The sequence below is a fragment of the Pseudopipra pipra genome, chromosome 1, assembly GCF_036250125.1.
Source record: "Pseudopipra pipra isolate bDixPip1 chromosome 1, bDixPip1.hap1, whole genome shotgun sequence".
In the NCBI taxonomy this organism is placed as follows: Eukaryota; Metazoa; Chordata; class Aves; order Passeriformes; family Pipridae; genus Pseudopipra; species Pseudopipra pipra.
Window position 1 is genome coordinate 155884768 of NC_087549.1, and position 139229 is coordinate 156023996.

A 139229-nucleotide genomic window follows, 5' to 3' on the forward strand; every position below is an offset into this window, starting at 1 on the left:
AGTCCAGCTTGGCAGCTCCTCATCACCACCTCCCTTATTTTCAGCTGCTGGGTGCAATCACCAGCACAGAGTAGGCACAGATTAGGTAGCAGGCAGCCTGGAATCACTGTCTATGTGCTCATTTGCTCTGCCAAGTCCCTGCTCTGCTCTGTGCTACTGCAAGAAAGGAACAGATGAGGGGGGACAACCACAGAGCTTGGGAAAGATCTGGAGCAGACACAGTGTCAGAAGCCATAAGGGACTGAGGAGAGACCCCTTCCCTGAAACAACTCCACAGGGACAAAAAGACCCTCACAAGTCCCACATACTGCTCTGAGAACCAGTCCCTTCCCTGGGGCAGTGAGGCCCTGCCTCACCCCCTCCTTTGCTGCAGGACCTACCCAGGAGTCAGGCAGGGGCCCTCAGTGGGTCCTTTCTGTCCTGTTTCTAGAGCAAAACCAAAAATCCAACAGGTCCAAGAGCTCCCAGACTGATGTAGGCACTAGGAATGAAAATGCCACTGTAAGTATTTTCACACAAGTTCTGTCTCTCCCTCCAGACACAACCACAGCCCAGACACACCTAGAGAGACCTTCCCAGCCTCACTCACACTCACTTCAGCTTGCTCAGCACCCCACAGAACCTATGACAAGTATATTTGCACACACATGCCCAGGGTCCTTTTTTCTTCTGTCTACACACCAATCCTAAACCCTCTCCCCACACAGTGGTCTGGTCCCCTTCTGCACACACAATGCCAAAACCAGAAACAGCTGTCCTGTCCCAAGACAGCAAAGTACAAAGCTAAGAGTTATTTGTTACCTTGATTTTTTTTTTTCCTTTCTTGTGTTTCCCTCGTGCCTCCTTCACTTCTGCTGTCTCTTGCACTGCCTGGAGCCACTCTTTATCCAGGGCTGTCTTCAGTTACCAGTCCTGCAGAGAAAGCAAACATGCAAGGGGTAAAGCAGGCTGCAAAGGAGGTTCACAGCACGGAAGACAGAAGCAAGTCTCTGAACCTGCCTGTTCAAAGACTGCCAGGTCTCTGAACAAAGCAGAGAGCCCATGAGAGGACACCGTGGCAGAAAGGAGAAAAGAGAGCACAACAAATAGCCAGTCTCCTCTGGCCAGGTGAGGGGCTCAGTACAACAGCCCTAACTTGGGGGACTTGGAGTACAGGAAGCCTGGATTCTCTTAGAGATGGGGAAAAAGAGAAACTAAGGAGAACTCTTAGTTCCTCTTCAAACTACCTTTCCACCTCCTGCTGCTGCCACCACTGGAATAAAGCTGTCATGCTTCCCCCATACAGGAGTGTCCATTTACACACAGTGAGAGGCAGGACAAAGCATATCTGCCCACAGAAGACAGTCTTAGGGAGAGTATCTAGTTACTGGTAAAGTCACCTATGTAAACTACAAGCCTAAAGACGTAACACATGGCCCTGCCAGATTAGAAACTACCCAGGGAACCATGATTTTATGCAGATACTGGCTGGCCATATACACTAACATGATGTACTAAATACTGCCACCTTTAGAAGGCCCTGATGACACAGAGAGGGCCACTGGAGCCCATACTGTGCAGTAGAACTGCATAGTTGAACTATGAGATCTCCATTATCTACCTTAAGCATTAACAAACCCTGGTTTTGCTTCACTGTTAAACCTGCTGGAGTGAAGCCAAAAGCAAAGCGTACACCTCTACAATACAGCAGATAAAATGAGCTAACCCAAAGAGCTTGTACCCTGAGCAAGAAAGGGGACTAGCAGCCAGACCCTGCTGATCTGCAAAAGGCAAATGCAGTAGCTGTGGCAGCTGCTGTGCTTTGGAGGAGCACAGAGTCCCTCCTGTAAGCAAAGGCAGCAGAGAGATCTCACAGAGCTTCAGACCAGGCTCCAAGGAAAGAATGATTAGACCGTGTCTGATCCTCAGAACATCACGGAGCTCATGGACAACCAGAGCTATGAAACCTGGGGGCCAGGCTAGAGACCCTCTTGTGGGTAGGGAAAGGTCTTCAAACATTTCTCAGGTCTGCTCTTGCACAGCAGCACATGGTTGGAGTGGCAGCCACCCTCAGTTACATCCTCTCTGCTGCTCAGGACCAAATTGCTGTGACAAAAAAAAAGCCATTCTGAAGAGCTTTTTGGGCTCGCTCACTTCTGACTCAAGCAAGGCAGCAGCTCCTGGAAGGGGCCCTGGCCAGGACAGCACACAGCAGGGATTGTGAATTGCATTATTGGAAATAATGGGTTTCTAACCCAGCTAGAGGGGATGTTTGAATATACAAGCTGACAGTCCACCTCTCTCTCACCTCCTTCCTAGATTATTACAAAATTCACTTTTCCATTCCCCACACAGATTACTGCAGCAACTTTGCTAGCTGCAGTGCCAGAGGCCTTCACCAAAGCCAGAGTAGAAGGGCCTGAATGGGGACCACCAGCAGAGACTTTCCCAAGCAGTCAGTCCCAGGTGAGCCAGACCCAACTGTACCCACAGCCTTTCTCAATTACTTTCTCAATTACTTAAAAAAGCCTTACATTCCCACCTGTGGCACCTGAAACACTGGGCTCTTTTCCTGACCTTACTGCCTTCCTTGTGTGGCTTCTTGTCTTCCATTGCCACTCTGAGTATCTGTGGCTCCTCTCTCAACAGCTCACCATCAACCTGGAGAAAAGGTGACCTCAGCATAGCAAGCTCCTGGCTCACCTCTAACATTCCCCCGTTCTTCAGCTCCAGCCAGGAGCACTGTCCCTAAAGGCCACAGCACCTGTCAGTCACTCCCAGCCTAACTCCCACTTGCACAGGGACACAAGTTGCACAGAGCAGTGATAAGCTGACCTTTATCCAGGAAGAAACAGCAATGAGCAGCTCTGCCCTCAAATCCTGGAAATGACTAAAGCCTTCCTATTGCCCTTCAGCATCTCCAAGCCAAACACCCCCATAGATGCCAAGTAGGAAAGTCTACAGGGACAATGAGGATGCTGAGGGCCCACAGCCCTCAGGCAGAGACAAGGTTGCCAGAGCCTTCCATTGCCTATCCAAAAAGCAGCCAGCCAGGCCACTGTGCAAGAGGAATAGGTGTCAGAACACAATGTGTCCTTAAGTATGTGGGGGCTTGATCCTCACTCCACTAATGCTTGGCCACAAGGCAGTGCCAAGAAAAACCACAGCTAGGACCCTGGCTAGAAGCAGCTGAGCATGATCAGGAGGGAGAAGACAAAGGGAGAAGACTGAATACTGCTCATACCACCAAGGCCAACAGGACAAGGATAAAGCAGTACCAGGAGCCTTGTCCTGTCACACAGGATTTCTACTTTGTGTGGCTTGGGAGGACAGCAGAGCATACCCACACAGCAGCAAGAGAGGAACAGAGATAGAGGGGCCACTCTCTTCCATCCAGCCACAAACCAGCACTCACAGGACCATTGCTGAAGCTGCTGCTCCCTCACACCTAGTCCCTCCAGTTCATGCAGCTTCCACAGACATTCAAGAGCCCAGGCTGGTCCTCAGCCTCAGATCCAGCCTGGGACAGGCGCTGCAGCTCTTCCAGTGGTACTCAGAGCACAGCAGCTGAAAGCCTTGGGGCTGCAGGGTCTGGAGTCTGCAGTGACAAATCTGGGGGCTCATCAGAAAGTGACACAGTTCTGCATGGAGCACAAGCGAAGGACAGGACATCTGAGTGACAGTCCCATCATCAGCTGTGCCCCACACATCCCTGTCCTAAAGGGCAGCACCCAACTGCTGCACCCCAGCTGTGCCCCTTCTCCTGCTGCAGAGGACACCAGGCCTACCTTTTCAAACAAACATCTCCACAGAGCCAAGCCCAGCAGCCATGGTGGGGGAGAGGCACTCGGAGCCTCGGCGGTGTGGGGAGGGAGCAGCGCGTGTAAACGAGCCTGTAACGAGTTTGTAATATGCATGTGTGGCGCGGCCTGCGCAGCGTCATCACAATGGCACAGGCACTTTCCCGCCTCATTGCCTCCCAAATGGATTTTAAATATCATTCCGAGGACACAATTATTTAAAACGCTGAACTAAACACTCACTAATGGGAAAACGGCGTGTGGCCTGCAGCAGCCATTCCTCATGGGGCCACTCTGCCCGTGTCACCCTCTTCTCCAGCCCCACAGCCTGCATGGGGCCAAAGGGAAGTGTTCTCCTTGTCGGAGGCCAAGCAGCACACCACTGGTACCAATCATGGGACCAGCTCAACACAGATCGTGTTCTCACAGGTTGTGAGAACACACCCTTTGACCCCATCCCGCTGTCTCTGACCCCAGAGCAGCACTCAGCCTGGCCTGAGGGGCACCGCTAGTCAGCCCCTGGGGCTCTCCTGGCTGCAGCTCCACGTCAGGGAGCATCTCACCCCACTGCAGGTCTTTCAGTTTGCCCCAGTTCAGCAGCAGGTAATACAGGGCTGCACAGAGAGGACATGAGAACAGGGATGCCTCCTGACCCAAGTTATATGGCCCTGGAAGCCACAGTTACAACATAAGATTTACTTTCTCACTTAATTAACTTCTTCGTTCACGAAGCCTAGCCATGATAATTAACTTCTGAATACCTCCCTCACCCCCAGCACATTCCCAAGCAGGGGAGATGAAGGAAGCAGCATTATTGTTGGCTACATCCTAGACTCCAGAACAAACGGAGCACAAAGAGAGAAAAAACAAAGAAACAAACTATTTGCAGCAATCCTTGCTGGGGAGAACATAGATGGAGACACAACTCCAAGGATGCCATGGACCCTCAATCCCATTACAGTACAGGCAGCACTAGGGACGACAACCTCACGCAGCAGTGTGTGTACTCACAGGGGAGTGCCTGCCTGACCTTTGATCATCACTCATCTCCCTTCCTCCAGGCACGGAGCCCAGGCCACCACGAGCTACCATTACTCAGGGACAACACCCTACCTCCGATTAAACAGAGAAGGGAAGGGCCACAGACCAGCACTGTCCCCACACACCAGCAGTTAAGCACAGAGAGGATGAGAGTCCCTTGCTGGAACTCTGGCTGTACATCAGGAGTTCATATTTTAACAGCTTTGGCATCACTAGAGCTATCCATCACTGGCTCATTTTCCTCTGAGTGCTGAACCGTTCTAGCCTCTGCTATTTGGAACAGTGTCTAATGATGCACCGGAGCAGCCACCTGGCAGCATGGTTGCCAAGGGACACAACGTGGGGAAAGGAATACACGCAGGTCTGCATGCTGCTGCCAGCCTCCACTGCCCAAGAAGCTCCCTCCCCTCAAACCTGCTCCACTCATAACAGACCAGAGGGATGCTCTGCCTCATGGTCCTCCACCACGTGAGGGGAAGAGCACATGCTCTTAAGCCATTGCTCTCTTACAGAACGGAAAACAGAACATAGGCATTGATGATATTTTTATGAACAGTCATTCAGTTTGTCACACTCTAGTACTCTTTTTGAGAGGTTGAAGAGCGGACCAAGGCAAAAAAAAAAAAAAGCTTCTTCTAACCCATAGACATGCATAGCTCATTAAAAACACAGACAGGGAGCCAAGAACATGCAACATGACAGCACTGCAGTGTTACAGCACTAAAAAAGCCTCCCTGGGAGACTTGTGAGGACACAGGCAGATCTGGACAGAGACTCACATGGAGTAAGGCAGCCACAGGATACTTTGGAAAAGAGCCTGCACAGGCTCCGAGTTAAGCTTTGCTTTTATTGCAACTTGAGTGCTTCTGGGTCATTCTCACAGCAACCAGTATCCTGTGAATCCGTGCTGGATGGCAGTCTACCCCCTCCTCCCAAAACAACTTCATCCAGATCTCGCTGGATCCACTAGGACAAGGGCATGGAGCCACAACTCCAGTCTGGAAACAGCTGAGCTGAGGAGCAGTTCTCACCAAAGCTAATCTGTGCCAGCACAGAGTGATCCCTCAGGAAGACCATGAATGACATCCTGTGCAGGCATCCCAGAGCAGCTCCACGGGAATATACTGTGGGGAGACAAGCAGCAGGATCCCTGCATACCTAGAGATGAACCCACCTCCACATGGAAAATGTGAAAGGGACAGTCTGGGCAGGTTGAGTGCAGAACTCACCCATTCCAAGAGCAACCTCCTCCTTCTGCCTCTCAGTCTTGGTTCATCTGCACTACCTGTCCCCATCTGCAAGGAAATGCAGGGATCTAGTAAGAGGAATGTGAGGCCATTCACCAACTCCATTCTTCAAGCCTTCGGTGACAGGATAGGGGGCAGGTATGACATGAAGTAGGATGCACAAATTTAAGTACTGGAGAATCAAGCACTTGCACCATTAAAGCCTTACTCCTCGGGGGCTCGCTCAGTGCTAATGCTCCACCAGACACCTCCAGGGAACAGCTGCTCATCTCGCCATAAATCGGCACCTTTCCTGGCTGGTTGTGTGGGTATCTGCCAAGAGAGCCAGGGTACCAGGGAGGGAAGTTGCACAGTCCACAGGCAGCCTGCTCCAAGCAGAGCAGCACAGGGATCCTTCCCATGCTGCAGGAATGGATCTGAGATCAGGTAGTCAGACAGACCCATCTCCAGGTCAGGAGCAGAACTGCAGCTCCAGGCTGCTCCTCAGCATTCCTCGTCTCACAGAGAGCACAGCTGCACATCCCACTGCTGGGGAAACGGGAGAGCGGCTGGAAAGGAGAGCAAGCACAGATACATGGCCTAGGGAGCAATAGACTGGGCAAGGAGATGGGCTGCTCACCTGTTAGATGCAAGTGGAGCTTGCTCTGCTTCCCACTCTCAGGCTGAGCTGTCAGACCTGTCTCCGATCACTGCGTCCAGCTGAGCGACCCCAAAAACCCGGCCCAGGGGCAGCCCCGACACAGCAGCTCTGCCACCAGCACCAGTCACACAGCCTGTCCCTACAGCACAGCCACCACAAGGCTCACAGGAAGGAGAAGTACAGTCTTGTTGGGCAAAGTGCTGCTCCACTCCTGTGCTCAGATCCAGTTTACAGGCCTGGCAGGGTGAAGGGAGCACTCTTCAAGGCTGTCCTACAGCCAAAAGGAAACAGAGCACCCAGTGCAGCCCCTTCCCTCCCTTCCCCAGCCAGCCACAGTCCACAGCAGCAGGGCTGGGTCTGACAGGATGATGCTCAGCCCCAACCCTGCTGCCTCCTATACTCTCCTGAGGAGCATCATGGACATCGTGTCTGGCCCACACTGCCAAGCCAGGCAGATCAGTACCCATCACAGCTCCATAGCTCATGAGACTCAGGATCACCTCACAAGTTTGTGAAATCCAGGACTGCCCCACATACTGTCACCTTGGACTAAACACAGCTCTGGTTCCTCCTACCCTGTTGTTGGCTGTGAACAGATGTTAGAGCCAGACATCCAGTCCAATGTGAAGCTGGGAAGAGGCACTGGAACAGGCTGCCCAGAGAAGTTACAGATGCCCCAAGTGTTCAAGACCGGGTTGGACAGGCACAGTGGAAGGTGACCCAGCCCAAGGCACGGGGGTGGAACTGGATGGACTTAAGGGTCTCTTCCAACCCAGACTACTCTATGATCTCCACCACAACTCCACCCAGAATATGCCCCATGCCTTTCCTTTCCACTGCAGACACTGAGGCAGCACCTCTGTGCAGGAACCCAGGACGGCCCTGCACACCCCAAGCAGGTGCTGTGCTCATGGGGCAGCCAGGCTGCCCCACCACAGCTCTGGAGGTCATCGCCTGCACCATCACTCTGGATACAACACTTCACCCTGAGGGCTTCCCAAGCTCCATGTGGACGGAGAACCTGTTCATGCTGCCTGCAGGGCCCTGGATCATTCCCATAGGAAGCACTTGGGAATACAAGAAAAGGCGGCCAGGGCCAGTTATTAACACGATAATACAAGACAGAACACAGGACACTCAGCCCTAGCCCAGTTTAGAGCCCTGCAAGACAAAGTTCTCGTCAAAGCAAGTGGAGGCAAAGGCTACAAGTCCTAGAAAGAAGATACTGTTTGTTTCTCCTGTCAGTCCAGCTCATTTGGCTTTGTTTGTCTCCCCTACCTAAAAGGGAGAAAGCCTTCACCAGGAGGAAAAAACCCAAACAACAGAAAACCAAACAACAACAAACAAAACCAAAATAAAAACCCAAGGAAAAACCCATCAGAAAAAAACCCTTTACCTTTGAAAACAGTTTATAAACATGAGAAACCCCCTTACCACTGCTAACTACACTCCACTTACTCAGAGGGATTCAGCTTCTGCTCTGAGCAGTACCAACTGACAACCCGGGCAAAGACACCCACCAAGTAAGGAAGCACTTGAAGAACCACAGGAAAGTCAAAGACAACAGAAGCTTTTAGCAGTCAGGAATCTGAAAACCAGGATAAAGAGTTTGGAGAACTGTGGAGAACTCACTCTGCTTCCCAGAACAGCCCTAGCTCTCCTCAGGCATGCCCTGTGGTCCCTGCTCCTACTTGTGTGTGGTTGTTTTCAAACAGCAGCTGTTCTTCCAGCCCTACCAAACAACCCCCACCACCACAGTTCAAACTGCCTCACACTTTGCAACACCAAAATTAAAGACACAATGTGTATTTCTATGCTTTTTTTATTTGCAGGCAGCCAACAGGAGGCTTTGCTTTCTCAGTTGAGTAAGACAATACCAGCTCCTGCAAGACTCCACAGGAAGCGGGGCCCGGGCTGGTTTCACTGGGGCCGGGTGGTCACTTGCTGCTGGTGTACTTGGTGACGGCCTTGGTGCCCTCGGAGACGGCGTGCTTGGCCAGCTCGCCGGGCAGCAGGAGCCGGGCCGCCGTCTGCACCTCGCGGCTGCTGATGGTGGAGCGGTGGCTGTACTGGGCCAGGCGCGAGGCCTCCGAGGCCAAGCGCTCGAACATGTCGTTGATGAAGGAGTTCATGATGCTCATGGCCTTGGAGGAGATGGTGAGGTCCGGGTGCACCTGCCGGGGGGTAACCGAACACCGTCTCACACACCCGTCACCCTGGGGGGAACAGGGACCCAGCCGCCCCAGAAAAGCAGGGCCCCGCTTCCCATCCCAGACAGGGCACTCTAACACCAAAGGGACCCACAGCTGCCACCCTGAGGGTCTCAAGTCATGGGCTACTTGCATTAGACTGAAGAGAGGCTCCCATAATGCCACAGCAGCTTTGGGATTGCACGATGGGAGCCCCCCCACAATCCCTGTGGAAAACAAGACTCCGAGGGATGAAAACACCCCAGTTTCCAGAACCTGCTACAGGCTCATGCTGATGACTGTGGCCTAGACAGTGCATTGCCAATTCCAAAATTTTTTTTTCTCATCTCACCAGAGATTTTAACACCTACTCACAAGCCCAGCAGGAGCTGTTCCTGCCCTCTTTACTTCTATTCAATTACTTCTTCAAGCAGAGCCATACAGCAGCACTTGCTCTCTCTAGGAAACCCTTCTCCTCTAGATCCATCTATTGTCTCCCACCCCCAGAATCTGTTCCCCCCCCCAGCTTCTGAGCCTCAACTGGGGCTCTCCTGTACCCACTCACCTTTTTTTTCATCTCACTAAAAAGCAGATTTCTTTCCTTCCTTCCTCTTGTAGTGTTAACATGCAATGGGTAGAAGTAACTTCATGGATAAAGCAGTTTCTAGCAGAAAAGAAATATTTACTCACCTGCTTCAGTACTTTGTAAATATAGACTGAAAAGGTTTCCTTTCTCTTAGGTGTCCTCTTAGATATTCTGTCCCCAGAGATGGAAACATGATCACGCTTCTTCCTAGGTTCCGAGCTCATCTCAGCCTCCAACAGAGCAACCAGCAGGTGCCGTGGGGCTGGCTATATAGCACAGGCCACAGACCCTAACCTGCCTCAGGTGCAGCCCCCCCCCAGGGAGCAGGAGCAGTACACACCTGTGGCTGATGATTTCTCTGGGCACTAAATGAAGGGTGGCTGGCCTGAGAGGAGCTTGGAAGTGACAGATTCAATTAAACTTTCAGACCTGAGAAAAAGTTTGAGGGTAACCTGGGCAAAGAGGGAGGCAAGAGCAGTAGCATCAGATTCACAGGGGAAAAATTGCCAGAGAAGAGCCATTCCCAGGTCCACCAGGGGTTTGGTGAAAGAAGAGATCCTCCTTTGGTGCAAGGGTGTGAACTAGAGTATTCAAGGTACTCCAGAGTCAAATGGGTGGAATCACATCTGTGCTATGGAACAAGTACCGCCCTCAGCGGGAACTCGGTAATGGGAGGGAATGTCACTGCGTTGTAAACTCCCCACCAGCCAGATTCCCCTGCTATCTCAGCTACCCGCTCTTGGGACTCTACCTGCTGCACCGAACAGGGCCTGGAAAGCCAGGAGGGAGGCAGGGGAGGGCTGACACCCCACGTATGGATTTGATCTGTCTTGTAAACCAGCGATCACACCAGCAAGAGTAAATATGACACAGGAATTAGGCTAAGCTAGGAAGATGTGCAGCAACAGAGTAGAGAAGTGAACAAAACAGTTTTCTGTCCTTTGGAGGGAAATGGAAACGTTTCAGCAGGCATCACAACAGCAATTTCATAGAAGGACCGTGCCAGTATGCTCGTCTAGGTGGGGGACACGCCGGGGTCTCTGTGCTGCCGTGCGCAGTCTCCTGCTTAGGGGCACATGCCATACTGGCATATTTGAGCAAATCACCTCTTCCAAGGAGTGAGCCTGGGAGACCCAGTCATCAACCAGTGACTCTGCTTCTGCTTGTGCAGCCCACAGTGTTTCACTGAACTGTTGTACTCTGGCCTGTCCTCATGGAGAGGCACCTGATCACCCTCCGTGAGTGCAAATAACCGTCACTGTGACAGGGCAGGGCAGGTTGTTCAGTGTCACAGAAGGGCCTCTTGCTCCCAGGAACTGAAACATTAGTGATCAGGCAGGACAGGCTGGAAGGGTCATGGCAGCTCTTTGTGAAGAAGAATGGGCTTGAAGATACAGGGTAGTGGAATACTCTGGGAATGGGAGGGACTCACACTGGGACTAAGGAGCAGGTGACATCACCACTTGTGCTTTGTAAGAGGCTGTGTGTTGACAAGGAACAACACAGGGTCCCCACTCTGAGGGACATTCCACTACCCCCCAGTTCACAGAGCTGTGAACAGGTGAGACCTTTGTGTTGGGGAAGACTTGTCACCGCAAGGGGAGCTGTGTGACCCTGGTCTCAGGTCATAGTACACGGGCTCTCTCGTGATGAAGGAGCTGGGGGCTGTTGTATCCCTTCCCAGCTGCTGCCATGTCTGCAACTGGCAGTGATACGCACACAGCTGTTTTTTCTGACAAAATGTTTAGTTAGAAGGAAGCCCTTTGGTGGAGGAGCAGCAACTGATCACTTGGCATTAGGCACAGGGAGACTTTACACAGCAAGGGTGGAGGCTCATCCACTGAGCAGTAGAGTCAGATTTGAACTCCCAGGTTTGGGGAATCACCATCTGCTTCCCTGGACTGCATGTGCTAGAGGCTGTCCGTGCTGCTGTGTGCTGGGCTTGGCTCCTCCTCGTGCTGTTTTTGGTGGTGTATGGATCTACTTGCAGCACATAGACAAAGGAATCCCATAACCCTGCACCTGTCACTTCTGGCTGTGGCTGTGTTAGAGCCAACCTCAGTTTTAGATCACAGGCAAGAGTAAATGTGCAGGCTCTAGGCCACTTCTTTCAAAGACCATCCTAGCAACTAAGGAGTAATTCTTGTAATTTATCTATAATTTTGCTTTCGTAAAAGACTAGAAAAGTCCCAGCTGAAACAGCTCTAAGTGCCACTGCCCCAGCTTGTGGCTGCCTCAGATCAATGCTCCACGACATCTGTTGGGTGGGAGCTGCTTCAGTGCAGTCCAATGAGCAGTGTCACCACAGAACAAATGAAGGTTAAATCAAGGCTCATAAAGCACGTGTATAGATTCCATTTTACAAGTCTTGGCTTACTGAGACCTCTAGTGCAGCTACAGCTGCTTTTGCTTTGAACATGTACCTGTGGTCCTTGTTTATAAATCAGAGACATCTCTGGACCCAAGAAGTTCCCCTCTCTTGGCAGCAGCAGACAGGTAACACAGCTCTCCTCTTGAATGCTCGAGTACTGCCTGTCATGCTGGCTGCCATCCCAGCGTCCCCAGGCCCTCCTCAGGATTTAACATTCCCAAAGAACTCAGTGTAAGATTGTATCCTACATTTACTATTGCCACTCAGATCTGAAATGCAGTGATTTGTTGCCAAGTCTTTGGTAGGAGTAAGGAAGAGCAGGATGAACAGCTGTAGCCTCAGACAGGACTCCCTGACCTCACCATTTTCAGAGCTACTTTGCAATCCTTTCAACTCACCAACACTTCCTACAACCCAGAGAGCAGAACAAACAGACAAGCACTAATCTATTCTTGTTTAACTCTTGTGACCCATTAGCTTTTTGAGTAATCGCTTCCCTATGGGTTGCTTTTACTCCCCCACTCCACCTCACAACTTTGGAGTACTCCACTGTGAGATATTCATCCAAGTGATTTTTCACTGCTATCTAGACTTTTCTGCAGAACTAAGTTGGAAGCATTTATACTATATAATAATATATAGTATACAATAATTTATCTGCATTATTTTATCAGAAACTACTTTTTTTGTTCTCCTCTCAGATCGTTGCTAAAAACAGTGAAAAACCTGAAGGTTCTGTTTTATCTACTGGAAGCAGCTCCTGTTGTGACATTTGTCCTATGACTGACACACAGTGCTTCCACAGAAGCAGTCACAACCTCGACAGGCCCTTTAGGAAAGAAAACCAAGGAAATGCTCTACCCCAAAAGTCAAAGTCAGTCAGCTGGCACTGGAGGAAGCACTGCAAGGGAGCACAGCTCCTACGTTTGTCCTGTCCTTCCTCTCCCCTGGCAGCATGTGGTCCTGGAGAGGCTGCTGGGCTACACGAACCCTTCACATGACCAGTGCAGCCATTCTCATGTGTCATGATAACTCATGATCAAAAGAATCTATTTGGTTTGATTTGCTACCTTTCCCTTTAGTACTTTTTTGCTTTAATAATAAATTAAAAATTTGTTTTATTCAAGCTTCTGTGGCACAGGGTGAGGTTTAAACACCAACTTTTTCAAAAATCTGTTATTGCAAACAAAATAAGTTTAGTTGGTTAGTCTGCAAGAAACTTGCAAGGACAAAATAACTCATAGTCCAGAAATCCTACATTACTGAGTCTCATTATTAGACAATTCAGGGAGAAGGAAAAAGCCACACCTGAGCCACTGTGTTGCAGAGGACACATGCTGGTGTTCCATAGATCTACATTGTGTTTCTGACTGATATCCACAACCCTTTCAATTTGTGTCTGCCACCATCTACAACAGAAGCATCAGTGGCTTGTTCCCCCTTCTGTCACCTGCTGGAAACCCGGTGTTGGCTCTGGCTGAGCAGAGGTGTCCCAGGTGTGAGGGTCCTGCTCGCTGCTTAGTGCCTGCAGAGCTCAGTACTCACCACTTCATGTAACTCTCAAGTTCTGCCACAGCTTTGGCTGTACTGAGGAACTGAACCTTCAGCAGGAAGGGTTGATCCTCACTCAAAGCTCAGCCACTGCAAGCCCCAACTACCACAGCTCACAAATCAAGACAAGATTGTTCTTCCCTCTTTATTGACTGATGGATTCTCAGGCAGATCTGTTAATTACACTGTTAAATAATAGTTAAAAACAAACCAAGGCCAGAGGAGTTTGAAGTGAAGTATCTAAACTGAAGCAGAAATTGGGAAGGAAGAGGCAGGAGAAGCTGGGCTGGGGTCTCCACCTGTGTTACTCTGCAGCTCAGACACCCTGACGGCCGCTGCCGTGACCCTGGGCCATCAGATTCCAGGGCCTGGCTCGGATGGGACATCATCTTAATATGGAAACGGTTGCCCAAATGTAGCCAGACTGGGAGAGAAGAGCTCTGTCCAGACACAGAGGTGCAAGGCAAGTCGAGGGGAAGCAGTATTGCAGCAATCCTAGAACAAAGCCAGCGAGAGCAGCAGTCCCGCTCCTGCCGGCGGGCGGGTGACTCGTGGCCACCGCCGGCCCCACAGAGCACCGGGGCCAGGGGCTCCTCAGCTCACACGTTGTGGGTCCGTTTGGTGAGCTGCGGGTCCTCGTCCACCAGCTTTGACTTGAGATGTTCCTTGTAGGCAAGGATGTCCCCTTGCCACTTGGTGATTGTCTGCTTCTCACAGACCCAGATCTCCTGTGCGACCTGAGAACAAGCACACGAGGAGGAGAGGTTTGCAGTACAGCATTTTATAATCTTATCAAAATGATAAAGTTAACTAAAAACTATTCTCTGAAGTCTGGCAAGAAAAGTTCAGAAACTCTCACATTTCAACTACCAAACAAAGCATCTGCAGAGAAACATCTTCCTTGTTTTTTTCTGCATAATTTATACAAGATTTTATAACTGAAAATCCTGGACCCCTCTACATTTCTGATTTCATTCATGCATTAAGAAGAAAAGCCTTTCTTGCTAAACTGGGAATTGAAACAAAAGTAGTTCTTGACCTGAACTACTTGGATATAACACACTGAAAAATAAAATTATACCTGAAGTTGCGGCCAAAGCTATAGCTGACAAATCAGTATTTGACATTTGTGTTAGGTTTTTTTCTATATTTCAAGTTCCTAATATTTTCCTGGGCTATCTCAATAATTGTTTAACATGAACACAGTAAAGGAATTGTGTGCAGTGATTTTTTTTCACTCACCCATCTTTTTGGGATATGTAAAAGCCAGTGAGTTGAAAACACCTTGTTTTAATTACTTAAAGTGTTAAAAAGGTGCTCTGACAAAATTAATGACTTTTGTTACCTGCTGGATGAGTCTGAAGTCATGGCTGACAAGCATCATTCCTCCTTCAAACTCATTGATAGCATCTGCCAGAGCATCTATGGTTTCTATGTCCAGGTGGTTGGTGGGCTCGTCCAGGAAGAGCATGTGGGGGTTCTGCCAGGCCAGCCAGGCGAAGCACACACGGCACTTCTGCCCATCCGAGAGGTTCCTGATGGGGCTCACCTGCCCAACACAGACACAGCTCAGGCTCTGCAGGCACCTCACAGCCTGCCACCCTGACCCAGAACACTTGGGTCTCACCCTGGGCCCCCAGCAGCTCCATGACACAAGAGGACAAATGTTCAGTCAGCCTTATACCTACACTGAGCTTCTCCCACCCATGGAACAAGGGAATTCCAGGGACTACTGAAGAATGAGTCTCCCCAGCAAGACCCAGCTTGTGCCAAAGATGTGCAAGGACAGTTGACTGGGGTCTGACTGGTGTTCAATGATGTAACCATCAAACTACTCTCAACTTCTGCAGTGATAAATGGCAAAAACAATGCAAAAATCAACACTAAACTGCAGTGACATTGACACCTCCTGTCACACGTGACGTATGATGTACAGGAGCACGTCATGCTCGGACTTGCTAGTACCACTGGTGAGCCTCCTGTCTGAACCAAGGGGACCTCACACCCAGCTGAGATCTTCTAACACTTCTGGCTGGTATTCATCTCAGAAATGAGAGATAAGCGAACTAGTTCAAGTTACAATTAAAGTGTGCTCAGGTCTAGCACTACACAACTTGTCTTCTTTTCACCCAGATTCTGAGGGGGTCACCCGTTCCAACCCATGTCTTGCTGTGAGCCATTTTTTTCTCCAATTTCAAAGGATTGGATTTTGATGCTACAGTGAGCCATGCTGCATACTGTATCACACTGTCAGACATCAGTGGAGGAACAGAAAACACAGCAGCTCTACTCCCCTAATGAGCAAAAAGCAAACCTCAACAGCTCACACTTACCTGCTGCTTCCCTGTCAGACCATATCTGCCAATGATTTTCCTCATCTCCTCCTTCTCCTTGATCTCTGGGTAGCATTTCAGCATGTACTCCAGGGGTGAGAGGTCTAAGTCCAACTGCTCTTGCAAGTGCTGCCAGAGAAGAAAAGTCAGCTTCAGGCTGTGCAGGGCACCCACTTCATGGCCCAAAGCACATCCCCCCTTACACCTCACACCCCTCTGGTACCAGCTGAGCGGCAGAACACAAGAGCCAATAATCCTACCCACAGGATAGGCCCTGCGCTGAACTATTATGCAACAGCTTTAATTTCAGGAGCAGAGTGCTGTTTCAGAATAGCAGGTTTGTCCACCACCAAACACAAGGCAACCAGCTCTGCCATTAGCAGGTGGGAGGCTGAACGGGAAGGACCACAGTCAGCAGGGTAAGGACACGAGCTGGAGCCCATTCCATGGACAGTTCCTTCCCCCTTCTCTGGGTACAAAAGGGCAGCAGTGGGAGGGGCCTTAGAAGCAGAACTAGAGGGGCAAGTTTCCTCATTCCTGACAGCTTTTTCCTCTACATTCCCTGTCCCTGGGGGCTGCTGCAGGGAGTACCTGGTGGTATCTACCGATCTTCACATGTGAGTGCTTGCGAATCATCCCATCTGTGGGCAGCAGCTAGAAAGGGAAGATAAAATCATTTCAGCAGGAAATCTCTCCTCTTGCTGTATGTCAGAAATACAGAATCCAGCCATCTCCACTCTGGCACAGAGGAGGCAGCCTGAACACGTAATCTGAGAGAAAAAGCCCTATACTGCAACGAGACCTCAGGATTTCCAAGGCCTGAGACTGGGGTGTTCTGGCAAATAAGTGCAGCTTTGTTGAAGACTATCCCAAGAATAAAGGTCCAGAGCAGGGTAGACAATGTAGGAAGCAAACCTCTCCTGTGAGCAGTTTCAGCAGTGTTGACTTTCCGGCTCCATTGGGTCCAACAAGAGCTACACGGGTATCCAGGTCAATCCCAAACTCCAAGTTATTATAGATCCATGGCTGAAAACCACAAAAATCATGCCACATATTATGCTTTTTCACTGCTCCCCAGACCCCTCTGCTGCACCTGTAATGCTCTGTCCTCAGCAGACCCAGCATGAACACTGCCAAGGAGTTTGCTCCACTAGTCATATGCTGCAGCCTGATCAGGAAGCTCAGCCAAATGCCTCCCACTCCCAAACCAAGCAGGAGCACAAGGGATCTGTGTATGCACACTCCCCATACTCACCCCATCCTTGCTGTATCTGAAGCTGACATTCTGCACCATGATGACAGGAGGGGGGATTTTCCCACAGGGTGGGAAGTAGAATGACAAAGTCTGTTAACACAGAATATCCACCTGTGAGACACCCCGGAGCACGAGACAGCCTGGACATTCTGGTACAACCATCCCTCACTACCAACATCAACTGTAGACCAAGGCACCAGACTGCAACTTTTTATAAGCCCCTCTATCAACTTACTCACAGATATATTCTGATGAGCTGCTTGCAAGCTCATCTGCTGCCTAACAAGTCCCTATTTCTTCCCCCTTGAAGCAAATGTGGGCTTGTACTCTTCAAACCAGTAGGAGTTGCTCTGAGAATCCTCCCCCATCTCCTATGAGCCTTTGGCACCCATTTCTGATTTCTGTATCTGCAAAATAGCCTCAATGGTATGACAATTCCACTTTCCTCCCCTAAAAACTCCTCCTCCTCTTCCCACTGTTCAGCATTATTCCATGCTGAGTACAGGGATCCTTGGCATCAGGAAGGGTATCTTGTTCTTGCTCCCAGCTTTGTCAGCCATTCCTTCTGTCTGCTAAAGATCATTCTACTTCTGTTGCCCAGGTTTCCAACACTGATCCCTAGATGCAATCCCATGTGTGATCCTACCTTATCATTCACAACTCTCTCTGTCAAGCCAGAAGCCATCATCTTTTGAAGAGTCTTCTCCTTGCTCTGAGCTTGCCTGGCCAGCTTTGCACTGCCATGGCCAAATCGTGCAATGTAATTCTGCAACAAAGCAAAGTCAGCCAAAAGCCACAGAGACAAGGTTGAGAAGGGGCAGGGATGCCCACCTGCATGGGTAGGAAGGTGCTTATGCAGCCAGGCAGGTACCTTCATATGGGCGATCTGATCTTGCTCCCAGTGGAATCGCTTCATTTGATTTTCTTCTAGTTCCAAACGAGTCTTTACATACTGATCATAATTTCCCTGGAAAGAGACGGTGGGATATCAGATGTGCCCAGAGAACAGCTCCTGTTTCTGCTGGTGGCACGGGGTACAATTTACTCACTGTGTAGTACTTGAGTTTGCGGTTGTGCATGTGGATGATGTTGGTGCAGACGCCATTCAGGAAGTCCTGGGAGTGGGATATCAGCACAAGGATCCGCTTGAACCTGCGGCACCACGTAAGTTGTTAGAGACTAAGCTAGGAAAAGAATTCCTGTTTGTTGGCCTTGATGGTGACAAAGGCTTCACATGCACCAGATTTCTCTTGCCTTCAATCAGATTAAGAACAAAAAGGTCACAGCCTGGGAGATGCTCTAGGAAACTGGCAGGAAAGCAGCTACAACCAGCTGCTGTGAGTAAATCCTGCCAACACCTTTCACTGTGGTAAAACACCCTGCACCACTGGACCAGTCTTTGTCTGTTGTCACAAGGAGCCCAGGGCTGGCTGCCCATGTGGCAGGTGACTCATGCTACTGATGTAGCTGACTTCATTAGCATCACACTTCCAAGAAGTTTCAACCTTCACTGCTCACTGTCCCCTTCCTGTAGACTCCCATCTGTTAGGCACCTTGTGCCTGGCTGCACTCCAATTCCATACAACGATGGGTCAAAGCCTCCCAAAAAGAAGTTCAAACTACTTCCCTAAAACATCTGACTTTTAAAGGAAGGATGCAAAAGATTTAACTGACAAAGCCGATGGAAAAACCTCTGCAAAGGCAAAGCCCCTCTCACAATACAGTCCTTTTAATGTACACCCCAGATAACCTGAGTTTCATAACTATTCCTAAGCTTTTTGCCTTACACCTTCACATTTTACCTTTGTTTATGAAAACCAGTCACCAACACAATAGATGAAATCAGCACACTCAGATACTACAGTTGTGCTAAAACAGAGAAACGGTGGGCAGGGAGATGAGCTGGGAGCCAGGTCTAGAAAGCTCATGCTACTGGTACAGCCCACGGTGCTTGTACACAGGCCACCAAGGCCTGCTCCTGGCTTTCCAGGAAGCCTCTTTAACTTGGGAGTACAACCCAGCATTTCTCATTTCTTCAGTGACAGGGAGACGGGGCCTGTCTTGAATTTGTTACCCTTGCATCAAGAATCCCACACAGCAGCAAGCAGAAGATGTCACTGCTACCACAACACAGTTATGTACGCACAAGAACCATAGACAGTTACTCCTGCAGCACTTGCTCACATGCTGACAAGATGTTCCAGCAGAAAAGCGCAACCCACAGAAGCAGCAAACTCCTCTGTGCTTACGTTTTCAGCTCTTCCTCCAACCACACACAGGCATCCAGGTCAAGGTGGTTTGTGGGCTCATCGAGCAGCAGCATGAAAGGCCGAATGAAGAGGGCTCTGCAAGGACAGGGGAGATGACGGCGTAGGGTGAGTGCGGGTAACCCAAAATCTCTTAGCTCTGCTCTGAGTTCTCAGAACTGTGTCCATGGCTCTTCAGAGTCAGGAGCAGGCGGGCATTCTCCCAGGAGGCAGCAGGCACTATAGCACTCACCTGGCAAGCGCCACCCTCATTCGCCAGCCACCACTGAAGTCCTTCAGCTTTTTCCTCTGCATGGCTGGCGTGAACCCCAAGCCGTGAAGGATACGTGAGGCCCGTGCTTCTGCCTTATCAGCATCCAGCTCCTCCAAACGTTCATATAGCTCCAAGAGTTTCTCACATTCCGCTGAAAGAGAGCCTGCCTGTCAGCACCTCTGCCAGTAAAGGGCTCTCAGCTGCACCTCTGCACAGCTAGGAAAGCTCACAAGCCCTCTGCCCTACTTCTATTCAGCACCCTCCATTCCCAAGCCTGAGACACTTTTTAAGAAGCTGCATGGAATAATTCATCCAAAGAATTGTCATTCCATTAGCGTCACTGCCATGTGGCAGCTGGGGGAAATAGGTGCCACAACATGTGAAAACTCCGCCAAGGAACCCAAATTTTCTTTGGTGGGGAAGGAAACGGAGGAAATGTCCCCTGGGACTCGGAGAAGCTTTACCGTCTTCATGAGCCAGACGTTCTGCCTCTCGCTCCAGCATGGCCCTCTCTGTGTCCACCTCCATCACACACTGCAGAGGGGTCTTGTCACTGGGGGGCATCTCTCGCGTCAGGTGATAGATGTCAATATGCTCTGGGATGGGCACTTCTCGCTTCCCAATGGCTGATAAAAGCATGGATTTCCCTGTGTGCAGATAACCACTCCACAATTAATTGTTGGATTCAGTGAGATCCAATGTCACAGCGAAACAGAAGAAATGCACTCAGATCCCATTGACTCCCTCCCTTTTCAAGCCCAGAAAATCCTGAGCAATTTCTTGCCCAAGAGGCCAGAAGACTTGGAGACACAGCAAAGCCCACTGCCTCACTGTGACAAGCTGCCCTCACAGCTAAGGGTCACCACCCCAAGGACAGGACTGAGACACGAAGAAGCTTTTTGGAAACCACTTCACTTCAGCCCTTGCTCAGATTTAGAGAACTTTGTTGTACTTCCTGCTGTCTAACCAGGTCTAACAGCTGTTACTAGGGCCCCATATTCCAAAGACTTCTAACATAGAGGGAAGTAAAGTACTCATCACTAGAGAACACTAGTGTTTTCCTGAAGGTTAAAGCAGCTGGTCACTCTTACTAGCACTTCTCCAATCACACCCATATTCTGCATCTCTCAATGTAGCGTCACCTTCTCCAGGCACTGTACAGTTGTTCCCACAGTCAGGCCAAACCACACACTCTTTACTCCTCCATAATGTGCACGTTCTTTGACCAATACCATCACTATTCGGTTTACTGGCACTACTAAGCAAATCATGTAAACAGGAATCAGACAGATTTACAGATCCCAGACATCTCACCCAATTCTCCACCGAAACAAGTTCAAATGCACAGTCCAAAGCCAGAATGCACTCTCAGACTTCTATCAGCAATCCTAGCAATTCTCCTCTCTGGGGAGAGACATGGGAGAACAGGAACTGCCATGGCCCAGCCATCTCTGTCCAACAGCCCTCTTTCCAGTTTCCAGCATCTCCCACCTGCACCTGCCCAGCTCCTCAGCAGCACAACACCCTCACTGAGCTCCAGGGAGCCATGTCACATCCCCACAGCTTACCAATGCCATTGAGTCCGATCAGGCCATAGCGTCTCCCAGAGTTCAGCTCCAGTTTGGTGTCACTCAGCAGCTCCTGGCCGTGGAAGGTCAGGGAGAGGTTAATGATGTGCACATCAGTGCTGTTGGGGTGGGAGGCCAGCACTCCTGTCACAGCTCGGGCAGCAGCTTTCTTTAATTCAAAGTCCTCCAGCTCCTTTGTAAGAGCATCCACCTCTATACGCAGGAAGATCAGAAGCGTTACTGATTTACAAATACAAGGGAAGCCATAAGCCCCTGTACAGAAAGGCCCAGGGGTATAAAAACAACTCCCAGCCCCCATTTCTATGGAAGAGTGGAGGACACTCAGATGCAATGACACTCAGCTTTTCATCTTAGCAGATGGATATACATAGTCTAACAGGAACTTCCACCTGCTAAATATCTAAATACCATATAAATGAAATAGGACCATCAGAATTAAGTCAGCAGCCAGAAGAGCGAGCCAGTTATCTGAGTGTCATGAGACTAACCCGTCCTGCAGGAAGTACTAGGATAGGAAGAGACCTTACAGAGTACTGCTTGCAAGCTTAAGGAAAGGGTTAGCCAAAAAAAAATTGGCTAGAAAATGAATGAAGGGAAAGGTTAGAGAAGAAGCAGCAGCATTGGAACAGGCTCTACTCATTTTCGGAGAAGCTACTACGTTCATCTGCATGTTTCCCTCTTCCTTTCCTCCTACAGTAACAGCAAATCATACAATCACAGAATCCTAGAATGGTTTGGGTTGGACCTTAAAGAGCATCTAATTCCAAACCCCCTGCCAGGGGCAGGGACACTTTCCACAAGCCCAGGTTGCTCCAAGCCCCAACCAACCTGGCCTGGAACACTTCCAGGGATCCAGGGGCAGCCAGAGCTTCTCTGTGCAGCCTGTGCCAGGGCCTCGCTACTCTCTTTCCTGTCATGCTGACCTCCTGTTGCAGCCCAACTTCACTGCTCAGTGAGATGCTGCCCTTGGAAGCAGCAAACGGCACTGGGGATCTCGGCAGCGCCGCTGCTGCTCAGAGCAGAGAGCTGAACGACAGCCTGGCTGCTAGCATCTAGTGCTCCTGGCAAAACCACCCACTCAGCCAAATCACTGTGAACACCACAGCAAATGTGCCTCAGCCAAGGAGCACAAAATGTCACTGGTGGTCACACGGGACCCCTCTGGACAGTGCCACAGAGCAGGAAGCAAAGAGGGGCAAGGGCGTTTTCCCCCTGATGTGTAAATAGCTCATGGAGAACTCCCAATAAGAAATATGCCAGTATCGACCCATATGGAATCACAGGATCTCCTGAGCTGGAAGGGATCCCCAAGTATCACCCAGTCCAGCTCCTGGCCTGGCACAGGATACCCAAACAATGCCACCATGGCCCAAGAGCACTGTCCAAACGTTCCTTGAGCTCTGCCAGGCTTGGGGCCAGGACCACTGCCCTAGGGGGCTGTTCCAGAGCGTGGTATAGGTTGGATATGAGAAAAGGTTCTTTCCCCAGAGGGTAGTGGGGCACTGAACAGGCTCCCCAGGGCAGTGGGCACAGCACCAAGGCTGCCAGAGCTCCACGAGTGTTTCGATGATACTCTGGGGCACATGCTGGGATTGTTGGGGCTGTTCCTGTGCAGGGCTAGAAGTTGCACTCGACGATCCTCGTGGATCCCTTCCAACTCGGCATATTCTGTGACTGTGACCCCCTCGGGGGGGAAGAGCCTTTCCCAGATTCCCGCCGGTCCCGGCACAGGCCCCGCCGCTCCCACCGCCCCGCCCGCCCCGGGCTGCACCAATAGGGAGGCGATATGCAAATGAGAGACAGACGGACAGACAGAGAGGGAGAGAGAGACAGACAGAAAGAGAGAGAGAGAGCCCCGCAAGGGGAGAGACAGAGAGACAGCCTCACACGGGGCGGGGAGAGGGAGAGAGAGACAGAGAGAGAGAGAGGGCGAGCGAGAGCGAGAGCCCCGCACGGGGGGAGAGCCCCGTGGCTGCGAAAGCAAGCTGTCCCTCGGTAAGCGTTACCTATGTCCTTCAGGGCCGACAGCGCCCTCTGACAAAGTCTCTTTTAGAGACAGGCTCTCAGACTCTGCAAACCAGGTACGTCCCAGAGAAACAGGTGAGGAGAGGGTGAGAGCAATAGCACCAAGAACAGAAAGAATTCAAGTGCTGCAGTGGTCCCTGCAGCAAGAAAGAAAACCCCAAACAAAACAAAACGAAAAACCAAAAAAAAATCCAAAAAGGTCAGGGCATCAAGTAGAAGCCCAGAAGATCGGGACAGTGTCTGTCTGAGGGGGGAGACGTCATCAGCCCTTTCCATCTTCACACTGCCGTGCCTCGAGCGAGGGCCACGGGCATCCTTTACACACACGGCCCATGTGGAGCCCCCGGGGGGTCCTGCTGCCCCGGGGCAGAGTGGCCCAGACGGCAGCTGCCGCAGCCGCCCGGCTCGGCGCAGCCCGTGCCCGAGGTGTTTCATCCGAAGAGAATCAATGTCCCGGCTCACCCAGCCGGGGCACGGCCGAGCCCCAGCCGGGCCCCCCACCACGGGACACCCAGGGCAGACACGGGACTGGCCGCTCCCTCACCTGGCAGCGCCGTCCCGTTGGCCTCCGGGGGCCGGACCTCCTGCGGCTCCGTCCCGGCATCGCCGTTCTCCTCCGGGGCCCGGCGCGGCCGCTGCCGGGCCTTGGCCGCCTCCTTCTTCTTGGCCGCCTTCTTCTTGGCCAGGTCGGAGGGCATGGCGCGGGGGGGGCTGAGATGGAGGGGAGACAGGCGCCGTTAGGCCGCGCCGCCCCGGGTCGCCCCGCCCCCGTTCCCCGCCCCGGCGACCCCGCGAGCCGGCGGCCCCGGCCCGTAGCACGCTGCGCCGCCCGGTCCTGTCGAGGGCTCCCGCCCGCCCGCTGGGCTGCCCGCGCTGCCCGGCCCGGCCGCTCCCGCCCCGCGCCCCCCGGGCCCGCGCGCACCGGCCTCTCGCGCTTTCCTTCTGTCGCAACAGCCCCGCCGCGACCGCGTGCGCGCGCCCCGCCCCCCCTGCGCGCCGGCCAATAGCAACGCCGAGTGTCACCGGCCCCCCCGGCGTGCCGGCCAATAGCAGCGCCGAGTGTCACCGGCCCCCCCGACGCTCCGGCCAATCGCAGCGCCGAGCGTCACCGGCGCCGGGCGGTGCTCGGCCCTGGGCGGCCGCCGCGCCCCCCGGCGTGCCCCGAGCCGGCCCCGCCCCGCCCCTGCGGTACCATAGAGGCGGGGGGGCGGAGCGGCCGCCCAGCACCATCGAGAGCGGAGCGGAAGCGGAAGGGCGAGGGGCGATGCGGCGGGTGAGGTGGCAGCGGCGCAGCGCGGACGGGACGGGCCCGCTGCTGTCTCCCGCGCCCTCGGCCCGGAGCCCCGGCCCGCCCCCGGCGCTGCCGCCGGCCTGCGGGTGAGAGAGCCCCGCTCGCCATGTCCCCCGGGAGCTCGGTCCGGCCGTAGCCGCCGCGATGCGCTTGGGCGCGGTGCTGGGCGCGCTGCGGCCCGCTCTGCCGCTCCTGCTCGGGCTGTCCCTCGGCTGCAGCCTGAGCCTCCTGCGTGCCTCCTGGAGCCACGGCGCGGCCGAGGAGCGATGCCTGGCACCGGGCCGACCTGCGCCGCCCGCCCGCGGGGCTCCGCCCGAGGCAGCGGAGGGGGGGCCGGGCCCGGGCCACGAGGACTTCAGGCCCCGCATTGTGCCGTACTACAGAGACCCCAACAAGCCTTACAAAAAAGTGCTCAGGTAAGTTCTGTGCTTTTTGGCCCGACTTTCCTTCAGGGAAAATAGTCACGTGTGGGTGGTATTTGGGGTTCTAAATCTCGGCGTGAGTGAACAGGTTCAAGGTGGAATTTGCTGTTTGAATTACTTTGTGTAGGAACAACGTGATGCAACAAGGCGATAGCCAAGATTGTCACCTTAAAGGAGTGGAAGACACTTGTTTAGGAAATTAACCTGAGGGGGGAAAAAAAGGCAACAAAAGTGCCCAAGAAGATTGAGAATATTTCTTTTCAATACGGGAGGCATTCTGCCCCTCTGCCCCCTCAGGTGAGACCCCACCTGCAGAGCTGCCTCCAGCCCTGGGGCCCAGCACAGGAAGGACATGGAGCTGTTGGTGCAAGTCCAGAGGAGGCACCAAGATGGTCAGAGGGGTGGAGCACCTCTGTTATAAGGAAAGACTGAGAGAATTGGGATTATTCAGATGGAGAAGAGAGGGTGGGGTGACCTGACTGTGGCCTTCCAGGACCTGAAGGAAACCTGGAGGAGAAATGGAGAGTGACTATTTACAAGGGCCTGGAGGGACAGGAAAAAGGGCAATGGCTTCAAACTGACAGAAGGCAGGGTTAGATGGGGTATTGGGAAGGAATTCTTCCCTGTGAGGGTGGTGAGGCCCTGGCACAGGTTGCCCAGAGGAGCTGTGGCTGCCCCATCCCTGGAAGTGTTCCAGGCCAGGTTGGACAGGGCTTCGAGCAACCTGGGCTAGTGGAAGGTGTCTCTGTCTGTGGCAGGGAGTGGGACTGGGTGAGCTTTGAGGTCCCTTCCAACTGAACCGTTCTGGAATTCTATGATTCTTTTGTTACCTGTGTCTAATAGAACATGTTAAATTACTCTTGAAAAGTTTTCTAAGCAGTCTATTCATTAAGGAAATTTTGAGCAATTAACAATAATCAATTGATGTAATGTAATACACTACAATAGTATATTGTACGAAACTTTCCTGCCTCACCATCCAGGGGCCACTCTGGGGGTCACACTGGCACCACCCAGACTGTCACTGCTGGGACCGGGGTCCCTTCGCAGTGGTGGCTCTGGTGACCCAACAGGTACCCCCTCAGCTCCTTCCACAAACCACAGTCCCACTGTCAGACAAGTTCCCTCGACCCCAGGCTTCCTGTAGCAGAGTTTCTTTGGTTCCTTTAGGTATTTTATTTGTGGTGCAGCAACATCAGAACAGCTCAGGCTGGTACCTCTGCAGAGGGACTCTGAGCAAAGGGACTCCTGGGCTGTTGTACCCTCACAATCTCTCTACATGCTCTTCATGTGCGTCCTCATGTGCCTTTTGGTCCAATGGTGAGCTTTGGTCTGGGGTCTTCTCATTGTTCACCAGGTCCTGCAGGGCTTTGGACCCTTTGTTAGGCCAAGGCCAGCAACTGTTGCTGGCTCATGGCCTGGGGCTCCAGTGATCTCCTGCCACTCGGGGCCCCACGTGCAGCTGGCACACCCCAGCCCCCAGCACTAGGGACTCCTTAACAGTCCTTCCTGTGGTTTAATTGAGCAAACCTCCTAAGCTGCTAGTGGTTAGCTCTGTGGTATTTTAATTTTAATTACACTGGCATGGTTTTCTAGCTCACACAAATGATGTGAGATTGTAGCTGCCTTGAAGGAAGCAAGTGTTTTCACAAAATGGGATTTTCACTAATGAGTTTTCTCTTAAAGCTTTGCATCTAGGCTTGACTGTTTCACCATGGGTTGACTCCAGCAAATAAGGATTTATCCCAAGTTACCATAATTCTCGATTTTTCTTCTCCAGCTCTTTGTCATATAGGTATGTCCTTCCTTTACAGAACTCGCTATATCCAGACAGAATTGGGATTCCATGAGAGACTGTTTGTGGCTGTGCTGACCTCCAAGGCCACCATGAACACGTTGGCAGTGGCAGTGAACAAGACGGTGGCCCACCACTTCCCACGCCTGCTGTACTTCACGGGGCTGCGCAGTGCCAAGGTGCCCCATGGAATGGTGCTGGTGGCCCACGGAGACGAGCGGCCCATTTGGCTCATGTACGAGACCATGAACTATATCCATCAGCATTTTGGTTCTGACTATGACTGGTTCTACATCATGCAAGATGACACCTATGCCCAGGCTGAGCAGGTCAAGGCTCTGGTGACGCACCTGAGCATTAACCAGGATGTGTACCTGGGGCGAGCGGAGGAGTTCATCGGGGGGGATGAGCAGGCCCGCTACTGTCATGGGGGCTTTGGCTACCTGCTCTCCCGTAGCCTGCTGCTGAAGCTCCACCCACACCTGGACAGCTGTCGCAATGAGATACTCAGTGTGCGGCCAGATGAGTGGCTGGGCCGTTGCATCATTGATTTCCTTGGCATCACTTGCGTTTCCCAGCTCCAGGTACTACCTCCCAGCTCAGGTTTTGTGTTAGCTGAGCCTGACACAGCCCATGCTCTTACTTGGTCCCTGCTCTGTAGCAAAGTGGCTTTTTTGTGAGCTGCAGAGGAGGAAGGGGCTGTATGCTATAGCAGTGTCGGGGAGGGGCCCAGAATCATAGCTGTGATGTTGAGATAGAGAGCACACACGTGACTTAATTTTTGGCCTACTACCAGGGTCTGATCCACAGGTTTTTGGAGGTAGGATAAAGGGCATGTTGGTACCAAGAAGAAAATGGAGGTTAGGGTGGGAGGGACGACTCGTACCTTTTTATCTCAGTCCATATGGAAAGAGGGGCAGGTGCATGTCTGGGGTGAGGAAAAGCTGCTCTGTGAACTTGGATTCCATTCCAGTCTTCCTGGCTTTTGTCTGCTTCAGGGCCAGCATTATCACACCTATGAACTGGCCAAGAATACTGAGCCAGAGAAGGAGGAAGAAGAGGAGTTCCAAGCAGCTCTTGCAGTGCACCCTGTTTCCGACATGACCCTGATGTACCGGCTGCACAAGCAGTTCAGCAGGATCCAGCTGGACAGAGCCTACCGGGAGATACAGGACCTCCAGGTATGTGGTGAGAAATACCTGCAAAAAGTCCTTGACCAAACAGATTTCCTTCTATTTTACTGCAGTAGAGGAAGATTGTTGCTTCCATTTGTGGATGACTGTCAGCCAGACACAGGCTGCAGCCCTGTGTCTCACAAACAGCACTTTGACACCTGAAACTGCTGGTGTGACATTTGTAGGTGGTGAGGGGGGCCTGGAGGGGAGCTGGCCTGGACCCCTTTGAGAACGTGGTGGGGCTCAGTTTGTGCTCTCTGTTTGCACAGATGCAGATCAGGAACTTGACAGCACTGACCCCTGCAGGCGAGGCAGGCGTGACCTGGCCTGTGGGAATAAACGCCCCGTTCCTTCCAAAGTCCCGCTTTGAGGTGATCAACTGGGACTACTTCACTGAGCAGCACCTCTTCTCCTGTCCTGACGGCTCCCCAAAGTGTGAGCTATCTGGAGCCAGCAAAGCAGATGTTGGTGAGATCATTGAGTCGGCGCTGGAGCAGCTGAACCGTCGGTACCAGCCCCTGCTCCGCTTCAGCAAGAGGCAGCTGCTCAACGGCTACCGGCGCTTTGACCCCACGCGGGGCATGGAGTACACACTGGACCTGCTGCTGGAGGCTGTCACCCAGAAGGGCCACAGTCACGTTCTGGCTAAGCGAGTGAGCTTGGTGCGACCCTTAAGTAAGGTGGAAATTATTCCCATGCCATATGTGACAGAGGCCACACGGGTGCAGCTGGTGCTTCCCTTGACAGTGCAGGACCTGGATTATGTGGCAAACTTCCTGGATATGTTTGCTATGAACACACTGGACACGCATGATAATGCCTTGCTGACTTTGCTTTTTGTCTACCATCCCTACGATGCCCAGAGAGTCGGTCAGGTGGATGTTTTTGCTGGAGTCAAAGCCATGGTAGGAGAGCTGGAGAAACGCTATGCAGAAGTTAAAATCCCATGGATTAGTGTTAAAACAGAGGTGCCATCACAAGTGAAGCTCATGGATATAGTCTCAAAGAAGCACCCTGTGGATACACTGTTCTTCTTGGCCAGTGTCTGGACAGAAATCAACATGGAGTTCCTGAACCGCTGTCGCATGAATACCATCAGCAACTGGCAGGTCTTTTTTCCTGTGCATTTCCAGGAGTTCAACCCTGCGCTGGTGTACCGTGGTGAGCAGACAGCTTCCTCCAGCACTGACTTCCTGAGGGATGGGCATTTTGACAGACATTCCTTTGCTGAGGCCTGCTTTTATAATTCTGACTATATGACAGCACGTACCAAGCTCGCAGCCGATATCCTGGACCGAGATGAGGTGCTGGAGAGCATGGAGGTATTTGATGTCTTCCTCCACTATTCTGGTCTGCACCTGTTTAGGGCTGTGGAGCCAGGGCTGGTGCAGAAGTACACCCTGAGGAGCTGCAACCCCCGGCTCAGTGAGGAGCTGTACCACCGCTGTGTGCTCAGCAACTTGGAAGGACTCGCGTCCCGCTCACATTTGGCCATGGCCCTCTTTGAGCAGGAACAGGCCAACAGCACTTGAGAGATGGAAACATCAAGAGCTTCTTAGCACCTTAACACTTGGCACTTTCCATCCCCTTTCCAGCCTTGCCATGGGTGAAGGGCATGTGAGGTCAAGGGAGGAGGAAGACTTTCTGGGCCCCACTCTGAGGCACACGGGCTATGGAGAGAGGCTGTTTCTGTGGAGGGGGTTTGGTTTGTTTGTTTTGGGTTTTTTTAATAAATTTAATTTTCTTTCCAGGCAGACTAATGTGGTCACTTGTAAACTTTGCAGCCTCTGGGATGAGGGAAGTGAGACAAGCTGTAGAGCTGACCTTAAAGCTGTGCAATTCTGCTGAGCAGTGCATGGAGAGAGCGAGCATGAGCTACATATTGGGACAAAGTTACTCTGACTTGGTACTCTCAGGGCTGTTGTTGCACCCTCCTATATGTTTGTGTGTTTATGCATTCACTTTTTCAAGAGGCATAAACACACCTTGTCCAATTCAGCTGGGCAAAGCTGTTCAACCACTTTCACTTTGCTGTGTTTGACTCTTCCAGAGCTTCAGAGCTGTTCCAGTTTAAATGTCTTGGGGATGGAGACTCCACAATCCCTCCTGGCAGTATGCCCCCGTGTGTAGTAACTTTTACAGCCGAAAAGTTCTTTCTCGTGTTTAAATGAAATTTTTTGCATTTCAGTTTGTGCCTGTTGCCTCTTGCAATGTCACCAGAGACCACTGAGCAGAAGCTGTTTGTGTCTTCCTTACATTCTCCCATCACTGAGACACACATGGATGAGACTGTGCTGAGCCTGTTGTCCAGGTGAAACAATCCCAGTTCTTGCAGTCTCACTGTTAGGACTGACACTCCCATTACTTAACATCTCCACATTCCTTTGCTGGACTTGCTCCAGTATGTCCATGTCTGTCTTGTACTGGGGAGCCCAGACTGGACACAGGACTCCAGGTGTGTCTCACCTGTGCTGAGGAGATAGCTTATTGCCCTTTACCTGCTGGCCACAGCCCTCCTGCTGCAGCCCAGGATGCCACCTTTTCTTGGAGGGAACACTGCTGGCTTATGTTTAACCTGGTATCCATCAGGACCCCACTAATCTTTTTACTTTTCAGTTTTCCCGCATCATCTTTCCGGTGAATATCCCAGAAATGAAAGCCCCGATGTGAACTTGTGAGTTTGTGTGATGAGCCAGCAAGTGTGAGTGACTCCCTTCATGGCTGCAGGGGTGCTGCTGAAGGAGGGAGGTTGTATTCCCTATACTCATCTCATGATGAGCACGAGGTGGAGCTCTGGTGTTGGCATCAAAAGAGATGCTGAAAAATTAGAAATGTTTCAAAGAAGTATTAAGAGTCAGGAACATTAGTTCAAATTGATAGAAGTCTTGGATTTGTTTGTTTAACAAGTAAGGCATGTCTTGATTACATTTACATGGGAAGAAGCCAGATCTCTGCAGTGTCTTAGGGGGATGTGTGTTTGTGGCTAAGCAAACATTCACAGACTGAGGACAAGGGCAGCTACCTGGGAAACCCTCTGTTGTTAAAAGGGTTGTTTTGCACAGGGAGGTTATGATCCCAGTAGGAAAGGTGGTCGTACTGGGTAGGGTACCATTTAAAATGTGTGAGAGCTAACACGATAAAGAGAATAGTGTACATCATCTCACATCCTTTAAAGTCAGGGAACCCCGAATGGTGCAGTGTCAAATAGGCCTCTGATCCACACCCAGCATGCCTTGCAGACCCCACCTGCAGAGCAGGTTCTCCCTTTTTGGCCATTATAGCTATTACAGGATTGCCAGAAAACAACTCTGTCTGTTATTCCTGCTGTCAGACAGAAAGGATGTTTGCCTTTTCTTGTCTCAATTTTAGACTGAGGTCAGGACACAGGAGTGGAGGAATGGCTGGTCTGGTCCGAGAGTTGCCTGCAGGCCTTTCTGTACGATGAGCTGGCTGAGGCTGTCCTGTGGGCAATGAATTTGTGCAGCAAAGCCAGGCCTGCCTGTGAGCAGCACAGGCCTGTGCACGCTCGGGTCTGCAGCGGCTGCCGGCGGGATCGGGTGCCACGGCAGAGACGGACAGAGCGAGAGCCCCGATGCTGCTCACCTTGGGATGGGGTGCTCGGGGTCTTGAATGCAAAGGAGATTCTGCTGCATGGAAAACAACCTCCTGGTGCCAGAGAGGATGCAGAGCTTGAGAGAATCTGGAAGCTGATTCTATTATTTTTTACAATCCAGCTCTTTGGGAAAGGAAAGGCAGAAAATACTGTCAGCAAACTGCCCAGTCCATAAGCTGGAGATTCTGGTTTTTACTGGTGAACACTCTGCATTCCAAGGTGAGATTAGGTGATATGAAATGACCAACTTGGGTCTTGTTTGGTGTAATGCTGGATCAATTCATTCAACATTTAATTTGATTATTTTCTTTCCTCTTTACAGCATTTGCCTTATGGCATTTTTAGTTTACTATCCCCAGGCTGTTCCAGCCCTCGTGTAACTGGGAAGGTGAATGGGTCTGCCCAGGGGGGGCAGTTCTCCAGCCGGTGTTGTTTCACACTTAATGGATTATTTGGAAGCAAATGTAAGATCTCTACTGATAAAATATGCAGATGATGTAAAAAACTGCAAAAAAGTCGTGAAGAGAAGATAACAGTGGAGAAGAGTAGCAGAGTAAGGCTCTTCACATCAATTTTTGTCTTAAAACAGTCAAGTGCAAACTTACATACTTGTGGAAGATGAAGGTGTATCACTCCTCCGGAGAGGACTGCATGTTAAAAGAAAAAGGTAAGTCTGTGAAGCAATTGACTGTATTAAAGTGCCAGCAGCTTAATTTGTCTAGGACCCACTATTTTAGACACTAAAATCCAGAGCTGTCCCAGCCCTGTAAAGCTGACAGTATAGGATTAAGACATAACAGATCTTAACAGATAGACAGTCTTGGGGAAACAGATGCTGTTAATGTGAGACAGTAAAAAGGGCAGAGCTCACAGCCTTTTTGGTTTGTTTTTTTTTTTAAGGCTTGAAGGGAAGAGAGAAAAAAAAAGAATGAAAAGAATGTATGAGAGATTCACGACACTTACTTGAAGATTGGAAAAATATTTTATGTGAGATGAACTCCTGTTGTGATAAGACAAGGGGTAATGGCTTTAAACTGAGCTTAATGGTTTTAAACTAAAAGAGGGTAGATTCAAACTAGATATAAGAAAGACCATTTTAAAAATGAGGGTGGTGAGGCCCTGGCACAAGTTGCCCAGAGAAGCTGAGGCTGCCCCATCCCTGGAAGTCTCCAAGGGCAGGTTGGACAGAGCTTGGAGTGACCTGATTGAGTGGAGATGTCCCTGCCTATGGTGAGGAGGGACCAGATGGCCTTTAAAAGCCCCTTCCAACCCAAACCTTTCTATGATTCTATGAACTCTAATGATTTAGACACTGATTAGAGTGTATGAATACATGTACTGAGTGAAAACACTGGATACTAAAGAGGCTTTTAATTGTCCAGGGGTAAGGCACAACAACCACTGAACTAACAGCTTTAAACTGTAACAAATAATTCCAAGGGGAAACAGGCACATGCTTTCAGTGCTGAAAGTGAGTAGCTAGTGAAATTACAGTGGTAACTTTTCCAGTGTACTACAATTTACTTGGTTTGTGTAACAGAGATCATTGGAGGCCTGTGTGAAATTACTTGTCAAATGTAAGTGGGCAGAATTAATGGTCCTTCGTGGCCTTAAGTTTCATGATTGTCAATATATAGTGGATGAAAGATACAAAAGAGAAATCCATCAAAGGCTGTTAACCACAAATCCAACAGCTCTGGCACAGAAGGTCTCTGAACCAGAAATCCCTTGGAGCTATGAGAACCTTCAGGAAATGAGCACTGTGATGATATTTTCTAGACATTCAGTGTTGGCCACTTTCAGTGACAGAGTATACGAGTCACGTGTGCTTATGATTTGACTCTATACCACTGTTTTTGCGTCATTTTGGACTAGACCTTTTTCAAGGATGTGCTTTAGTTCAGCCAGAAATGATGAACAATGTGAGGATCATGATACAGAGTTTGTGGACTACAGTGGGGTCATCTTTGACCTTGTACCCCTGAGGAAATGCATACCCTCATTTGGTGTCTGTGTTACCCCGACACTGGGACTGTGTACTTTAGTACTTCACTTTCTTGTACATCACTCCATGCCCTTGGATAGTCTTCTTCCTTGTCATCAGTTGTAGTGAATTTCTTCCACTGGATGTCCTAGACTGGCTGATGTATCCTGTTGCCACAGTCTGCATTGATCCCGGAGAAAGACATACAGTATATGGTACAAACACAAAAAGCTTCTGTCCCTGCTGCATTTTTAACTTCAAGAAACAGGTGAAAACAAACTCTTCATCTTCTCACCTGTGACAGAACTTCCACTCTATCCCTAACTAACCGGTGTACTTAAAAAAAAACAAACCCAGATATTGTGAACTCAGATACTGTATCTGATCATGGTGTACATCAGTCTTCTCCAAGACTGGAATATAAGTGATGTGGCTCTGCCATGTGAGCGGGATGTGCAGCCCATCTCCCCTGAGAGAGGGGGCTGTTCCCCCCTCCTCCCTGGGACAAACTTGGCAGCATTCAGGTGTGTCTGGGCAGGTCCTGGGATGGCTACACTGAATCACAGCTCACAAGTGCTGAATCTTATCCCTCCAAAGTGGAGCAGAGCCAATTTCCAACACTCTGGAGAGTGCAAGCCTGGCACTTACAGATGGTCTAGGCTGTTCCACAAAAGTTTTGGAGTTGCTGTTGGTCAGATCAGATGAGCAGATACAGAGGACACGATACTCTCATGAACAGGTGCGCATTTCCCCAGCTACTACAGCAAGGTATTCTTGCTTAGCAGACTCCTCCATTCTTAACTCCAGCATGAAGAGGTCTTTTCCGAGGAGCTTGCTCTCTTCTGTTTGGCCTTGAGCGTGGCCTTGTCACACATTCATCATGAAACATTCTGTACAGCACTTCAGAGCATGTCCAGGTACAAGTGCCAGTTGAGTCTCCTGCCAGGAGTCCTGGCCTGAACCACTATACCAGGTGCTTTTGTGCCCTGCTGTCCCAGGGCTCACCCCTCCCGAGTCCTGTACCTTGGCCAAGACAGTCACCCTCTCATATTCCCATTTCAGGCTCTTTCCTGGATGTTCTGAGCACTTAAGGTACCTTAACTTCTCAGCATGCACGCTGAACCGTTGCTGCTGACAGGTAACAGAAACTCATTTTCCATTTGCAACTGTGTTTTGCTGGTGCAAGTAACTGTAGAAAAAGCTTGAAAATGTGACAGATGAAAAATGCAGTGGAAAAGATGAATGCATGTATTTGTGCCAGAGAGACCTAAATACACTTTATAATCTTTACAATGTTTTACTTCATCTTTTAGGCTTAAACCATTTTTGAACATGAGGAGCTGGCAGGCTTGCTTGGCTCCCTGATGGAGCTCAGTCCTTTCACTGCTTCCTTGCAGCTCCTTGGAGCATCATCCCAAAGTATTCACTGTCAGTGCTCATCCTGTCCAAACTGCCCTCCTCATCCTCATGGACCACAGGACTCCCACAGGTCACACTGAGGGTACCTTCACCTTACTCTGTCAAAGTGCACATCATAGAGATGGTCTGTGTTCGTGAAGCAGTTTTCCTTTTCCCATTATAATTGGCACTGCACCACAGACCCATGGTCTGCCAGGCCCAGCACCCTTATCTTCACCCTTTGGGAATCACCAGCTTCTTAAGACAAGGAATATCGTGTGGATAGTGGATCGCAGCTCTGGGCTGGTTCTGCATTTGAAGGATCAGACGTGCCTTTGAGCTACCCTCATCCCATTACGGCCGTGCAGGAATTCTCACCGTGTCCTGCTGAGCCCCGGCTTTGCCGCAGCCGTTGTGAGCCCCGCTTGGTATCAGCCGGCAGGGCTGTCGAGCTCTGCTGCGAGCGGCCGGTGCCAGGCGTGGACAGGGCCGGTACCGGGCCCGGGCAGGGCTGGCACCGGTACCGGGCACGGCCGGGCACAGGCAGGGTGGGCAGGGCTGGCACCGGTACCGGGCACGGCCGGGCACAGGCAGGGTGGGCAGGGCTGGCATCGGTACCGGGCACGGACAGGGCGGGCAGGGCTGGCACCGGTACCGGGCACGGACAGGGCGGGCAGGGCTGGCACCGGTACCGGGCACAGGCAGGGCTGGTACCGGGCACGGGCAGGGCGGGCAGGGCTGGCACCGGTACCGGGCACGGCCGGGCACAGGCAGGGCTGGTACCGGGCACGGGCAGGGCGGGCAGGGGTGGCACCGGTACCGGGCCCGGGCAGGGCTGGCACCGGTACCGGGCACAGGCAGGGCTGGCACCGGTACCGGGCACGGGCAGGGCGGGCAGGGCTGGCACCGGTACCGGGCACGACCGGGCACAGGCAGGGCTGGTACCGGGCACGGGCAGGGCTGGCACCGGTACCGGGCACGGGCAGGGCTGGCACCGGTACCGGGCACAGGCAGGGCTGGCACCGGTACCGGGCCCGGGCCGCGCTGGGCGGGGGCTCTGCGGGCGGGCGCGAGCGCGGCCGGCAGGCGGCGCTGTGGAGCGCGCGGAGGCTGCGGCGGGGCGGGAGCGGCGCGAGCGCGGCGGGGCCGCGCGGGGCGGGGGCGGCGGTGAGTGCGGGGCGGGGGCGGCGGGGCTGCCGCGGGGACGGGGGTCTGCCGGCGGTGAGGGGCGCTGGGGGGGGTGGCGCGGGGCTCTGTGGCGGCGGGGCCTAGCGGTGGTAGGGACTGGGGGCTGTGGCGGCCCCGCAGCCCGTCCGTCCCTCTCTCCAGCTCTCCCGACGCGGCAGAACCGGGGCGGCCGGCGGCGCTGGAAGGGTGTGGGCGCTGCTCCCGCCCGTCCCCGGGAGGAGCTCCGCGCCGCGCCGCCCCCGCGGGTCTGGGAGCGGGGCAGGGGCCGCGGCCGCACCGCCCTCCCGCCGCAGCGGCGGGGCCGGGGCCGGGCGCTCCCGCAGCGGGACCCTCTCCCCGGCGCGGCGGGCGAGCCGCGCTTTGCAGACGGTCCCTCGCCGGTGTCCGCAGCGCCGCGCAGGCGCCCCGCGCTCGGACGGCCCCGGCGGGAGCGGAGCATGGACGGGACGGTGAGCGCCGCGCGGCCCCGCCGCCCCCGCCCCGCCACCCGCGGGAGCTCTGCCTGCGGGACGGCCCCGCAGGCGGCCCCGGCCCGGGCACGGACTGGGGCAGCGCCCGCACGGCTCGCCCGGCCAGGAGACCGGCGGAGTCAGGGCAGACCCGGCGGTGCCTCCTCCCGCGGAGCCGCAGCTGGAACATCCGACGGCTGCGGCGCCGGTCTCTCCGTTCTTCCCCGCGGACTTGGCTTTGCGCGGTGCAGCCCCCGCCGAATGTCCCAGCGCGGGCCTCGCGTCCTCGGCCGAGCCGCGGCTTTGCTGCCTCGCAGGGACTTGGCTGGCTCGGAGGGGCAGAGAGGGGGAGCCCAGTGCGCGTTTACCGCTCCCGAGTGCGGGCTGCAGGCCCCCTCGGGAGGGTCTTCTTTAGCAGGGACTGACTTTTCCGCGGGAGACACCATCACTCATCTGGAATTGCCCATCCTGTCCTGACACGATCCTCTGGAGAGGAGGGGTCCTCCTAACAGCCTGTCCCTGGAAACACTGCACACCCAGCGCTTCCCTGTGGCTAACTGACCGCTGTCTCCGATGCTCCAGGAACAACCAGCCTTCACACAGGAGAAGGCAGCTTTTGAGAGAGAGCATTTGTCTCGCTGCCTCTAAGCTGCCCCTCAGTTCTGTCTTCAGAGGGAGATACATGGTCCCAGATGCTCTCAGGACTAACTGATCCATGTCTGTAGGAGACTGGTGCTCTGCATGGCCTTCCAGAAGATCTTCCTGACTTCCCACACATACAAACCATCTCACTGGTGCCAGGAGCTTGCTGCTGGAGATTGCTGCTCACTTCCTCCTGTTCCCTGAGGCCTGAACTCTCCTGTTTCCTGCATCGCCATGGCCTTTGGAGGGTTCCTGTGTGCAAGTTGCTTCTGGGAAGACTGAGGTAGAATTGAAATGGGGGACTGAGGAGCAAGCAACGTTATCTACCAAGTTAACATGACCTGGGAGAGTGTTTGTGCAGTATCCTCACCTGCTGCTGTCAGCACTGCCCTTATTGGAGAGACTGGCTTCATCCTACTGCCCATCCAAGGGAGTCCTACAGCTTCTGAAAATACCCAGTTCCCTGGTGTTGTCTCAGGAGCAATCAATGACCTGCTGTTTTCCATGGGAACACCAGCAAAGCCAGCCCGTCTTCCCTTGCTGAATCCCCTGACCCCTCTCTGAGGAGGAAACTTGCGGCCTGGCCTTGCCCCTGAGGCAGGGTGAGGGTGAGATTCCCAACACTCAGCCTTTGCTCTCCTTTTCCTCAGTGCCGCAGTGATGTTCCTTTCTGTACCTTGTGCACTCTCCCTTCTCACTTGCACTGCCTCCACTGTGGTGTTTGCCTTAGCCCCTGCTTGCCTGGGCTCTGTCCTTCCTTGACTTCAGCTCTGTTTTAGCAGAACTCACCATGATCTTCTTTCTGCCCTTGGTTCTTCCCTTGTTCTGACCCCGCTAGACCCAGAACCTTGGTTCTGTCCCTGGTGGAGTTATCTTTGCTTGTGCTGCGTGGCACTGGCCAGGCTGGCACTGTCATGCTCGTACTTCCCTTTCTTGCCTGTCTGTTCTTTGAACAGTTGTGTCTAACTGCATGCCTAGGTATGAACTTACACCTGGGAATGCTGTGCGTGCTGGTGACACCTGTTCTGCTGTAATGCTGCTTTTCTTCATCAGCTGCAGTACAGAGCTGTCAGGAGCAGCAGGGCTTTGTATGTGCACATGCAGCTGGCTCAGCTCTTCCCAGCTTCTTTTCCTTCTTACTCTGGTTCATCTTCTCTGGGACCTATCATAAGTATGCAGACACTGAAGCTGTCTGAACTATACCCTAAATCTGTGGGATCATTAGTTCTCCCAGTCTGCAACACTCTCACCGTCCTACTGGGGCAGCTGATGGTGGCTGCTGAAACGCTGCAGTGTTCTGGTAGCCTTTAAGGAGTTGATTTCTTTAAGGATGAAGGCAAGCAGACTTGGTTGATGCTTCTGAACTGGCCTCCCTTCCCAAGGGTGACCAGAGATGTCTGATGGCAGAAACACAACTGAGAACACCTTTGTGAGAAAATACTCTTGCTTCTTGGTTAGGCCAGGCAAATTCCAGGGATCTCCTCCAATCCTACCCACCCTATTGATCTCATCAGTCTTCTCAATATGTTCACAACTTGTAGGCAAGTGGTGACTTTCTGCATGCTCTTTCCAATCTTCTCAATTTCAGGCTGGCTCTTGTGGGGAAGTTGAACAGCCCACATGGATTGGCCATGTGGAAAAATGGCTGTCCTGGCAGCCTGGACGTGCCCCCATGTGCAGGGTCTGCAGAGAAGCCCTGAGCCACTGTCAGTTGCATCTCCCCTTTCTTGCCTTTTCCCCCTTTCCCCCCCCCAAGTTGTGCTGCTTTTGAAGTGTCCCATGAATTGATGCTGTTCTAGGAAATGTTATTTATACTGTATATTATTTCCCTCTCACCCAGAATGTGCTTTTTTTTTTCAGAGTTGGATCCAAATGCATCCTCATCCTGCTTGCCTTAGAGCTGATGCTACTTCAGGTCATTGAGAACATCTCCTACTAATTCAGCATGACATAATATCTGGTCTCCTGCCTCATCCACAGGATAAGTTTCTTGCTTCTTCTTGGTCTATACAGATGTGACTCCAGGTGTTCAGCTGTCTTGTCTGGTACAGGTAGGTTTTAGCTCTTTGAAAAGTGACCTGTTGTAGTTGTGAAGGATGTGTCTGTGCTTTGTATCAGGGCTGGAAAATGTTTGCCTTTGGGCTTATGGGAAATGTTACGTTGTGAATAAATCCTGAACTGTCAGCTTGCCTAAAGGACCTAAACTGGTGCTTTGAATAGCCAACTGTGATAGTTTGTGGTAGTTCTGGCAGGAAGATGCCGATCTGACAAAGCAGACTGGCTCAGAGCACATGACATTGGGGGATGCAGTTGCTAAGAGGAGTAGTAGTAGCAGGAATTCTTTGTGGTAATTCATTACTCCATTTGCCACAAGTAAATGTGATTAGTTCTTGTCAGGTGCTAATTGTTTTGTAGGGTTCCCACGCTTCTCAGAGCAAGTTTAAATTAGCTCTTCCCAGGTGGTAGACTTCTCCCGTATCTGCTGTTGTTGGATGAGCATTGGTCATCTCCATGACGAGGTGCTCAAATCTGCCACTCAGATATTTATTTTCTACCATTAGTTCCATTCTTCACATTGCTTCCACTGGTGAATATGCACCTGTATCCACCTGTCTGTTTTCCCAGCCGGTACACAGCGTGCCTGTAAGGGACTTTTTTTTTTCACAGCTGGATTGGTGACTTCTCACATTTCACAGCCTGCACAGGTCACCCCGCTGGTTGTGTAAATTGTCTGGTAGAAGAAATGCATTCCATTTTGGTTTGGAAATAAGTAGCTTGGGTTATAACTATTTTATTTTTCTATTTTAAGACACATTAGGCTTGTTATTGTCACCTGATGTGGCCCTTTCCTCACAGTACTGCACAGCCAGCTGCAGAGTATGCACAGTGCCCAGTGCTGCTGCCTCTGCCTGCGTGGTTCTGGGTGAGCCAGGGCAAGCCTGGCACAGAGGTACCAGCCCCAGCCTGCCAGTGGGAACTCAGGCTAATTTAAGGACTGTGTGCGCTGAGTCAGACCAAAATTTCCCATCTCAACTCGTATTGGAGGTGTGAAACAGGAATAGGAAAATGAGGCAAATAATAGAATAATTTTTTTCTTGCACATACATTTTAAGTTTTTGCAGTCATCTATGGAATAAACAGTGTTAGAAAATCCCCCGTATTCCTAGATATGCTGGTTAAATGATAAGTTATCCTCATTGGAAGGAGTTGTTCCAGTTTTCTGTGATTATCTTTTTTGTCACAATTCTGTCCTTTTCTGTTCAGCTGGGTGTTCCCTTGGATTCTAAGTTCAGGGAGGATTATAGGACCATTCACTTTGGCACGTCTTTAATGGCAGTGGGTACCTGTAAGCAGCTCCCAGCTGTCCCTGAGGGAGGGTATGCCTTTTTGAAAGACAGTTTGGCAATTCTCCTCACTGAGGTTCCAAATGATTGAAAACTGAGAGCTGCTTGGCAGGAGGAGAGACCAGACAAAAAGGGGGTGACTGCAGATGTTCGGTGAAAAAAACTGGAAGTAAAGACAGTGAGAACAATAACCTGGTAACCAGGAACTGCTCTTGTGATTTTTTCCCTCGTGTTTGCACTTCTGGATGGTGTTGAGTTCAAGATGAGCACTCAGTGTCAGGCAGTAAATGTGGCAAAAGGCTTCTTCTAGCTGACATCTGAGAAAGTTTCTTTCTTTTCCAGTTCTGACATCCTACTCTTATTTCCTCCTGTTCCTGTACCTATCACATGCCATGTTCTCTGTGCCCATTAGCTTGTTAAGAATCCACTGATGTTAAAGTTAATGCAGAAAATACCTGCTAATGTATATTCCTGCAGAGAGTCCACAATTCTCACTGGAATCAGAAGAGCTTGTGTATTAAAACTCCTTTAGCTTTTTGATGAAGGTAAGATATTAATGGTAACCCTCAGTTCTCTCAATCACTCAGAGCTCTTTCCTCTTCCAGTGCAGTGTTGCCACATCAGTTTCCAAACAAAGTGCTTGGACTAAAACCTGGAATTTGCTGGTCTCCCCTTAAACTCAACAGCATTCCAGGAGGTTATCTTTTCTGGAAAGATGCATCTACAGGAATTGAATGGTTCTTAATTTAAAATGTAAAGGATTAAGAGTTCTGGTGTTATACCCAGGGAGTTATCCAGGTTTTGCATTTATGCAGAAGTGTCGTGAGTGCATTGAAACAAGCAGATATCTACAATTTACATGCCTTTTCTTCTTGCTCACAGGGTTTTCTATAATACTGTCAAAATGCAGACACTGGCTAGTAGGTCCTGTTCAGGGAATATTCCTCAGAAGTCAGCAAGTGAGGTGTGTCTGATTTTTGTGAATTGACAGTCTGTGATGCCCTTGTTTTTGATGTGTGCTGAGTAAATGTGAAAGTAACAGTCATACTGTCGTTCCTGTACCTGGATGTATTTGAGAGCACTGGCACCTCAGTGCTGGACAAGGGCCCCATGAGTTTTATGTAAAGCTGTTTGGGTCCTCCTTCCATTTTTTTAAAAAACTCTATTCATTGGGTTCTATTCATTGGTTCCAGTGTTTGAGAGGCAAACTTCTGTCCTTTCCAGTATGGCCTCTGACAGTCCCGTAGGAGCCTCTGTTCTCTGCTCTGTTCTGGAGTCCCCAAGTCTCAAGGTAAGGACTGGGGAATGAAGTCTTGCCCATTGTAGGAGAAGATCAGATCCTAGACCGTCTGAGGAACGTGGACATACACACATCCATGAAAGCTGATGAAACGTGTGCCAGGGTCCTGAGGGAACTGGCTGATGGTGAATCCTCTCTCTCCCCAGTAATATTCATCAAAGAACATCCCATGATTGTAGAAGCTGAAGCCCTGGTGTCAACACCAGCCCTGAAGCCGAGTGTTGATCTACGTTGCTCATGGTCGTTTACAGATTAATGGATCTTACGGCTAAAAGAGACTTTTGGATCATGTGACACCCATATTTTACTGAGCACTAATGGATTGCCATATGTGCTTACTGTGACCCTTATACTTCCCACAAAGACAAGCTGCAGTTTGGTTAACTGTTGGAAACTTAAAATTGAATATACTGCTTGTAGACCTTCTATCCATGGAGGGTTTAAGAATGGCTTTGGCAGGTCAGTACTGACTTGGGGCCCAGAAGGATCTGAAGCTCTAAAGGCCATGCCAGCCCCTCTGCTTTGGTTCTGTAAATCCCCTGTTTGTGACAGTAAGACTGCCCTGAGGGCCAGGGGTGAAGGTTGGGATGGTGTCACTGACCTGTAGGAGAGCGAGCCCGCCGTGCTACCGGCTGGCAGGTGCTGTGTGGCAGCTTTTATGGCAGAGTTTGTTCATGTCATCTCTTGTCCACTGGCTCTTGTTCTGTCTTTCTTTTTCTATCTCATTTTATAGCTTTTTATCATTTGGGATTTTGTGATTGTGCCTATATTGAATGTCCTTAAATGCTATCACTGCATTCATATCTCAGCTTTATGTTTAGATCATTAAACATTTTGCATTACTTAAATCTTTCATGGACAGCATTTTTCAGACTTCTGGACTGTACTTGGCACTACTTTATTCAGTGTTCCAACATGGATTTCTCTAGTGATTGAAGTACACAGAGAAACTCATCCTACTGTCCTTGCTTTCTGCTCTTCATAAATCCAAAGGTTCCTTTGGCTGTCTCTGCCACAGTGTGGCACAGAGTGGCACAGTATGAGTTGTTTTCCCACTGTGATCTCCACTTCCTTTTCACGTTTTCCACTTTTCAAGACATGATCTCCCGCTTAGAGGGATGTTTTTCATTCTTTGTTCTCAGGTCGTTCGTTGCCTTTAAACACACTTTGAATGGGTCCATCTTAGTAAGGTGGCTTGATCCAACAGTTCTGCCCTGCTCCAGTTCATTAGAAAGGACTTTGTATTCATTTTCATGTGCTGAATGACACTGCTGAGTGTTGTCTGACTAGTTACTAACCCTTCCTGTAACTACATTTGCTGTTTAACTTGGGCTAGAAAATGGGGGACATTATTGATATATCAGTCTAACAATACCCAGTCATCTCTCTAGAATGGTCTTTCAAATCCCTCATGATTAATGAGGGATTCATTAATGAGGGATTCATTATTGATTAGTAAGCTGCCCTTCAGAAGCATCCTGTTAGTTCCCAGTAGAGCCTGGCTTTCGTTCCGTGGGCTTTTTTCTTAACAAAATTTGTCATTGTTCACTTAATACTGAGCATTACAACTCTGGATATTCTCGTATGAATGAAAGTCTCTAGTCCAAGGGTATCCATTTGTGGTTTGTAAGTAATCCTTGTGCCAATTTTGTGCTCGGTAGTCCAGATCTACCTTAGAAAGGAAGCGAACCAGTGTGGACTGCCAAAAACAGCATCCCTGGGTTTCCCTGGGATCCAGGGGTGTACACAGACCAGCTGGGGCTCAAGGCAATGTGGTGGGACATGAGAGACACCTGCTGTCATAACTGTGCTGTGGACTGTCTGGTACTTTTAGTCTCCAGCATCCTCTGAAGTAACTGGTGGTGTGTGTCTTGTGGACGTTTGACATATATGGATTTTGCTGAGTGGCTCACAAGGTCAGAAACTTGGATACTCCTTACCTAGTGTCCTGGGTTAAAAAGGGTTTTTCCCTGGAGTTGGAAAGTGGTTAACCCTAGGGGGGTGGTGTTTCTTGGTGTTGACCCAGTCAGCACCCCTGCAAAATTAAAACATATCACACCAGACCGGAAAAGAAGGAGGATGACATAGCTGGAAGAGAGGCAGCCATGGTCTGAGCCACGAGGAGGTAGAGGCCAGCGAGCCCCACTGGGGGCCAAAGCCCCCAGCCCCCTGGCTGGGGCCTGCAGGAGCTTGGAACAGTGTTAAACTGGGCCAAGTACTGTAGCTAAGAGCTGGAGGAAATTTCCTTGCTGTGAGTGGGCAGCAGAAGATGGAAAAGAGGCGGCAGAGACAGCACCGAAGAGAGAACTGTGGCTGAGAGCCAAAAGAGATGGCAAGCAGTGAGATGGCACATAGCCAGGCTGGGAGATGCAGAGATGTACCTGCAAGGAGGGAGAGCTGGCAACAGAGCAGAGAAACTCAGCAGGGACTGTTCTTGGGGTAAGACTGAATTACTTTCCCAAAAACCCTTGGAGACCCCTCTTAAAGGGAAGGAGTGGACTTCCATTTGAAGGGAGTCCTGAAATGCAGCAGCACCGGAGAGAGGAGCTGAGAAGCTGGATCAGAACGGGCCGGATGGAATGCAGAGGAGGTGGCCTTGCCCCCACTGCTGCTGTCAGGCTGGCAGTTTGAGACAGAACAAAGGAGCTCTGGTAGGACACTTGGGGCAAAGACTGAACTGAGAGCTGCCCTAAATGTACTGACTCAGAAGGAACCTGAATCTCCTGAGGAAGGGACTTTCACGGGATGCCCTGCACTTGGTGATATGACTGTGGTGAAGCAAGTTTTGTCCCTGCTTTGCAGCCCATGGGAGAGAGACCTTCGGTTGGAGCCGAAGGGGTGAGAGGGGTGAGAGAAGACCCCTTGTATTGTAATGAAGAGAGAAATCTTCCAGCTACAACAACTCCAGCTACGACTGCTGCATTGAAGAGGAGAGACACTGCTGCCCTGAAAGTGGAAAGGATCTTTCCTTCCTCCCTTCTGAACTTTTATTGGAGGGAGAGGAGGGACTTGGTCTAATATAAATATTGCTTTACCATAGGAGAGATAGTTAGGATTGTGTATATAATGTGTTATAGTATTCATTTAAGTAATAATTGTAATATAATTCCCTTCCCCCCATACTGAGTCTTGTGTTATGTCTGGAAAACCCTCTCACACTGAAGCAAATTGTGGGAGGGGGGCTTGGACTTGGAAATTGGATTTTTGGGGGTCTCAAACTACGGCACCTAGTAACTGCTTTTTACATCTTCAGAGTCTCTTGGCAAGTCCTATGGCAGTTAGTGCCCCAGGCTGACTATTTTGCATCAAAAAGCTTTTGTTGATTTTGAACTTACTGTCCTCTGGTTTTGTTTGTGGTCCTCTAGTTCTTCTGCTACAAGATCATGTGCTCCTTTCTTCTCAGTGATAGTTTTAATTCTGTGTTTCCCCCCTCCTCTGCAATGTAAACAAGCATTCTGCTTCAGTTCCTCTTCCTAAGAGGATTTTTTTGTACCTGGTCTTTCCATATCTGTATGGTTAGTAATTCTGCTTTTAGAGATGTGACCAGCACCAGCTGCAGTGTGATAAAAGTGGGAGAGAACTACTGACAGATACCATGTTCTGTAATGTCTTCTGTCAGGCTCTTCAAAGCTCAGATTTTATATTCTGAGTGAATGCTTCTGTCAAGGCTGCAGCCATTCTCATCTGTTAATATCATTAGCGATGTAAATTGCACATGAAGTTGTAATTAGTGAAGTCCTGTCTTTTGTCCCAAGGCTTGGTGTGTTAGCATGCCAGTGCAGGTAAGGAGTCAGTGTGTCTTCTACAGAGACAAATGGTACCTCATGAGTCTGTTACGTTCTTGTTCTATTCTCTGTTGTGCCCCTGTTTTATTAGGATTAGAATTCTTTGTTAGGTCATATAAATATAAGAGTGGGCCTGTCAGCATATTGTACTTCAATGTTTTGAAAATGCTCTTGTGGCTTCTGGCTCTTCAGATTGCACAGTCACATAGGACTCATCTTCCCTCTCCTCTTCTTTCGCTCCTTGAACTGCTCTGTGGAGGTCTGTTCCACGCATCACATCTGGACTCTCTTTGATCTGTGCCTGCTGCATAGCCTGTTGTTCCTGTGCACCTCTGCTTTCAGTCAGAGCTGGCAGCTACACACTTTTGCATCAGTATGGAAATGTCACCTGAGTGCTTGTTGGAGCACTCAGCTTAAGGAGGGGTCAGAAGGCAGAGGAGCAGTGCTGGGCTAGGAAGCAGAGCCTTGAAAAAGGTAGGAAAATACAGAAAAGGATAAGTGATAGAGGTAGGGGTAAGGAGCTCATGTGAATGACCAGCATTCTGGAAGTGGGCTTGGGGGTTGTTTTGACATCAAATACAGATTAGGAAACAAAAAACAGACAGTAGCAGAGTATGGCAGAAGTGCTGTGGAAAAAAGCTGTACATGCAGAGCTTCTTTATCCAGGACAACTTAACCTCTTTTGCCTGCCACCTACTCATGCTCCTGTAGGAAAAACAGGTAGGAAAAAGAAATGGTGGGAAGTAGTTTCGGTTTGTTTAGGAAGTGGTTTTTGGCTTCAGGAATGGTCTGAGGTTCAGCAGCACCAAGTGCCCGGGTGCTGTCCTTGGGTCAACACAACCCCCTCCAGGGGTTGGCTGGGGCAGAGTGGCTGTAAAACTGCCCAGTGGTGCCGGTGACAGCGGCTGGACATGAGCCAGGTGTGCCCAGGTGGGCAGGAAGGCCAATGGCACCTGGGCCGTACGAGTCTCAGTGAGGGCACAGACCCAGGGCAGTGCCTGTCCCTGTGCTGGCACTGCTGAGGCACCTCCTCAAATCCTGGGGGCAGTTCTGTGCCCCCCACAAGAAGGACATTGAGGGGCTGGAGTGTGTGTAGGGAAGGGAATGGAGCTGGGGAAGAGGCTGGAGCACTGGGAGTGGCTGAGGGAGCTGGGGGGGCTCAGCCTGGAGAAAAGGAGGCTCAGGGGGGACCTTCTGGCTCTGCAACCCCCTGACAGGAGGGGGGAGCTGGGGGGGGTCGGGCTCTGCTCCCAGGGAACAAGGGACAGGACAAGAGGAAACAGCCTGAAGTTGTCAGGAAATATTTCTTTACCAAAAGGGTTGTGAAAACCTGGCACCAGCTGCTCAGGGAAGTGGTGGGATCACCATTCATGTAGGGATTTAAAAGACATGTAGACATGGTGCTTGGGGACATGGTTTAGTGGTGGCTTTGGCAGTGCTGGGCTTATGTTGGACTTGGTGACCTTGAAGGTCTTTTCCAACCTAAATGATTCTGTAATTCTATTCTGTGATTAGTAACTGGACTGTGTTCCCCTTCACTCTTAGGGTACTATACTCATTCTAGAAATTGAGGGTGGAGAAGGGGCCTCTCTGCTGCCAGAAATGCCAACCCTTCAGGCTCCATTATGGGACATGCTATCCACTGCTCCTTTGGGCCCAGTCTCCAGCTGTCTCTCCTTCCTAACATCAGGTACATGGGAGCAGAGGGCCCCTGTTTCAGTGGATGCTCCCTCCCCAAATTGCAAATCTCGACTGTCAGTGCAGTTTTTTCAGAAAGATGGGAAAAAGGTTGTGAGGGAGGAAAGACTGTGAAAAGGGACGGGGTGGCACCAGCAGTGCAGTGGGCACTGTGTCCTGTGGCCCAGGGAACTACCTTGCTGCTCCTGCGTGGCTGCAGATCCCACCTCCACCGAGGTCCCAGGCTGTAGAACCTCTCTCTGGTGAACTGGCCGAGGTGGCCACAGAGCAGCAGTGGGGAACTGCTGGGGCAGCATCCATGCTTACCCCCCAGCTGTGCTGACCTGGCTGTGCTGACCCTGGCCATGCTGACCCCAGCTGTATGGACCTGCAGTGGCCATGCTGACCCCAGCTGTATGGACCTGCAGTGGCCATGCTGACCCCAGCTGTATGGACCTGCAGTGGCTGTGCTGACTCCAGCTCTATGGACCTGCAGTGGCCATGCTGACCCCAGCTGTACGGACCTGCAGTGGCCATGCTGACCCCAGCTGTATGGACCTGCAGTGGCCATGCTGACCCCAGCTGTACGGACCTGCAGTGGCCATGCTGACCCCAGCTGTACGGACCTGCAGTGGCCATGCTGACCCCAGCTGTATGGACCTGCAGTGGCCATGCTGACCCTGACCCTGGCCATGCTGACCCCAGCTGTATGGACCTGCAGTGGCCATGCTGACCCCAGCTCTATGGACCTGCAGTGGCTGTGCTGACCCCAGCTGTATGGACCTGCAGTGGCCGTGCTGACCCTGGCCATGCTGAGCTGTAGTGACCGTGCTGACCCCGGGTGCACAGAGCTGCTCCCAGGCTGACAGCAAAGCTCGGGAACACAGCGGGAATCTGCCACGTGCTGCTGTCCGGCACTGCCACCCTGAGGCCTCCAGCGTACAGAGCCCGCCTTTACAGACCCGTTCAGATGGACACTGGCTTTATCAACCAGTTTGTGTGGAAGCACAGGTCTAGACCACAGGAAACCCAAGGAGAGGAAGGAATCAGTTTTACTGCATGTTAGATCAGTGAGAGTGAATTGGAAGAGCTACAGAACAGGAGAAAAGATTTGCAGGCATACAGAGGTGTGTAGGTTGGCAATGTCATTTTAAACGTTGATATCAAAACCAGATATTAGACATAATCTGACGTATTATAGCAAAATGCTTAAAACATTTTCTGAAAAATACGAATGGGAGGATGATTGATGTGTATAACTGGGGGAGGTGATTATGACTGTATAAAGCTCCTTATGATCTTAAAGATGCTGAAATGATTTGGGCACAGTGTTCACCAGTCTCTAAAAGCAGTGGCTGTCTCCTTGGCAACAGGAAGGCATGTGTCTGTTCCCATGGCAATGGACCAAGGCTGCTCAGGGAGGCTGTGCAGAGCTCAGCAGCAAAGGCTCACAGCTCTTTGTAGTTCATACCTGGAGCAGAGGCTGTTGGCACATTCAAGTGCTCTGATCCTGCATCTGAAAAGGAGGAGTGAGCTGCAATAATGTGGTACTGTTCCTGCTCCCTATGTAAAACAGATTGTGTTGTTCCATCTGAGGAGTTCCTTCCTGAGTCCCTAATTGCCAGCATTAAAGACTTCTTTGCAGCCCTCCATAAGAAAAGCAGGACTTTTGTTATCCTGAGAGGCATCAGAGAGTGTCTGATACTGATTCTTTCAAAGGAGTGGACAGACAAATCTGAAAAACAGGAAACAAAGTAAATGCAGGGTGTCTGCATCTCAGCAATCCTTTCTGGTGTCTGAAAGGAGAAAAGAACTGTGCAGAGGCACTGACAGGTCTACCTGCACTAGATCCACCACATAAGAACTGCTAATACAGTGAAAAAATTATGTGTAATAGGCACCACTTCTAAACCCCCCTGATGCTCTTCTAAGGGAGCAAACTTATATTTAGCAGGTACCAGAAGTATGATGCAAGCATGGTTTGATGTTTTTATCTTTTTTAAATATGAGACGTGGGATGCAGAAGCACTATGGGAACAGTGATCACTTCAAAGAGATGAACTGGGAAAATTATTTTAGAAGTAGCATTTTGCATGCATTTCTATGCATTTCCTATAGGTATTACTAAGCAGTGTTTGTTTTAATTTTTTTTATCAATGGCCTGCTTTTCATTCCAGTAGCTTCTTCCTAGTCCTGCATTAAAGGATAGCAAAATAGAAATATATTATTTACCTTCATTATGCTACTGTTTTGCCCCCTGATACCTACCTGTTAAGGTAAAAAGCATTTTCAGTTGCTGTTCCTGAACTGGCATATATGCTTCCAGGTAAGGGCACTCTAGGTGTTTTGTCTTTGCCTTGTTTCTGCTCCAGTCTCCAGGCTGCGGTTCCTCCCGTGAATCAACTGCATGTTGACTGGGCAAGTTGACTGAATTTCTCGTAATGCTTAAATCTTTCCTGAGAGGAATCATAAAATCATAGAATGGTTGAAGTTAAAAGGGACCTCTGGAAATAGTGTGGTCCAGCCTTCTTCCTCGGAGCTGGATCACCATGAACAACTTGCTGAGTATCAAGTTCAGTGAACTTTTGAATATCTGCAGGGATGGAATGAAGTTGGTCTCTAGGCCACCTTTTTTAAGTAAAAACCTGTCCAGCTGGTTTAAACATTCCCTAATCTTGTCTTCCTTCACCTAGGGCAAGTCTTCCTTGCTCCAGACTTTCTTAGTTGTCTCAGAAGCCTGGGATTTTTGATGGCCAATCTTGCCAGTAAAGAAAGAGGCAAAGAAGGCATTCAGTACTTCAACCTTTTCTGTGTTTGTTCTCAGCAAGTCCCCTCCCAAGTAAGCCCACATTCTTCCATGTCTGTCTTTTACTGCTGAGATATTTGTAAAAGCTTTTCTGTCTGCCCTTCCTGTTCCTCACCAGATTCAGCTCCAGGTGGGCTTTTGTTATCCTAATTGCACCCCTGCATGCTTGGACAGTGTATTCGTCCTGAGTCACCTGTCCCTGCTTTGGCCTCTTGTAATGCTTGAGCTCAGTCAGGAGCTCCTTGTTCATGCATGCAGGCCTCCTGCTGCTTTTGGTTATTTTCCTGCCTGTGGGGTGAAACAGTCTTGAATTTGGAGGAGATGATCTTTGAAAATCAACCAGATCTCCTGGAACCCTCTTCTTTCCAAGGCCTTAACTCAAAGTCAGATCCCTGAATAGGTCAAAGTCTGGTCTCCAGAAGTCTAGGGCTGTGATCCTGTTTTCTACCCTGCTTTGTCCTCTTGTGTTCTTGAAATGCTCCATCTTGTGGTCCAGCCAAGGCTGCTCTGGACCCTCACATTCCTGACCAGTTCTTGCATGTCCAGCAGGCCACCTGTCCTTGTCTGCTCCTCAGTCATCTTCAGTGTGCCCCAGAAGCCTCAGGGATTGCTCGTGCCTCGCTCTGTTATCCCCGCAGCAGATACTGGAGTGGCTGAAGTCTCCCATGAGGACCACAGACGAGAGATTGTGAACTTGGGGATTTTTCCTGCTCTCTGTGGTCTCACTACTTCACCTGCAGCAGGTGGTCCAGAGCAGACTCCCACCACAGCATATGTCTTAGTCTGCCTCCTAACTCTGGCCCTCCCTCTGGCCCTGAGCTCTCAGCTGATTCTCTGTCCGTGCCAAGGTGGAGCTCCGTGTGCTCCAGCTGCACTCGGCTGAAGGGCGGCTCCCCCTCCTCGCCCCCAGCCTGCCCTTCCTAGAAAGTCTGTCTTCAGCCATCACAGCACTCCTGTCCTGTGCTGTGATTGTAGTCACCTTGGAATTCAGTGCATGTTCAGGATGGAAAGGGGTCAGAGAGAGCATCAGTGACAGTGTGTGGATGATTGGAAGCTTCCTGTGAGGAGGGAGAGGTGGGCTGTCACTCTGGGAGCAGACACTGTGCTGTTGTAGGAATCAAGAGAACACATCACAGCTTCACCAGTCTGAAGAGAGGGAGTGAGGGCTTTCTGTCCCCCAGCCAGAGGCAAATGACAGAAAGAGCATTTGACTGCTTCCTGCTCTCTCACGTGCTTTGTTGCAGGGAGGATCCTGACCATTTTTATTCTGGGAGACTGCAACAGGATCAGGAGCTGAAATACTAAGTATTTGAGCTATATGTCATCCATTCTTTACCAGCTGCCAGACAAAACACTCATTCTCTGGGTGTTCTTCAGGGCTTTGTCTTGTTTGAAATGTCAGAGAACTGTGTCCTGCAGGCAGGCAAGAGGGTTCACAGCACTGGTCCTTTGGTAGACAAATGGAGTTGAAGGATAAGGGGAGATCAATGCTAAGCCTTAAAATAAGGCCATAACAAGAGGTGTAGGTCTGCAACTGATTTTTTATTAAATTAATTCTCATGGGGAATTGTGACTATTGACTCTTTGGACAAGACAAGGCATCCTGGAGTTGAGTGGCATGAGAAGTGTGTGGCAAAGCAGGTGCAGGGCATGGTAAAATCAGCAAATGCATCAGGCAGTGATACAGAATTGGGCCTTTTTACTCCTGTTTGTGGCATTTAGACAGTTTCAGAGCAAATTTTTGCCAGTGGCATTCCAGGTGGATTTAAATCAGAGTGAAAAAAGTATTTGCCAAGTTCAGAAAAGACAGAATTGCAGTGGTGTGATATGCAATGGCAGGAGCTTGAACTGGGGAAAGGAAGGATTGACTCAAATAGAAGGAAGTGGAGAAACTGAAAATTAAAAAAGGAGTAAGTGTTAAGAAAAAATCAGCCAAGAGGAATTGTTGATAAAGATTGGATGCAGTAAGAAAGAATCAGTTACATGATAGACAAAAGAAGTTTTTCTGAAGAACAGAAATACAACAAGCTTTTTTTTGTGTTGAATATTTCTTGGGCAAGATTCTGCTCCCTGTATTTCTTATGGTTGGAATAATAGTGATTAACCTTCCGTTACAGAAACTTTTCACTAATTTTTAAAGTTTGTTTTGTGCTTGTTTAGATTAGGTGAATACCCTACTGGAAATTAATGTTCAAGATCTTAACTAAAGGAATTTAAAGAAATATTTTTTTAATTTTCAAGGTATTTCAGACTTTTAACTAATAATTTAGAAAGCTTTTCTCTCTATAACCTTAGCAGAGATTTATGTGCTATTATTTGGCATCATATTTATAACTAACACTCAGTGTTGCTGTATCATGTGTCCATGTACCAGCTTGGCTGTGGCACTGGAGCACTAGGGAATCTCTTTGAAGAAGGAACCATAGTTATTTCCCAAGAGAGAACAGGGTACTCAAAATCCCCCACAAGTGCATTGTTTCTATGGTTTCAAGTTGCAGGCTGGGTGTAAATTGATCAGAAAACAGGTGCCAAGGATGGGGTGCACAGGGTAGGAATTTGGTGGCTATTCCAAACAAGTGTAGCCAGACAGCTGCTGTGCCAAGTCCCTGCCTGTCGGGATGGCTGGAGCTCTCTGTTCCACTGGGCTCCTATTTCCATCTGTTAACTTCATCTGAGAGCTCTAAAGGTCAGAGACTACACTGTTCTTAGCTGTACCTCCTCATACTCTCAGGCATCAGAAGCTACCGAATCCCAAGAATGGGAAGAATTGTGACATGTGGCAGAGGATGTGACATAAGGTGGAACACACACCCCTTCTCCCTCTGACAGTTCATGGCCACGCACAAACAAGCCCTTCTGCTGTGCAAGTTCTCCACCAGAAACTTTTGTTTTGAAAAGCACCGAATGCCATAATGATTCAACTTATGTTTCTTCTGCCTGTGTTTCTTCTACACGTGTTTTGAAGCTGATTTAACAAGTAACTTGTTCCCCCACTCATGCGCCCTGTCATTCCCACGTGCTGTTTCCTGGGGTCACACCGTGCGTTGCTGTGACCCCGTTGCTGAGGGCAGGCTGTTGCTCTAGCTGGGAGCTGCCAGCCCACTGTGCCTGCGCTCTGGTGAGGGAGACAGCAGACAAACTGCTGTGCTGTGCTGGAGCCAGACGGTTCCACTGCTGCCAAACAATGTCGCTCAGAAGGAGCCTCAGTCGAAAGCCCAGCTGGAGCCCAAGCGCCGGGATCGTGTCTTGGGGCCACAAACTGCTGTGCTCGTGGTCCTGTGATTTCATACATGTGTTTATGTACGGGGTGAATGGACTCTGAAAAGATTAGCAAACCATCCTACCTGCTCAACAGACATAGTGCAGTTCTTCCACCTCAGGATTTATCTTCCACCACCAGCTTGAATTTTTCCAGCTTAAATCTCCTGTCTAACACTTTAGGCCCAATTGAGGGGGTTTTTTATCCTCTGTCTTGGCTGGTTGTGAAACTTCTCTAAAATCTTCTTGTGAGGATTTAATCTGCATGTCTTTTACTTCCATCTCTTAGATCTTTGAAGATGGTAAAACAATCTGTGTGTAACAATCAGTTGGAGTCCTTAGTAGCCACTTTCCTTCCACTTGTTTTTATTATTTCTTTATAACCTTTCAGTAATGTTACACACAAATTACATACAAATTATGTTCCTATTAAGAATTTCAGGCATAGGATGATGTTTTACTATATTGCCTTTAAGTCACATTTGCCATTTCCCACTGGCTGCAATTTCCAAAGCCATTGATGTTTGCTGTAATCAGGTACCATTTGAGATTGACTTTTTTGGAGTAACCTGCTTGTAATTGTTGCAATTATTCTGCCAAATAAAATAATTTAAAAAGACATTTGGGCTTGTCTGGCAATGCAGTTTTTTTATGATTACTACTATTCCTTGCTCTCAATTCCACCATGCTCTAAGGCTGATGTGGTTGTATTCCCCTGTTAATTGTTCTACCAGTGCAGTTGAAGTGTGAGCTAGATTTATGAGACAGTCCATGCCAAGATTGCTCTGTTTTCCTTCTTTGGTTCTGTGCTTTCTCCAGCCTCCTAGTGCTCAGTTCTTATGCAGCTTTGCATATTAATACATCCTTCAGTCTATATTTACTTACTATTGATTTGCTTAAACTATAGGCACTTTTCAAATGATTTTCAGTGAGAATAGGACATAATTCCTAGCATTACTAATATTAATCAAAACAGACTTTAAATTTGTTTTTCCTGACAAACAGGCAGTCCTGTAGGTTTTCTTAAAATACAGAAGGACAAGAGTACTAAAGGCAGTTGCATTTACTTGCAACTAAGTCCATGCAAGGCTAAAGAATGATTTTTAAAAGAGAAAATAACTGAGCACAAGGAGCATGTGCATGGTATGAAAAAGCATCCTAAGTTTATTAACCTACTCTTTCTTAGATAACTAATTTTCTACACAAAGGAATTAATGTCTTAGTTGTGTAGACTTGGGTGAAGCCTTTGATACAGTGCTATCTGAAAATCTGGCTGAGACTCAGAAGAGAGGTAGTAGCAGAACTGCAGCATAGGTACAGAGCTCAGTAAAGAAGACACAAAAGACATTGCAGTTTCTTCAGGATCTGCCTTGGAATTGATGTAATTTAATATTTTCAGTAATGCCCACAGCACAAAAATAGGCAGTCTAATAACTAAATTTGCTGCTGATGCAAAATAGATAGTTATAGTTACATGGGGAGAACCACTTGACTCTCAACTGCACAAACAGAAAGCAGCTGCTATCTGGTGGTTGGGGTCCTGTCCCAGGAGTCAGCACTGTACACAAGACGTGGTCTAATGGCAGTGATTAGGAAGGAAGAACAGCCCAGTACATCAGTCCATGCGTAGGAGAATGCGAGGTTGTCACTGCCAGGATGCTGTGGAAGGCAGCTGTGGGCCTAGAGAGGCTTGGAAGATTTCTGCTGGTGAGAGAACTGTTAATGCCACACAAGGATGTGGCCTGGAGACTGGAGGTGCAGTTCTGTCTGCTCTCATTCTAGCCAGGTTAACTGGCACTGACAGGAAAAAGGCTGATGGAATGATGAGAAATGGGCACTCAATTTTAAGAGAACAAATAACAGTTTCACTTGTTTAGTCTGACAAAAGGAGGAGTCGAGAGTGGGTGTGACTGCTGTATAGAAATGCTTCAAAGCATAAACATCAGACAAAAAATTAACCATTAAGGATAATGTTGGTAAAATAATAAATGGAAATAGCTACATATACAAAACTCAAGAATTCATAGCAGCTGTCCCCTATGAAATTAAAGTGCTGTGCAATAAATTTATGTCAGAAAGGGTTATATGTGACATGGTTGCTATTGATTATACATAGAATCAGAGAATCCTAGAATGGTTTGGTTTGGAAGGGACCTTAAAGACCATCCAGTAGATAGGTTGCTCCAAGCCTTGTCCAGCCAAGATTTGAATACTTCCAGGGATAGGGCAGCCACAGCTTTTCTGGGCAGCCTGTGCCAGGGGATCGCCACCCTCACAGGGAAGAACCAGCAGTTCCCAGTTGCTGACCCAGCGGTTCCCTCAGCTGTTTCCTGTCAGTGAATGACAGCAGGTGAATCCTTTATGATGCTCTTACAAACGTACCCCAAAGTCATCGTTCTAACCATCAAATACAGGGAAGATACTTACTTTTTGGACTAGGGGCAGTTGGTTTGGAGGTAGTTGTTGATAGGCGTTTTCTCTGCTCCACCAGGATTTCCCACCAAGAATTCCTCTATTTCCTTCACTTTTGAAAAACTGAAATCCATACTGCTAGCTCTTCTCCTTGCAGGACCAAAGTCTTCCTACTAACCTCTCACACTCGGCTCTGCCCTGCCCTAGGTCAGCAGATGGGCACTGTGGCCTTGCCTGCAGAGCTCTGGTTCTTTGCTCAGGTGTGTGAACTGTGCATAGCTGTCCCTGCACAGGCTGTGTAAAGGAGGTTTGTTGAGGTGAAGGTAGAATAGGGCTGGACAGCTTACCATGAGGTCATGCAGAATTGTACAGAGCTGGCTAAAATACAAGTATGGTTGATGACATGATAATTCTGATGACTCATTATTTTGCATCCTACAGTATTATCTATATATTTCCATCTCCTGACATCCCTGCTGTTGCCTTTGATTACTTTTTAAATGGTCAGGAGGTAAATTTGTCATTATCTCTCTACCTCTGCAGCATAATGTTTGGAACCTCTGAAGACTGAGACAAACACTTTTCTTTGCCCTCACTTATTAATTTTTTTGCCTTTATTTCAAGTCTTCTTTCTTTCTCGATGTGTACTGCAAATTGCTTGTGTTATTTCTTTGCTGCAGACAGATTTTAGAAACAGTGGAAAGGCCTAACACAGAAAGAAGGGTCTGTGGGACAGTGATGCAAGATCTGGGAGTCCAGGAGAGAGGAAAAAGCCGCAGTATAAAAGCTGTATGGCACTTGGGAATCCCCGCGGATAACTGGTAGCATTCGGCATATGCATATTCCTCATTCTTACATTGCCATTACAATCAGATGTGTACTTTTTCCCCCCAGAAAAATTTAAGGGACCCTTTTTGATCAGTTTAGACTTTTTTGCATGAGATCTGTGAAATCTGTCAAGGGAAACTACTGTGCATAGAAAAAAAAGGCTTATCTTTGTCTTATGAAATTCCATACAGTTTCCATAGGGAAATAAGGCAAAAGGAACTTCTGGAAGTCATCTGGTCCTTTGTCCTGCCCCAACTCAGAATTTACACCACCTGCATTACTCTGGACAGATGCTAGTCTAACCCGTTCTTGAAAGATCTTTGGCAATGGAGATTCCCATCCTTGCTGGACAAACTATCCCAGAACATCTCTAGTGTCACTGTTGTGCTATTCCTTAATATCGAACATAAATCTTCATGGGAGAAATTTTAATCCATTATTTCCTGTACTGTGTGTATGGGGAGCAGCTCTTCCCTGTATTTGCAGCACCCTTTTGGATACCTAACGACTGTTGTTTTCTCTTTATTTTTTGGGCCTAACAGTTCTTGTCACTTACTGTTCTCCCCTGAACCATGCTGCTGTTTCCCACATTTCCTCTAATGCTCAGAGATGCAAGTGCAAAGGCTGGTCTGGTTGGGACACTGACAATTAATACCACAACAGGATTGCTTTGGAAGAGTTCCTCCGCAATTCTGGCAAAATTTAATTTGCAGCCTCAGGGAAGTGTTGAGCTGGGACAGCTTGTGCCCTAGAGAGCTCAAGGGATGCAGGGAAGGAGGAGAGACAAAATGAGGAGAAAAAGAAGAATCTAGAGTATCGTTGACACTGCTTATGCTGCCACCAAGGGGATGAGAGCAGTGGGGCAGCATTCCTGCAGTTCCTGCTCTTCTGTGGGTTTATCTGCTTATTTTGTGTCAGTGTCATATTGATAACTCACATTTATTTTATGATCTATTATAACCACAGATATTTCTTCAGAAAAAAAAACTCTTCAGCCAATTTTTCCCCATCTTCTGTTTAGACAGTTGTTGATTTCTATTCTGATGTGGAACCTTGCACTGTTTCTGATTGAACTGTGGTTTGAAAAAACAGGACGTATCTCCAGGTTCTCAGGATTTAAATATTCTCTTGTAGCAAACCTGTAACCCCTCCAAACCATATGTTGCTAGGAAATTTAATAAGCGTGTTCTCTAGTTGATTATCTGTACTGTTCATGAGCATATTGAGTAATTTTGAACTCAGGAATAAGTGGTCATTCCTTTAGACTAAGCAGAGCCTCAGTCTTCGGATATTTTCTGTCCAGTTTCAGCATGTTTTCTGTGCCATATTGCATCAATTCCAAAACTGTTGGGAATATTTTGAGTTTCAGTGAACAGAGTGCTGCTGACTTTAATGAAAACTGGATGAGGGAAACCATGCCTGCTTAAGGAAACCAGCACCTTCATGTACTTCTGTAACTACCCACAGATCAAAAAATTGCAAACAGCTGCAAGTCTGTGTCCCTAAAACAACAACTTGGTTCTTCTCTTTTCTAACCTGACCATTGCAGTTTAACAGCCTGAAAAGCCTGAGTAACAGCACAGAAATAAAACCAAAGCACACACACCCAGCAGACCAGGTGGGCTCTTGGGGCCCCAGGAGGGACTGAGGAAGGATGTCAGCCTTTCTCTGAAATCAGACAGGCTGGGAACATGGCATGAAGTGAGCTGGTAGTGATCAGCTGGTAGTGACCTGCTGGTAGTGACCAGCTGGTGGCATGAACTGACCCCAGTGCTTGCTCAGCCTCCAAGAACCAGTGGAGAAACACGAGCCTTGTAGGGAGCCCCATGGCACGGAGATCTTCCAGGCGAGATGGCTGGGTACTTGCAGCAGTTGGGGAAGACTTGGGTTGAACCATGAACTTTTTTAAAGAACGCTGACAATTATTTCCTACAGTTGTATGAAAAAAAAAGTTGGGAAATTAGAAAAACATTTTAAAATTAAATTATATGCTGTTTCTCTTAACATGGGAGAAGACATTCTTGCACTGTAACCTTTACCCATTTGTGCAAATGCCTGGCACAGTAGTTTTCCTGGACACTATTGTGGAGGGTGGAAGAATCACAGGAAATGGGTTTCATTCTCAGCTAGGTGATGTTGGGCAAGTCACTTCCATCCATTTTTGTACCTTATTTTCCATTTGCAAAACAAAAGAGCTGCTTCTACTGATTTATTTTCTAAAGTATTTGGAGAACTAAAATCATACTAAGTTAGAGTTGAGTTTTTATTAGTACATGATTTATTTTTTTTTACTTTTACGCAGTCTATGGCTAAAGCGAGTTTGCCGATCTTTTATTGTAATGTCTGGCCTTGGAATTTGACGTTCCAAGACTGTGTTTATTCGATGCCTGTTAAGAACAACCAGGTAGATTACAATACATATTGTATGGTTGGTGTTCAGCTGAGATTCGTAGCAGATGTCCTCCTGCTCCAGGAAGCAATCAGTGCCTGTCGCCGGAGATGGGGCAGCTGCGGCTCATTGTTGTATCTAGTGCTGAGGAGAAAAATAAGAAAAACCCGCAGCCAAGCGCACGCCCCGGCGGGGGGACAAAGGGCCGGGGCTCGGTGCCTTCGTCCGTCCCGGGAACCGCCCAACCCCGCCCTGTCCTCCCCGGCCCCGGCCCGAGCTCCCTCTCCGGCGGCGGCGCGGCCCCAGCCCCGCTCTCGGCCCCGGCCCGGCCCCGCCTGGCGGTGCTGAGGGTTAAGGCGCCGAAGGGGTTAAGCCGCTCCCGCCCGCGCGTCCCCGCCGGCCCGCGCTGACCTTCACGGGGCCGCGCCGGGCATGCGCGCGCCCGGCGCGGGGCCGCGCTCCGCTGGCCGCGGTCCGGCTCGCCCGGCCCGACCCGGCCCGGCTCGGGGCCAGCGGCCCGGCCCGGCCCCCGCCCGCCCGCCCGCGGCGCGCCCGGGACCGCGGCCGGCGCACGCCCTGCCCGTGCCGGGCGCGCCGTTGCCATTCGGTGCCGATGGTGCTGGCGGCGGAGCGCGGGGGGACGCGAGGGGGGACCGCGCGCCGCGCCGAGCTCGGAGCCGCCGCCGCCCCTTCCCGCGCCGGGCGGGCGGGGCCGTCACGGCGGCTGCCGGCCCGGAGCCGCTGCGGCCCCGCCGTGGTGCCATTTCGCGCGGTGAGGGTCCGCACGGCGCCCCACGAGCAGGGGAACAGCCGCATCCGCACAGGCCCGGGCCGGTGACTCGCCCGCCCGGACCGCCGGCCAGTGCAGCCTGTGAGGACAATGCACGGCGTCTGCCGGGAGCAGGGAGGGGGCTCACACGATGGGAGCCAGCATTTCTGTGTGAGTCTGGGATCTAAAACACATAGCCGATGCCGGCCTGACACTGCCTTGCCAGCCGTGCTGGCGTGTAGCATCAGAGTCGTTTAGGTTGGAAAAAAACCCTTCGGATGAGTTAATCCAACATTACTACGTCCACCAGACACATAGCAGTTGGTTCCAGATTACACGTGCCTTTAGTTCAGCTAGAACTGCAAGAATAGTTGTAGCACTGAATAAGGCCATGTTACTTAGCTTAGCATGTTCCTTCTGAGGGGCTGAGAGGGGCAACAGTGCCCACCCTCCCAGAATTTCTGTGATTCCTATGGGTCTTGCCACCAGTAGCACTTGGATTGGGGTGACCCTAAAAATCAATGGAGCTCGCTGTCTCCATCCCCATGTGCAGAAGGCCATATGATCTTCATGGCTTGCACTTCACTGCTGGACAATGCAGTGTCTTTTCTGTGCTTCTTTTCATTACTGGCTGAGGGCAGAATTTTATTTATTTGTTTCAGATACGACTCTCCTCTGTTTGCAGTCTTGCCAGAAAAGTCACAGCCCCCATACAAGAGTTTCAAGCAGAGGAAGAGAATAAACCCCTCTTGTAACCTGGCAACATGTCGCCCGTCGCTGTGCTAGGCAGGCCGCGGAGCATCGGCCCCTGCGAGCCGTGGGCACGGGGAGCTGTGGGAGCTGTCGGGAGGCAGAGCGGTGCCCCAGGCCACCACTGCGGGCTCGGCCATCATGGAGGAGCTGCGCTCTGCTCATGGAATGGCCGCCGTGCCGCCAGCGCCGCGCTCGCCCCCGGCCCTCCAGGGCCGCACGGGGGCTGTCTGCTGCTCTCTCCCCCCTTCCCCTGGGTGGCCCGTGGGCTCCGTTCCGAGCAGCTTCCTGGGATGCCACACGCTGTTGTGCAGGGCTTTGTGTGACAATCGGTGAGCTGCTCATGTCTCACGGCAGCTGTGGTGTTAATAGTTTGTCCGTGCCTGTCAGTCACCTGGGGTCTCTCACGGATCTGTCGCAGTGGTACCAGGGCATCCCGAGGGCGGTCACTGGAGAGCGGCGGTGGGCGCGGGAGCGTGGAGGCGAGTCGGGAGCTGTGCCGCCATGCTGCCCCTGCCCCCTCCCTCCGCCGCTCTCACACTCTTTCTTTCCCCTCGCTCCCACATGCTGTCCCTCCCTGTTCCCAGCTCCTGCCTCCCGCTGCTTCTCTCTCTTGTCCAGAGGGGTTAGTTCTCGTCTCTCATGCTGGAAATGCTGCCAGCAAATGTTTCTGTGTGCTGCCTGCCAGGTCCCTGGGGAAAGGGCCTGGAAATGCAGTGCGGGAGGAGCAGTGGGAGCAAGGGAAAACCATTGTTTCTCACTGCTCGCCTGCTGCATTTTCTAGTGGGAAAACATCTCTGTGAGGTGCTGAGCTCTGTCACTGCTGGAGTTGCCCCCTCCCCCTTCCTCTTGCCCCAGAATTTCCTATCCCCAGTGCAGAGGAGGAGAGGCTGCAGCACCACCATGGAAAAGCTGAGATGTGTTTTCAATTTGCCTCCTGCTTATCTCTGCTGTTTGGACAGAGAGGTTTAAAAAGCTGGATTTTCTGTCCCTGCAGAGTAAACAGACAGAGCCCGGCAGCACAAACTATTTCTGGCTTATCAGTGGAGGAATGCAGCAGCTGAGGCTGAGTGCGAGTGGGCCGTCAGGAAGGCCCTGAAGGGGCCCCCTCCCCACTCCGCGCTATTAGAAGTGTGAGAGCCCAGCAGGACTCAGAGGGGAGAGTTGGAGAAAAAGGCAGAAAAGGGAAAGAAAGAGGAAGAGAGAGAGTGAGAGAGGCTGAGCAGACCCTGATGGCTACAGACGAAGTTACAGGAGGGGCTCGCAAAGCTACGAAAAGCAAACTTTTTGAGTTTCTGGTCCATGGGGTGGTGAGTCGGGAAAGTTAGTGAGCTGGCTGGCTCTGAATAGAGGGATGAGTGGAAACTGGAGGCTCTGTGCTGGGCTGGATCGGCTCCTGCTGTGTGCTCCTGGGGCGCTGGTAGCTGCCTCGCCAGGAGAACACTGGGGTCTGTGGAGCCCCCAGCATAGGCACTGATTCATTGATAATATAGGCTTGTGTCTGGGGGGATGTGTGCTGTGCTTTTTGCTGTGATTCTCCATGAATGGCGAATAGCATGCTTTTAAGTCTGATCATGGTGCAGAATCTGCACTGGATCTAACCCAAATGGGCTTGTAGGACACTTTGTTCTGTAATCAAACTTGTGTTTTGAAAAACAATTCTAATGAAAGCCTGATGAAGCCTTGTGCTGCTGCCTCTGGTTCTTGTCTCCAATCTTGGCTCGTATGTATCCTCTGGCTACTTAACAGGTGACTTTCAGGGGCTTGAAGAGATTAGCTCTGCAGATCTGTAACAGTCTATGGGAACTCACCCACGAGAGAATTTCAGGGTGCCATGCTTAATTAAAGCAATCCTTCATGTCTTTAAAAATGTTCCAGTTTATGTTTAAGAATCAGGTCTTCGATCTCCATTTAAGGGGAAATGCTAACCCTGTTTTGCATTGGAAACAATGTTCTTTAAATGACTCTTGTGTTTGAGAGCAGTCACCATTTATAACATTTGGATTTTTGATATTGATACACATTTAACAAACAAGGCTGTTAAAGAGCCCCAAGGAATGCAGATACTGTTTGAATACTGATAGTCCCCCGTGTTTCTCTTTTGAGGAATCTGGCACCTCCTGTGACACCTTTTTGAAGACATCAGGTGGGGGGGCTCTTGTGCAGAGATCATAGAAGTCTGTGGCGCTCAGGGCAGGCTCCCGAGTTGTCTTCGTGATTCAGGCTTACTCCAGCTGTGCGGGATCTTGCGCATGTCCTGCAGATCCTGGATGTGGTGGGACTCGAAAGGCTAAGAACTTTGAGGGGGCATTCTGTGTTGGCGAGAGCCGTGGAGAGGTGCTGTGGTGCCAGTGCACAGGACAGCCTGGTGGCTCTTCGGGGCTGATGGAGGGCAGGTGGGCAGGTGGGAGCAGTGGTTTTGCTGGCGACATGTGGGTTCATCAGGGTGGTCTGGATCAGGATGGCTGTATCTGGGCAGAACCGTAGGAAAGTTGTGAGTGTGGCAGATGGGATGGCTTTGCCTTTTCTACAGTTTCTCTTGACATTTGCCCACCAGTGATCTTGTTTAGTGTCAAGAAGAGCAGCAAAAATAGTTATGTGAATCTGCTTATTCCACATCTAGCTGGGCTTCATGTGAAAGCAGCACGGAGGCCTCTTAAGCCCGGGAAATTTTAATTCATAACAGAATGAATATAGCAGAACTCATTTCCATTACTTATTTGGATGCCAGGAAAGTCTGCCTTTTCTGCCATGGGAGTTTTGTTGCTAGTGGCATCTTACTTGAATGTATGTGTTAGCCTGGAATATCTGCATGTGTTTGTCATCTTCCTGCTCCTTGTTGCTGAGGCTTCTTGGCTGTTATTCTGGGGCCTGAACATCTCTTGTATCACCCTCTCTTCCATTCGCATCTCCCTTAATTCTGCTTTGTTGCCTGGTTTGTTCTTTCCTTTAGTTTCTTCCTGATCTCAGGTTCATTTTGATCATAGCACGGGTTGGGGTACTCACTCTTCCATTATTTAAAAAAGATGATAAAAGCTATAACTTCATTTTATCTCTTCAGGCCTTGTATCCTACCAAATTAGAGAATGTGCCATGCCAGCCAGTACCTTGAGTTTACATAGTGCTGGCTCCTGCATTTAATTACCACCCAAAGTGTGTCAACATCTAAATTAATTCCTTGAAAAATCAAGTTACATAGCAAACTTTAGTGGAATTCCTTGGAGTCAGATTCTGCTTTAATTTCAGGGACCAGTCTTCTCTTCAAATGACTTACTTTTATTCTATCTATGATAACATTATTTAATTTGATTATTGAAAATTATTTTCTTTACCCCCTCAAAAAATCTGGAGAAGCAAATAATGGTAGAATGTTGAGAGAAATATTTTTTTGCTCTGTGGGCACTTAAATGAACAGGGTAATTCTGCAGCATTTCCTAAGGGCAAGTCAGCTTCTGGATTCACTTGATCTTTCTGAAAACATATGTTCCTTTGGTAAGGTCACTTTACCCTTTGCTCTTGTGCACCTGATCCTGCCTTTGTTCTTTTCCATATTGCCAGCTTAGAAGATGTCTTCTTCCTTGTTTGTCCCAGGCAAATAGGATCCCCCTGAATGGTGAAATCTCTTAACAGTTAAAAATCTCAAGTTGGATGCTTCATTCTCCTCCTGCTTGAGTCGTTAATAGTTTGTTACACCTCTAGTTAGCACTTGGGCTCTTAAAAAGGTTAAATTTTCTTTCAGTTATTTATTTTTACAGTGCTTTAAAATGTTTTTTACTCCTATTTCATTGCTTTGCACATTGTTTTTGTGGGGAGAGATTTTTTTTTCCCCAAAGGCTTTATCCTGTATTTTGTTCTTTTTTTCCTTCTCTATTTCTAGCATTTTTATGGATAAATATGGCTTTAATCACCTCATTTATGTTGATTTATCTCTTTATTGATGCGTTTTCTGCTATCCAGTAGTACCTTTCAGGCAGTCTTTATGACATCTCTCTAGGTGTCCAGCTGTTGCCTTATATTTTGTTGACCAAGTTATGAATTTTTCTGCAAGCCATTCCTTTCCTCAGTTTCCTCTATCCCCTAGGCCCTACCATAGGCCTCACTGCTGGCTGAATCCCTTCAATGGATCCTACCTTTGTCTCCCTCCCACCCCCATCTTTTTTTGTTTCTTTCTTTTGGTTTTTTTTCTTACTCAAACAGGTATCTGCCCGTTTAGCCCTGGCAAGGTCCACGGTGCAGGTCTTGTCAAAGCTCTTGTCCAGACATCTGTGCTCTTATGACTCGATTGCAGCCCCCTTCCCTGAGTGCCCTGTGCTGGTGACCTTGCCTGTGTCATCTGCACACAAGACCTGCTGAGAGGTTCGTTTTCTTGTCCTGTTGTTGTGACCTTTTTAATCTGCTTCTGTGTCCTTTTTCGGTTCCCACTTTATCTTCCTTCCAAAGCCAATCTTCTTGCCTTTTATTCACTAGATCCCCCTGTAAAGGTCTATGTCCCTCTCTTAACTACCGAGTCATAGCTGTATTTACAATGTACTTGCTGTCAGTTCAAATCACCTTCTTTTTCCCATAGTCATCTTGGTCTTTGTCCTCTGTGCTATGCTTAGGAAGCTCTCTGTGGTAATATAAGTCCTCGTCCATATTTTTTTTCTGCTAATAGGTGTTATTTCATGATTCCTGCTAATCTCTACAGTTTAGTATTAGTTACACACCAAGATTGCTAATGCATACAAATCTGTATATAACTGATGTGACTCCTTTGCTTATCCTCAGTCCTCTTGTTTGCTTACCTACCTCTCAAATCTGGTCATAGAATTTCATGGTAAATACAGAAACTATCTTAAATGAAATGGCATTTAATACAGCGAAAGAAGGTTCTCAGAGCATACCAGCATGTAAATAAATATTTAATATAGTGATAAATAACTTGTTGCCAGTGTTAGAACAGACAAAATGACAGGTCTGATGCCCCAAAGATAGGTATGGAATGTCTAATAGATTTATCAGTGATTTGGAAAAGGGGATGAGCGATGAATTTCATAAACAAATTTTGCATCTTCTGATATGTTGCTGGGTTTAAATCAACTGTCACCATTCAGGAGGAAGGCTTGGATGTCCTGTGATCTGCCTTAGTGCGTAGCTAATAGGAAGTCAAGTAAACTGTTAGCCTAATTGGGAAGTGGGGCAGGGAATAATGCAAAAGCAATTGTAAATCCGTGGCGTATACTTACAGGAATGTTCTTCTGATTTTGGTAATCTGTATGACTAACAAGCCAAAAGAATGGGAACTTGGAGGGCAGTAGTAGTGGGAGGCCCCTGAAGACTTCATCAATAAGAGAATAGGATTTTTTTGTTTTATTTGTGGTATCTAAGCATAGAAACTGATTATGAAGGTTGTAAAATCTCTGTCACTGGAGATTCTTAGGCACTGGTTAAAGAAGTAAACATCTTTCAAAGAGGATGGAGATACTGGTGATATTTCTTTGCGACGAGGAAGGACTGGATGACATCAAGGACTTGTAGTTCAGTATATTATAAAAACTATGTTTGTTTTATTAGAATGGGAAGAACTAAAGATATTTTCCCCAAATTGAATGGTGATCTGTTTTAAGTGGGTAAAAGTGACTATTTCTTCCAGCCAGTCACAGATTTGTAGAGATCACTAGTAGAAGAAGCGAGGTGAGGAGAGTATGGTGAGGTTGGAAAAAAAGTAGAGCTTTGCTAATGAAAAATATCCCACTAATTTTTATACTGTCATGGATATCGATACTGTCGTGTCAGAGCATAAGTCAGCTGACACTAGAATAACTAGACAAGAGCGTCATGAACTGTTGGTTTTGGACAGTTTGTTCCACTTCCCTACCACAGGGCGGTTCTCTCTGTGAGGGCATCCTCTGGGAATGGGGCCTTGAACAGAGGCACTGGTTTGCCGTGTTGGGGTAAACAAGGAGATGTTTGGGGAGTGTAGGGCAGCCTGGAGAAATCAAGGGACCTTACTGCAGGCAAGGAGTTTGATTGGGAAGGTACTTGCAGGGCACTGTTAGAGTGAAAACCTTGTACAGCATTTAACTGTGTGAGCAAGCTGCTGGTAGAGACTGAAGGTTTGTCCTTTCCTAGCCCTGGACTGATTGCAGGCTGACAAATAGAGAAAAGTTCACATATAATTAAGAAAAGAAAATGATATTAATTCTAGCCAAGGCTTTAATAGAGACCAGTGTGATTTTGTGCAATATGGGCTTGTTAAACAAATTTGAGTTGCTGATTAAAAGAACTTGTATTTGCTGATGAATGTAGGTGCACAGACGTAATTGATATGTGGGATGTGTGAAGTGCACTTCTCTTTTTTTAAAAAATAAATACTGTAGGAATAAAAAAACAGTCACACTGGATCATTTAGCTCAGTGTGCCTGGTTGCAGGGAGCATGGAAGGCTGCATGGAAGTACAGGAGCATGGCAAAATCTCAGTGATTCTTCATACAAATACTCTGTGATTTGCAGCTCAGGAGCTTTCTGACCCAAAGCTGCCCTCTGTGTAGTGCCTTTATATGGATTTTATTTATGGACATTAGTCCAATGACGTCTTCCTTAACCCATATAAACTTTTAGCATTCAGTGTTTTGTGTCAGGAATTTTTTAGTTTTGCAGCTTATCTTACATAAGGAATTACCTGATCCTGCCAGCTGTTGTCTGATTCTTGTAAGGGAAGAGACAATGAGGTCTTGACCAGCCTCTCCTCTCTCAATGCTCCTCTCTCACGATGCTGCAGAGCTCTGTTGTTCCTCTCCCTCCCAAAGCCATCCTTTTCACAGAGCCAAGAGGCACATTCCTGTGGTTCCCTTCCATACGTTAGATCACAGCAATGATGTGATCAGGTCTATTAAAGCTGGTGGAACTCAAAGCTGATCTATAGGGTTTGTTCCAAAGAATGTGGTTTTTTTCTTGGTTGCATCCAAATGTTCCACTTGAGGTTGGTGGCTGATTACTCTGAGCTGTGAAGAGACACTCATGAATTAGAAGGATGGTCCCTGACATTTGTCTTGCGTTACAATTCACAGTTCTGTAAATGGGATGTTTTCTAAGTTAAAGACTTTTGGATTGTCGTGAACATTATATAAAAAGGGGTGGAACCTGGAACACTTGGACTTCTAGGTTGTGAGAGCTTTTGGAAAATGGAGAAAGGTGAATATGGCAGAGAAGCAAGAATTGCAGTACTGAATCTCTAAAAGATTCATAAACGTTAAAGAAAAAGGAACTTACGAGGTAACATCTGTAGTTACAGGGGAGGAGAGAAGCCTTGTACAACTTTTATTTCTTGTACTTCTAAAAGTCCATTTTGAAATAACACATCAAATTGGGAAACAATTTGTGCAGCCAGAAACCTGTTGCCATCAGACAATAACAGTCTAGTTTAAATTTCTTAAGGGTTCCACGTACTTCTAGCGACCCATTCTTGCCTCCAGACAGCATCTGATGTCTCCTCCTGCTTATGTTTATGCCTTCTAGAAGTCATAGAATGATAAAATGGTTTGGGTTGGAAGGGCCCTTAAAGCTCACCCAGTGCCACCCCCTGCCATGGGCAGGGACACCTTCCACTAGCCCAGGTTGCTCCAAGCCCTGTCCAACCTGGCCTTGGGCACTTCCAGGGATGGGGCAGCCACAGCTTCTCTGGGCAGCCTGTGCCAGGGCCTCTCTACCCTCTCAGGGAAGAATTCCTTCCCAATATCCCATCTAACCCTGCCCTCTAGCAGTGGGAAGCCAATTCCCACTTGTCCTGTCACTCATGCCCTTGTAAGTAGTCTCTCTCCATGTTTATTGTAGGCTCCCTTTGGTAGCTACTGTAACACCTTGACAAGGTCTGTTGTCTAGCCAAGGTAGCTTCTATTTTTAGTTAAAAAATATGCTGTTTGAATACTTGGTGGTGATTGTTCTCAAGATCTGTCAGTGTCTCTTCAACAAGAATCCAGAGGCTGTTCACCACGAGCCATCAGAGCCTGCAGTGTGGCGCCAAGGTGGATGGAGCCTGTCAGGACAGGACATTGCTGTAGGTGCAGCTCAGCACTCCACTGCAATGCAGCGACTCCCCACTCTGTTCAATCCCTTTCTGAGGATTTTGTAGGTGGTTTTGATTTTCTTTTCTTGATTCTTTCTGTCCAGGGCAGTGTTTGTGCAGAGTAGTACCTGTAAATGGAATCAATGTAGGTAAAAAGGAAATAGGTCTATGGGTAAGAACAGAGATGTGCTGGGGAGAGGAGTCTAGGGTAGATGATTTCCCAGGAAGGAGGATGTGTCAGTGCTGTTTGACACTGCAGCCTTCCCCGTGGATGCTACTTGATTAGGACAGATTCCATCCCTCTGAGGAAGAGGGGAGAAACAGATCCTAACCCATAGACAAATGCACCTCTAAGATCTCTTTCAAAAGCCGTAATGATATTGGAATACTCTTTAGTATCAAGACTTCCTTTTTTTAATGTCAGTATTGTAAAAAATATGACATATTGTCCATCACTATCTTGACTTGCACATGCATTTGAGAGCAAAATAAGCTATTGGATAAGGTAAGGTACTGCTTCTATGTTCTTCTTTTATAAGAGTTTAGAGAGAGAAAGCATTTCTGTGTCTTGAGAGTCTGGTGGGCTTGCAGCAGGGAGGTGGTGTAGTGAGTAATGCTTTATCTCTGGGTGATATCGGAGATAGGAACATGAGAACAGAGGGGAAGAAATGAGGCAGTGGAGGGATGAGATCAAACGTGCTTTTGCTGTCTCCTTGTTCTCATGTTTGTCTTTTCTCTACATTTCTCTATTTTGATGCTTTACAAAGGGAACTGAAGAAAGTTCAAAGATATCAGACCAAGACTGAGAGTAGATTTGGCTTTCTGACTTGGTTCTCCAAGGCTTAAGATATCCTTTAGAGCAGCAGCAAAGTGGGCCTGCAGTTTGATCCATGTGGCCAGTCAGTGTCCGTGGCTGTGCTCAGGATCCGGGCTCTTCTGAAAGACTGTCAGTGGTCCCTGGCTGGCTGACGGGCAGCAGCCAGCCCAGTGGTCTGCCCTTTGCTGGAAGAAGAAGGCCACAATGTGTGGCTTGACAGATGACAGAGAGATCTTAAATGCAGACTCAAGAGAGAAGCATTTTCTGGACCATTTCTGTCTGCTGACTCTCCCTGGGTCAGAGGGTGGGGGCGAGTACGTGGGAACGGAGCAGTGTTCCCTTCCAGCCGCTCTCGGAGCTCTGTGCTCATGGCAGAAGGCGTTTCCAGCTTTGCTCAAAGCTGCAGTTTTGCCTATTTGCTGCCTGCTGCTCTCTCCGTGGCCACACCCACCACTGGTTTCTTACATGCACACTTGCTGAATTCACCTGAACTCACCTTCCTGCGCTGGTCACTCTCATGCCTCAGCCTTGCTTCTCTGTCTGTACCAGTTATAGCCCATACTGGTTCTTTGCTGGTCATGCATTCCCCTCCTTTCTCTGGTTTCCTTTGTAGATACAAGCACAAGGAGGGTCCAAGACGTGATCAGGGATGGCACTGAACTGGAGCTGCAGTGGATTTGGGTGGTTGATAGGAGATATAGGTCCAAATTATATTTAAAATTATGTTTTAATATATTTAATAATTAAATATTTAGAAATTATAAAAAGGATGAGATAAAGATGAAATAAACTTTTTATTGTTATTATTTAACTTATTAACTGTGCACAAACCATTTTCTTGGTTTATAATGAAAGCCACCTCCAGTGGCTCGCATACCCTCAGGGGTGCAGGCACCCCCCTTTAGAGACCACTAGTATACTGCTCCCAGGTACTTTCTCAGTCTGTAACTGTTGTGCCAGGTATGTCTTCCATGCCGTTAGCACCCCTTTGGAAGGGGGTTCCACAGCCTGATAGCCACAGTGGGGCAGACTCACCCCTTCGGTGGTCTGAGAGCCTGACCCCTCTGCTGGTGGCCGGGGTTCACTGATCTGACAAGGGCAGTGAACAGTCAATCCCCAGCTGCCCTCTCCAGGCCACACCTGATTCTGCAGAGCTCTGGCAAATGCCCCCTTAGATCGCCTTGGATCACCTCTTTCCAGATGGAAAATATATTTACTGCACACAGCCTTCACACGTGGGCACACCATGGGCAGTGGCACACTGATACTCTCTGTTCCCCCCATTCTCATTTCTTTTGTTTAATGGCTTTTTTTGACCTCTAGTAAGCAGTGAACCGATATTTTTTTTCTGGAAGTGTCTGTTTAAACAAGATCTTGCTTCTGCTGGGCAGCAGTCAGCTCAGGGCCCATTGCTTTCTATGTGATACTTGGATTGTTTTTTCCCCATGCACTTCAATATGTATTGAAATACATTTGCATCTTCCTTTTAAGTGTTAAATCTGGCTCATAAAGTCCTTCTGCAGTTCTTTGAAGCTGGCCTTTGTCCCTACTAGTGTGAATAACTTAGCTTTACCAACAAACTTTTTCACTTTCTTGCTTTTTTTCTTGCCTTTCTTTTGTTTTTTTTTTTTTTTCCCAGGTTGTTAAGAATATGCTGAAAAGCAGGAGGCCCAGCAAAATTTTGTGTGTGCCTTCATTTTCAGAACCAATTACTTTTACCTCATTTCTATCCTTTAAACAATTATTTATCCATAATGGATTCCATTGCCTTTTGATTTCCTTAAAAGACTTTGTAGACGGACTTGACTTTCAAAGGCCTTTTGTGTATGGTTATTTTTATTCACATCCTGGTTCAGATGCCTAGAGAGTGTGTGTGTCTGTATTTTTGCATATACATAGACATATAATAAACATCTTGGTAATTCTTAGTATGAAACTAAGCTCTTCTCTCTGTTTTAAATTGCATTTTAGAGGTGGTAATTGTTTTACTGATGTTTTTCCTTGATGACTATAAACTCGTAGGATTTAGAATTGGGTTTACTGTGTGTCTTGTGCAACGTTAAGCTTGTGATTTGACCCAAAGTGTCTCTCCAGAGCACGCTGAAGTCAACATAAATGTCAGGGCTTTAGAATGCCTACGGGGCCTGCTGACAAACTACCACATCCATTCCATTGTTTTCCTTATTTCAAAGGCTTGATCAGAGACGTGACCTTTTTTAAAGGATTTGTGTCACGTTATGAACTTACGCTGCTCTCCGTTGTTGGTGAAGGAGAAAGCTCTTAATGGAAAATGTTTATCGCCGTGTTTCTGTGTTTTGCCTGTGCTGGCTCCTGTCTCCAGCTGCTCAGAGCCGCCTGCTCGGCAGTGCGGAGCCTGCAGTGGGAGCTGAGCAGCTCTGAGCAGCATATGAGCTGCACCACTTTGGGCTGCGCGTCGCTGCCATGGGGCGTTTCCTTTGGGCTGGAAGTAGAGCTTTCAGCTGTAGCGTGGCCTGGATATGTTACTGAACACTGAGTGTTTTCCCAAGTCTAGTATTTTTCATCCCTGTTTCCTGTCTACTTTATCCCTGAATGCCTCTTTATGACGTCCAGGAAACACCAGTCACAGAGCTCATGTGCTTTGTGTTGCTGCTTAGCGCTTGTCAGGACGATCAAAATGGGGAACCTGCTGGAGCCAGTGTCTCATGATGTACAAATGTCCTGGCAGCTGGAGAAACAGGGACTAAAGTGGCTCTTCTTTCTGTTTCGCTTTTCCTCCAGCGCCCTGGGATGCCATCAGGAGCTCGAATGCCCCATCAGGGGGCTCCCATGGGTCCTCCAGGCCCCCCGTACGTCGGAAGCCCCTCCGTGCGACCTGGGATGCCCCAGACTGTGATGGAAACAACAAGAAAACGCACTGCACCACAGCAGGTCCAGCAGCAGCAGGTGCAGCAGCAGGTGCAGCAGCAGCAGCAAGCCACCCAGAACCGAGCTAGGAGGTGAGTGTTCCGGGAGGAAAACACGGGAGGACAATCTGAGGAAGAAAAAGCGGTATCTTTTTAGAAGTAGGTAAGACCTTTAAGATCAAATGAGACAGAGTAGAAGATATACGTATTGTCAGGTTTTTAAAGCAGGAAAAACATTGGCAGATTTTACTTTTTACTTTGTTTGTGAATGGTCCTGAACAAACTGACCTTCACTAATGTCTGATTTTGCAGTTACACTGCTTTTACCTTGCAGGTTTGTCGGGCCATGAATCATTCGAGTATATTTAGCCTTTAGAGTTAACAAACAGTTCTCTTCTAATATAGTACAATTATTGCATTATTTGTTACCTGTTCTGTATTGTTGCTCTGATTCTGACTGGCTAACAGAATAGTTTGTAAATGAGACAAGTGGAAAGAATTTTGGTTGGTCATGTGAATACGGGTACTATGGTCACTCAGGAGGGTGGCCATAAAACTTGCAGTTGTCCCAGACATTCGTACATATAAAGTAAAGAAATATGCACAGGAAGTAATTTCATAGAATTAGAGGGATTTTTATAAGGAGTTGTCTTCTTTAAATATGCTTGCTTTGTATGTTGTTGAGTGCATTCTCTCTTAAATAAGTTAGCTAATTTCTTTTTGCAACTTATTAGACCTTAGCGGTCTGGAGTATTATTGAGTGTGGTCCAAACACATGCAGTCACCTAGGTGGGCTGCCTTTTGCAAAATCATTATAGGTGTATGTACAGCTTCAGACAGTGTTCTGGTAGTGTCATGGAATCCAGTTGTAGGTAAAACGACTCTCTAAGCTCAGTGCTTCAGGAGCCCTGCTCTGTCGAGGTTATATGCCTTGGATCAGCAAGCCAGACTTGGGCATACTTGTATCTGGGATGCATCTGGAAAGGACACCAATCTTGAGAGTATTAATACATTACGGTTGAAAAAGATTGAACACAGAAGGATGTGTGTGAGTGCAGCATATGAGCACAAGCGATGGATGTGTGTCTTGGAGGCCTTGCCCAGCACCAGCCAAAATGCATATTCCACTGCACCTCCCAGGATACTGTCCAGGAAACTGCAGAAAATAATGCCCAGCCTTCAGGCACACAGGGTGGATATAAAGTGAAAAATTGCCCCTGCTGGATAATTAAGGTAAACTTTATCACTAATTAGTTTCCAGGGAGCATTGAAGGACAGTATTTTCTAAAAGTTAATGGCCTAACTCACAGAAGAAAGCAGTTCCCCTCCCCAGTTCTTAACTGGAGTGCTTCTGATTTAGGACCCAGCAGTGATCTCTACTGCCTTGAGCTCAGCTCACACCAATGCTCCCTGGGTACTCAGGAGCATTGTTCCTTCTGCCATGCCTTCCCTCCAGATAAGTGTTGAATGTTTTCCCTTTGTTTGTTTCCACCTCCCTGTCATTTCTCATTCTGTTTTTTCAGGCACACTTTTCTGACACCTTGGGTCCAAGTCTGGGAGTAATTGAGTTCTATGTCTTCTAGCACGAATGGGCCAAGAAGGTTGTACTTGTCCTTTCTTGGCAGGTTTGATGGAGGCAAAAATCTCATTTCTGTAACAGACTCTTAAAGAAATGGTTGAGCCCCAAGTTGTTTGGGGATGTTGGTTTGTTACTTGCTTTTTAACTGCAAACCTGTGGGGGTTTGCAGGTTGTTGCATGTCCCGCTCCCTTTGGGAGGCTGGGACTTACTCAGCCTTTACTTCCAGATTCTGTGAAGTGTTTCAGTGCAGATTTGATTTTGTGGGCTGTGGAAGGTGTTGGAGGTTCACACCGAGTAACATTCCAGTCCCATTATTCCTACACTTTTAAAAAGGGACATTGTTCACCTATTAAGTTGGATGTAACTGTATAGATGAATTTTCTGCCCCCAAGGAAGGATATAGTTTGAACCTCCAGGCACAAAGAGTTCCTCAGCCTTGGCTTATATGGGGATGGGGAAGACTCTAAGAATCTGGTATTTCAGGCCAGGCTTATTATTAACAAACATAGGAAGAGAGTATGTCACACCAGTGTGTGGAAAGAGCTTTTACGTGGACATGGCTGATGACTGGCTTCCTGTATGAAGACAGCAGGTGCTTTGCTTTATCTCTGTCATAGATGGAGTGTCTGTCATTTGTCTGTCATAGATGGAGTGATTCATCTCCTGCTTAAGATAAAGGCTTCACAAATTACAGAGGTGAAGAATAAGGCCTGAATTCCCTCTTGGCCCTGTTAGAGAAAGCTGGGTGACAGGTTTGGTGGCCACAAATGGGTCTTAGAATCTGAAGAATTCAAAAGACAGTGTATTTGACAGTCTTCGCTACAGTATCATTTCTCAGGCACATACACATTTGTGTGTATGTACAGGAGCACAAGTGTATTTTTCAAAGCATAGATATGGAAATGTGCCTATGTATGGGTATGGAAACAGTGTGTATATACACTGTTACATCTTCCCTCATGTGCGTTCATAAAGATGAACAAATATGGAAACATCAGGCCTCTTACCTTTGCACATCACTCGTGCAGATTGTTACAGTCAAACAGGTGTAAGTACATAGGGAAGTGTGTGCATGTGTGTGTTTTCATACATCATATGAAATGCACACATATATGTGTGTTTGCCTCAGCACTCGATTTTGGGCATGCTTGAACAAATGTGTGTGGTCTGTTTGAACAAGTTCGTGTGCTGTTTGCAGGCACTCAGCCAGATGTGCACACGCACAGGGGTGTCTGTGCACACCACACGAGACTGTCCTGCACACTCATCTGTACCCAGAGGCAGCGTGTGCACATGCACTTGCATACGTAGCCACCCTGCACCACAGAAGGTGCTGTGATCAAAGAACTTGCAGACTTCTTTCCAGGATGCATAACAGACAGCCCTGATTTGTTCTTAGCTAACTGCCTCCCCAGGCTGCTGAGAGAAGGGGTCTGAGGTCCTGGGCATGGGTGAGGCCCTTTTGCTGATGCATGCACAGCTGTGCACCAGCATGTGGAGATGTCAGGATAATTTAGCAGGTGGCCTCGTTACTCCTAGATCTGTCACCATGGTAACGTGTTTTTTTCTTTAAAAAATGTACAGTGCCAAGAGGAGGAAGATGGCTGACAAAATTCTCCCTCAGAGGGTGAGTCGCTTTCATTTCCTATTCCCTTCACAATCAGTTCAGCATCTTAGTGTAATTAGAGGGATTTTAGAAAATTCTTTCACTTTTTGTTTAAAAATCTAATTAAAAAGTAAGCAGGCAGTGGGTGAAAGTCTGGAGAGCCAGGCTGGGGCTGGGCTGGGGGCTGGGAGCGTGGAGCAGCCTGGCCTGCACGGCCTCGCGCCTGGCTTGGCCGAGCCAGCACTGCCGCTTGCTGGAGGGACTGCGGTGCTGGGCCACCAGGCAATGCCTGCGCCGGGGCCCTCAGGTCTCCACCATGCTTTTGATCCATTTTTGGGGCTGCCCAAAACATGGTCCAGAGCACAGCTGTGCCCGAGGGGACAGGCTCAGCCTCAGATCTCTGGCCCAGTAGAGCTGCCAGGTTGTGATTTTTGTGGTTGTGTCCCAGTAGGACTGAACCGCACCCGTGCAAACAACAAAGTTCAGGGGTCTGTATTGTCTGGAGAGTTACTAATTCTCTTATCTCTGGGGATATGTCTAGCTTTTGGTGTCTGCCTATGCTTGATCCTCCATGCTTAAATCTTCTAATTCCTTTCTAAACACTGAGATTTCTCTCTGCTCCCCTTCTCTTTCATTATTCCCAGACTTTTCCTTTCCTTTACCCTCTTCAGTACGGTTCCCCAAGAACCTGCTTGGTCCCAAAAGGCGAGCTTCCTTAGGCTTCAAAACACACACCCTTGTCACATCCTAGTCCCAGTTTCTTTGGCTGCTGGTGCTGTTTCTGGGCTCAGAATCCCTTGGACAGGTGTGCCCTTTTACTCCACATCTTTTTCAAGCTTACCTCTTCACTGCTCATGTGAGCCCAAACTGACTGACAGGCTCCAGAGTCTCTTCTGTTACTGTTTCACAGGTGCCTTCTACCAGCCACCAGAGGAGGTGAGCCCACTTTGGTACTATTGGTGTCATGTTATTACTTCTCTTGTCATTCCTGCCATCATCTGAAAGCAAAGCCTCTCATAGATCAGCCATGAGATCTCTCATACTGCAGGCTTGAAAGGACAAAGCTACCATTAAACCCAGACCTTTGAACTGCTTGCAGCCTCCCTGGTATTTGATGTTGAAGCCTCATTTCTGCTCTGCTGGGGGTCTGTACTTTCTTATAATGAAAGCTAAGTGTCTTGTACTGTCGGTTTTGTCTGTCCCACACAAAATGTTTTCACAGACAATGATACATGCTGGATGGTGAGGCTGTCCCTGGAAATATATATCCATTTCAAGGCACTTTTTATTTTATTGTTTTGAATTTTTTGGTTGGCTGGTTGTGGAGGTGTTTTATTTTGTTTGGTTGGTTTTTTGTCTGACGCCTTTATAAGATGGTCTCATAACAGAGGTAAACAAACTTTTTTGGCAACAGAAGACCAGTGCCTGTATTTGTCAAGTCCATAATAATTCTTTCATAGGTAGAGCCTTATTTTGGTATGTCAGAAATCTCTACAGGTGCTTTCAGAACCGTGCTGTCACCAAGTCTTCTTGCCTCTCAGTACCTTTGTTGGTGTCAGCCAATAGTTTTAACTGATGGAGTGGTAAGGCAACACAGATTGCTAGAGGTCTGTCTGCAGTGGGGTTTTTATCAGTGCAGCTGCAGTGCTGGTGTCAATGATGTGATGCTCTGTCTGGGTTAAGGTTCTCTGTTAGACTGCTAAGCAGTGTGTCAGAAACCCCTTACTCTCACCATCTGTGGGATGGGGAAATCCTGTCCTGTCAAGTGGAGGATTTGCACTGGTTGCTGTGGAATGCATGTGAAACACAGGGTAAAACTTCCAACTTTCTGGAACTACTTCTGCAGTGTTTTCCAGCCAGTCAGCATCTGTTACCCACAGACTTTTTACAGACTCTTGCTTATGTTTTCTGGGATCTGCACAGGGGAGAGAGGAAGATATTAAATGCACTTTACTCTTTAAAACCATCTTTATGTAGTAGTGGAAAAGGAGATGGGTTCTCAGTGTTCCTCGCTTGTGGTAGTGACTCAGGCAGTTGGCACAGATAACCCACAGCTGGATTTCCAAGCTCTCTGGTCAAGCCTGTGCCGTAGTGCTGGAGCATATCACTGGTCAGTAGGGTCACTCAACTGCTACAGGTCAGCTATCTGAGAAGGATTTAATTTTGCAGGAATCTAATGGTGTGAAAAATTTACCCAGCAAACTATTACACATAGGAAAACTGGATTATGGAACTGCATGGGACCTCCTGGCACATCCAGTCTGGTTCCCTCTGTTATGGAAACCATGACACAATTGCCACCTCGAGACTAGTTAGGTTCCTTACTTCTGACTTACTTAGATCTGGCAGCTTGCTTTCTTTTTCTATTTTGTTAGGCAAGGCAAGTCTTTTAGCTTGACAAGTAAAAGGGGCTTCCCTCTTGAAATCCTTGCAGTTCTTTATCTATTCCAAGTTAAATTCATCTATTTCAAACCTTTTTAAATCTACTTCTTAAGAAATCAGAACTATACATAGTATTACAGATTACTAGTATTACCAGTGGTCGTTCTGTGATTGACTCAAAAGTATTTCTGCTTTCTATTATTTGCAACTGATGAATTCCCATATTAGAGCAGGAATTAGACTCTGAGGAACATGATCCTGTGCTTTGTAATGCTATATTTCATCCCATTTCCATTATAGAGTTCTGAGCTTCCTTACCTTCTCTGTACTATCCTCTGCCTTGTGATGGCAGTGCCACCTAAATTTGTCATTATTAAGTTTTGTTAGCATATTTCTCCTTTTGGTACAGGAACTATTAATGAATGCATTTAAATAAAATCAGTTTCAGAAGTGGTCCATGAGGTACTTCCTGCTTAATACTTTTCTCCTATCCCAGTTCTTTACCATATATAGTCCTTGTTGTAATCCCCATTTTTCAGTCTTAAGCAGTGGGTCCCTTTATGACTGTATGTCAAATGCTACTTAAATGCAGGTCAGTTGTATCAACTGCGTCTCTTTTGTCTAAAATGCAGTTTTAATGACCACAAAGACTTGGTTAAGCCCAGGCTGACATACTGTAAGGAAACAAGGCCTAGTATTTTTTATAGTGTATTCAACATTAACTCCAGTTCTGCGCAGCAGGCTGTTTCCCACCCCATTTTCCTCACCTCTGGATCCTTCCCGTGTTCTCACATCACTGAAACCCTCATTCAGTTTTTGAGCAGTTCACAGGCATCTTCATTCGTAGCTGGGGACCTAAATCCGTGGAGCCAATGGGGCCTTTGTGACCCAAGTCTAGCAGTTGAGCCTCAGTTTTGACCTCAGGCCACAGACAGACTGTAGGGAAACATGACTGCACCTCAGATTGCTCCTCTTCTTTCTCCAGGCCTTGCCTTCTCATTACTTCTGGTCAGTCTTATTTTCTCTTCATTCGGAGTCATTACATTTTTTCCCAGGAACTGTGACTGTGATTCACTGTTCTGTTTCTTCAGCTTCCTTGCCTACCCTTTCTGATGCAAGAATCTAAGCTGAGAACCATTCTGGCTCTAGAGCTGCATGTCTCTGCTTTTCCTGTTTAACTTGCTGAGTGGAGTGCAACTTTGAAACAGCAAACTGCTCCTCCTTCAGTGGCATGGCATCTCTCAGTATTGGCCGCTGTTCTTCTCACTGGGGCCCAGATTCCTGTGAGGACTTTTACTCTAGTTGTGCTGACAGGTTTTTGTACAGCTGTCCTCCCCTTTCATCCTCTCTACTTCATTTTCCTTTACACAAATATTTAGTCAAATTCTGCTGCTGCTGTTCACTGACCACCGTGTGGGATTCTCTGCACAGATCCCATGCCATAATAGCTGTCCTGTTCTGGTTTGGTCACTGCGTGGCTGCTGTGTACCTCTTTCTCCGTCTGAGCCAACCAGAGGTGAAGAACACCTGGATCTGCCATTCACTCATAAGAAAGAAATGGTTGGGAATGTGATAATCAGTGGTAGCCTTGGATGTAGCAACTGTGAAATAATGAAGATCAAGATCTTGCAGAGAATGAGGAAGAAGAATAGCCAAGTACAGACCCTGGACTTCAGACAAGCAGAGTTTGGCTTATTCAGGGAATTGAATAAGTAGGTGTCATGCCTTGGGAAGCAGCTTGGAAGGGCAAAGTGGCCCAGGGCAGCTGGCAGGTCTTTAAGGATGTTTAAGAGCAGCCTGTGTTGAAATGCAGGAAAATGAGCAGATTTATGAGGATCCCAGCACAGGGAACTCACAGTGGTGGTCCCAACATCAAAAGGTAGCGTACGAGGTGGAAGCAGGACAAGCTACAAAGGAGGAGTTTAGAAATGTTGCGTGGGTATATAGGGAATGGTACTGGCAAAGTCAAAGCTCAGCTGTAGTTGAGATCTTCAAGGACATCAAGGACAAGAAAAGCTTCTACTATTATGTTAGTAATAAAGGCTAACCAAGGAGAATGTGTGCCCATGCTGAGTGGGCTGGGTGACACAGTGACAACAGAGACAGTAAGTCTGAAGCACTCAAAGCCTTCTTTGTCTCAGGCTGCACTAACGATGTCTCCCATACCTTGTGATCAGTGAACACATCCAAGAGGAGCAGCTGACAGTGGACAGGGTTTGAGCCACGTATTTCTTGAGAAAACCTGATTTGTACAACTCCATGGTACCCAGCAGGCTGCAGCTGAGAGAGCTGAGGGAACTGGCCCATGTCCTTGCAAGGCCACTCTCTCACATATAATAGTCTTGTATGCAGGCTGGGACATTTTGGTCTAGATGGTCTGACAACCATCTGGTTTGGTGATGGGGCTTAGAGCGTAGTGGCTAATGGTTGCACGTGCCCAGGAATACAGTGACATCAGAGTACTGCAGGGATCTATCCTGTCAGCTGGTCAGTCCAGCATCTTTGTCACTGGAGGAGGCAGTGCAGTGCTTGCTTATAAAATCTGCAGATGACACCAAATCACTGGGTGGGGAAACCGGTCAATATGCTTGTGGACCAGCTGGGGGAATGAACCAACAAGAACTTTATGAAATCCAACAACTCTCAAAGATAGAAATTCCATGGTAGCTTAATTCTAAAGGAGCTGCCAAATCTCTATTTATTAGTGATTTTTTTTAAAAAAAGCAAATTGCTGAAACTGTTTTGTTTGTCCTGCTTAGGCAGTGAAGAATGCAGCTCCAGTTGTTCCTGCCTAGGTCCAATTTTATTTATTGGGCTTTTTTCTGAGACCTTGGAGGTGCATGACAATAGGATGAGAGGCAGCAGAAACACACTGCAACATGGGCAGTTGACTCCCTATAAGGGACTGCTTTAAAAAAAACTCCGACAAAACAAACATACGCTGGTATCAAAACATGGGAACAGGCTGCCAAAAGATGCTGTGGGATGTCCATCCTTGGAGGTATTCAGAGCCTGGCTGGACAAGGTCCTGAGCAAGCTGATGTGATTTGAACCTGTTTTGTGCAACAGTTGGCCTGCATGACTTGCAGAGGTCCTTTGGATCCAAATTATTTTGTGATTACTGGGGCTTAAACAGTTGTCTACACAAATCATGGCTTTGCCAGATATTTAATGAATCCTTTGTGTGTTTGAGGACTATTCATCAGCATAATTCCAGAGGCTCATACGGATCGGTCCCAGGATGTGAGTGCCCTTGGTCTTGCCTGCTGTTGGAGGGCACTGTGATGGGGGCTTCCGATATGTCTTGACTAGCAAAGAAGCAGAGACTGCCTTAACGCCGGAGACTTGGGGAGATCAAGGAAGGCTGAGCTGCAGATAGACTTCTTTAGTAGCCAGCAGGGCTTCTGTCAGGTCTCCACTTGAAGAAGCTCAAATTCCTTCAGAATTCAGTATCTTACAATGTGACATTTGTGGCAGAACGGTTTATACTCAGTCAGCAGGAAAGGTTTGATAATGTAGTCATGCTAGAGGTCAGTGAGACTGACAGAGACCTATCCTTAGGTTTGCTGGTATCCATACTTCACCTCAGGATGCAAAGGAAAACCTAAATAACCTCCTCTAGAAAACTGTCTATGGCAAAAATGCACTTTCCAGCTTCTCTGTTTTCTGATGGCAGAAGCTGCAGAAATGATTACTGTAAGTTTTTTTTCAACAGGCAGGAATCAAGAGCTAATCTGTTTGCAGTAGGAGAATGTTGGAGATCTATTCTGTAATCTGTCCATGTAGTGTTGTGAATGTGGGAGATGGCTTTATCCTGTGCAGAAATGTAAAATTTCACATCTGTTCCTCCTTACACCTCTGGTCTTGGATCTGTCAGGGGCAATGAACGCAGAAAACCTCTGTCTCCAGCTTAAGCTCAGATTTTCTATCACTGACTCTGATTTTTTCCTGTCAGTTCCTATCAGTATTCTCTCTGTTCTTTATAGTCTGCATACTTGTATATCAGCTCCTAATAGTTGTATTAAGAGGTCTTTTTATTTTACTGGAGAGTGGCAAGCTTTCTTATGAAGACTCTGAAAAGAAGGAGCACATATTTGATCTTCTGGGAGGAAAAAAAATACTAGTTTATTTTTAGTGTCATACAACTAGACAATCTGAAGTCCAGCCCTATCATGAGAACTTTCTGCTACTTTGTTTTGCTTTTGGTATACAAGACAGACCTCAGAGTATTGAAAATCACTACTGATGATATATTCCCTGCAGTCATTGTCAATTTTTTTCAATATTTGGCTACACTCACTCCTAAGAATTTTCACCTTACTTCTGAGCTGAACTTAAACAATTTCAGGATCATTATGTTGTCACTTTGATAGGCAAAGAAACTATTTTTTCTTTCTGTATAGGTAGATACATACTCGTAAGTGAAGCAATTGATTTGCTTTATGGAACTTTGTATTATAGAGGATGTTTTCCTGTCTCCTAATATTCTCAATAGCTTTTCTCAGAATTTTGTGGAGTTTTCTTGAGTTTGTCAGTAGATTTCTTCATTTATGACTCTAGTGTTCTTTTGGTGATTAATGTATTGCCAAGCATGGCAGTAATTGTAAAATCCTTAATCTTGCTCCAGGTGTTTTTGCTCATGTATTTAGAACTGCACTGACCTGTTAGGCTACAGTGTTTTTCTGGACTATTGTTTTCTCCCCTACCATTTCTTAAGTCCTTTTAAGATTTCCCTGGGAAGCAGTGAGAGTCCTCATGCTGTAACTATGCCATAGAATCATAGAATCACAGAATGATTTGGCTTGGAAGGGACTTTAAACCTCATCCCATTCCACCTCCTGCCGTGGCCAGGGACACCTTCCATAAACCAGGTTGCTCCAAACCCCATCCAAACATGCCCTGAACACTTCCAGGGTTGGAGCAGCCACAACTTCTCTGGGCTTTACCTCTATTTTTTTTGATTGTACAACTACCTTTAATAATTTGTATTGTTTTCTTTCTCCCAGTTTGCCATGGTATGGATGCATATCCTGTGCTCTTCTTTTTTTCCTGATTTCCCCATCCTGCGTCACTTGTAGATTCTGCTTCTTACATTCAGGTTACATTATAAAAGCCCCAGCACCATTCCTGCTCTTTATACCTGGCATCTTTGGCTATTTGTTGCTGCTCATGCAGATGACTTTGTTAACTTACCTGCAGTGAGTTTGGGTCACTGTCATCGGCAGCTGTGGTCTCACCAGTACCCGCCCGTACAGATAAATTGCTTTACTGGGCATTCCACTGCATGTGTTCAGTGTTGCAGCTCAGTCAGCAAACTCAGAAGCAGCCTTTTCTGAAGGGTCTTACAGTCTTTTCAGGTTCTGATGGCAGGAGCAGAACTTGGCCTTTACTGTGTTAAGCTGCCATCCTGTTCCTGCAGCCTGTCAGGGTCCCTCTGAACAGCCCTGCTGCCCTGACTGATGTGGGCTTGGGGCCCTGGGAGGACTGAGGCCAGGACTTAGCCAGGAGCAATGGAGCCAAAGACAGCACACAGTACCACGGCCTTCTCCGGGGCTTTGGACACGAGGGGCAGAACCAGACCCAGACCTGGGTCTTCCTGAGCCTTCCTTCTGTTGCTGATCCATTTGCAGAAGGCTTTCTTCTTGTCTTCCCTGGCCTGCAGCCTGCTGTCAAGCTGTTGTACTGGGGCAGCTGTAGAAGCTATCCCATGATGTTGTTCATGTCCCAGAATTTGTAGTGGTGCAGCTGTTCCCTAGTTTCTGCTTCTGTCTTGCAAGCCCTGCACATCTGTTTTACAGACAGGTGTGGTGGGGCCCCCACATTGTGCTGCTTCTACAAGGAAATCGTGAAAGCCTCTTCCATCATGTCATTCCCTCCACACTCTCCTCAGTGCCCCCACTTGCAAGTTTGCCATTCCTTTGTCACCACCAATAAAAATAAACTTTTGGAAATCAAGGACAAAAGTGCATAATTTAATAATAATCTGTTCTTACTAATTTTTAAATGTTTGAAACATTTGTATTTTCACAATAAGAAAAAAAATAACCCCAACATCTAGAAAGACACTATCTTACTAATGTTATTAGTAATCTCTTCCAGTTATCTCTAATTCTAAGATAAGGTGTAACAGACATGCTTCAAAACCTTGGCCAGTGAGATGCTGCTAATAGGTGCTTTCTGGAGTTTTTTTCAAATAGATGAAGGCAAGAATGGAGAATTCAAATGTCAAAATATTCTTAACACATTTGTAGTTAGAACTTCAGTAGAAGAAGACTGGAGACTTTCATGGAGCTATGAACTTTTCATTTAGGGCAAACCATGCAAGAAGAAGGACCACCCAGATAACTGGGGTTCAGTTACCTGTGAAGAAAACTGAAAATTAATTATGTACTACTGGCTGGGAGTGTAAGAGTACCCTTATCTTTTGGAGCTAAGGTATATCAAAACCTAAGAAAATTCTTCATTGTGATGTGATACTGCTGGGGCTCCCCTTTGATTTTCCTGAGGGGAAATTGGGAAAGGATATGAAATGGGAACATTATCATGCCTCTGAAAGATTATTCCAGTAGTAGAGTGAGAAACCAAAGGACTGTAAGAACTGCCAAAACTGGCCTGAGTGAACCTTTGGTCTAGCCCAAAATCCCGTCCTTGCTCTGACCACAACACATCTCTAGAGAAGAGTACAAACACAGCAAGTACAATTCTTCTCTCAAATGCTCTCCCAACCTGTGGCCATTTGCAGTTCAAGGAATTATATGCAGTATTGTCTTTGGCTGATTTTAAAGTGTTTGTGCTTTTTAACATTTTATAATATTTAACATGCAGTTTGGTTATAGGAATGGAATAGGAAATACCATTTCACTTTCATGTGGTAAATGATGTAAAGGTGTGGAATAGAAATATTTATTGAAGATTACTGCTGTTTCTACAAACTTACTAGAAACCTCATTAGATCCTGGCTCTAGTACCCTGCAAACCAGATGGGAAGGTTGTATCACCTCTGTGGTATAGCCTGTATCCTAAAGGCTGTGTAGGCCTCTCCCTGCATCACCATGAGACTGGGGATTCATGAACTGACTCTGATGGAACTCAGTGTTAACGGTCTGAAACTCTTTTCTCAGTCCAGAATTTTTAGTTGACTGCAGTACACCACAATTAATTTCCTCAGGCAAGGAACTGAGGAATCTTTTCATCAGTGTGGGACGGGATAAAAGCACTGGGGTATTTCGTTGGGTCCAGAGGTTTGTACTCACTGGGAGGAAGCACCGCTGTCCTTTGCAAGCTATCTGGCAACTCCTTGATGTTTCCAGGGGAATGCTTGCTCTTCGTGCTTTGCTCTTAAAAATGTTCGTGTTCCTTTATTATTCTGCTAATACTAACACTTTGAGAAAGCATATGAGCAGTTAGAAATATAATGGTTCAGTTAAAGCTGAACAGAGTTTTTGGCTCTGTGGTTTAGGTTTCTCCAAAGTGTCAGTCTTGCTGTAAACAGAGCAGGTGTTCTAGTATCTCAAAACAAATAGAGTAGGTTGGAAGAGACATTTATTTGATAATCTTGATCAGTCTAAATACAGCAGGGAGCAGTTGTTCATCTTCAGGCTGGAAAAGAAAATTGTTAAGAAAGGGATGACAAAAAACTGTAAGGTGTATGGAGAAGGTGCCTAGGGAATGCCTGACCACTGCTGCCCCAGCTGTGCACAGGGATGGCATCAAATGAAGCTCAGTGGTGGCAGATTCCAAATGAGCAAAAGGAGGTAGTTCCTCCCACACTGCCTGGTGAGGTTCTGAAATGCTGAGCCTTGAGCTGTTATGGGTACTTAAAGGCAGCAACTTTCAACTACTGTCAGAGATGCAATGCTAGAAGAGATGACTGTTGGGATGAGCTCATTCAGGAGTTCTCATGTCCTTGCAGAACACAGTGAACAGATGTGTGCCTGATCTCTCTCACATAGGTGTTTGTGTCTTACACCAAATTTAAACTGTAGATTTCTGATTCTAAAGCAAAACAGGAATACCAACTGACTTTTAATTCCTATAGAAGTATTCTAACAGTTAAATGTATTATTTAAAAACATAAATATATTAGTTATATAGGTGACAGCTAGGGTGAGTATTGTAGAAATAGACAAGGCAGTCCCATATATTTATTTTAATTATTTACAGTTCCTTTCTTATATGGTTTGCCCCAAATTAAGAACGAACTTTTTCATTTAAGGGTATACTTGCCCATTTCTAAGTTCAGATCGTGAGGTCTTCCTTCCAGCCTACTTCATATTCCCTTCTCTACTGACTTCCCCATCAAACAGAAAATAAAAAGGATATTTGTCAATAGAACTAACATAGTTTAGCTAATGTATTAAAATATCAATAAAAGTTGGCAGGATCGTAGGTTGACACCTGATAGCTGATCATGTGGAAACGTTGGTGTGAAGGTCAATTCCACCTCAGCCAGGAAGATGAGCTGGCAAAGGCTTGCATCCTATGTGGCAGTTTTTACTTACAATGGGTAACACTTGTTTTTGAAACATCAGATGAACATCCCCTCTTTTTTAGTCTAGAGAGATGCAGCACTCTTTTAGTTTGAACAGGACAAATTTACTGGACTTTGGATTGCTGACAGCAGTGGCTCCTGGACTGCTGGTAGCCAAGCCGCACTTGAAAAAAAGCAGCTATGGTTCAGGCCTTGTGAATCTAGCCGGGGTCTTCCAGAATCCATTAGCTTCAGTTCTGTGCTCCCACTCTTCAGTCTGTGCTTGTCCCATGCCCCTGAGACCTGCCTCACTGTCTGGGAACTGCAGGAGGGAGAACAACTCTGGGCACATCTGTCCGAGGGCATGGAATGGGTCGGTATTGCTGCTCTGGAACATGGCAGATTTGTGCTTCCAGTGCTTGGATATTCCTTGCTTCCTTCTCAGATCCGGGAGCTGGTTCCTGAGTCCCAGGCCTACATGGATCTCTTGGCCTTTGAACGCAAGCTGGATCAGACCATTATGCGGAAGCGTGTGGATATTCAGGAAGCGCTGAAGAGGCCAATGAAGGTAATGTTGTGAAAAATTTGTAGGTTGTGTTGAGTGGGGAAATAGTTCTTGTATTAAATGGTGAAATGATCTTTTCAATAAAAGTCCTGTTACAGGAATATTTTGGAATGGGTCAGACAAAGCTCCAAAGATTCAGCAGCTGGGGATCAGCATGAATGGAAAAGTGGTAGAGAAAATTCTGTGGTTATTGCCAGCTCTAGCTTCTGAAAGCCTTTAATAAGGGGAATAATAGCTTAGGGATAAATAAACACTGATTTTGAAATTTTGTATCAGAATGATTAAAAACAAGAAAATAAGAGATTAGAGGGGTGTGCTGAAGAGATGTATTAAATTTCCGATTCTGATTCAGTCAAAAGCTGAACTTGTGGAATAACTGAACATATGATGGGAAGAATTAATTACAAAAAAATTGTTAAAGATCCTGCAAAAATGTACACATATCCTGTATAAGGATTATTCATGTCAGAAAATGAATGTCAGATCAAGTCCAGCACATCGCTCTTCGTAATATCCCACTGAAATGGTCTTTTGCTAAGTTTTTTGAGTCTATTCATTGGAATCATGGAAACGTTTAGGTAGGAAGAAACCGTGGAAGCTATCTAGTTCAACCTCCTGCTCAAAATAGGGTTGTTCAAGGCCTTGTTGAGTTTTGAAAATCCATAAGGATGGAAGTTTCACAGCCTCCTCAGGCAATCTGTTACGATGTTTGTCCACTCTTATTGTGAAGAATTTCTTTTCACACCTGTCATGGTTTGACAACACCTTAAATTTGAGTTCTTTTGACTGTATAGGGTGCTCATAGTCATTCATCTAGTAAATCCTGTAGTACAAAGGGTTTTGCAGCTCTATGTCTGCAGTGAGGTAAAGCCGACATTCTTGTTTGTACCAGGGTGATGGGTGTCAGCCCAACTAAGATCAAGATTCTGTTGTGTTTGTCACTGTACAGGTATCTGATAAGACATAGAACACTTTAACTCCTGATGTTTTTCCAATTGATTTATTGAAACAGAAAAAAAGAAACAAGATCCATTAACGTACCTAGATAGACAGGAAACTGAAATGTGGATGGCTTAAATCACAAGTTCATTGTCGCAAAGTGTTGTATATGCTAAATTGGACTCTCAGAAGGAGTAATTTGTTGTAGCTTCTTGATATGGGCAGAACATTATTTTAAACTTGCCAGGAATGTGGACGTGTTTAAAAATTATTGGAGACTTGGACTTGCATTCATAAATCTGTTTAGTTTGTGGCACAGTCTTTAATTAGGGAAGTAACAGGTACATGAGGTCCCAGCCGTAAGCTGTGCAATGGAGATCTGGAGCGGGGAACGGTGTAAGAGACACAACACTACAGAAAATTCTGTGTCCACCTAGGGTTCAGCAAATACATTTTAAATATCAGTTACTCAGTTACTTAACATCTAGAGAATGATCAAACAGATGTTTTTCAAATTCATGTATAAATAGCCCTAGCATGTAGCAGTTGTGAAAGTCAAGACCTGTCTAGAGCTAAGTCTAGATAAATTTGGGTTGTTCTAATGTTAAGTATTTTCATTTTATTACAGTTGGAGCATTAGTAACAGCAATGAAAGTTATCCCTGCATTTCCATCTCTTATCACAGCTCTTGTAATTTTGAAGTATTTGCCTTCAGTGATTCCCAAACTGGGGTTGTAATCCTGGGAAAAATTTGAATTTGTCTGAGGTAGGTGATGTAGGGAATATGCAGGACTGCAAACTGGAGACTGTCATCCAGGGACCGTCACTCTTCCGCCAGGGACTGGTGTGGGACACTGAGTTTACCAGACTTGTGTATAGTTGCAGTTTCTCAGATCAAATTATCTATTCCCAGGTTCTCCGTTTTTAGCTTAAAAATGAGTAGTAGCATCAGACTGCTATCACAGAGTCTCTCTCCCTGGTTCTGTGAATTGAGATTCTTTCCCTGCTTTCAGGTTTTAAGATGACTGAGGAATTGCTCTTGGATTTGCACTTTTTCCAAAACATTTCTAACGTAATTTTGTGTGTTCTGCTTTTTGTGTTGTGAGATAAGGAAAATGCAAACACCTAATCTCCTTCTTTAATCAGTCTATGTTTTAAATATGTCTTTCAAGTTCATTAATGGTTTGTTTTCTTAGGTAAAAAATTCAGTTCTCCCAATCACTGTAGAGGAAGATTTTTTTAGTGCACCTAGCTTGTTCTTACCACCCACATTGGCTTGTTCTTATACACCTCCTCATTCTCTCCTGAGAAAGTACAGTATACAGCTACCGAATAAACTGCTATAGTGGATTTTATAGACTATTGTGCATACTATTTTCAATTTTATTCCTCTATAACCTCTGTTTCACTTTCTTTGTTGGTTGTTTTTGCTGTAGTTGTTGAAGTTTTCATAGAACTGTCTACATGTGTTTTTCACATGTCAGTGCAGTTTTGAACTCAGTAAATATTGTCTAGTTCCTCTTAGTCTTCATGATACTTGTGTAGTCTACCAAGTCACTGATTTTTCTGCTTTGGTTGGATATTTTTAAGGTTTTGTTCATTTTTTTTTTCATTAGTTACTGTAGTGGTTTGAATCTTGTTTTCCCCCAGAGGCTAAGAAAAGTGGTAGACCCCAAGAGGTGGAAACCCCTGGAAGTTTTGAAGTTTTGCCCAATGGGCGCTCCTGCAAAATGTAAACATACCACAAGCAAATGGAAGAGAAGAGTTGTGGTAGTTTGGTTGTTGAGGAGAGGTGGCCATGTTGTAGAGCCACGAGGAAGGGGCTCTGAGCCCCTCGGGGCCTCTGGGGCCTCCCAGCCCCTGGCTGGGGGGGACTGCAAAGACTTGGAACAGTGTTAGACTGGGCTAAGTGTCTGTGGTTAAGCTGGGAGATGTTTCTCTCCACCCTGGGCAGCGGAGACAGAGCAGAAAGCAGAGATGCAGCGTCCAGAGACTGGCAGAGAGCCAGGACAGATAAGAACTGAACCGGAGAAGCAGCAGAAACGGCATGTATCACAGAAAGGACTCTTGGAAAGAGAGAGAGAGTCAGCAGCAGAGCTACAGAGTTCTGGGGGTAAGAACTCTACCAGACCCCCCCAAACTCCTTTGAGACCCCTCTTGGAAAAGAGGGACATGGACTCCTATTTTGGAGAAGAGTTTTAGACATGCAGCACCGGAGAGAGAGAGAGAGAGAGGAGCTGAGAAGCTCAAAAGACGTCCCGGAGCTGGACCGGGAAGGCCAGATGGAATGTGGGGGGAGTTGACCTTGGCCCCCCCCCCGCTGCTGACAAGCCTGGCAGCCTGAGACAGAGCACAGGAGCTCTGGTAGAACTCTTGAGGCAAAGGCTTGCAACTGAATGCTGCCCAAGATGTTCTGACTCAGGGGTGAATCCCCTGAGGAAGGGACGTTCACGAAGATGCCCCTGCATTTCGTGACATAGCTGTGGTGACGCGAGTCTGGTCCCTGCTGGCAGCCCACAGGTGAGGCCTTCGCTTGGACCGAAGGAGAGCCGAGGGGCTTGGAGACCCCCTTGTGTGTATTGAACAGAGATCCAGCTACAACAATCCAGTTTAAACTGCTGCATGGAAGACAGAAGAGGAGCTGCTGCCCTAAATGTGGAAGGGATCTGTCCTTCTTTCCCTCCTGGACTTTTATTTGGAGAGGAGAAGAGATCTGATCCATTGTAAATACTATATGTCATGGTAGAGATAGTTGTGATCATGTGTATAATGTGTTGTAGTATTTATTTGTACAGTCATTGTAATATATTCCCTTTCCCCATTTGGAGTCTGGTGTGTTTTGTCTGGAAAAACCCATCTCACATTAGGTTGAGATGTGGGAGGGGGCTTAAACTAGGGAATTGGATTTTGGGGCTATCTCATACCATGACAGTTACCTAACTAATTTTGTTTCTTCTACAAATTTTGACATATCTGTTTGCTGCTGCTCTGGGTGAGAGACGCCTCTATATTCCAGTTCTGATATGGACACTCTCTGTGGAGCTGGACATTGTTACTAACTTGGTTTTAGGTGGACTGTACAAGGCAGCTAGAGCCTGGAGACTAGGAGAAAGGGAGACATCTAAAATACTCAGATTTGAATAAGGATGTTATTGCAGAGGATTATCTTGGTGATGAAGTGTCAGACTTCTGCGAAAACAGACACAGTTCCTATCTGGATATTGAGAGATATGAGGAGAGAAGGAGTTTCCAGGGCAATGGGAGAATGGAGATAATGTCTTTGGAAATTGAAAGAAGAGGAAATGGAATGAGCGATATAAACCTGAAATATTAGTAGAGTATGTAGGAGGAACTATTAAGTGAAAATGCTGTTTATGAAGATTATGAAGACTTGCAGTTCTGCAAGCAATCCAGGTGGGGATAAAGTTTAGGAATGGTTCATAAAATGGACAAGATAATTTGAAGAGTTGTGAATTTAGGAACGTGAAGTCCTTCACAAGTCTACCACACCAAACAGAGATTCTGGGTCATTAAAAAAAATAGGTATTATGAAAGAGCATTTTAGCAACAGAAATCCCATGGGAAAGGATGGAGAAAGAATATAGATTCCCAGAAATGTTTTTCTACCTCTCTACCTGTTCTTACCTGTGCCGACCTGTCATTTTTTGGACTCATGGCACTTTGGAAGATCCTGTTCCCTGTCACTGCATACAACTGACACTCCATTTCTGTCAAACCTTCCTGTCACTGTCTTCTCCAGATTTGGCAAAATGTAGTCATTTTCTTGTTCCTCTTCAGCCATAAATCTCTTCCTTTCCCATTCCTCCATGACAGATTATGCTCTATAACATGCTGTCTGTGACTTCCTTCTCTCCTATGTGTGAGTGTGAAAGCTTTACAAGACTACTCCTTTCTTCTATTGTATGAAGGTTGTTTTGTCTGCGTTAACTTGACAACTGTAGCCTTTTTGTCGTTGTATTATAAATAGATATTGGAGATTAGAGTCCCAGAGTAATTTTTGGCAATATCTTGTCTGGAATCTGTGCATCAGACTTAATGGCTGGGTTTTTCCATGTGGTGCATGGGAGGAAAAGTGCTGAGAAATGACACAGCCAAAAGCCACCACAGTGATTGGAAACCTCAGGTAGCCTGTAAAAATGGCAACAGGTAGGCATGATTGTATCTCTCACAGACTTGAGTGCCTGGGTTAGGAATGAAGTGTGGTGCCTTCCTCCACTCAGGTCTCACAGCAGGGTGGAGCTGAAACCTTTGCTGAACGTGAAGAAAGTTAAAGAGGAGGGTAAGGCAACAAGGGGGTGTGTGTCTCTGTGTTCAGGTGTGTCTGCAGGAGGACTGTTACCAGATGCTGCGTGATTGTAGGATGCAGATGGGCAGAAATGTGCAGGGCAGATGGTTTGCAGCATGAGCTGTATTTGTGACTGTCATTTACAAATCTGAACTGATTCAGCTTTGAAAGGCATTCATGTTGCAAGAGGTTTGCAGATGAGTTTTAGCAATCTAGGTAGGTCCAGCTAGGACCTTCCAGCCAGGGAGGACATCAAATCATACTTTTCTTACAACAGTTTCTCAAGTATCTAATCCAGAAGTAGAGAATGTATTGCCTCTTGGGCTTGGCCCTGCAACCTCCTGTCTTCCTCCACTTACAGCAAATTTCAGTATGTTTGTATAGCCAAGAAAGGAAGTTTCAGATTCAGCTTTTCGGTATATTTTCTTACATGTAACTGAATCCTATATTCTAGTATAACCTGGTGCAACTGTACTAAACATGTAGATTCTCTACTAAATGTGTGACTGTCACCTTTCCTGTGGCTTCCTCAGGTCTTGGACTTTAACTGGAATTGTCCTTTTTTTTCTCTGTGTGTGCAACAGCAAAAGCGGAAACTGAGACTTTACATCTCCAACACGTTCAATCCTGCGAAGGCGGATGCCGAGGACTCCGACGGCAGCATTGCCTCGTGGGAGCTGCGCGTGGAGGGGAAGCTCCTGGATGACGTATGACTGCCCCGTGCTTCACTGGGGCTGGCAGGGCTCTAGAGATTGTCCTGTGGAGTGGTGGGGACACCAGCAGAGACAAGACATCTCTTAATGGCAGCGCTAGCTTGTTGCTGCTGGGAAGGCACCATGTCCAACCGGAGAGAGGGATAAGGCCCTAATGGGAGTGTTGGGGAGAGCAGCAGGAAGTGAAACAGACTTAAGGACAGGATAGGTAGGGGGAGGTGGAGAGAAGAGGGCTGAGATGATTCCCTTAAAAGAGATGGCAGGGTTCAGGTCACAAGAGGTATGAAAAGTCAGGCCTACAGCAGGCATTGCATCTTGTGAAGAGCAGGATAACAAGGAGAAGGCAGTACTTCATATTCCTAGAGAGATCAATATGATGGTGAGAGCAAGGATGGGAGAAATGTTTTATCATTATGAAGTCCTCAGAAACCTCAGTGATGGATTTAGATTTCCTTGGGGAAGGCTGGACTTTCCTAATAAAGATGTCACCTATTTGAATAGACTTCACAAGCTGAGTATTTACAGGCTAAACAGATTAAGAACTTGCATGCGTGGAGAGGGCAAGGCTTTCGGCTGTCTAGAGGTAACTGTACATGAATCAGAATCATAATCTTCCTGGAAGATGAAGTGGTGACAAAGTGCAACATCTGGGAATTGAAGTTAGACAAATTCAGTTTAGAAATTAGAGCATATATTTTAACAAGAAAAAGAGATTCTTTATTGGAACAAAATATCTTTTCAATTACTGGCATTTTTTAATAAAATATTATCTTCATTAAATACAAAGAAATAAATTGGAATCCCATAGACTATATTCTATGGAAAGTCAGATTATGTGCTTATAAGCCTTCCAGTTTTTAATGTAGACAGTATGAGCTGTGGAGTAAACAGTGAATACTGATAATTAAATGGAAAGACAAAATGTAAAAGGAAATAGTTTTACCTAGTGTATGATCAATCTGTAAAATTTACTATTATCTGATAAATCAGACCAAGAAATTAGCATTCATTAAAAAACCCCAAGCTGTTAAAATGAAAGGTATACAGTGGCCTTAGGATCATAGAATGGTTTGGGTTGGAAGGGACCTTCAAGACCACCCAGTCCCACCCCCTCCCATGGGCAAGGACACCTTCCACTATCCCAGGTTGCTCCAAGCCCCGTCCAGCCTGACCTTGGACACTTCCAGGGGTGGGGCAGTCACAGCTTCTCTGGGCAACCTGTGCCAGGGCCTCCCCACCTCCTGAGTAAAAAATGACCAGTCTAAACCTACCGTCTTTCATTTTAAAACCATTGCCCCTTGTCCCATCACTACAGGCCTTGGTAAAAAGTCTCTCTCCATCTTTCTAACAAGCCCCTTTTGAATACCCCCCAAACCCTTCTCTTCTCTGAGCTGAACAACCCCAGCTCTCCTAGCCTGCCCTCAGGAGAGGTGCTCCAGCCCTCAGATAATTTTCATGGCCCTTCTCTGGACCTGCTCTCATGAGTGCCACGTTCACATGACAAGCCAGTCCTTTCCAATAACATTAAGAGAGTCAGGGAAATCTTCCCTACCGTTCTGTTTTATTGTTCCACCACTGCTGAGATCTTTGCATCTTATCCTGTGTTTGTCAGAGGGAAAACTCAATTAGAGTGACCACACTTGTGGTCTACATGGGATTTAATGTTCAAGACAAAGAGAGAGGCTGAGAAGGAAGCCTAGGACACAAGCTAATACACATAGCCTTAAACATATCTGGTTCTTCTGCTTGTACAGCTCAGCAAACAGAAACGGAAGTTTTCGTCTTTTTTTAAGAGTTTGGTTATAGAACTGGACAAAGATCTTTATGGACCTGACAACCATCTTGTGGAGGTGAGAGGGTTGTGCACACTTCGTATACGTATCACTTCGTGATAGTGGCACACATAAGCACCCAGGTGCCTGTTGTCTCCCTTGTTTCGGTGACCTTGTATTTGTTATCTCGTTTAAGGTATTTTCAAAGTTTTCAAAACTCCATTCTTCTTAAGAATGTTTGCTAACAGAATCTAGTCCAAAAACATAGATGTAGTAGTGATGTAGTGCACATCTTGAACAGAATGTGTGAAAAGATGAAAAAATCATGCACATTTTTCCTCTCAAGTAAAGCGTAACAGCAGTACAGATTCTGCACTAAAGCTGAATTGAAATCTTTTGTGGGGGGTTGTTGTGGTTTGGTTTTGTTGTTGTTGGGTTTCTTTTTTAAATTGCCAAATCTTCAGAAGGCTTGTACTTGTCTTATTCTGGCACGATGTGCTGTGCAAGATGCACCTTCATGGACATCAGTGAAAAAAACGCTGACGGTCTTGTTTCTCCCTTTGTCAGTGGCACAGAACTCCCACGACCCAGGAAACGGATGGATTCCAGGTGAAGAGACCTGGGGATGTCAGTGTGCGATGCACGTTACTCCTCATGTTGGACTACCAGGTCAGTGCAGCCACTGGGACACGGTGCAACAGAGCAAATTCATCCTGTCACACACATCAAAAAACAATATACTTGGGCTCAGAATGTCACATGGTCCACTGAAGTTAGAATGATACCCAACTGATAGATTACTTAAGATTTAAAGGGGACACATCAAGTGAGCTTCTTATATAGTCCAGCAAAATAATAGGTCTTGGCACTATGATAATTAGTATTTTTTTGCCCACCTGCAGAAAGAATATGCATTTCCTCCTCTGGCTTCTTAGAGAATAGTCAGATAAGTTGAACACGAGTTACATGTGTGGTTCTTTAAAAAAATTCAAAGGAGTGGCTTTTGCTAGTTCAGTGGTACCTGAACCAGCTGTGTAATTCCAAATTATCCAGGGAATTTGTATTACTAGGGCTGCAGACCAGGGTAGTTGAGTTGTATCACAGAGGTCAGAAGAAGAAATATATTCTATTGACTGATTGTGGTTGGGTAAATGTTCTGGTATGCACCAGAATGGTGGGGAACATGCCTGAAAAAACAGAGTTCCGAGACAGTTTGTTGATGTGAGGCAGCTGAGCAGTCATTACAACAGTGGAAGCATCATCATGACTTCCTCCTCCCTCTGTAGTTAACCTCCAGTAGTTCAGAGGAAGGGCTGTTCTATTTCTTCTCCCACTCCTTACAGTAAAATTATGCATCAATGTTGAAAAGGAGAATTGTTTCCTGAGTCTTTGTGCAAGCTATTATTATTTAAAGCATATGCTACAGGTAAGTCTGTGTGCATGGCAGAGGTACAGTGTCCCCCTTCCTTCTTCCAGAGCATCAGCAGTAGGATACAGAAATGCAAAGTTGTGTTTTTTTCAATCTCTGCCACTGAATGGGGTGCTTCTCCCAAGGAACAGAGTGCCCTGAGAATTAATACTGAAACTTCATACCTGTGTGTCTGTCTGCTTTCCTCTCCACTGCCCCCTCCTTCTCTTCCTGTTCCAGCCCCCGCAGTTCAAGCTGGACCCACGGCTGGCGCGGCTGCTGGGGATCCACACGCAGACACGCTCAGCCATCATCCAGGCACTCTGGCAGTACATCAAAACTAACAAGCTGCAGGACTCTCACGATAAGGAGTACATCAACTGCGACAAGTATTTCCAGCAGGTAACTCCTTTTTGGGCACAGTAGCTCTTTAGAAGCAAACTATAACATCCATCCACGAGTTTGGGATGAGTTGGAATTGGAATGAAAATTACTCATTTTTATCTTCCCTTAATGATTTGCAGTATCCTCAGTACTGAATGGCTTTCAGCATGCACTACAAGTAATATCATTAGCACCCTCCCCATGTGCCAGTGTTGTCAAAATCCCCCACATCTGGTGGTTCAGCACTCCCACAGAAGCTGTAGCCTTTCCAGAAAGGAGGACTTCTGTATTGATTTGGTGGAATTTTTTCCCCCAGTATATCATTTTGTACTAAGAAACATGAAATAATCTGCTGATTCTGATTATCAAATCATATATAGACCTGTTTTATTCCCTTCTCTTTCGCTGTTCATGAAGGATAGAAGACATGGAAGATATAATTAGAAAAGTTATTTTCTCCTAAGTCTGCTTCAGACAATAGAGTACCCTTAATGATCTGCATGATATTTTGAAAGCTGCACGTTAAGACTTTTTGTCTTTCAAAGTGACTTCTAGAATTAACTAAGAAGGCCACTTAAAAGCATCTCCACCCTTTCTGTAGATACAATTATATTTATTTGTAAAGATAATGTTGTCTGAGCTGTCACTGTCTTAATTGACTTTATTTTCCTGTAGGTTTAGGCTTACATGATTTGTAGCAGATCCTTTGTCTAAAAAAGTACACACGTTCGTATCTTACTTTTGATAAGCGGGAGGACCTTCTCACTTTTTTTTAATTTTCCATTTAAGAACCTCACTAGAATAAGAACTTGCTGAAGCCACCTTCTCTTTGTGTGTCTCGTTAGGTGCTTATTAGCTTGTAGGTCTCCTTTATGTTACAACTCTTCAGGAATGTCATCAGACCTGGTAGATGTCTTCTCATTCTCAGAAGATGAATCAGATGAGAGAGTTGGGAAGTAGCTGATTGCCTTTCTAGAAGACTGGACCTCACACCCTGCAAGAGCTGGCTAAGCTGGAATAGTTGCATAAGAATGCAGCGCTTGCATAGATTTAAATCATAAATGGGATTGATTTGAGTGTTTCTGTTTTCCTTAGGTCTCTGGCAAAATTGTCCTAATTAGCTAATCTTGCTTTCAAAACTTGACATTAGTGCTTAGGGATATAAATCCCATTCATCAAATGAAATATTTCATGATGAGGTTTTTTTTGTTTTTCACTCTAAGATTGAGAGATGGAGGGCAAAGGAATTGGGTTAATAATGCCTTCCAGTCTGATAGTATTTCTGTAGACTATATAGTTTTAGTCATATAACTCCTGGAAAAAAACGTGGTCCTAGCTGGAAGTGTGCGGGTCCCTTAGGGGAGCACTACATAACACATTCTCACTCCATTCATTTAGATACATGTTTTCTCATTCGCTGTGCCAGCTGTTCTGAGTCGTGCACTGCTGTGCTTGTGGTTGTGTCTAAAAAAATACTGCTGAATGAGTTACCTGACACACCAGTATCACTGTGGCCAGAGAGCCTTCAAAGCCAGGGATTAGAAGTTTATACCATTTAACTGCAGTTCAGAAGGAATGTGAGAAGTTTTAGGAAAATTCCATGTAGCCTTAGTTTCCGGGCTCCCACCCTCCTCTAACTAGTGTGTATCCTTGATCCCTTTTCCATTCTTCAAGCTCTTGTCTCTTGGGCACCCATGTTAGGAGTCTGACAGGAGTGTTGAGCCAGCAGTGACAGCAGATTGGATGTAGCTGGTATGCGGAGATTTTGGGTGGGAATTCCACAGTCGTCTCCATCAAGTGTCAGAATTCAGAACTGAAACAAAGAGTGAGCTGCAGACTCAGTAGATCCTGGTACTTCCTTGTTCTTTAGAAACTAGCTGGCTGAATTCCTGGATGCAGGCAAGTCCAACAAATCAGACAAATTTTAGAGTTGATGAAGGTGGATCCTTTTCTGTATAGAAACACTGTTTACATCAACAAGGAGATTTGAAATACATTGTGTTACAAGTCAAAGCAAGAAAAAAGGTTCAAAGGTATTTCAAAAGTCAGAGGTGGCTTCTATGTATTTCTGCTGCCAAATTCCCTGACTTTCTCACCGAGAAAATTATAGGTTTCAGAAGATACTGTATCTGGGGAACTATAGCATCTGAGTTTGTATGTCTGTCCTACAACCTCATAGTCCTTTCTTTTCAACCCTGCCTTTGTCCTTTGTCTCTGGAGCTGCAAAGCTTGTCTCTCTTTATAGATACAATACTACAAGTAGTGTAGCTCTTTTATCAGGTGAAAATAGTTTCCCTAACATTTGCATAGGCCTCAATGTTTTCACAGATTGCCTTTACATAAGGGTATGTTTTAAGGCAAATATTAATATATAGAAGGCAGGGGAGGGTTAAATCAGTTTAAATGGAATACCTTCAGAGAAAAGCCTGTTCACCTGTTCAGAGCATTAAAAATCCCAGTAGGAAAAAAAGGTGGTAATAATTATATTTCTGAAAATTCCAGGTGCAAGGAGTGTTTCTAGATTCCTGGCAATGTACTGCAGTTACTCACAGAAAATTTCCAAAACCTACAGCTTTTAATCCTTTTCAGAATAAATTTTTTTTCTGAAGTCAGTACCTATTTGTGGTGTGATTTTCAGGGTTGTCCTGTGCAGGACCAGAAGTTGGACTTGATGACCCTTGTGGGTCCCTTCCAACCTGAGATATTCAATGAGTCCATGATTCTGTTTAGCTTCTGGACCATAGTGAAGAGACGGTAACCATGAATTGTTGTTCAGAAAGGGGTGGGTTCCTTCAAGAGGCTGTTCAGGCTGTGGTTAAAAATATGGAATACCACATTGAGTTTATTTTTCCTTAATCTTAAAAAAAATAAATTGTGAATAGTTTTAAAATTCAGAAGTGTTTTCTTGTATTTTTCTTTACCACAAAATACTTCAGGAAACATTCCTTGGGGAAAAAAAAAAGCAAGCTGTTTTTATGTTTCCTCTGGTAAAAAAAATTAAATAAAATTTTCTTTAAAATGTGCTGCTGCAAACCCTCAGTGAGAAAGGGAGTGTTTGCTTCTCTCTCATTATTGATACACTTGATCCTTATGTCCCATTAAAATGTCCTGTGCCCTTCAGCAGCTAAACCAAAAGTGGAACACCTGAAATTGTCATCATCTGATGCATCTCTCTGTGAGCCCAGATGTAAGTACAGCAGCAGTTTACAGGGACAGAAGTGACCAAAAATGTATTCTGTGCCAGGAACCGGAATTACAGTTTTCAAAATCACCTTCCTTATGAGCTGCTGATTTCTTACTTTCTCATTTAATTGCAAGTTAGGTTTTGGACAGACAACATTTTTTGTTTATTGTGTTGCAGATCTTTGACTGTCCACGGCTAAAGTTTTCTGAAATTCCTCAGAGACTCACTAACCTACTGCTGCCACCAGACCCAATAGTGATAAACCACATCATCAGGTAAGCTGGTTAGTCAGCTCAGCACTGTCATGTGCAAAACACTCACTAGATAAAGTACAGAAACAGCTGTAGTAGTAGGCACCAGAATTCAGTACTTCCAGGTGAGTACCTAGGACTTTGTTGCATGCGCATTCCCTGTGTCATTCTAGTCTCTGTAATTCTGAATTATTTTCAGTAGAATGGCACCAATTCTCTAGAGGTATGCAAAACAACTTTTATTTTTATTCCTACTAGAAATACCATTGAGAGAGTTGGTTGGATTTCTTTCCTAAGGGGAGAGGAATGAGAGTTTGAACCCACAAAAAGAGATAAAAAAGGAATTGAAATAAGAAGTTGTACATCATGGGCAATCCTGTAAATCACTGAGCTCTTATGTAAAGTGTACAACAGCATTACAGTTTCAAATGCATGCTTTGTTGGGATTGGGTCAGCTGTTTGGGTGTTAGTCTTATCCTGAGAATGCCAAGAAGCCAAGAGATCTCCAGAGATGTACAAAAAAGAATGCCTGGATTCAGAGAAGGCCATTGTGACCAAGATACTGAGCTCTCGCATCCTTGTCAAAACAGATGTTTTTCTGGATAGCAGATAAAATACAGCTTTCAGCTGCCTGGGGCACTTCAAGCACATGCCATATTTGAGTGACAACTGTGTGTGGAGAAGGGGGACAAAGAGACTTCTGCGGATTGCAGTCTTACTGTTTAGGCATTTCAATCCGTCACAAGCTTCTCTGTGATCTTGGTCAAAACTCTGATTCTAGGTGTTTAAACATTATTGTTACTTGAATGTAGTGATTTGATTTTCTACAGAATATTGACAACAAATGTTTCTGAATATGCTTAAAATTTGATCCTTTATTTTAAATTTGTAATGTGATATAAAGTTTAAATATTACATAGACTATGAAAATAAAATTTGCTTTTTGATTCATTTCAATGTATCAAACAGAGTAATCAAGAAGCAGCTTGGCTGCCATGCAGCTTGATAGCTGTGTACATACTGTCATCAATCATAACCCAGTGACCTCTCTGATGGACCACAAAAAAGCTGAAGTCCTCAGAGATATGTAGTCATTGCTTAGAGAAAAATGACAAGGACCTGGTGGTTATGTGTGACAATGACTGAAGTCTGATTTACCAACTACGGGATTCAAAACTGTTTGTTAAGAAACTTTAAAGATAAAGTAAATGTTAAGTCTAAATGCCAACAAATTAAATATAAATTTAGGACAGGACAAGCCAAAGAAAGATACTGGTATTTAGCTTATTAATAGGTCTCAGGAGGACGTTAGGCAATTTAATGAAGACTATGTCTATCAGTAGCTTTTAAATTTGGTGGTCTGGACAAAAGCTCCAGCTTAAAAATCTGTGAAATCCGATGGATGAAAGAGGAGAGAATATACTATAATATACGTATATATAAAGATACCCTGTTCTTACACTCTTTTCCCAGCATCTGCAACAGGCTTTATCAAAGAGTGTATTCTGGGCTAGACAGATATTTATTCTGACTCATTTTGGCTGTTTTCATGATCTTGTGTTGTACTCTCCATAGCGTTGATCCCAACGACCAGAAGAAGACGGCGTGTTATGACATAGATGTAGAAGTTGAAGACCCATTAAAAGGCCAGATGAGTAGTTTTCTTCTCTCAACAGCTAACCAACAGGAGATTACAGCATTGGACAACAAGGTACCAGCCCAATAGTAAAGTATCCCATGGTACATGTACTCATTGTGTAGCTTCATATGGGTTTGGTGTCACATGTCAAAGACAGTAATGTCTTGAGACAGGGACTTCTCAAGGGGATGTGCTTTCAAGGGGTGAATTGGCCACATGCAGTGGGAATACACAGGGGTGAGTGGTGTTCCCACTCAGGATTTGATCCAGGGCCTGACATGGTTATCAGGGTGATAGGAGTAGAATTTCACAGGTAGTGTAATGAGTCCTCTGACATTCGAGAACCACCTGAACTGTATGACTAACTTTTTATTGAGGGGTCGTGATACCTTGCTAAATTGCTAAGGCAAAGCTGGCAGAATCTCATACTCGGGTGTGGGATTTGTATCCGTGACTGCAGAACAGCTCTCTGCAGTAGGTGCAAATATGGAACATGCATGGCAGGAAAATCACCTGGAGCAGTTTGGCGGTTTTAAGTGTTATTGAAAGAGGATCATGTGCACTTCAAATAATAGTGTTTGTCTTAGGGCAGTGGTGGGCTCTGCAGGCTGTATTAGGGGTTCATGTCACTGTTGGCCAGCTTCTGCCATGTGTCAATGTCTGATTTGGCTTGGTAAGGAATAAACAAAAAATGGCTTCTCAGAGCAAGGCACAGCTTCTGTTTGTTTACCTCTAATACAAACAAATATGTTAAACTCTGGTCTTGGTGCAATTTTAAAGGGGGTCTGGACACCAGCAATCCTCGTGGATTCTGGTAACTGTTGCAGCATCTTTTCTTTTATGGCTCTCCAGGAAGGTCCTTTTCAGCAGGACAGCTGCTCAGTGAGTTGGTTCCCAGCCTATATAAGCTTGCAAGCAGCATGCATGGTGATATTCTGTTTCCAGTCCAGCTCACCTTTTCCTGTGCCTCGTCTCACCTCTTTTTTGAGCATTTGCTAGAGCACAGGGCAAGCTGTGATAAGAGAAGTTGTAGTCACTGCTGGGTGGATGGGCACAGGCTGCTGCTGTTACCCTTCAGTGCCTTGCACTGCTGTGCTGACACAGATCCTCTCCTGGGAACTCGGCGGGTGCCGATGGAGTTCACTCCACACAGCCGTAGCATTTTCCCAAAGGAGGAATGATTTTAAGTTGACAGCAGCTCACTTTTGTTAACTTACCATGTAGTGCCTACGCTAGTGGCCTTGATGGCATAGTCAGAGGAGGATTATTTTCTCCCATGTGCTTGGCCCCCTTAGCTGCTTTGACAAAAAAGGTGAATGCATGAAACTAAACAAGATAGGTTTACTATCTCAAACTAGAATGTTAGAAGAACAGGGTAGCAAACGTTTGCTTCTTTATGTGTGTAGTGCAGATCATTCATTAACTGTCCTCCTACTGATCATACTTGATGTTGATATCCAGGAACATTATAGGACCCTGACTTCTCTTCATTCTTCCTTCTTCCCTGCTAGTTAATGCTCATTTCCTTCATAATACTTCTGAATATATGATTCATTTTCTGTAAACCTTCCGTACTCCCGATTTCTCACTGTTCACACTCCACTTCTTTTTGCAGCCAGCATGACTTTACTAGGCCTTCTCTTAAGAAAAAGTTTAGAAGTCATGGCCGTTCATTTAACATGGACTTGATCAAGAAGTTGCTAGAAATTTTAAGGATTACAATAGGATATGGAAGATACGGTGATGATGAAACCAGGAGAATAACTGCTTTCTTGCATTGGGCACTGTTTAAAGACATATTTATATAGCACCTTTCCCCAGAGATCCCAGACTGGGCAGAAAGAGTGATTCTACACAGGAAATTATTACTTTGTATGGTGACATGACTTAGCTCTGTGAGCCATGCAGCATTTCAGTGCAAGAAGTGAAGGAGAATCCTGTACCTACTTGTGTTGCAGAAGTACAAGTGAAACCAGAATGTAGTGGCAGGATTGCAGTTAAGTTGCTCTTTGAAGTGAAAATGCCCTAGGAAGCTGCACAGGTCTGTGGTATAGAATTGTCACCTTTGTACATTACCAGGAGTACAAAGATGACCTGAGGGGCACTGGAGAATGGTAGAAATTAAGTAACATATTTTGGGTTTTTTTACTGTCAGATTCATGAGACAATTGAGTCCATAAATCAGCTAAAAATACAACGTGATTTCATGCTGAGTTTCTCCAAAGATCCCAAAGGATACATCCAAGACCTTCTCCGGTCCCAAAGTAGGGATCTTAAGGTAAGCTAAGGTTTGAAAAAGAATGAATAGTGGAACCAGAATGGAAGAATTTTATCTAAATGTATATAGAGTGCATAGCCAAACATCAAGGATGGATAATTGGTGGAAGAGAGGCAGTTAGTGCAGTACTGCAATCCCAGAGCAGACAGTATGCAGGAAAGCCAGTTTAGGTTGTATTCCAATTCCAGTGAAACAGCGGTGCCTGGTGGGCATGGTGGGTGGATTCATGGTCAGACAGTAAGATCAAAGTGCAGTGTTGATATACTCCGTAAAGTCAAAGCTATATAAAACTCAGCAGGAGCATCCTATAGTACAAGAAGACAATTTTGGGGTGTTTTGTTAGTTCATAATTTAATCTTATTTAAGAAATAGGCAGGTTAAATATCAGCTGCCTTTGAGCTTATCTTTGAGATATGTGAGAAATGGAATGTAAAGAAGTTCAGTTGTTTGACAGCAAAAACGAATTGTTTTTCATAAAGTTTCACATTTTCTGTCTTTAATTGACATGCCTCAAAATCAGTCATATTAATGAATCCATGAAGTTATTTTATTAAAATCATTGTGTCTTTCATATGTAAATGCCTAGTCAATAGTCTTACAAAAATCTACTGTTGAGATTATGATTATTATTATTTACATTGTATTCAAAAGGGGATGGCATCTGAAAGAATGTTTAAATAAAGCAGCCTTTGCCTTGAGGAGCTTTCAAACAAAAGTGTTGTGGGGCTTCTCTAGCTACACACATAGAATAGTTGTTCCGAGTTTTCCCTGACTGACAACCAGTCCCGTAAGAGCCTTCTTCATGATGTTCTGCCCTGCTGGCATCAGAGTTGTGGTTGCACAATACTGCTCTGCAAAATATGCTAATAACTTTATATTTACCTCTGATTCTGTGATGCTGGAAACTTGGTCATCAGAATTCTATTTTTTTATAGAATCATAGAATGGTTCCAACCCCCTACTGCCCTGTACAGGGCTTGGAGCAACCTAGTCTGGTGGAAGGTGTCTGCCCATGGCAGCGAGTGGAACGAGATGAACTTTAAGGTCCCTTTTCCAACACAAACCATTTGATGATTCTGTGATCTTGTTTTGGTAGTACGCACACATTGTCCATTTGCTTTGGGCTTTGAGAACACTTCTGAACATTTTTTATGTAGTAATGTAGATAAATTTTGACTCTACCTAAAAGTTTGTCTATGTGGTAGAACAGCTATATTGGTTTTGTCACAGGTGATGACTGATGTTGTTGGAAACCCAGAGGAAGAACGCAGAGCCGAATTTTATCACGAGCCTTGGTCTCAAGAGGCTGTGAGCAGATATTTCTACTGCAAGGTATGAAAGAAATATCCACATTGCTGGCTTATAAATGCATCTTCTGCCGCTGAACAATTGAATCTGCTGAACTGTACTTTTTCTTTCAGATCCAGCAGCGCCGACAGGAATTGGAACAATCTCTGGGAGTGCGTAACACATAAGTCCTGCTCACAAGATCCCATTGGCATCATGACCACCAAACCAGTGGACTTTTCAGTGTTACGAGCTCACTGTTACACATGGACCTGCTTCCTGACTGGATGGGAATGTACTGTCAACACACCAGTCAGAACACCAGCTTTAGAGTGACCCTTGAAAATCTTGCCCATGGCAAGTGTCTCAAACCATCCCAGGCCAGAGGCAGCACCATACAAGTGTCAGTGTGAAAGAAGACTAAAGGTTCATTCATCAACGTGCATTGTTACGTTTTAGTGGAAAGTTCAGACACTATACAGCAAATCCTAATGGGCTAAGGCACTGATGGGGAGGTTGAGACAGGTGTTCTAGGAGATGACGGATTTAGAGAAATAAAGGCAGTTCTCATTCTACGGTACCCAAGAGTCTCAAATAGTAACTTATCTGAAATTAAACAAGATAGTCTTTCTTATAGCTGTGGAATGTTTTATATTCCTGAAGAGAGTTTTTATTCCAGCTGGACCAGTGAAAAAAGCTATCTCACCATCTGAAAGAACAAACAAGGAGGATTTTCATTCTGGAATGTGGAGCCTCTCTCAAAGAAAGACATACAGTTGGGACATCTCTTCTGCAGATGCAATTCCTTCCTCTTCCCCTTGTCTTGGCAGTAAAAGCTAGACTGTGTCACATATCACTAGATGGGTATGAGCAATGTCCTTTACCAAGAGGATCATCCCTGGAGTAAGAGCTTCTTAGGCATCCTTAATATCAGTGGTAATAGCAACAAATGAGGCATTCTGAGAAAATGAAAATAACATAAAGGTGCTTTGCTTGGAACACAGCAGATATTAACAATGAGCATATATGTAAGGTATCAGATTTCTTAAATGTTTCTCTGTGTGTGCCTGCGGGATTCATCACAGAAAAGAACTTCCTAATTGTTGGTGCAGATTCCAAGAAACTTAATTTCATGTAACATGGTAGTTTTCTCTTTTCTTCAAGATGTTAACAGAGTCCCTGGATTGGTCTCACATTTTGATCATAGGTGAACTGCCTCTTACTATGAATTATTTAGTTCCCCTGTACATGATATGTGCTGGTTATGTGGCATGCTCTTGAGTTATAAAGCACTATCAGCCTTAAATAGCACAAAGAACATATCCCTTGGAAATCATCTTCTTTGTAAATGTAAATTCAGACTACGGGAATTTATAGCACATTTACTTGGAAGCAGGGACATCTTCCTTAAATCCTTTCCCTCCTCATTTTTTGTAGTGCACAGATCAGTTGTGATTAATGGCCCAACATGAATTCTAGTCCAAAAGGCAGCTGCCAAAATATAACTGTCCGTTTGATGTGGCACTCAAAATCCTCTTCTAGGTTACTCCTTTTCACCTCCTTTCTTCACTTCCTCAGAAAGAGAATCAAATTCACATGTGGTATGGAAGGAAGGCAGCTCTTCTGAATAATGCGTTTTTCTGTAGTATTGCCTTTCCTCTTCTGCTACCTTTGCCAATTTCTTTCTTAACTTAACTTAAAAGTTTCTTCTGTCCAGTCACAGAAGAGATAGTGTTCTACCCCTTTATTTAATATCTTTGCTTTCACATTAATAGTGCCATAGCTTTTACTCTCCATTGTGTTCGGAGATGTCTTGGAATATTTACTTTTGATTGGAGTCATGTGAGGGCAATACTGTCACAAAAAAACGTTGGTGTGAGAAAAAGGATGGCTTTACCTCTTTTCCTGAGGCCTTTTACTGGGGATGACTTCATTTGGAACTCTTTTTTGTGTTAAAACCTCTTTTCACAGTAAAATGTGAAATCCTGCAGTCTTAAACTGGTTATAGTGAGGTGCTGTGAGGCTGCCAGACAGTGACTGACTTGAAATCTTGCTTAATTTAGGATTCCACTAATTGGACTACAAGAAAGCATTATGAGGGAAAACAGTTGGTTTCATCTGCTGTTGTGCTTCCATATTTGTTCCACTGCTGTGTCAGTTGTGTGCACACTGCCCAGTGCATAAAACTGTTTTCTGTATGTGGCAAACAGAGCAGCTGCATTCAGGGGGTGTGTTCAGTCTGCAGGAATAGGAAGTGCAGAGAAAGATATGCAAGGATGTGAGAAGGAAACGAGACTGAGATAGATGCCTGCAAGATGTCTGCCAGGGAATTCTGGGGTTTGAGAGCCTTCCCACTGAAGTGGCAAATATTTGTACAGAGAAATTTCAGTCATGTGCCACAGCTGGCAACATACTGGAGTCCAGCCTGCTTTTAGGGCCTCTCTGTAGAATTAATTGAATGGATCTGGTTCCAAGTCTCTTTCAGAGTAAATTACCAAAACTAATGTGGTGTTGCTGCCCTGTTCACAGCTGCATCACTGAAAGCTGAATCTGTGTTCAGCAGCAATGCTGTAATGAAGTGTGTGTGTGCATGAATCAGCCACTGCAGATGCCAATCCAGAATCTAAATTCTTACATCCCACTGTCTATAAAAAGACTGGTCACCAACAGTGAGTCTTAGGAATAGCTGTCAAGTGTCTTTCCTTTGGCTAAACTGGGGTTTGATATTTTGATGTCTTTTTCCTGTGTTCAGGAACAGTTCAGTTCTTTCACTGAAGAGGTACAGTGAGAAATTTTGTCCTCTGTTCCAGCAGTGCAGCTGGGAGCTTGCTTTTTTGCAAAACAAAGAGAAATTTTATTCGAAGAGAAATGATGGAGCTATACTGGAAGGAACTAGACTAGGTGCTGCTTGGGAGTACAAAAATGAAAGGTAGTGGCACTGAACAGGCAGGTAATTGTGGCAGACCGTGAATGAGAAATTCATTTGAAGTTCAGGATGGTTGTTGTTTTGTGTGTATAAAAGATGATAAGAAGATGTTTCAGGGTCTTATTGCCACAGTACAATACAAATTTATGCATACTTAAAACATTCTGTGCATAGAAGTAGTTCATGTATAGATGATTATATAGATTGTTAGAAAATAGAGCATCAAACTAGGAAAAGGTTCAACAGAATTCTGGAGTACTAGTAGAAAGAAAAAACATCTTGGAGCAGAAGTGTTGACATGGCAGGTTATAAACAGTCTTTTTAGTCCTTTGTGCTGTTGGCCATGAGTCAGGACTCATATCATGTTTCGTAGAGATTAAAGGGGAAACAAATATTTGATTATGGAATAAAGAGAAAAATACAACAGTGGGAAAGGCAATAAAAAGATGGAGCAGGGTGCCACTGAAGTGCCAGTAAGACATAGCACAAAATAATGTGCAGAGTACTGTTGGAAATAGCACAGTCCATGTGAGTCGGTGTGTTCTGTGTGCATGTGTGTGTGTGTACAGGGAGAGAGCACGTGGGAGTGCCAGGCTCAGCTGGTGTGTAGCCTGGAAACGGGCATGCAGGACAGAACCAAAAGTTCTGCAGGTAACTTTGAGACACACTGTCAAAACATTTTCCACTGTTATCAGCAGGGATTTAGTTGTTCAATGGAGCAGGTTGGTAGTTGTAGTGCAGACATTGTCTCAGCTGGCAGGTTTTTTAAACCACATTGTTTAGAATTTATCCTGTGGAAGCCGAGTAAAAATATTAGTGCATATATCAATATTGGTGCATATCCTAGGGCTCCTAATTTTGAGAAAATGCTAATCAGGTATTTGGGGTTTGTTGGCCTGGTTTTGTGTGGAGAACCCTTTTATGGCAGTGCAAAGGGATGAGGAGGAAAAGAAAGCTATTTTTTCCTAAAGAAAGAGGTCTCCTTTCTGTAACTGCTCTGTTGTTTAATAGGATGTATCTGTTCTGCCAGATCCTGTATGATCTTTTCCAATCTCACTGAAGAAAGGAACTCCATTTAAAAAATACAACAGTGGGTTTGTGACAGTGAGCAAATACGTGTATAAAGGATGAGGGGAACAGAGAGACTCCCTCTACTCTGTAGCCACCATGTCTTCATTGTATGATGCCGAGTGATTCGTAGAAAAGCTTTTAACAATAAATACTTTGTTTCTTTGTATCTCTTGCACTAACCTTATGTGTCTTAACAAAGACAGGTATTGGTTTCTTTCTGCCCCGATAATGATCTGAATGTTTGAATTTCTGCTCACTTGTGAATGCACACACAGACACACACAGACACATACACACACAAATGCACACGTGCAGGGGCAAACATCTTTTTTAATGGGACTTCACAAAGGTGAGAACTGTTGCTCTTTAGATCTTTCTTACGTGAATTCATTTCTTCACTGGATTCCACCTTCAGCCATTTCCATACTGAGTAAGTGAGAAATCCTTACCATTGGAGAGGTCTGGCTCCTCTCCTGTGCAGTTTAGAGCTAGAGCTTGGATGCCAAGACGTGTTGTATGAATTATACAGTTGCCACCGACACTCTGGTAGGAATGACCTCAAAGAGCTTGTCCTTAGGTTCCACTTAAATAAAAGAATCAAATGTGGTTTCTTCTACTATATGTCATTGTAGTTCCAGCTCAAGCTGGGAGCCTCTGAAGAGGGAACCTCCCTGCCTGTTGATTGTCACTGGATTTTATGGTCTCTATAGGTCGCTTGATATCCCAATGGCACAGTTCATCCAGTCCTGTTCATGGAGTTTGGAGTCTTCTGATTTGCTTCCACATCCTCTAGGCACCCTTTCTGACTTTTTCTTGAGATGTTTCCTTATCTTTTGTAACAATATCCAGTAGTTAAAGTTTTATTTAGGCTTCCTTATCTACCGTTTACATTTCCATAGATAAAGGTAAAAGAAAATTCACATGGCTTAAAGCTTCCTTTACTTTAGTCACTAATGCTAAGCTCTAGGACAAGTTAGTCTCTCGCTGCAGAGGAGCCTGGAGTAAGCTCTGCAAACAGCAGCCTTCCGACAGAGTTACGAGCCAGCCGATAGTGTAAGAAATCTTTGCCAGGCTGAGCAAGCTGCAGTTCACCAGCTCACTGAACAGGGTTTCGCCCCGAGGGTCTGGGCAGGGGACGGGGGTCCCGGGAGCGGGACCCGGGACGGCCAAGGACCCGCGGCAAGGACCGCCCGTGCACCTCCCGCGGCCGCGGTCCCGCGGGCTCCAAGCCCCGCCAATCCCGTCCCGAGGCAGCGCCCGGCTCGCCAATCCCGGCCCGCCTTTCTCGGCGCCGTCCAATCACGGCCCGCCTTTTCAATCCGGCCGCGGTCCCGCAAGCTCTGCCCGCTCGGCCATGGCGCGGCCCCTACGCGCGGCCGCCGTCCCTCAGGCGCTGCTGGGACCACGGAAGGGCGGTGGGAGCTCCACGGTCCCATCCCGTCCGGGAGCTCTTCCGGGAGATGGGGAGGGAGGCGGGCAGCGGGCGGAAGCGGAGCAGCCCCTTAGAGCGGGGCGTGAGGGGACAGCGGGGTTCTTGGGGACGAGCAGGGCGGGAACGGACGGGCGGGGATTGGCTGGGCTGGCACGGAGGGGGCGGGACTGTGTGGGCGCGGGCTATAAATAGCGTGGACGGAGGGGGGGAGGGAGAAATGTCCCGAACGTCGGGGCAGTTCGGCGGCGGGGCTGGGGGCGGTGCTGCGGTTGCGGGAGCCGGCCCGGGATCGGCGCGGCCGCTGGGCCGAGGAGCGGCGGTGAGCCAGGGTGGGACCCTCGCAGCTGCCGCTCCAGGGAGCGGCGGGGAGCCATGGGGCAGCACCGCCTCGGCTGCCGATCCAGGGGGAGCCGGGGTCGGTCCCCCACAGCTGTCGAGGCAGGGCGTTGGGCAGGCGGTGTCCCGGGCAGCTGTGCCGGCCAGCTTTGGTCAGTGCTCAGTGGGGGAGCAGCCCATGCTCAGGGGTGCTCCCCCGAACCAGAAGGACTAGGATGCAGCCTCTCAGTGGGGCTGGTATGGAGAGTATTATTACAAAGAAAAGTAATAAAAGGTGTTTCATTCTGTTATCATTTTGTTTTACTTTTATTTTCATCTTTGACTACTTGATTGTTTGTTCTATTGTTTTGTTGCTTATAGTACTGTTCCTGTTGGGATGGGTGGGACAGCTCCTAGAGATATTTAAGTGAATGACAAAGACTGATTTGTGGCCTTGTCAACAGCCCCGGGCTGCAGAGACACCCAGGAGCAGCTTGAGGCAGAGGCAGCAGAAAGCTGAGGACCTGGAACTCAGGCAGCAGAGCTGGTGGAGACATAAAGACGGTAGGACTGTGGGCAAAACTAGAGTGGGGCTGGGTTAAGGAGCATGGACCTGGTATAAGTACTGCAGAGCTGGAGCTGGGATAAAAATAGTCAGGCTTGGCCTGGAATGTGGGCTTGAGAGCTGGAGTGGAAAACTCAGACCTTTAACAAAAGAAAGATGTTAGGGTTGGAACGTGCAGCAGCTTTACCGGGAGCTGACAGCAGAGCTGGCAGAGAAATAAAGCTTGTGGGTCTGGGTATGGGATAGGGAGAGTGGTGCTCGGAAAGGGACTGTGAAGCAGGGATAGGGACTGTGGCACTGCAGCAGAAATCACTGTAGGACAGAGACAGGGAGTGTGGCACTGTTGCTGAAATCCCTGTGTGGTTGGCATAGGAATTCTAAAATGGTAAAGTGGACTGGGAGGCTGGGGCTGAAATCAGTATAGGGCTGGGATTGTGTCTCTGGAGCTGGGAGAGTGTCTGGAGCTTGGGCAGGGACTGTGGCACCATCGCTGAAATCCCTGTGTGGCTGGACTAGTGACTGATGGGTGGGAACGTGGATTGGGGAGGTAGGGCTGAAATCAGTCTAGGGCTGGGATTGCGACTTTGGAGTTGGGATAGGAGTTACGGGGCTGGAGGAGTAACTGAGGGACTGGGATTGGGAGTGGGAGGGTGGAGCTGGAAAGTGGCAGAGCTGGAGCCAAGCTGAAGATCCTGCAGTGAGAACCTGGAGCAGCTTCCCGTGGCGGCGCTGGCAAGATGCAGAGCTACTGCTGAGAGAGCAGAGCTGGCAGTGCAATAAAGCTTGTGGGTCTCGAGCTGAAATCACTGAGGGGCTGGGATAGAGATTAGGGCTAGAATATGGTCTGGATGCTTTGGTCAGGGACTGTTGGTTTTGAGTAGAAATTATTGTGGGATTGGGATTGTATTTTTGGAGCACTCTGAGGAGTCTAGTAATTCTATTGCAAGCCATTGGAGGGAACTGGGAGTACTGGGTAGAGTCAGCTGTTCTATGGGGAAGGCTCAGGTGTGAACAATGAGGGGGAGGAGGGGCCAGGGCTTGGGCTGAGGCCCCTTGGCTGTTGTTCGGGCTCAGGAGCTGTAGCAGGACTTCTTAGACCGTGACTCAGGTGAGTCTGTTTCAATTTCACCTTTCCAGTCCCTCCTGAGTCCCTCCCAGTTTCTCCCAAGTGCCCCAAACCCCATCCCAGTGCAGCCAGTCCCCTCCCTGTTCCTTCCCCAGTGCTTCCACTCCTTCCCAATTGCCCCCACTGCACCCCAGTCCCATCCCAGTCCATCCCTAGTACCGACCAGCTGCTGCAGATCCTGACAGCCCTGGCCTGTCTGTGTGGGTAAGCACAGTTTTTGATAGGAAGCAACTGAGAGAACAAACTTTTTACTATCCTTTTAGTGTTCCTTTAATTCCCCTTTTATGTTTATAGTATTTTTCCTTTAGTTTCCCCTTTGACTAACCAATATCGTGTTATCCATAATATTGTGTTAAGATCCTTTTTTTTTTTGGTATCCCTTTTCACTAGTTAATACTGTATTAAATGCTGTTCGTAGTATTTGTCTTAATGCCACCCGATAAGGTAGTTAGTTTGTATCCTTTTTAGTTTTTAATTCCTCTTGCTAAGTTTATTACTATTATTATTATTCTCACTGTAATAAAAGATATTTTGTGTGCTTGAGTATTTTTTGGCACTTGTCTTTATTCCGGACATGTATCCAAACGTACTGCTACACCAGTGCGTTGTGCTCCTTTTCCCTGTGCATCCCATTCCCATCCCAGTCACTTCGCAGTCCCTCCCTGCTCCCTCCCCAGTTCCCCCAGTCCTAGCCCAGTGCCACCAGTGCTCCCAGTCCCACCCCAGTGCCCCCACTCTTACCCCAGTCCCTTCCCACTTCTCTCAGCGCAAGCCAGCGCACCCATTCCTTCCCAAGTGTCCTCCTGCAGTGCAACTCAGTCCTTCCCCAGTTTGCCCAGTCCCATCCCAGTCCTTTCCCACTGCCCTCAGGCCCATCCCAATTCCCTCACCAGTGATCCCAGTCTATCCCAGTGCTTCCCTGCTGTATTACAGTCCCTCCACAGTGCACCCCTGTCCTTCCCTACTGGCTCAGTCCTATCCCAGTTCCCTCCCCACTGACCTCAGTCCCATCCCAGTAGTGCCCCAGTGTGTCCTAGTGCCTCCCCAGTGCCTCTCAGTCCTATCCCAGGGCCTTCAGTCCCTCCCCAGAGAATCCCAGTCCCAGCCCAGTTCCCCCAAGTGCCCCCAGGGCCTCTCCAGTGCCCTCAGTCCCGGCCCAGTCCCTCCCCAGTGCATCTCACTCCTATCCCAGTGCCCCCAGTCCCACGGTCCCCAGTCCCTCCCCAATGACCCCCAGTCCCATCCCACTGCTCCCAGTCCCCCCCCCCCGAAAATCTCAGTCCCACCCCAGAGTCCCCACTCCCAGCCCAAATCCCCCAGTCCCTCTCCAGTGTCCCTAGTCCCATCCCCATCCCTCCCCATTGCCCCCAGTCTTTCCCAGTGCATCCCAGTCCTTTTCCATGATGCAAGAGGCACAGGGGGCATGAAATCCCTCAGCTGCTCTGAGGTTCTACAATTCAGTTGTTCTAAATTAGGTAATTTTCTTGGTGAGCAGTTTGAGTTGTTAGACAGCGCGGACTGCAGAAGCATTTTTCGTTGAACTGATTGTTTTTTAGTTTATTTTAAAGCACTCCTAAAAACTCTACACCGGCGTGTGTTCGCTGCACCTGCACTGGGGGCTGCAGGGAGAAGCAGATGGGGGAGGTTTTGCTCTCTGCCCCTTTCCCACCTTCCCCTCGGTTCCCTGGGACTCCAGAATCCCAGCTCCCCTTGGCTTCTCCGGGGGCCTCATGGCAGGGTTTCTAAGTGTGACCCTGAGATTTTCTGGCCTTGGAACTGATTGCTGTTTCAGGGCATGGCTCACCGGGCAGTCTGTCTTTTAACACTTCCTGGGGCAGGAGAATTGCAGCAGAAGAAAGCAAAGGAAGCCCAGAGCCAGGACTAGGAAGGCCCAAGCCTCGGGCAAGCCCAGGCCTTGCTGCTCGGTGCCGATTGTGCCCGGGGCTTGTTCCTCACCGTTGGGGTCCAAATGAGAGGGGAGCAAGAGGCAGAACAGCCCGCTGCTGCTGCTGCTGCTGCTGCTGCTGCTGCTGGGGCTGAACTGTCTGCAGTGCCCGGGGGCCGGGCAGGACTTGGCCCCGATGCCTGCATTGCTCTACAGCGGCCAGGGAGGGGTCCCAAAAGTCATCCCCCCGCCTGCTGTGCTGCACAGCAGGGGCTGGCTGGGCCGGTTCCCGGCCGGGGGAGCCCGGGGGAGGCCGTGCTGGGGCTGAGGGGCTGCTGCTCTCTGGGCCTCTCGGGCTTTGCCTTGGAATCCCAAAGCCTGGGCCCGCGCGGGGAGATGAGGCAAAGGTGACTCTAAATTGGTTTCTTGTGGAGTGTTTTGGGGCCGAGTTCATGCTCTTGGCTTGTTGTGCGTCAATTCCCAATCTCGGTCGGGGCTTCCCGGGGAGCGTTGCTGCTGCTGCTGCCGCCGGGAGAGAGAAGTCCTTTGGGAAGCCGGGATAAAAACAGCAACTCTGTGAATTGCTCAGCTTTTCCTAGGGAAGGGCAGGTTTCAGGGAAGAAAGGCCCGGCCTCGTGAAAGGCGCCGCGGGTCTCGCAAGGGGGGGGCGCGGCTGCAGTGCCGCTCCCGGCCGTGTCCGCCAGGCGGCGACTGCGAGGCGGCGCCCGGCGGTCGGGGCGGGCTGGGAAGCGGCGCCTGCGCAGAGCGAGGCGTTGGCCGGGCCGGGCCTGGAGCGCTCGGGGCCGCCGGGCAGGGCAGGGGTGGTGACCGGCCGGGGCGGGGGGTGGTGGGGGTGGGGGTAAGAGCAGGTTTTAGGGAAGAAACGCCTGTAGTGAGTAATCAGAAGAGAAGGGTGAAAGCCAAGAGCCTTTGACTTCCCCAGTGCACTTAATTTTCTTGTTCTTCTCTCTTTCAGGACAGGGAAAATCGTTGACTTGGGTCCAGCAATGCCATATGTGTTGGGGTGTGAGCAGCCAAAGGCAACAGGCTCCAGCCCCACCGACCGGCGCTGGGGGCACCTGGTGCTGCCCGTGGGGTGGGGTAAGTCAGAGGGACACGTTTCTCTCCTCCTGGCTGTTGGCATTTGCTCCCTGGGCACTGGCTCTGTTTCCACTGCAGGCTGGTCCTTGCCGTGCTGGGAAGGGTGGAGAGGAAGGGGCAAAGGGCCAGGTGAGCGTGGGATCCCTGAGCTGTGGGGTTGGGCTGTGCTGAGTGGGGCAGGTTGGTCCCTGTTGGTGAGCCTGAGCCTTGGCTTGGGGGTTCAGGAGCCTGGGGGGCCGAGCTTTGCAGCTCTACCAGGGCTGGGGCTGACACAGTGCTGGGGGAGAGCCTGGAGCTGGGCTGGGCCGTGGGACAGACGCAGGGGAGCTGGGGGAGGGTTTGGGACTCCCTGGGGGAAAAGGAGGGATGGATGGGCTGGATGGAGCCACAGGCCTGTGCTCCTGGGAACACACTTGTCCAGGGTGCTGGGATCCGGGTCAAACTCTAGTTCCCCTCGTGTCCAGGGGTGCAGGGTCTGAGGGATTGGATTTCCCTGGGGGTTTGCAGGAGACCAGGAGTGAGAGGAAACGCAGTGCCAGAGCAGGCTGTGTTTGCCTCTGAGGACAGAGAGCCTGTGGGCTGAGGTGAGATTGCTGTGAGTGTTGGGATGAGCATTCCAGGGAACGGGGAGCTTGGAATTCCAGGTGCTGATGGAACCATCGCCTTAGGTGTGTTTAGTTTGTGTCTGTGGGAGCTGGGATTTGGGCTGCAGAGCTGTTGCTGGGAACAAAGGGTGGAGAAAACCTGCTCCACGGATGTGTAAAGAAGGATGAAGTAGCAGGGAAGGGGAGTATTTCTATACAGTATCAATATTCTCCATGTGGGATGGAGCAGCGATGGGGGTGGTTCGGTTTGGCCTGGGCTGGTCAGGATCTGCCATAAACAACCCACCAGACCCTGAACCCTCACTGGACGTGTCCAGCCCCTCAACAGAAACCCAAGTTGTTCATTAACTGTTACAGAGGAAAAATGATTGGTAATTGCTTCTGATCCGTGGAGAATCTCCTTTGGAATGATCAAGCAGAGAGTGTACCAAGGCAGGCAGAGCATTTCTTTTGGCTCTTTTTTTTTTTTTCTGGTTTGTCATTTTTTCTTTGGCTTCAATGCGTTTTGTGTGCTCCTGTTCAGAAAGCAGCAAATATATCCTGATAAGCCCTGAATATGCCAGGAGGTTTCAGCCGGGAGAAAGGAGCTGTGGAAGAAAAGCAGCCTAAAAATAGCCAGCGGGGATCATCAGGTTTTCCAGCCAAGAAGAACAAGGAGAGAGATGAGGGAATCGGGTTCCAATTCCTAATGACTTGGTGGGTGCAGGAATGATTTCTGTGTGTTTTCCACTCCCTTTTGATTCCTGGGATGATTTTAATGATGGCTTTAGCAATCAACTAAATTAGAGATGTTGTTTTTGAGAGGAAATGATGCCAAATAAATGCAGAGTTTTGGGTCAGTTTTTGGGATGATTTGGGTCAGTTTTTGGGGTCAGTTTGGGGTCAATTTTTGGGGTGATTTGGGTCAGTTTGGGGTCAGCTTTTGGGATGATTTGGGTCAGTTTTTGGGGTCAGTTTTGGGATGATTTGGGTCAGTTTTTGGGGTCAGTTTTGGGTCAGCTTTTGGGGTGATTTGGGTCGGTTTTGGGTCAATTTTTGGGGAGCACTGGGTGTTACTGGGGGTTGTTGGGGAGCAATGGGTGTTTCCTGGGGAGCACTGGGTGTTACTGGGGGTTGTTGAGGAGCACTGGGTGTTTACTGGGGAGCACTGGGTGTTACTGGGGGTTGTTGAGGAGCACTGGGTGTTTACTGGGGTGCACTGGGTGTTACTGGGGGCTGTTGAGGAGCACTGGGTGTTACTGGGGAGCACTGGGAGAGCAAATGAAAAATAAAGAGAATAAAAAATAAACGAAATAAAAAAGGAAATATAAAATAAAAAAGAAAATTAAAAAAATAAAAGCAAAAAAACTAAAAAGGAAATAAAATGAAAAGGAAATAAAAGAGAAAAAAACAAACAAACAAAAAAACCACCTTCTTGGGCACCCCGTTTCCTCTCTTCCCCTCCCGAACCGTAAATTGCGGGGTCATCACCCCTAAAATGCGAGAAGGGGACCCCAAAATGTGGGTGAGGGAACCCCAGGGAGCCGAAAAAGTGGAGGGGGAGCCGCAGTAAGAAAGCGAAGCCGGGCGGTCGGGCGGCGAGGGGGGAAGGGGGGGGGGCCAAGTTGGAGACGCCGGCGCGTGCGCAGTCGTTGGCAAGACGCCGGCGATCACGTGGTAAGTAAGGGCAGCCAGAAGCGGGACCGACGACGCATGCGCAGTGGCTCTCGTGCCGGTGCAGCGCTCCCTGCTCGAGTTAAGGGCCGGTTCCGGCGGCAGGGCGGGACTCGCGGTCTCCCGTCTCTCCCGGGGTGTGTGTGGGGGGAATAACATGAAGATTTTTGGGGGTGAAAGCGCAGAAATTAGCCAGGAGGGACGCTAATTTGGGTAAACTCGGTCACCGGAAGTAGAGAGCGACCGGAAGTCCTCCAAGGCTCCGGCGCGGAAGTTCGCCAAGCCCACAGTAAAGATGGCGCCGCCAGGACCGGAACGACCACACTAAAGATGGCGGCCCCGGCCCGGAAGTTCGCCCCGACGCCACACTCTAGATGGCGCCGCCAGGACCGGAACTTAGCCGAGGCCACACTAAAGATGGCGGCGAGAGGCCCCCTCGCCTCAGAGAGGCGTTTATCCTGCTGCCCGACCTCCGCCGCGACCCGGACCCCCGCCCCGCGCCCGCAGGGCCGTCTCGCCGCGCCGCTTCCCGCTGTGGGGACGGGGCGGGGCGCTCGGCGGCGCCGGGCGCGGGCGGCAGGTTCGTGGGCGGCGGCAGGCACCGGCGCGGGCAGCCCCCTCTCGGCGCCGCGGCGCGCGGCGGGCGCCCGCGCGCGCGGCGCTCCGCCCTCCCGCCTCGTTCCGCTCCGCTCCCCTCCCGTCCCCGTTCCCCCCTCCCCGCTCCCTTCCGCTCCCGCTCCCGCCGTGCCCTGGAGATGCTGTCGGAGCTGCGCCGCCGCCTTCCCCCCCCCCCAGGAAGCGACCCACGGCGCCAGATCCGACGGAGATCGTCCCCGGGTGAGCTGGGCGCGGCGGGTGGGCGCGGCCGCTCTTCTGCCTCTCCCGCGGCCATCGGCGACTGCAGGCAGGGGAAGCGACAGGCAAGTTTCTCGCCTCTGCGGAGAAACTTGCACCTGCGTGCCGCCGCAGGGCCGGGTTCGGATGTGCCCTGGCATTGCACACGCACCACACCCCCCGCGGGGAGGGTGTGCGCTGCCTCGGGGACCCTGTCTGTGCTGCCGGGAGAGAGAAATCCTTTGGGAAGCTGGGGTGGAAACAGCAACTCTGTGAACTGCTCAGCTTTTCCTAGGCAAGGGCAGGTTTTAGGGAAGTAAGGCCCGTACTCGCGAAAGGCGCCGCGGGTCTCGCCAAGGTGTGTGGGGGGGGGGCGGCTGCAGCGCTGCGCGCGGCTGCAGTGCCGCTCCCGGCCGTGTCCGCCAGGCGGCGACTGTGAGGCAGGGCCCGGCGCTCGGGGGCGCTCTCGCAAGCGACGCCCCCGGGAAAGCGGCGGGGTTTGGGCGCTGCCGGCCTTCCCCCGGAGCGCCCGGGCTGGCCCGGCGCCTGGCAAAACCTCTGAGGGAAAAGGCAAGCAACAGCTGCGCTTGTTCTGCCCTTTCTTTAGCCAGGGACTGGAACACGGACAAAATCGAGGGGCTCTTTGACCTGGGCAGGCTCCGAGCATTTTTCAGCCTTCCTTCGCAGGGCATTCTCACCCTCTGAAAAGCTGAAAGGCTTTAACAGCTGGAGACGCGCCTGCAGCTGTGCAAATTAATGTAGTTTCTTTTAGGAAAGGAAGGGGAAGTTTTCCTGTTGTGAGCCTAAATACCGAGTCTGCTCTGCTTTTTCCATCAGGTGACGAAGCTTATGGAAAAAAAGACCAAAGGCCTCAAGGTGAGTCCATTCTACCGAGTTCTGCTTTTCTGGGATCGGTTTGGGAAAATCACGTGGAATTCTAAAAAGCTTCTCTCCGTGTTTTCTAGTTGTTTTTTCAGCCTTGGTCTAAGTTTCATGTAGAAAAGGGCATAGAATTATTAGAACAGACAAACTAGGCTTTCTCGGGAGAGATGGAAGAAAAGTCTGCTGATTGCAGTTCTGCTTTTCTTGTCTTCCCTTCGACTTTCATTTTCTCTCCCCTGCTGTTCAAATAGGCAGCAATTAATTGCTCTGCTGAAGAGTTTGCTGTACTAAGTGTCTGTCAAATTGATGCCTTCAACTCAAGATAGCACCTGCTCCTTAGTTACAAAAAGTTCCTCACAGGAAATTTTCAGGCGTGCCCATAAATCTCCTCGCTGCTTGTTTGGGAGAACAGGGTTTTCTCGTCTGTAACAGAATAGTCGTGGCATTTGCTATGGAATGCTGGTGGCAATCTAGTCAGAAGAGGACTCTGTGCTTCACTAATTTTCCCTTTTTGCTGTTGGGGGTGACTTCTTCCCAGGGATGTTCTTCTTGACCCCCCGGGGCAAACGGAGGTGTCAGCGTCAGGAGCCATCCTAACTGAGGCCCCGGTAGGTAAGTGCTTTTTGTGTGACTGGACGGTGAAGCTGTCTGTGGGAATGACCTGGCTATTGCTCAGTGTAGTCCTAATTAAGGTGTCTTTTACTCCGTGTTCCCAGGCTCCCTCTTTCCCTTCGGTCGCCGTGGACACTGTGCCGGACGCCTCTGGCGGGACTAACCCCGGGTCTTTTATGTCCAGCGTGCTGTGCTGTGTGTGCCTGCAGGTCAGAAAAGCTGGCAGTGCAGTCCCTCTGCTTTGGTTGCTGTGTCTCTTTGGGAGTTCTTTCGGAGGGCAATGAGAGAGCGATTTGGTTTGAAGGGGACCTTTAAAGGGCACCCTGTCTTCCGTAGGCTGGGGCACCTTCCACTCTCATCCCCAGTTGGATGCTGCAAGTCCCATCCAGCCTGGCCTGGAACACTTGCAGGGATCCAGGGGCAGCCTCAGCTTCCCTGTGCGGTGTGCTCTAATAGCTCTCCACTGGCATCACGAAAAATGTTGTCAGCACCTTTTGTTCGACGATGGTAAGCGGGACCCGGGTGAAGATTGCCTTCTCTGAGGTGCAGAGGGAAATAATTCTCCTTTGAAGTCAAACGTATTGGGTTTTGCACGAGTCTCGTCTGCCTTCTGTTTGAATTGCTTTCTCTTCTCGGCAGTTATTTGAAATTAAACTTTTATTTTGTGTCTCCCCCTTCAGCATCCTGTCCAAGACAAAGCTACCTTTCTTTCCTCGTGGGAATGGACCGGCCGGGCTTTGGCAGTCTGGCCCCTCGAAAGACTAAAGTGACCTCTTGCAGAAGGGGAAGACTGAAGCAAGGGGTGCCAGGAAGAACTGGAGTTTCTGGAGAATAAAAGCTGGAAGCGTGCCCCCGAAAATCCCCAGCCCCGCGTGGTCAGTGGTCTGACTTGCACGGACCGGTGGCCTTGGCCAGGAGCGGTCCTGCCGGACTGTAATTTTAATTTCCTGCCCAGGCTGTAATTTTAATTTCCCTTGGATGCTTGGCAAAGCCCCTCTGGGGGAGCCCCGGTGCCTGGTATGAGCGGAGCGGGCTTCCAGGGAGGTATTCACCTGGTCAGCGTCAGGAACCATCCTCCCTGAAGCCTCGGTGAGTGCTTTTTGTGTGACTGGACAGTGAAGCTGTGTGAATGACCTGGCTAGTGCTCGGTGTAGTCCTAATTAAAGTGTCTTTTACTCTGTGTTCCCAGGCTCCCTCTTTCCCTTCGGTCGCCGTGGGTGTGCCGGACACCTCTGGCAGGACTAACCCTGTGGCTTTTATGTCCAACGTGCTGTGTGCCTGCAGGTAAGAAAAGCTGGGAGTGCAGTCCCTCTGCTTTGCTTGCTGTGTCTCTTGGGTAGTGATTTTGGAGGGGAATCCCAGAGCTATTTGGTTTGAAGGGGACCTTCAAAGGCCACCCTGCCTTCCGTGGGCAGGGACACCTTCCACTCTCATCCCCGGCTGGATGCTCCAAGTCCCATCCAGCCTGGCCTGGAACACTTGCAGGGATCCAGGGGCAGCCTCAGGTTCCCTGTGCAGTGTGCATTTAATAGCTCTCCACTGTCATCATGAAAAATTTTGTCAGCACGTTTTGTTGGACGATGGCAAGCAGGACCTGGGTGAAAATTGGGGTTCTCAGAGGTGCAGAGGGAAATAATTCTCCTTTGAAGTCCAATGTAATTCAGTTTTGCACGAGTCTTGTCTGCCTTATGTTTGAATTGCTTTCTCTTCCAGGAAGTTTTAAATTAAACTTTTATTTTGTGTCTCCCCCCCCAGTATCCTGTCCAAGACCAAGCTACCTTTCCTCGTGGGAATGGACTGGCCGGGCTTTGGCAGTCTGGCCCCTCGAAAGTCTTAAGTGACCTCTTCCAACAGGGGAAGACTGAAGCAAGCGGTGCCAGAAAGAACTGGAGTTTCTGGAGAATAAAAGCTGGAGGCGTGCCCCCGATAATCCTCACCCCGGGTGGTGAGTGGTCTGACTTGCACGGACCGGTGGCCTTGGCCAGGAGCGGTCCTGCCGGACTGTAATTTTAATTTCCTGCCCAGGCTGTAATTTTAATTTCCCTTGGATGCTTGGCAAAGCCCTTCTGGGGGAGCCCTAGTGCCTGGCATGAGCGGAGCGGGCTTCCAGGGAGGCAAGGAAAACCTCAGTTCTCTGTTGGACTTTGAGGGAAATATAGTTAACAAAGATGAGGAGAAGGCTGAGGTACTTAACACCTACTTTGCCTCAGTTTTTAGCAGTAAGACAGGTGGCCCTCAGGACAACTGGCCTCTAGAGCAGATAGACAGAGACAGAGACCTGAATAGCCCTCCTGTATTCCAGGAGGATGTAGTTAGCGACTTACTGAGCCAGCTGGATCCCAACAAGTCTATGGGACCAGACGGGATCCATCCCAGGGTGATGAGAGAGCTGGCAGAAGAGCTTGCCAAACCGCTCTCCATCATCTTCCAACAGTCCTGGCTCTCTGGGAAGGTCCCAAATGATTGGAGGTTGGCGAATGTCACCCCAATCCACAAAAAAGGCTGCAAGCAGGACCCTGGCAACTATAGGCCTGTCAGCCTGACCTCGGTGCCTGGCAGGGTTATGGAACAGATCATCCTGAGTGCAATCACACAGCACCTTCAGGATGGACAAGGGATTAGACCCAGCCAGCATGGGTTTAGGAGGGGCAGGTCCTGTCTGACCAACCTGATCTCTTTTTACGATCAGGTGACCCACCTGGTGGATGAGGGGAAGGCTGTGGATGTGGTCTATCTAGACTTCAGCAAGGCCTTTGACACTGTCTCCCATAATATACTCCTGGAAAAGCTGGTAGCCCATGGCTTGGACAAGTGTACCCTCTCCTGGATTAGGAACTGGCTGGAGGGTCGGGCCCAGAGAGTGCTGGTGAATGGAGCTGCATCCAGCTGGCGGCCGGTCACCAGTGGTGTTCCCCAGGGATCAGTGTTGGGCCCAGTCCTGTTTAACATCTTTATAGATGATTTAGATGAGGGGATTGAGTGTATCATCAGCAAATTTGCTGATGACACTAAATTGGGAGGGAGTGTCGACCTGCTGGAAGGCAGGAGGGCTCTGCAGAGGGATCTGGATAGACTTGAGAGATGGGCTGATTCCAATGGGATGAAGTTCAATAAAGCCAAGTGCCGGGTCCTGCACTTTGGCCACAACAACCCCATGCAACGCTACAGGCTGGGCACAGAGTGGCTGAAGAGCAGCCAGGCAGAAAGGGACCTGGGGGTACTAATTGACAGGAAGCTCAACATGAGCCAACAGTGTGCCCAGGTGGCCAAGAAGGCCAATGGGATCTTGTCCTGTATCAAAAATAGCGTGGCCAGCAGGAGCAGGGAAGTGATCCTTCCCCTGTACTCTGCGTTGGTGAGGCCACACCTTGAGTATTGTGTTCAGTTCTGGGCCCCTCAGTTCAGGAAGGATATTGAGGTGCTGGAGCGGGTCCAGAGAAGAGCAACAAGGCTGGTGAAGGGACTGGAGCATAAGTCCTATGGGGAGAGGCTGAGGGAGCTGGGGTTGTTTAGCCTGGAGAAGAGGAGGCTCAGAGGTGACCTCATCACCGTCTATAACTACCTGAAGGGAAGTTCTAGCCAGGTGGGGGTTGGTCTCTTCTCTCAGGCACTCAGCAATAGGACAAGGGGACACGGGCTTAAGCTCCGCCAGGGGAAATTTAAGTTGGATATCAGGAGAAAATTCTTTACAGAGAGAGTGATCAGGCATTGGAATGGGCTGCCCAGAGAGGTGGTGGATTCACCATCCCTGGAGATTTTTAAACGCAGATTGGACGTGGCACTGAGTGCCATGATCTAGGAAATGGACTGGATTTGGACCAAGGGTTGGACTCGATGATCTCGGAGGTCTTTTCCAACCCAATCGATTCTATGATTCTATGATTCACCTGGTCAGCGTCAGGAACCATCCTCCCTGAAGCCTCGGTGAGTGCTTTTTGTGTGACTGGACAGTGAAGCTGTGTGAATGACCTGGCTAGTGCTCGGTGTAGTCCTAATTAAAGTGTCTTTTACTCTGTGTTCCCAGGCTCCCTCTTTCCCTTCGGTCGCCGTGGGTGTGCCGGACACCTCTGGCAGGACTAACCCTGTGGTTTTTATGTCCAACGTGCTGTGTGCCTGCAGGTAAGAAAAGCTGGGAGTGCAGTCCCTCTGCTTTGCTTGCTGTGTCTCTTGGGTAGTGATTTTGGAGGGGAATCCCAGAGCTATTTGGTTTGAAGGGGATCTTCAAAGGCCACCCTGCCTTCCGTGGGCAGGGACACCTTCCACTCTCATCCCCGGCTGGATGCTCCAAGTCCCATCCAGCCTGGCCTGGAACACTTGCAGGGATCCAGGGGCAGCCTCAGGTTCCCTGTGCAGTGTGCATTTAATAGCTCTCCACTGTCATCATGAAAAATTTTGTCAGCACGTTTTGTTGGACGATGGCAAGCAGGACCTGGGTGAAAATTGGGGTTCTCAGAGGTGCAGAGGGAAATAATTCTCCTTTGAAGTCCAATGTAATCCAGTTTTGCACGAGTCTTGTCTGCCTTATGTTTGAATTGCTTTCTCTTCCAGGAAGTTTTAAATTAAACTTTTATTTTGTGTCTCCCCCCCAGTATCCTGTCCAAGACCAAGCTACCTTTCCTCGTGGGAATGGACTGGCCGGGCTTTGGCAGTCTGGCCCCTCGAAAGTCTTAAGTGACCTCTTCCAACAGGGGAAGACTGAAGCAAGCGGTGCCAGAAAGAACTGGAGTTTCTGGAGAATAAAAGCTGGAGGCGTGCCCCCGATAATCCTCGCCCCGGGTGGTGAGTGGTCTGACTTGCACGGACCGGTGGCCTTGGCCAGGAGCGGTCCTGCCGGACTGTAATTTTAATTTCCTGCCCAGGCTGTAATTTTAATTTCCCTTGGATGCTTGGCAAAGCCCTTCTGGGGGAGCCCTAGTGCCTGGCATGAGCGGAGCGGGCTTCCAGGGAGGCATTCACCTGGTCAGCGTCAGGAACCATCCTCCCTGAAGCCTCGGTGAGTGCTTTTTGTGTGACTGGACAGTGAAGCTGTGTGAATGACCTGGTGCTCGGTGTAGTCCTAATTAAAGTGTCTTTTACTCTGTGTTCCCAGGCTCCCTCTTTCCCTTCGGTTGCCGTGTGTGTGCCGGACACCTCTGGCAGGACTAACCCTTGACTTTTATGTCCAACGTGCTGTGCTGCGTGTGCCTGCAGGTAAGAAAAGCTGGGAGTGCAGTCCCTCTGCTTTGCTTGCTGTGTCTCTCATCAGGTTTTCCAGCCAAGAAGAACAAGGAGAGAGATGAGGGAATCGGGTTCCAATTCCTAATGATTTGGTGTGTGCAGGAATGATTTCTGTGTGTTTTCCAGTCCCTTTTGATTCCTGAGATGATTTTAAAATGATGGCTTTAGCAATCAACTAAATCGTAGATGTTGTTTTTGAGAGGAAATGATGCCAAATAAATGCCGAGTTTTGGGTCAGTTTTTGGGATGATTTGGGTCAGTTTTTGGGGTCAGTTTGGGGTCATTGTTTGGGGTGATTTGGGTCAGTTTTGGGTCAGCTTTTGGGATGATTGGGGTCAGGTTTTGGGTCAGCTTTTGGGATGATTGTGGTCAGGTTTTGGGGTCAGTTTTGGGTCAGCTTTTGGGGTGATTTGGGTCTGTTTTGGGTCAATTTTTGGGGAGCACTGGGTGTTACTGGGGGTTTTTTGGGAGCACTGGGTGTTTCCTGGGGAGCACTGGGTGTTACTGGGGGTTGTTGAGGAGCACTGGGTGTTACTGGGGTGCACTGGGGAGCACTGGTGTTACTGAGGGTTGTTGGGGTGCACTGGGAGAGCAAATGAAAAATAAAGAGAATAAAAAATAAACGAAATAAAAAAGGAAATATAAAAAACAAAAGAAAATTAAAAAAAAAGGGGCAAAAAAACTAAAAAGGAAATAAAATGAAAATGAAATAAAAGAGAAAAAAAAAAAAGAAAAAAAAAGAAACCCCTTCTTGGGCACCCCGTTTCCTCTCCTCCCCCCCCCCGAACCGTAAATTGCGGGGTCATCACCCCTAAAATGTGAGAAGGGGACCCCAAAATGTGGGTGAGGGAACCCCAGGGAGCCGAAAAAGTGGAGGGGGAGCCGCAGTAAGAAAGCGAAGCCGGGCGGTAGGGCGGCGGGGTGGGGGGGAAGCCAAGGTGGCGACGCCGGCGCGTGCGCAGTCGTTGGCAAGACGCCGGCGATCACGTGGTAAGCAAGGGCAGCCAGAAGCGGGACCGGCGACGCATGCGCAGTGGCTCTCGTGCCGGCGCAACGCTCCCTGCTCGAGTTAAGGGCCGGTTCCGGCGGCAGGGCGGGACTCGCGGTCTCCCGTCTGTCCCGGGGTGTGCATGGGGGGAATAACATGAAGATTTTTTGGGGGTGAAAGCGCAGAAATTAGCCAGGAGGGACGCTAATTTGGGTAAACTCGGTCACCGGAAGTAGAGAGCGACCGGAAGTCCTCCAAGGCCCCGGCGCGGAAGTTCGCCAAGCCCACAGTAAAGATGGCGCCGCCAGGACCGGAACGACCACACTATAGATGGCGGCCCCGGCCCGGAAGTTCGCTCCGACGCCACACTCAAGATGGCGCCGCCAGGACCGGAACTTAGCCGAGGCCACACTGAAGATGGCGGCGAGAGGCCCCCTCGCCTCAGAGAGGCGTTTATCCCGTTGCCTGACCTCGGCCGCGACCCGGACCCTCACCCCGCGCCCGCAGCGCCGTCTCGCCGCGCCGCTTCCCGCTGTGGGGACAGGGTGGGGCGCTCGGCGGCGCCGGGCGCGGGCGGCAGTTTCGTGGGCGGCGCTAGGCCGCGGCGCGCGGCGGAGCGTGAGGACCCCAGGCGCTCACGCCGCGCCGCCCGCTTGCCCCGTTCCGCTCCGCTCCGCTCCCGCCCCCGCTCCCGTCCCCGCCCCGCGGGGGGGGGATCCGTCCGAGATCATGATCAGCACCCTGGGGGACCCCGCTGGCAACGGGAAAGGTATCCCAGGAACCCCCCGGGAGGGAGCTGGGAGGCTGCTGCCCTTCGGCCCCTGATCACATGTGGATGTAGAAGTGACGGTGCTTAGGGAATGTTGATTGTATTTCCCTGACTTTAGCAACATGGTCATTAAAAAGAGAAAAATAACAAGTCTATGGAAATCCCCTGCACGTGGGAGTTTGCAGGCTCTGGATTAAACTTGGCTCTCTAATGTTAAAACTGTGGGCGAGGGACGGTGGCCGAGCAGGGCCAGCGGCGGTGCCGGACGGGGCCGGCCCGGGGGTCCCTTCCCCGCGGGGTCGCAGCCGCGGGACCCGCCCCCGCTCCGCGCGGCCCGTCCCGGCGCGCCCCGCCCGTCCTTGGGGGCTGCGGCCGCTCCCGGCGCTGCCGAGGCTGCCGGGAAGGGACCGGCCTGTGCTGGGGGCACGGGGGTTTGTTCCTTGTGTTCGAGGGCGGCAGCGGGAGCGGTGCTGCGGGGCAGGACGTGCCGGGTGACGGCGGGGCCCGGGGGCTGCAGCTCTCTGGCTTCCCGACTCGCTTTGTAGACATTTGCCACCTTCAGAGAAGGCACAAATCCCCGCAAAGCTGAGCAAGGGGTACGGGGAATGCAGCTGGGTGCAGCGAGCTGGGGCGGGGCTGTGACCAGGGGAGGGTGTGCGCAGTCCCCCAAAACCAGCCCAAAAGAACCCCAGAGCTCACAGCGAAGCGGAGCGGGCACCTGCCCCTCCCTCCTGCTCGCGCCGACCCCTCCCCCCGGCTCGCCCCGGCTCGCCCCGCCTCCTCTCCCCGCGCGCCCGCCTGTGGCTCCACCCGTCCTTCTCTCCCCTCCCATGCGGGACAGCCCCAGGTGTGGGCAGTGAGGCTGACAAAGAGGCGGGACAGCCCCAGGTGTGGGCAGTGAGGCTGACAAAGAGGCGGGACAGCCCCAGGTGTGGGCAGTGAGGGTGACAAGGGGCGGGCCGTGCTCGGTGGGGCCCTTTTTATAGGGAGCTTGTGGAGGGGAGCAGTCGATCCCAGGGAATCTCTCAAGCAGTGATGGTGAGAGCATCTCGCAGGGTCTGGGGGAAGCACCTGATGTACCCGGATTATCGCTCGAGGAAGGTGCCGAGGGATGAGCCCTGTTCCAGGAAGCAGCGCAGGAGAGGGGAGCAGCGCACGTGAACAGGTGGGAGAGTGTGGGGGTGCAGAGAAGATACAGCTCAGACTGGAGGAAGACCTTGGAAGTTTTTTTTATTGATACAAACGTGCAAAGCAGAGAGTGAGGTGGAATATAAACACTGTAGGTGCTCGGGCAGGTGAACCAGGACTTAGGAGAGGAAATCGCTTTCCTGAGCACCTAAGGTTCCAATTGCCTCTCTCAGGAGCAGTCGAGAGGAGTTTCTACTTTGGGGCTTGTCTCCAAAGGCAGGCACCTGAAACTGCTGTGGGAAGCTTACTGCCGTAACCAGACAGTAATTTCCCCTGATATTTTAGCTACTAAACCCAGTGAGTTTTATTTCCTCTGTGCAGAGCTCTCCACTCTCATTGTAAGGCCATTTCCCCCGGTCCTCACCGCAGGACAGCGGCTCTTTCCCGGTTCAAACCTCGGCACAGCCACCGAACTGGGCGCGGGTCCGTGGAAGCATTTCCTGATTCTCGTTATTACCTCACTCCACATCCCCCATCGCGAAGCACCCCGGGAGCTCAGCCCAGCACCGCGGGAGGGTCCCAGCAGCCCCGGGGCTCCTTGCGGCCCCCTCCGCGCCTCGTTCCGGTACCGCCAGGCTCACCCTTGTCCCGCAGGTAGGACGCGGCCACGCCGCGGCGCTCCAGCCCCCGCCGCCGCGCCGCTCCAGCCCGCGCCGCCGCGCCGCCCCAGCCCCCGCCGCCGCGCCGCTCCCACCATTCCGCTCCAGCCCCCGCCGCTCCAACTCCCGCTATTCTGCTCCAGTTCCTCCGCTCCAGCCCCTGCCCGAATCCAATACCAACCCTAAATCCAATACGAACTATAATACCTGCTCACGTTAGGAGTCCTTTTCTCCGTCAGGCTCTTTACCTATCCTGATTTTAAGTCAGAGATGCAAACCAGGTGCTGCTGCTCCCAGAGCCTTTATACCGTCTTGGATTGGGCTGCTCCCTTTCTCCCGGGGCCTCACAGGAAGGGAGGTGGGCACGGCCAGGGGTATATTAACCCCAGCCTTTGCCCAGGGAGGTCATTCAGCAGCCAGGCTTCAATGGGATAAGAGCTCTCCTGTTCTTTTATTGAATGGGACTTCTCAAGCTATTTCTGCTTTATTGAAGCATCAGCTTTGGCATCCAAAGAAGCAGAGCTATATATGGCAATGAAGAGGATTATACTCAAATGCAGGGTTTTTAAATTTAATAATTTTGTGTGCTGTGTTGGTAAGGTGCTTTTGTAATTTGTTATTTTTTTTCTTTTCCTTAGGAGCCTTCCATCTTTTGGGATCTCCCGATCATCTCAACTGCAGCTTGGCATTTTTTCACAAGTGTTATCTGGTCCTGAGGTGAAGCTACTCTGTGTTGAAGATGGCTACAGACACCCAGGTTTGCAAGTAGTCAGTGGGGGGTTACAGCCCAGAGATGGAGTGAGGGCTGGGGTGCCAGCTTAGGAATTGCCAGGGGTGTTTTGAAGGTAGTATGGGTGGAAAGCAGTGTCCAGGAGCCCCCTAAATGCCCGTGAAGGCATCCACTGACTTTTCAGATGTGCCACTTAAGTTTTCCTCTCATTTACCCAGATATTCCGTGTGATTACAACTGCAGTCTTTGGCTGCAGGCAGTGACCCTGGGTGGTTTGCCAAAAGAGAAGGGAGACTCTTTCAGCTCTCCCTATCTGTCTGGGTGACTTTGGTTAGGGTTTCTTTACCATGTCAGAAGGACAGGGTGTAAAGCAGAGTTGAACAGAAAAGAGGCCAGAGGAGCAGAGCAAGAACGTGGGTCATCACCTGACATCAGCACAAAGATGTGGCTTTTAGCTCCACATTTATTTGATGTGTTAAGGATTTTGTTGGTTTGGTTTGGTTTTTATTTGTTTTCAGATGCAGAGCCCTGGTCCCAGGAGGCTCTAGGCACCGGAGGGGAGGTGATTCGGGTGAGTACTGGTGAGCAAGGTGAGCATTGACTCCAGGACAGGACTAGATGGTCTTTTACAGGTGTTGTGGTGAATCTGTGCACGTGCTTTGTTTCTTGTGTTTTCCAGGGGTTCTGCCACCTTCTAACAGACAGTCCAATGCTTCAGGGACCCTGTCGGTAAGAGGTCCAGGAGAGGTAGGTAGGAGCTCCCACAGGAAAGCCATCCTTTCAGGCAGTATCTCAGTGTGTACATTTCCTTTTGGCTTTTTTACTTTGCAGAGAATGTGTGCAGCCTCAGAGGGCTGGAGCCACCTGCCAATTAGGTGTGATGGTCTTCAGCTGTCCTGGTGAGTAATCCCCCTAGTACTACGAGGCTCATCAATTAAGGCTTGACCTTTTCCAGTTGTGGGTGCCATCCGGCCTGCCTTTGGCAAAGAAGGAGCATTCAGGTTGAGTCAGGGAGGTAATGAGGAGGTCCTGGGGTCTCCCTTACTTTCAGAAACACCATGTAACTTTTTTTCTCACTCACCCAGGTACAGCAGATGGTGACGGCAGCAGCCTCCAACTCGGGTCAGAGCCAGTGGCCTGAGAACCTCTCAGCTCAGGGGAGGGTGAGTAGCCAATTGCGGGGTTATCACCCACGTGCTTCTGGACTCTTGCGTCAGTTTCGGTTTTCTTTCTCGTAGCGACCGAGTCAGGGATTGCACGACCCTGTGAGCCAGCCAGGCATCCTTCCTTTGCATCGAAGATGGATTCACATCCCCGACTATGGGAAAGATAAGTGGAGGACTCCCACCTGGAGAGGGGATGAGAGCTGGGTCCAGTTTTATGGTTAGGAGGGAGGGATTTTCAAATGAGCCCAGGGGAAAGGGTCTGCCCTAACAGGCCCTTGGCACACATAAGAGGAGCAGTTTACTTTTCATCAGCGGAGTAGGATGTGCAGGGCAGAGCCGTTCAGGTCTGTGTCATGTCCTTTGTCCAGTCTGTGTTTCGTGTCTTACACTTCATAATCACCGTGTCTTTGCTTTCTGCCCTCAAAGTTATTATCTGAGATGTCAAGGCATCATTCCTAGGGTCTTGAACCTTTGCACTGCCCAACCCAGTGCCCATACTATCCATTCTTTGGCTCGCTAGCTTGGACGTGCATCAGAATTGCATCTGAGAAGTGTCAGGTCAGGTGTCTTTTACAGCCTCCTTACAGGTTGTATCGGTGGCTGTGCCGTGCAGTCATCCCTTGTCATCCCACCTAGGACTTGTGAGAATCTAAGAAGATTCTGAACATAGCATTGTCTCCCATCCATCTTAGCAATTTTGAAGGCAGTTCTTGTCCCAGGCCATTCTGTTAGAGTGTGTTTTCAGGCTCCTCAGAGCCTCCTCCGTTCAGTCTCGCCATATCCTCCATCTTCTCGTGCGGTAGCACATCCATTTTGGCGTCGTTCCTTTCTCAGAGTTCTCTCTCCTCGTTGCACCACAGCACTTGTCTGGAAATGTGTCCTTGGAGTTTGTGTTGGGCCTGGAACTGCTCTGCCCTGCAGTGTAGACTTGGGGGTAGGTGGAGTAGAAAGGAGACTTTCCATTTACCCTGTGATAGGCTCAGCCACTCAGGGCAGCAGTTCTCCGGTCCTCCTGGAGGCAGCCCCTGCCTGCAGCGTGTGTGCAGTCACAAGAGCAGGCTTGTCCAGGGCCAATGGGAGCGGTACGGCAGGGCCCTTAAAGTTAGGTCAGTGTTTGTTTGTGCAGGCTGTCTTTGGACCCCAGAGGGCTTGTCTAAGGAGAAATTAGAATTGCACAGCAGTTAATGTTGCCCTGTCTATATGGCTGACTTTGCTAACTCATTTCTTTGCAGCATCAGAGAGGCTGGATGTAAAGCAGAGATGAACAGAGGAGGCTGGAGGAGCACAGTCAGAAGGTGGGTCCTCATGTGAGGTCAGAGCCAAGACATGACTTTTGGCCCTACGTTTACTTGATCATTTGGATGGTTTGTTGGTTTGGTTTTGGTTTTTTGGGGTTTTTTTTAAGATGCAGAGCCCTCAGCCCAGCAGACGATAGGCACCAGAGGGAAGGTGAGCCCAGTGAGCAAGGTGAGCAGTGACTGCAGGACAAAACTAGCTGCTCTTTTGGAGGCGGTGTATTTGTGGTGAATCTGTGTACATACTTGTTTTTTTGTTTTACAGGTAGTGCACTGACTTCTAACGTACAGTCCAATGTGACAGGGACCCTGCCTGTAAGAGGTCACGGTCAAGGGGTGTCAGACAGAAACTGCCATGGGAGCAGCAAACTCTTGGACAGTATCTAACTACTCACACTTGCCTCTGGGTTTTTTTGCAGGAGATGTAGGCAGCCTCAGATGGCCGAAGCCAACTCACAGTGAGGTGACGGACACAGTTTGGTTCTCTGGAGCTGTCCTTGTAGGTAATCTCCGAGTATTGAAAAGATCAGCAATGAAGCACTGAGCTTTTTGGATTGCAGGTGCCATTCAGCTAACCTTTGGGAGCCGATGAGCATTGGAGGTGAGTCGGGGAGGCAGCAGGAGGAGCAGGAATCCACAGCAGCTGTAGAGATGCCGTCTAATTTTGTCTCTCTCTTGCTCATGTATCCCAGGAGATGACAGCACATTGTCCAAGTCTGGTCAGAGTCAGCAACCCGAGGACCTGACTCGGTGACAGTGAGTAGTGGGATCATGGGGGCTGGGGCCACGTGCCACACTACACAGATATGGTGTCTGGTTTTCTTTCTCGCAGTTGACTCCGAGTAGTCTGACGATGGCAGGTGGCAGGAACCTCTGAGGCAGCCCAGGTGCCCCTCCTCTGCATCAAAGATGGCTTCGCATCCCCGGCTATTGGAAAGATAAGTGCAGGGCAAAGACCCAGAGAGGGGTTGGGAGTGGGAGCAAGTCTGTGCCTGGCCTGGAGGGATTTTTGAAATGAGTCCGGTGAAAGGGGTATCCTGTGACAGGTTATTTGGATGCATCAAAGGAAGGGCTTACTTTTTATCATTGGATTCCCGTGTGCCGGGCAGAGCAGTTGCGGTCTGTGTCACGTCCTTTGTCTCGTCCATGTTTTGTGTCCTTCATCTCTTAATTGTGTCCCATGGTGTGTGTGGTCACAGGTGTGGAGTGTCTCACTTGGGGTCAGCCTGGACCTGCTCTGCCCTGCTGCGTGGATCAGTGGGTAGATGGAATATGGCTGGGAGTGTGACGTCAACATGTCAGTTCCCTTAGACAGTGGAGCTGATGGCTGTCCAGTGTTTGAGCAGGATGGTCTTGCGATGCCCTGCTTGGGTGTATAGACTCCTGGCTAGGTAGAGTAGGAACCAGTGTCTAGGGTTTAGAGGTTTTTGGCTTTCGTTGTGAGCAATCCCTATGTGTTTGAGAGCTGAGTGTTTGAGCATTTGCCCATTTCATTTGCAGGGTCGGTCTTGGGAGCAGCTGAAGAGAGAGGAGCCATGTAGGTAAGTTGGGGAGGCAGCAGGAGGAGCGGGGATCCACTGCAGCTTTAGAGATGCCCTCTAATTTTGTCTCTCTCTCGCTCGTGTGTCCCAGGAGATGACAGCACATTGTCCAAGTCTGGTCAGAGTCAGTGACCCGAGGACCTGACTCGGTGACAGTGAGTAGAGGGATCCTGGGGGCTGGGGCCAAGTGCCACACTCCTCAGATACGGTGTCTGGTTTTCTTTCTCGCAGTTGACTCCGAGTAGTCTGACGATGGCAGGAACCTCTGAGGCAGCCCAGGTGCCCCTCCTCTGCATCAAAGATGGCTTCGCATCCCCAGCTCTCGGAAAGATAAGTGCAGGGCAAAGACCCAGAGAGGGGTTGGGAGTGGGTGCAAGTCTGTGCCTGGCCTGGAGGGATTTTTGAAATGAGTCCGGTGCAAGGGGTATCCTGTGACAGGTTATTTGGACGCATCAAAGGAAGGGCTTACTTTTTATCATGGGATTCCCGTGTGCTGGGCAGAGCAGTTCTGGTCTGTGTCACGTCCTTTGTCTCGTCCATGTTTTGTGTCCTTCGTCTCTTAATTGTGTCACGTGGTGTGTGTGGTCACAGGTGTGGAGTGTCTCACTTGGGGTCAGCCTGGAACTGCTCTGCCCTGCTGCGTGGATCAGTGGGTAGATTGAATATTGCTCAGAGTCTCACATCAACATGTCAGTTCCCTTAGACAGTGGAGCCGATGGCTGTCCAGTCTGTGAGCAGGATGGTCTTGCGATGCCCTGCTTGGGTGTATAGAGTCCCGACTGGGTAGGGTAGGAACCAGTGTCTAGGGTTTAGAGGTTTTTGGCTTTCGTTGTGAGCAATCCCTAAATGTTTGAGAGCTGAGTGTTTGAGCTTTTGCCCATTTCATTTGCAGGGTCGGTCTTGGGAGCAGCTGAAGAGAGAGGAGCCTTGTAGGTGAGCTGGGGAGGCAGCAGGAGGAGCGGGGATCCACTGCGACTTTAGAGATGCCCTCTAATTTTGTCTCTCGCTCACTCAGGTATCCCAGAAGATGACAGCACGTTGTCCAAGTCTGGTCAGTGACGCTAGGACCTGCCTCGGTGACAGTGAGTAGTGGGATCCTGGGGGCTGGGGCCACGTGCCACACTACTCAGATATGGTGTCTGGTTTTCTTTCTCGCAGCTGACTCCTAGTAATCTGACGATGACAGGAACCTCTGAGGCAGCCCAGGTGCCCCTCCTCTGCATCAAAGCTGGATTGGCATCCCCTGCTCTCGGAAAGATAAGTGCAGGGCAAAGACCCAGAGAGGGGTTGGGAGTGGGTGCAAGTCTGTGCCTCGCCTGGAGGGATTTTTGAAATTATTCTGGTGCAGGGGGTATCCTGTGACAGGTTATTTGGACGCATCAAAGGAAGGGCTTACTTTTTATCATGGGATTCACGTTTTGCCGGGCAGAGCAGTTCTGGTGTGTGTCATGTCCTTTGTCTCGTGGTGTTCTGTGTCCCATGGTGTGTGTGGTCACAGGTGTGGGGTGTCTCACTTGGGGTCAGCCTGGAACTGCTCTGCCCTGCTGCGTGGATCAGTGGGTAGATTAAATATGGCTCCGAGTCTCAGGTGAACATGTCAGTTCCCTTAGACAGTGGAGCTGATGGCTGTCCAGTGTGTGAGCAGGATGGTCTTGCGATGCCCTGCTTGGGTGTATAGAGTCCCGACTGGGTAGAGTAGGAACCAGTGTCTAGGGTTTAGAGGTTTTTGGCTTTCGTTGTGAGCAATCCCTACATGTTTGAAAGTTGAGAGTTTGAGCATTTGCCCATTTCATTTGCAGGGTCGGTCTTGGGAGCAGCTGAAGAGAGAGGAGCCTTGTAGGTGAGTTGGGGCGGCAGCAGGAGGAGCGGGGATCCACTGCAGCTTTAGAGATGCCTTCTAAGTTTGTGTCTCCCTCACTCAGGTATCCCGGAACGTGACATCCACAGTGTCCAACTCCGGTCAGGGCCTGGGTGCTGGTGAGTAGGGGGATCGCTGGGGTTTGAGCCCCATGCCACACAACTCACGTATTGCTAGTGGTTTTCTTTCTCGCAGTTGGCTCCTAGTAGTCTGACGATGGCAGGAACCTCTGAGCCAGCCCAGGTGCTCCTCCTCTGCATCAAAGCTGGATTGGCATCCCCGGCTCTCGGAAAGATAAGTGCAGGGCCAAGACCCAGGGAGTGGTTGGGAGTGGGTGCAAGTCTGTGCCTGGCCTGGAGGGATTTTTGCAATTATTCTGGTGCAGGGGGTATCCTGTGACAGGTTATTTGGACGCATCAAAGGAAGGGCTTACTTTTTATCATTGGATTCCTGTGTGCAGGGCAGAGCGGTTCTGGTGTGTGTCACATCCTTTCTGTCGTGCGTGTTTTGTGTCACATGGTGTGTTTTGTCACAGGTGTGGGGTGTCTCACTTGGGGTCAGCCTGGACCTGCTCTGCCCTTCTCTGTGGATCAGTGGGTAGATACAATATTGCTCAGAGTCTCACATCAACATGTCAGTTCCCTTAGACAGTGGAGCCGATGGCTGTCCAGTGTGTGAGCAGGATGGTCTTGCGATGCCCTGCTTGGGTGTATAGACTCCTGGCTAGGTAGAGTAGGAACCAGTGTCTAGGGTTTAGAGGTTTTTGGCTTTCCTTGTGAGCAATCCCTACGTGTTTGAGAGCTGAGTGTTTGAGCATTTGCCCATTTCATTTGCAGGGTCGGTCTTGGGAGCAGCTGAAGAGAGAGGAGGCTTGTAGGTGAGTTGGGGGGGCAGCAGGAGGAGCGGGGATCCCCTGCAGCTTTAGAGATGCCCTCTAATTTTGTCTCTCGCTCACTCAGGTATCCCAGAAGATGACAGCACGTTGTCCAAGTCTGGTCAGTGACGCGAGGACCTGCCTCGGTGACAGTGAGTAGTGGGATCCTGGGGGCTGGGGCCACGTGCCACACTACTCAGATATGGTGTCTGGTTTTCTTTCTCGCAGCTGACTCCTAGTAATCTGACGATGACAGGAACCTCTGAGGCAGCCCAGGTGCCCCTCCTCTGCATCAAAGCTGGACTGGCATCCCCTGCTCTCGGAAAGATAAGTGCAGGGCAAAGACCCAGAGAGGGGTTGGGAGTGGGTGCAAGTCTGTGCCTGGCCTGGAGGGATTTTTGCAATTATTCTGGTGCAGGGGGTATCCTGTGACAGGTTATTTGGACGCATCAAAGGAAGGGCTTACTTTTTATCATGGGATTCACGTTTTGCCGGGCAGAGCAGTTCTGGTGTGGGTCATGTCCTTTGTCTCTTGGTGTTTTGTGTCCCATGGTGTGTGTGGTCACAGGTGTGGGGTGTCTCACTTGGGGTCAGCCTGGACCTGCTCTGCCCTGCTGCGTGGATCAGTGGGTAGATGGAATATGGCTCGGAGTGTGACGTCAACATGTCAGTTCCCTTAGACAGTGGAGCTGATGGCTGTCCAGTGTGTGAGCAGGATGGTCTTGCGATGCCCTGCTTGGGTGTATAGAGTCCCGACTGGGTAGAGTAGGAACCAGTGTCTAGGGTTTAGAGGTTTTTGGCTTTCGTTGTGAGCAATCCCTAAATGTTTGAGAGCTGAGTGTTTGAGCTTTTGCCCATTTCATTTGTAGGGGCGGTCTTGGGAGCAGCTGAAGAGAGAGGAGCCTTGTAGGTAAGTTGGGGAGGCAGCAGGAGGAGCGGGGATCCACTGCAGCTTTAGAGATGCCTTCTAAGTTTGTGTCTCCCTCACTCAGGTATCCCGGAACGTGACATCCACAGTGTCCAACTCCGGTCAGGGCCTGGGTGCTGGTGAGTAGGGGGATCACTGGGGTTTGAGCCCCATGCCACACAACTCACGTATTGCTTGTGGTTTTCTTTCTCGCAGCTGACTCCTAGTAGTCTGACGATGGCAGGAACCTCTGAGCCAGCCCAGGTGCCCCTCCTCTGCATCAAAGCTGGATTGGCATCCCCAGCTCTCGGAAAGATAAGTGCAGGGCCAAGACCCAGGGAGTGGTTGGGAGTGGGTGCAAGTCTGTGCCTGGCCTGGAGGGATTTTTGCAATTATTCTGGTGCAGGGGGTATCCTGTGACAGGTTATTTGGACGCATCAAAGGAAGGGCTTACTTTTTATCATTGGATTCCTGTGTGCAGGGCAGAGCGGTTCTGGTGTGTGTCACACCTTTTTCTCGTGCGTGTTCTGTGTCCCATGGTGTGTGTTGTCACAGGTGTGGGGTGTCTCACTTGGGGTCAGCCTGGACCTGCTCTGCCCTGCTGCGTGGATCAGTGGGTAGATGGAATATGGCTCGGAGTGTGACGTCAACCTGTCAGTTCCCTTAGACAGTGGAGCCGATGGCTGTCCAGTGTGTGAGCAGGATGGTCTTGCGATGCCCTGCTTGGGTGTATAGAGTCCCGACTGGGTAGAGTAGGAACCAGTGTCTAGGGTTTAGAGGTTTTTGGCTTTCGTTGTGAGCAATCCCTAAATGTTTGAGAGCTGAGTGTTTGAGCATTTGCCCATTTCATTTGCAGAGGCAGTCTTGGGAGCAGCTGAAGAGAGAGGAGCCTTGTAGGTGAGTTGGGGAGGCAGCAGGAGGAGCAGGGATCCACTGCAGCTTTAGAGATGCCTTCTAAGTTTGTGTCTCCCTCACTCAGGTATCCCGGAACGTGACATCCACAGTGTCCGCCTCCGGTCAGGGCCTGGGTGCTGGTGAGTAGGGGGATCACTGGGGTTTGAGCCCCATGCCACACAACTCACGTATTGCTTGTGGTTTTCTTTCTCGCAGTTGACTGCTAGTAGTCTGACGATGGCAGGAACCTCTGAGCCAGCCCAGGTGCTCCTCCTCTGCATCAAAGCTGGATTGGCATCCTCGGCTCTCGGAAAGATAAGTGCAGGGCAAAGACCCAGAGAGGGGTTGGGAGTGGGTGCAAGTCTGTGCCTGGCCTGGAGGGATTTTTGCAATTATTCTGGTGCAGGGGGTATCCTGTGACAGTTATTTGGACGCGTCAAAGGGAGGGCTTACTTTTTATCATGGGATTTACGTTTGCAGGGCAGAGCAGTTCTGATGTGGGTCATGTCCTTTCTCTCGTGGTGTTTTGTGTCCCATGGTGTGTGTGGTCACAGGTGTGGGGTGTCTCACTTGGGGTCAGCCTGGACCTGCTCTGCCCTTCTCCGTGGATCAGTGGGTAGATGGAATATGGCTCCGAGTCTCAGGTGAACATGTCAGTTCCCTTAGACAGTGGAGCCGATGGCTGTCCAGTCTGTGAGCAGGATGGTCTTGCAATGCCCTGCTTGGGTGTATAGAATCCCGGCTAGGTAGAGTAGGATCCAGTGTCTAGGGTTTAGAGGTTTTTGGCTTTCGTTGTGAGCAATCCCTAAATGTTTGAGAGCTGAGTGTTTGAGCATTTGCCCATTTCATTTGCAGGGTCGGTCTTGGGAGCAGCTGAAGAGAGAGGAGCCTTGTAGGTGAGTTGGGGAGGCAGCAGGAGGAGCGGGGATCCACTGCAGCCTTCTAAGTTTGTGTCTCCCTCACTCAGGTATCCCGGAACGTGACATCTACAGTGTCCCACTCCAGTTAGAGCCTGGGTGCTGGTGAGTAGGGGGATCACTGGGGATTGAGCCCCATGCCACATAACACACGTATTATGCGCTTCTCCTGATTTCAATTTTTTTAGGCTCCTCTCTTTATTTTAATTTTTTTTAGTCTCTTCTCCTGATTTTAATTCTCTTAGGCTCTTCTCCTGATTTTAATTTTTTTAGGCTCTTCTCCTGATTTTATTTCTCTTAGGCTCTTCTTCTGATTTTATTTCTCTTAGTCTCTCCTCCTGATTTTAATTTGTTTAGGCTTTTTTCCT

General features: G+C 48.6%; 4 protein-coding genes and 5 long non-coding RNA genes across 20 annotated transcripts; 5 read left to right on the forward strand and 4 right to left on the reverse strand.

Annotated features, from left to right (window-relative positions):
- Positions 1-8511: 8511 nt before the first annotated feature.
- On the reverse strand, positions 8512-11402 carry LOC135405579 (late histone H2B.L4). Of its 4 annotated transcripts, none has more exons than XM_064640305.1 (3): positions 9823-11402; positions 9587-9712; positions 8512-8881 (listed from the first exon to the last, which is right to left on the reverse strand). In XM_064640305.1, the coding sequence occupies exons 2-3, from the start codon at positions 9704-9706 to the stop codon at positions 8645-8647; spliced, it is 357 nt and encodes a 118-aa protein (XP_064496375.1). In that variant the 5' UTR covers positions 9707-9712; positions 9823-11402; the 3' UTR covers positions 8512-8644. The 4 variants fall into 4 exon arrangements, with proteins under 4 accessions (XP_064496375.1, XP_064496363.1, XP_064496367.1 ...); XM_064640293.1 differs by having other exon boundaries at positions 9587-9911; positions 10589-11401; XM_064640297.1 differs by having other exon boundaries at positions 9587-9934; positions 10589-11401.
- A 2133-nt stretch (positions 11403-13535) lies between these two features.
- On the reverse strand, positions 13536-24123 carry ABCF2 (ATP binding cassette subfamily F member 2). The gene is made up of 15 exons (XM_064640217.1): positions 24049-24123; positions 23671-23837; positions 21081-21293; positions 19977-20159; positions 19492-19663; positions 19242-19337; positions 18042-18144; positions 17864-17959; positions 17639-17758; positions 16993-17082; positions 16653-16763; positions 16329-16391; positions 15738-15866; positions 14750-14953; positions 13536-14141 (listed from the first exon to the last, which is right to left on the reverse strand). The coding sequence occupies exons 2-15, from the start codon at positions 23822-23824 to the stop codon at positions 14004-14006; spliced, it is 1872 nt and encodes a 623-aa protein (XP_064496287.1). The 5' UTR covers positions 23825-23837; positions 24049-24123; the 3' UTR covers positions 13536-14003.
- Positions 24124-24324: 201 nt separating this feature from the next.
- On the forward strand, positions 24325-29563 carry CHPF2 (chondroitin polymerizing factor 2). 2 transcript variants are annotated; one of them, XM_064640198.1, is made up of 4 exons: positions 24325-24833; positions 26654-27218; positions 27633-27815; positions 28079-29563. In XM_064640198.1, exons 1-4 carry the CDS (start codon positions 24562-24564, stop codon positions 29339-29341), a joined length of 2283 nt encoding a protein of 760 aa, XP_064496268.1. In that variant the 5' UTR covers positions 24325-24561; the 3' UTR covers positions 29342-29563. The 2 variants fall into 2 exon arrangements, with proteins under 2 accessions (XP_064496268.1, XP_064496276.1); XM_064640206.1 differs by having other exon boundaries at positions 24330-24833; positions 26620-27218.
- A 6772-nt stretch (positions 29564-36335) lies between these two features.
- Positions 36336-109074, forward strand: SMARCD3 (SWI/SNF related, matrix associated, actin dependent regulator of chromatin, subfamily d, member 3). 7 transcript variants are annotated; one of them, XM_064640254.1, is made up of 16 exons: positions 36336-36441; positions 38944-39134; positions 41310-41391; positions 41652-41718; positions 72023-72240; positions 75312-75354; positions 86631-86753; positions 92580-92702; positions 94463-94558; positions 95048-95149; positions 96129-96290; positions 99634-99731; positions 101283-101418; positions 103502-103624; positions 104855-104956; positions 105046-109074. In XM_064640254.1, exons 4-16 carry the CDS (start codon positions 41653-41655, stop codon positions 105097-105099), a joined length of 1446 nt encoding a protein of 481 aa, XP_064496324.1. In that variant the 5' UTR covers positions 36336-36441; positions 38944-39134; positions 41310-41391; position 41652; the 3' UTR covers positions 105100-109074. The 7 variants fall into 7 exon arrangements, with proteins under 7 accessions (XP_064496324.1, XP_064496308.1, XP_064496312.1 ...); XM_064640238.1 differs by lacking the exon at positions 36336-36441 and adding an exon at positions 36735-37691; XM_064640242.1 differs by lacking the exon at positions 36336-36441 and adding an exon at positions 36735-37685.
- Positions 58749-59530, reverse strand: LOC135405604 (uncharacterized). The gene is made up of 2 exons (XR_010425835.1): positions 59294-59530; positions 58749-59026 (listed from the first exon to the last, which is right to left on the reverse strand). It is a non-coding gene; the product is annotated as an uncharacterized LOC135405604 (long non-coding RNA).
- Positions 68516-69922, reverse strand: LOC135405612 (uncharacterized). The gene is made up of 2 exons (XR_010425848.1): positions 69759-69922; positions 68516-68573 (listed from the first exon to the last, which is right to left on the reverse strand). It is a non-coding gene; the product is annotated as an uncharacterized LOC135405612 (long non-coding RNA).
- Positions 109075-123799: 14725 nt separating the features above from the next.
- LOC135405620 (uncharacterized) lies at positions 123800-125718 on the forward strand. The gene is made up of 5 exons (XR_010425864.1): positions 123800-123842; positions 123943-124911; positions 125008-125474; positions 125509-125665; positions 125704-125718. It is a non-coding gene; the product is annotated as an uncharacterized LOC135405620 (long non-coding RNA).
- Positions 125719-128602: 2884 nt separating this feature from the next.
- LOC135405625 (uncharacterized) lies at positions 128603-130320 on the forward strand. 2 transcript variants are annotated; one of them, XR_010425878.1, is made up of 5 exons: positions 128603-128674; positions 129318-129436; positions 129928-129999; positions 130089-130156; positions 130241-130320. It is a non-coding gene; the product is annotated as an uncharacterized LOC135405625 (long non-coding RNA). The 2 variants fall into 2 exon arrangements; XR_010425886.1 differs by having other exon boundaries at positions 129928-129980.
- LOC135405638 (uncharacterized) lies at positions 130317-132279 on the forward strand. Its single transcript, XR_010425898.1, has 3 exons — positions 130317-131509; positions 131687-131870; positions 131981-132279. It is a non-coding gene; the product is annotated as an uncharacterized LOC135405638 (long non-coding RNA).
- Positions 132280-139229: the final 6950 nt, after the last annotated feature.

Bases quoted from the DNA above. Each gene is read 5' to 3' on its own strand.
- LOC135405579 (XM_064640305.1), bottom strand. From the start codon at position 9,706: ATGAGCTCGGAACCTAGGAAGAAGCGTGATCATGTTTCCATCTCTGGG. The intron at 8,882-9,586 runs GTGAGTAAATAT...ACCCCCCGGCAG, and splicing joins TTTACAAAGTACTGAAGCAG to GTGCACCCGGACCTCACCAT.
- CHPF2 (XM_064640198.1), top strand. From the start codon at position 24,562: ATGCGCTTGGGCGCGGTGCTGGGCGCGCTGCGGCCCGCTCTGCCGCTC. The intron at 24,834-26,653 runs GTAAGTTCTGTG...CTTCCTTTACAG, and splicing joins CCTTACAAAAAAGTGCTCAG to AACTCGCTATATCCAGACAG. The intron at 27,816-28,078 runs GTATGTGGTGAG...CTGTTTGCACAG, and splicing joins GGGAGATACAGGACCTCCAG to ATGCAGATCAGGAACTTGAC.
- SMARCD3 (XM_064640229.1), top strand. From the start codon at position 61,634: ATGGCTACAGACGAAGTTACAGGAGGGGCTCGCAAAGCTACGAAAAGC. The intron at 61,712-72,022 runs GTGAGTCGGGAA...CTTTTCCTCCAG, and splicing joins AGTTTCTGGTCCATGGGGTG to CGCCCTGGGATGCCATCAGG. The intron at 104,957-105,045 runs GTATGAAAGAAA...TTTTTCTTTCAG, and splicing joins GCAGATATTTCTACTGCAAG to ATCCAGCAGCGCCGACAGGA.
- ABCF2 (XM_064640217.1), bottom strand. From the start codon at position 23,824: ATGCCCTCCGACCTGGCCAAGAAGAAGGCGGCCAAGAAGAAGGAGGCG. The intron at 17,960-18,041 runs GTGAGTAAATTG...GTCTCTTTCCAG, and splicing joins GCAAACTCAAGTACTACACA to GGAAATTATGATCAGTATGT. The intron at 14,954-15,737 runs GTAAGTGTGAGC...TGTGTTGGGCAG, and splicing joins GTCTGACAGGGAAGCAGCAG to GTGAGCCCCATCAGGAACCT.